Source organism: Ornithorhynchus anatinus, chromosome 4, assembly GCF_004115215.2.
Source record: "Ornithorhynchus anatinus isolate Pmale09 chromosome 4, mOrnAna1.pri.v4, whole genome shotgun sequence".
Lineage (NCBI taxonomy): Eukaryota > Metazoa > Chordata > Mammalia > Monotremata > Ornithorhynchidae > Ornithorhynchus > Ornithorhynchus anatinus.
In genome coordinates, this window is record NC_041731.1 from 57293210 (window position 1) to 57437388 (window position 144179).

The window sequence follows — 144179 nt, forward strand, 5'->3', positions numbered from 1 at the left end:
GAGGGGAAGAGCATCTCCTTGAAACAATAGCAAATAAACAGAATCAGGGTGATGTACAGCTCCTTAACAAAATAAATAGGGTAATGAAGATATAAACAGCTGAGCGGACGAGTACAGTGTTGAGGGGATGGGACGGGAGAGGGGGAGGAGAAGAGGGAAATGGGGGAGAAGAGGGTTCAGCCGCGGAGAGGTGAAGGCGGGGGTAGAGGGAAAGCTAGTGCTGTACTAAGCACTAGGGTGGATACAGGCAAATTGAGTTGGATGCAGTCACCTGACCCATGTGGGGCTCACAGTCTCAATCCCCATTGTACAGGCAAGGTAACTGAGGCACAGAGAATAATAATAATAATGTTGGTATTTGTTGAGTGCTTACTATGTGCATGGCACTGTTCTAAGCGCCGGGGTAGACACAGGGGAATCAGGTTGTCCCACGTGGGGCTCACAGTCTTCATCCCCATTTGACAGATGAGGTCGCTGAGGCCCAGAGAAGTGAAGTGACTTGCCCACAGTCACACAGCTGACAAGTGGCAGCGAAGCCCGTGCTCTTTCCCCTGAGCCACGCTGCTTCTCCCAAGTAAAGTGACTTGCCCAAGGTCACACTTCATCTGAGTAAGAGGGAATTTGGAGGAGCAGCTGTGATGAGGGGCGTGGACAAAGCCACAAATGCAGGGATTACTAGAAGAGTTCCCTCTCAGGGTTGCACCTGGAGGGTTTCTAGTACTCTACCAGTCTTGACTATGGGAGGGAGAGTCAAACAGAGGGCTACCCATTCCTAGCTTGGGCAATGGCTAGCGAATGCAAACTGCTACAAGTCAAAACTCCCCCGTGCTGGGCAGCAGCGGCACGGGAGAGAGTTGAGGGCGGAGACTCAAGTTTACTGCGCGGAAGGAGGCGGTGGTAAACCACTTCCGTAGAGAGGCAGCGTGGCTCAGCAGAAAGAGCCCGGGCTTGGGAGTCAGAGGTCATGGGTTCGAATGCCGGCTCTGCCACTTGTCAGCTGTGTGACCGTGGGCAAGTCACTTCACTTCTCTGGGCCTCAGTTACCTCATCAGTAAAATGGGGATGAAGACTGTGAGCCTCACGTGGGACAACCTGATTACCCTGTATCTACCCCAGCGCTTAGAACAGTGCTCTGCACATAGTAAGCTCTTAACAAATACCAACGTCATTATTATTATCATTATTATTACCAAGAAAACTCTATGGATCCACTACCAGAACGATGCCAGATGAGGTGGGGCGTTCTGGGAGAGATGTGTCCATGGCGGTGCTACGGGTCAGACACGACAGCATAAGACAAGACTAGAGGAGTGGTATTGTGAGGCAGCATCACATCCTGGGCCTAATATCCAGCGCTTAGTACAGTGTCTGGCACATAGTAAGCACTTAACAAATGCCATCATTATTATCTAGTACTGCTTTATAGTGTCTAAGAGAGTGATGGACACCCAGTAATTTCATTGTTGTTAACCAATCGATCATATCGTTGGCATCCGTTGAGCGCTATGTGTCTATTGTACTCTTGTCTCGGGACAGTACAATTCAGCACAGTTGGCAGACACGTTCCCTGTCCACAACGACTATAACACTGACTCCATGTCCTTTCAGTTGTTAATGACCTCAAATTTGATAAGTCCTTGTATTTGGAAGGATTGACAAAGGGCTCATCTTCCCGTCTGCTGCCCACTTGTTCTATCCTTCCACCTACGGGGGAAGCAGTATGGCCTAGTGGATAGAGTGTGGACCCGGGAGTCAGAAGGACCTCGGTTCTAATCCCAGCTCTGCCGCTTGTCGGGTGGGTGACCTTGGGCAAGTCGCTTCTCTGCACCTCAGTTACCTCCTCCATAAAATGGAGATAAATGCTGTGAGCCCCACGGGGAACATGGACGGTGTCCAACCTGATTAGCCTGTTTCTATCCCAGCGCTTGATTCGGTGCCTGGTACGTAGTAAGCTCTGAACAAATACCGTACATCAAGGAGTTAGGACCCCACGTTCTGTGAGATCAGGTGCCAAACACCTACATCTTTGGAAAGAATCCAGGTCTGAGGAAAACAGCAGAGCCCCAGCTACTGCGGCTGCAGTTAGAAACTTGGGAACGCTCCCAGGGTCATAAACTGTCCGACTAATACTAATGAGCCATCTTGTAGCATCCCACGTCCTCCCGGCATCGCTGATTAATAACTCGGGGCGAACAGACTCTCCCTGCCAAGGTGAACTACAAATAAAGTGTCTCATCCATTTCAGCGGCGACTAGGGGACACTCAGCCGATTCTGTTGAAACTGATGCATTTTGGGGAATCGATTCTCAGTCGCTTTGGTTAAAGGCAGGGCTCCTGGGTGGCACAGTTTCCTGTAATACTGGATTTCAGTCTGCACACGGTCAAGGAGCTTAGTGCTCCCTGAATTTTCATGTGAGGGGAAACAGTGGGATGGGATTGTGAGGCAGCATTGCATCCCCGGTACGATGTCTTACCACAGCTTATTGTGTCTCAGATTGTGACAGAGCAGGGGCCTGGGAATCAGAGGACCTGGGTTCCATTTCTGACTCCACCACTTGTCAGCTGCGTGACCTTGGGGAAGTCACCTAACTTCTCTGTGCATCTGTTGGCTCATATGCAAAATGTGGATTAAGACTGTGAGCGCCATGTGGAACTTGGACTGTCTTCAACCTGATTCTCTTGAATCTGCCCCAGCATTTATTTTGTTGCCTGACATATAAAAATACCATAACAATTTTTAAAGCCTCCTAGAGTAAATTGTCTATTCCTGCTACCTCCACTTCCACTCCTCCAAATCTCTCCTTGACCCTGTCCAACCTGGTCTTCCACCTCCTTCTCACTACAGAAACTGCCCTCTCTAAGGCCACCAGTGACCTTCTTTTCACCAAATCCTAAGGCCTCTACTCCATCCTACTCCTCCTTGACTTCTCTGCTGCCTGTGACACTGGTGACCACCCCCTTCTCCTTGAAACCTTATCCAATCTTGACTTCATTATTATTGTTATTATGGTATTTATTACGTACTTACTATGTACCAAGCACTGCTCTAAGCGCTGGGATATATACAAGGTAATCAGGTTGTCCCATGTGGGGCTCACAGTCTTAATCCCCATTTTCCTGATGAGGTAACTGAGGCACAGAGAAGTTAAGTGATGTGCCCAAGGTCACACAGCAGACAAGTGGTAGATCTGGGACTAGAACTCATGACCTCTGACTCCCAAGCCTGGGCTCTTGCCACTAAGCCATGCTGCTTTTTCACTGACTTAATACTAATAATGATATTGTTGGTATTTGTTAAGTGCTTACTATATGCAGAGCACTGTTCTGAGCGCTGGGGTAGATACAGAGTAATCAGGTTGTCCCACATGAGGCTCACAGTTAATCCCCATTTTACAGATGAGGTAACTGAGGCACAGAGAAGTGAAGTGACTTGCGCACAGCTGACAGTGTCCTCTCCTGGTTCTCCTTCTATCTCTCTGACCACTCCTCTCGGTCTCTATCACGGGCTCCTCCTCGGCTTTCCAACCTCTCACAGTGGGAGTCCTTCAAGGCTCTGGTCTGGGTCCCCTGCTATTCTCCATCTCCACCCACTCCCTTAGAGAACTCATTCACTTCCGTGACTTCAACTATTATCCCTTCGCGGATGATTCCCAATTGTACATCTCCAGCCCTGATCACTCTCCTCGTCTGCGGTCTTAAATTTCCTCCTGACTTCGAGACATCGCTACCTGTATGTCCCACCTATATCTCAAACTGAACATGCCCAGAACAGAACTCCTCATCTTCAATTGATCAGTTAATCAATCAATCATATTTACTGAGCACCTAATGTGTGCAGAGCACTGTACTAAGTGGTCGGGAGTGTATAATATAACAATATAATGGACGTATTCTCTGCCCACAACGAGCTTACAGTCTAGAGAGAACATATAGGCAATCCCATCGCTGTACAAAGCATCTCTATCCCCCCACCTCATGAGCCGGTGACCTTGGCATTACACTCGATTCACTGCTCTCTTTCAACTCCCGTATTCGATCTGCTACCAAATCCTGTCGGTTCCACCTTCCCAGCGTTGCTGAAATCTGCCCATTCCTCTCCATTCAAACCGCTCCTATGGTGATCCAAGCATTTATCAGATCCCGTCTTGACAAGTGCATCAGCCTGCTCACTGACCTCCCTGCCTCCTATCTCCTCCAACTCCAGTCCATACTTCACTTTGCTGCCCAGATCACCTATTTAAAACACGCTCAGTCCAAAACTCCGTGGCTCAGTGGAAAGAGCCCGGGCTTGGGAGTCAGAGTTCATGGGTTTGAATCCCGGCTCTGCCACTTGTCAGCTGTGTGACTGTGGGCAAGTGACTTTGCTTCTCTGTGCCTCAGTTACCTCATCTGTAAAATGGGGATTAAGACTGTGAGCCTCATGTGGGACAACCTGATTACCCTGTATCTACCCCAGCTCTTAGAACAGTGCTCTGCACATAGTAAGCGCTTAACAATACCAACATTATTATTATCTCCCGACTCTTCAAGAACCTCCAGTGGTTGGTCACTCACCTCTGCTTCAAACGGAAACTCATTACCACTGGATTTAAGGTACTCAATCTGTTCTAGCCCTCTTATTTTATCTCACTGATCTTCTACTACAACCCAACCCTCACATGCTCCTTTAATGCAAACCTACTCCCTGTACCTCAATCTTGTCTATCTTGATACCAACCCCTTGTCCATATTCTCCTCCTGTCTTGAAACACTCTTCCCCTTCAAATCCATCGACCAACTCTCTCCTCTCCTTCAAAGCCCTATTTAAATCACACCTCTTCCAGGAGGCCTTTCCCAATTAAGCCCTCTTTTTCCCTTATTCCCTTTCCTCTCCGTGTCATCTATGCACTTTTATCTGTATTCATTCATTCAATCGTATTTATTGAGTGCTTACTGTGTGCAGAGCACTGTACTCTTTAAGCCCCAGCACTTATATACATATCTGCAATTTATTTTAATGTCTGTCTTCCCCTTTAGACTCCAAACTTCTGGTGGGCAGGGAACATGTCTACTAAATCTGCTGTATTGTTTTCTCCCAAATGCTTAATACAGTGCTCTGCACACAGTAAATGCTCAACAAGTACCACTGATTGATTAATTATTGATGACAATATCGACTCCAGGTACTTTCAGACGTTAATGACCTTACTTTTCAAAGTTTCTCAAATTTGGAAGGATTTACAAAGTGTTGAGGTTTCAATAAACATCCAAAGAACATCCAGTACTGAGATCATTATTTCATCAATCAGGAAGGTGCTGGAGACTCTGTGAATCAAGTAGAATACCAATTTGGGAAACAAGTAGGGAAAATGTAGGCTAATAAGGGGAACTGTCCTCACCTTATCTATCTGCTCTCTTGTCCTCTTCCCCATCTCACTATCTTTATTCCGACCAAGCTAACATTCTAGTCGTTCCTCAGTCACCACTCTCCCACCTCGGTCCCCTCACTCTTACTATTCTTCCATCTTGGGACTACTTCCCTCCCCATATCAGACAGACCACAGCTCTGCCCATATTCAAGCCCTCCTAAAATCTCTCCTTCTCTCAGTCAGTCAGTGAGTCAGTAAATCATATTTATTGAGTGCTTACTATATGCAAAACACTGTACTAAACACTTGGGAGAGTACAATACGAAAATATACTGACAGGTCCCCTGCCCACAGTGAGCTTATCGTTTTGAGGGGGAGGTAGACATTAATATAAATAAATAAATTACAGATATGCCTTGGGACTAGGAGTTTGGATTAATAAAGGGAGCGAGTCAGGGCGACGCAGAAGGGAGTTGAAAAAAAGGAAAAGAGGACTTCATCGGGGAAGACCGATGGTGGAGATGTGCCTTCAATAAGGCTTGAAGGCGGGAAGAGGAATTGTCGGCTATGAAGAGGGAAGGCAGTCGAGGACAGAGGCAGGATGTGGGCGAGAGGTCGGTGGCAAGATAGGCAAGATGGTGGTAGAGAGAGTAGGTTAGCACTAGAGGAGCAGAGTATGTGGTCTGGAGCTGGGTTGTAATAGGAGCGTAGTAAGGCGAGGTAGGAGGTAGGTACCAAAGTGATTGGGTGTTTTAAAGCCAATGGTGAGGAGTTTCTGTTTGGTGCAGAGGTGGATGGGCAACCACTGGAGGTTCTTAAAGAGTGGGGAAACATGGCCTGTATGTTTATGTGGAAAAATGATCCAGGTGGTAGAATGAAGTATGGTCTGGAATGGGGAGAGACAGGAAGTAGCGAGGTCAGCAAGGAGTCTGATAAAGTAAACAAGGCAGGATAGGATACGAGCTTGGATTAATGTGGAAGCACTTTGGAGGAGAGGAAAGAGCAGAATTTAGGGATGTTGTGAAGGTCAGACTGATAGGATTTTGATTATGGATTGAGTATGTGAGTTGAATGAGAGAGAGGAGTCAAGGATGATGCCAAGGTTACAGAGTTGTGAGGCGAGAAAGATGGTGGTCTCGTCTACAGTGATGGGAAAATCAGGCAGAGGATAGGGTTTGGGTGGGAAGATGAGAAGTTCTGCTTTAGACTTAAGTCTCACCTCCTCGATTAAGCTTTCAATCAATCAATCAATCAATGGTATTTATTAAGCCCTTACTGTGTGCAGAGCACTGTACTAAGTGCTTGGGAGACTACAATATAACAGTGTAACAGAGTTGGTAGACACATCTTTCCTCAATTAATTTCCCAGTACCCTGAGCTACATCATCAATTCAGCAAACTTTAGCACTTATTCACTTATTTATACCTCCTTTGCACCAATGTATAATGCCAGCCTCATTTTTGGACATAAAATATTCATTTTGAAGTAAATACTTTTGTTTGTCTCCCCTACCCGAGTAGAACCTTGTCCCTTTGTCATTTTGTTCTACAAGGGCTCAGTATAGTTTACGGCAATAGATGTATGCTCACTTACTTCTCTTCTACTACTAGATGGAATTAAGTGATCTGTATCAGAATTTGATGGAAATTTAGGGATTAGCAATTCCCTCCTCTATTCTCTTCCACCTAAATTTCCAGGATGGAATTCTATACCTAGAGTCAAGGTTCTGGCTCACTGGCCTACTCTTTGCCCCACCCCATGCCTCACCTTGTTCTGGGGGAATTTGCACTTCCCAGAGGCAGTTGAGGTCAGCAGCGTGGCCTCATGGATAGAGCCCGGGCCTGGGAGTCAGAAGGCCTGGGTTCTAATCCCACCTATGCCCCATGTCTGCTGGATGATCTTGGACAAATCACTTCACTTTTCTATACCTCAATTTTCTCATCTGTAAAATGGGGATTGAGACTGTGAGCCCCATTTGGGACATGGATTTTGTCCAACCTTATTATCTTGTATCTAAACTCAGTGCTCAGAACAGTAGCTGGCATATAGTAAGCACTTAAAAAATACCATTAAAAAAAAGTGTGACTCCTCACAACCATCATATGGCAGAGCCCCCCAACCTGCCCATCATTCATTCCACTCTCCCTCCCCTTCTGGCATCCCCACTGAGGATGAGGATAAGGGAAAAGGTGTATTACACGGTGCCCCAAGAGTCTAGTAGCTCTCCTAGAGCACGTAAAAAAATGAATAAAAAATTCACGGTACCTGTAACTGTCAGACCGATGATTGAATTCCACCTCACCCTCTGCCGTGCCAGACCTACTCACAAAATTGATCAGGAACCTATCTTGCGTATCAATCAATCAATGGTATTTACTGAGCGTTTATTCCGTGCATGTGATTCTGCTAGGTTGTGTAGTTGGCGGTGAGGGTGGGAGGGCACTGCCTTTAATCGATACAGTAGATCCCGAATAACTTGAGAATTAAACTTTTCCCTCTAAATGGTTCTCCATCCTAGCTCTGACTCTCCTGAGACCTTCTGGTTTTAAATCTGGAAATAGGTAATTGATGTTCAACTAAGAGAGGAGCAGCTTAGCCTAGGGGAAACAGCACAGGCCTGGAGTCAGGAGGACCTGAGTTCTAATCCCTGCTCTGCCCTATGTCTGTTGTGTGACCTTGGGCAAGTCATTTCACCTCTCTGGGCCTCAGTTCCCTCATCTGTAAAATGGTAATTGAGACTGTGAGCCCTATGTAGGACAGGGACTATGTCCAACTCACTTATCTTGTATCTACCCTAGAGCTTAGACTAGTGCCTGGCACGTAGTGAACGCACAACACATATCACAATTATTATTATTATTACTATTAACTAGTTTCCATTTGGCCCTCCACTGACTGAATGATTGATTTTTCTGTTTCGTTGTTTTAAAACTGCATCTGAAGACCCTTTAAAAGGCACTGATAATGACTTTACAACCTTCCATCCAGAGTAGATTTTTATAAGCTGCTATAAAACAATAAGCCAAAGGGAAAAAAAAAACTTCCCTGAATTATTTGGTGTGCAAATATTGTTGAGTCACCATAGATGAATCACACTGCGTCAGAAAAGTTGGAAGAAAAAAATCAAGCCTCACTTGAGACTTTCCCAGTTTTGCCAACCATCTTCCGGATGATTAACAAAGTCCAATGTCAGCCACCCAAAGAGGAAGTAATAATAATAATAATGGTATTGAGTGTTTATTATGTGCCCTGCACTGTATTAAGCGCTGGGGTGGATACGAGCAAATCGGGCTGGACACAGTCCCTGTCCCACATGGGGCTCAGGCTCAATCGCCATTTTACAGATGAGGTCACTGAGGCACAGAGTAGTGAAAAGACTTGCCCAAGGTCACATAGCAGACATCTGTTGCTTAACCGTATTTTCCAAGCGCTTAGTACAATGGTCTGCACACACTAAGCGCTCAATAAATATGACGAATGAATGAACGTGGCGAAGTCAGGATTAGAACTCATGACCTTCTGACTCCCGGGCCCGTGCTCTATCCACTACGTCATGAAAGTTTCTGAATATGGAAAGGTAGTCTGAATCTGTGCAGTTTTTACCCCATCCAATGGGCAATCACATCCCTGCTTTGAACAGTAAATAAACCCAGGGTATTCCAGACTGCTCCTCTGGACTTTAAGTTCGTTGAGGACAGAGATCACGTCAACCAGCTCTGTCGCACTGTATTCTCCCAAGCATTTAGTACAGTGCTCTGCACACGGTAAGCACTCAATAAATACCACTGATTGATTGATTGCTCTTCTCTGCTGGGCCACCAGACTCCGGCAAGAAGCATTTACCTGGCCCAGGTCTGAAATTCAGTTTTTCCCTTCATTTCAAAGGCATCAGTTTTAATGGGGCTTCTGGCTTCACACGAGTGTAGAAGCTGCAATAGGAACCCTAGTCTGCTCATGTCAAAAGAGCTTTGTTTATAACATGAAACGGGTAACATTCACACCTCTACTTTTGCTCTGAATAAGGGGACACAAAGCCTACAAGGGTGATCTGCCCCAGAAACATCCTGCTGGGAAAAGCCTTGACAAAAAGATCCATTCTTCACCATACCTATAACAAAAATCCACTCCTCACCATACCTATAACAGGCCAGAGATGCAGTGGGGCCTAGTGCATTGTGGCTCAGTGGAAAGAGCTGGGGCTTGGGAGTCAGAGGTCATGGGTTCGAATCCCACCTCTGCCACTTGTCAGCTGTGTGACTGGGGGCGAGTCACTTCACTTCTCTGTGCCTCAGTTACCTCATCTGGAAAATGGAGATGAAGACTGTGAGCCTCACGTGGGACAACCTGATTATCCTGTATCGACCCAGTGCTTAGAACAGTGCTCGGCACATAGTAAGTGCTTAACAAATACCAACATTTATTTTTTATGTATTTTAGTGGAAAGAACACAGGCCTGGAAGTCAGGGGACCTTCCACTTGTCTACTGTGTGACCTTCAACAAGTCACTGAACCTCTGTGTTCCTCAGTTACCTCATCTGTAAAATGTTTTTTTTTAAAAAAATGGTATTCAAGTCCTTACTATGTGCAAGACACTGGACTAAGAGCTGGGTAGATGCAAGGTGATTGGGCTGGTCACCATCTGAGTCTCACATGAGGCTCAGCCATAATCATTAATTTACAGCTTCTCTGAGGCCCAGAGGAGTGAAGTGACTTGCCCAAGGCGGTTCCTTCACCTGGAAAATGGGGATTAAGACTGTGAGCCCCATTTGGGACAGGGACTGTGTCCAATCCAATTACCTCCTACCTAGCCAGAGCTTAGAGAAGCAACGTGGCTCAGGGGAAAGAGCCCGGGCTTGGGAGTCAGAGGTCATGGGTTTGAATCCCAGCTCTGCCACTTGTCAGCTGTGTGACTGTGGGCAAGTCACTTTACTTCTCTGGGCCTCAGTTCCCTCATCTATAAAATGGGGATTAACTGTGAGCCTCACGTGGGACAACTTGATTACCCTGTATGTCCCCCAGCACTTAGAACAGTGCTCTGCACATAGTAAGCGCTTAACAAATACCAACATTATTAATATTATTATTAGTACAGTGCCTGGCACATAGTAAGTGTTTAAATACCACCATTATTGTTATCATCATTATTATTACTGATTTTACATGCACTGATAGATAATTTTCCTAAGATCAATTAATCAAGGGTATTCATCATCATCAGTGGTATTTATTGAATCCTTACTGTGTGCAGAGCACTCTACTAAGCACTTGGGAGAGTACAACAGAGTTGGTAGACATGTTCCCTACCTACAATGAGCTTCAAGTCTAAAGGGATTGTGGCATGATTCCCAGCACGGTCTGCAGACAGTTCATGAACACGGGAGTCAGAAGATACGAGTTCTAATCTCGGCTCCACTGCTTGCCTATTGTGTGACCGTGGGCAAGAAAGTCACTTAGCTTCTCTGTGCCTCAGTTTCCTCATCTGACAAGTGGGCATTCAAAACCTGTTCCTCCTCCTAATTAGACTGTGAGCCCCACGTGGGAAAGGAACTATGCTCAACCTAATTATCTTGTAACTATCCCAGCAGTTAGTACGGTGCCCCGCAAGTAGTAAGCGCTTAACAAATGCCACTGTTAGGACTTTTTAGTGGTGCAAGCGTTTGATTTGCTGGCTGGAGTCCCAGTCTTGACTTCGAAGGACTTGTTTCCCAGATGGAAGCTCTGTGGGCTTTAATTGAAGCCAAAATGAACATTGATCCTACATTACCCTCTTCTCCATAATGTGGAGAGGGACTTGGAAGGCTTCCAGAGCCTCTAAGCGGAGAGCAAAGGGCGTTCCTTCAGGTTTCCTCCCTTCCTTTGCTGGGTTATTTACTGGCTGTGCTGATAGAAAAAAAATTGTATACCTGTAATACCATCCCCGCAACTCCACCCCTGGAGGTGAACGGGTTTCAGGTGTGGGTGTGGGGTTGTAAGGGGGCACAGTGGAGTGTCGGTGAAGGGGCAGTAATAATAATAAAAATGATGGTATTTGCTAAGCGCTTACTATGTGCAAAGCACTGTTTAAGCTCTGGGTAGTTACAGGGTAATCAGGTTGTCCCACATGGGGCTCACAGTCTTAATCTCCATTTTACAGATGAGGGAACTGAGAGGCACAGAGCAGTTCAGTGACTTGCCTAAAGTCACACAGCTGACAAGTGGCAGAGCTGGGATTAGAACCCACAACCTCTGGCCTCCAAGCCCGGGCTCTTTCCACTAAGCCACACTGCTTCTCTTTCAGAGGCTCAGAAGGAAACCAGTCAGGCAGCAGCATGGCCTAGGGGATAGAGCACGGACCCGGGACTCAGAAGAACGTGGCTTCTAATCCTGACTCCACTTGTCTGCTGTATGACCTTGGACAAATCGCTTCACTTCTCTGTTCCTCAGTTATCTCATCTGTCAAATGGGACAGGGATTAAAACTGTGAGCGTCAAGTTGGACAGGGACCGTATCCAACCCGATTTGCTTCTTTCGATCCCGGTACTTAGAACAGTGCCGGGCACGTAGTAAGCACTTAACAAACACCACCATTGTTCCTCTAGAGTGTAAGCTTGTTGTGGGCAGGGAATGTGTCTGCTATATTGTTATATTGTGCTCTCTTGAGCGCTTAGTATAGTGCTCTGCACACAGTAGGTGCTCAATAAATACAATTGACTGACTGAAGAAGATGCTGGACACATAGCACACGGCCTCTGGATGGAGTTAAATGGGAGAGGGACCAGTGAGATTATTATTATGGTATTTGTTAAGCGCTTACTATGTGCCGGGCACTGTATTAAGCTCTGGTGGTAGACAGCAGGGGATGGGAGTGGGGCTGAGTGATACATCCCCTCCTTACCCCCTCCCAACCTCCTCCCCCAAACCCACCACATATTGCTCATCCCATTTGTTTCCAGAATATCTCATTCACTAAAACTGAATTCAGTCTAATTCCTGCTACCACTGGTTACTGTCTCCCTTTCCTCTTCTCCCTACCTTCTCATTCCTTTTGCTGCCTTTTAGAAAATTGCTGTTTTGCTGTCATAAACTGAATTTCACCCCTGGGGCTGTAGGTGCCAGCTTTTCATTTTCTGAATGGGGGAAAATGGGGTGCGTGGGAGGGGGGAAGGGGGAATTTCCAGCAGGTGGGCAGGAAATAGGAAAGAGACGTACTATTAGAGGTGCAGAACCAGAGACCACAGCAGGCTCACATAGATCACAGCCAGAGACAAACTCGGAGAGAATAGAGGAAGAGAGAAATGGAGGGAGGGAGGGAGAGGAATGGAGAGATGAAGAGTGAGAGAGAGAGAGAGAGGTGGGGGGTGGGAAATGCTGGTGTGAGAAAGGGGCACAAAAGACAGAGTGGCCTCTGAGGGCCAGGTTGGCTTGTTCCAGTGGCCAGGGCATGGTGGGCTAGCTATAGCCACCTGCCCTTGCTCAAAAGCTGCCCCCACATCGCATCTTGGAATTGTGGTTGTTCCCATCACCTTCCCACCATCCGAAGTAGGACCCTGTGATTGGAATCAGTTTGCCTCCTATTTCACGCAACCCTGACCCTTGAAGCCTTAGCTTCAGGCTCATAACATATAAGAGAAGCAACGTGGCTCAGTGGAAAGAGCCCGGGCTTGGGAGTCAGAGGTCATGGATTCTCATCCCGGCTCCTCCTCTTGTCAGCTGTGTGACTTTGGGCAAGTCACTTCACTTCTCTGGGCCTCAGTTCCCTCATCAAGAAAATGGGGATTAAGACTGTGAGCTTCATGCGGGACAACCTGATCACCTTGTATCACGTGCTTTGCACATAGTAAGTGCTTAACAAATACCATTATTATTATTATAAGGATCAGAACTTTACCCAACAGAAATCCTAGGACGTAACCAAGGAAGAATAGTGATTTGGCTCTGATTCAGAACCATTTTCATTCTCTGTCAAGTAGCACAGTAAGCAAAATATTTGAAGCCATCGTTGTCGGTATTGCTTTTAAGAATTGGTCAGTGGTACTTAAAGAGAATTAAGACATGGCTTCTTTAGCAGATTAACTGTATCCTAAACTTTAACCTCAGGAGGATTTTTTCAGCATTTAAGCAATGAAACACTCAAAATTTTATGTGGAAAAATGGCACAATAAATCCCCACAGTGGCATTTTTCAGTTGGATCCCAGAAAGGAAAACTGAAACAGCCCAAATCCAGACCAAATAAATTCCACCTTTGGCCCAATCCCCAAACCCAAAGTCTTTATCACTTAAATGAAAATAGTGTTTGAATTATCAATCATCATCTTGGCCCCTGCTCATGGAAGGGAATGAATAAGGTCCAGATAGTATACGAGATGGAAGCAGGAGAGCACAGTTCAAATCTCCTGTCTTTGCAAAAGTACATGATCTTGTGCTAATCAAATCAGAACACTGCGGGTTGGGGAAAAGGGTGGGAAAAGCTCAAATAACTTCATCTTGCATAACTGCAACACCATGAATAGTCTAGCACCCTTATCTTTCCCAAGCGTCTTCACATCAAGTAGCTCATTTTGTCCTCTCATTATTCTTATGAAGGAGAAGTCAGTATCGCTATCCCTCATCTTAAAGATGAGGCCCATTGAGCTTATGTGATGTGCCCAAGCTCACACAGCAGGCCAGAAGCAGAACTGGGACTAGAACTCGGGTCTTCTGACTCCCAGGCCTGTGCTCTATCTACTAGATACCACCCTCTTCCCTTAAAGCAAGGAAACTCTTGGAGAGACAGCATTAAAATATTATAATATAATAATAATGGTATTTGTTAAGTACTTACTAGGTGTCAGGCACTATACTAAGTACTGGGGTAGATACAAGCAAATTGGGTTGGACACAGTCCACGGTCCACAGGGGGATCCCAGTCTTAATCTCCATTTTACAACTTTGGTAACTGAGGCACAGAGAAGTGAAGCGCCTTGCCCAAAGACACACAGCAGACAAGTGGCAGAAGCTGAGATTAGAACCCAGATCCCTATGACTTCCGGGCCCAGGCCCTAACCACTAGGCTACGCTGCTTCTCTCTGGTCTCGTATATAGGCCTATGTCATGTTGACTTGGGCTGTTAATTGATTGCCAGAGGTACCTCCAGTCAAAAATCTACCTCCCTCTGCCCCATCCCTCATCTAGAGTTACAGCACATTTCATGTTTCAATTATGGAACAGGTATGATTATATAAAGGACCTACACAGCTCTGATGATCACTTCACATATTTTGTGAGAACATTAACTTTACCTTGACTGGACCCCTCTAAGACTATAGCTCCTTGTGGACAGAGAACCTGTTTACCCAACTGTTATGTTGCCCTCTCCCAAGTGCTTAGTACAGTGCTCTGCACACAGTAAGTGCTCAATAAATACCATTGATCGATTGGGTCAGTGATGTTCCCCTTCACTTCAAAGGGTACTTTGGCCTAGCTCTGACCCAGAGCCTTGGGCAAGTGGTGTCATGCAGCCTCTGTAAAAGAGGTTCATTCATTTATTCAATTGTATTCAATTGTATACAATTGTATTCAATTGTATACAATTATTCAATTGTATTTATTGAGTGCTTACTTTGTGCAGAGCACTGTATTAAGTGCTTGGGAGAGTAAAATGCAACCCAAACCACTCTTGAGTAGCGGGGCAGGGTTAACCTCCAAACTGGCAATAATTCACTTCTTTCTCCTTCTGGGGAAAGATCCCTCTAGACTGTAAGCTCATTGTGGACAGGGAACGTGTCTACCCACTCTGCTAAATAGTAGAGAAGCAGCATGGCTCAGTGGAAAGAGCACGGGCTTTCGAGTCAGAGGTGATGGGTTCGAATCCCTGCTCCGCCACTTGACAGCTGTGTGACTGTGGGCAAGTCACTTCACTTCTCTGTGCCTCAGTTACCTCATCTGTAAAATGGGGATTAAGACTGTGAGCCCCACGGGGGACAAACTGATTCCCTTGTGTCTACCCCAGTGCTTAGAACAGTGCTCTGCACATAGTAAGCGCTTAACAAATACCAACATTATCATTATTATTACTCTCCCAGGTGCTCTGCACACAGTAAGCACCGGATAAATATGATTGATCGAAGACCCTGCAGCTTGGTGTCTTCGGCTGGATTTCCCCACCAAGGAAAATGTTTTCACTTTGGGGCAGAGAGTCCAAGAGAAAAAAAAATGCGTGCTCAGAGTACCCCTTTAACCCCTTCTTCTTTCTTTCCCGGAGTTGGCTGAGCCCAAACTGATGTCACCAGGTGAGCCAGCCGAGCCAGGAGTGACTTAACAAGACATGCAAAGGGATGTCCCTTGAGGTCAGGGGTGCTGCTTCGTGGACTGCCCTTCATAGCCACCAGCTGTAATTTCTCCTCTTCTGCTTTCCAGTGAGAGTTGGGCAACCGGCCCAAGGCTCACCCTCATTAAGGGCAGCCCCTCTCGGTCACGTTCATCACCTTTTCCTAGCAGCTACCCAGGACAAGAGAACAGAAACTTGTTTCTGCCAAAATTCCCAAATGTCCACCCAGATACTGTGGAAGTATAAAGGCCAGGGCCTTGTATTTGCCCTCTTCTCTCTCCGACCTTCCCCTCTGAGCTGTTTCAGCTGTAGAGCTGCTTGATTGCCTCTGGTTGTGCATACCTGATTAATTGCCTTATAACGAGGACCCCAAGTACTGCTGAGCTACACAAGGTAAGCACGTCACAACTTATCTTCTTCCCTTTTTTCCTCTTTCCAGTCTTTGGAAAAGATTAGCTTATCACCTGAAGACAAGATGAAGCTATTCCCTTGATTTAATCAGGACCCCTGGCCTTGCTTATAAGTGGTATTTGATCACCTAGAGATCAAAGCAGATCCTGGACTGGTAGGAAAAACAGCCATAGGGATTATTTCTATCTTAGACTATGTATCCTGCTCTTCTGAGCATGTGTGGATGTTGTAACAGGTGCCTATAAAGAAACTCCATTTTGCTTAAAGTTGAGCCAGCTTTTACTAGGAGAGGAAGCTCTGCCTGTCAACTACCACTCCCTACTGGTGCTAGAAGAGGTTCTAGCAATAGTAAACTTGTCTCTGATATAGACACTCACACTCAGGTAAGTGCTCGTGCCTGCCGGAGGGCGGAAGGCATGGTCAGGGGGGTCTTGGAGGCTCAGGAGAGGCAGGTGCCCAGTGAGATGGTTGGGGTGGGCCACGGAGCAAAGCAATATGACATAGTGGATAGAGCCTGGGCCTGGGAGTTGAAAAGTTATGAGTTCTAATTTCAGCTCTGCCATTTGTCTGCTGTGTGACCTCAGGTGAGTCACTTTGCTACTCTGTGCCTCAGTTACCTCATCTGTAAAATGGGGATTGAGACTGTGAGCCCCACACGGAACAAGGACTGTGTCCATCCCAATTTGTTTGTATCTGCCCCCAGTGCTTAGTACACTGCCAGCATGTAGTAAGTGCATACCATAATTATTATTATAAAACTGATACATTCCCTGCCCACAATATGCTCACAGTCTAGATGGGGAGACTGACATTAATATAAAGAAATTACAGGTATGTACAGAAGTGCTGCGAAGCTGGGAGGGGTGATGAATAAAGGAAGCAAGTCAGGGTGATGCAGAAGGGAGTGGGAGAAGTGGAAAAGAGGACTTAGAGAAGGCCTCTGGGAGGAGATGTGCTTTCCAGTGCTTAGAACAGTGCTTTGTACATAGTGAGCATTTAACAGATGCCATTATTTATTATTCAATGAGGCTTTGACAGTGGGGAGAGTAATTATCTGTCAGATTTGAGGAGGGAGGGTATTTCAGACCGGAGGCAGGACATGGGCGAGGGGTCAGCAGTGAAATGGATGAGATTGAGATATAGTGAGAAGGGTGGCATTAGAGGAGTGAAGTGTGTGGGCTGGGTTGTAGTAGGAGAGTAGCTAGGTGAGGTAGGAAGGGGCAGGGTGACTAAGTGCTTTGAAGCCAGGGGTGAGGAGCTTTTAGTTTGAGGTGGAGGTGGATGGGCAACTATTGGAGTTTCTTGAGGAAACATATCCTGGATGGTTTTTTTTAGAGTAGGGGTTCATACAGACCCCCTCTCAGGGTTACACCTGAGAGTTTCCTGTACTCTACCACTCCTGTCTACAGGAGGGAGAGTCAAGCAGAGGCCTATCCATTCCATTCCCAGCTTGGGCCATGGCTAGCGAGTGGCAGGCAATCTGCTACAAGTCAAAACTCACCCGTGCTAGGCAGCAGCAGCATGGGAGAGAGTTGAGCAAGGAGACTCGAGATTCCTGGATGGATGGAGGCAATGGTAAACCATTTCCATGGTTTTACCAAGAAAACTCTATGGATCCACTACCAGAATGATTGCAGATGGAGATGGGTCCATGACGTTGCGCCAGGTCGGAGACGACTCGGCAGCAAAAGACAAGGCATATGGATGTGTCTGAAAGCAGTGGGGAAGAAGCCACTGGAGAGCAAACAGTTAATGATGGATGCTAGGGAAGGAAGAAGGAAAGGGGCTAGTGTTTAGATAAGATGTGAAGGAATGGGGTCTGATCCGCAGGGGGAGGGGTTAGATTTTGATAGAAGGCAGGAGATCTCCTCTAGAGATATTGCTGGGAAAGAGGGGAGAGTTGAAGAAGGGGCAGGAGCTGGGAGGGAGTGGGAATTTCTAGGAGATCATGCCTGATAGTGTCACTTTTCTTAAAGTAGGGGGCCAGGTCACTGGAGGCAAAGGATGAGGGAGACGGGGCCAGGGGGCCTGAGGAGGAAGTTAAATGTCTGGAACAACTGGCAAGGGTGATGGGTATGGATGCCAATAAGTGTGACAAGTAATCTTGCTGGGCAGAGATAAAGTATGCAAGGATTAATTTTAAGTGGACAACGCAGAGCCCTTCGAGTTTTTCTTCCGCAATACCAGTTTCTATACAAACCTACAGGAAAAAAAATAGGAAGGAGTAGTAGGTTTTATCATATCGTTTAATGGCACTGCCTGACTTTCTCCAGCTTGCCACTTGGTTTGTTTAGGTCTGGTTGGATTGGTTTCTGACTCTGGGAGAAGCTGGGCCAAAGTTTCATTTCTCTGGCTATGAAGAGGCTGGAGAAAACCAATTTGGCTGCATCAGTTAAACTCTGAGAGTTAGAAGAGCCTGTATCTTGTTGAAAATGGGCTCCGGGGAGCTGGTTTTGAGACGATGAACATGAGGCTTGGAATATTAGACCAACAGAATACAGAAGCGAGAATGGGATTTGCACTAAATATTTCTTTGGAAATAGGAGGCCATTTGGGCCCCACCAGGTTGTCCTTCAGGCATATAAATATCAGATGTAGGGAAGCAGCATGGCCTAGTGGATAGAGCCACTTGTCAGCTGAGTGGTTTTGGGCAAGTCACTTCATTTCTCTGTGCCTCAGTTACCTCATCTGTAAAATGGGGACTATGGCTGTGAGCCCCATGTGGGACAAGGAAGGCATCCAATCTGATTAGCTTGCGTCTACCCCGGTGCTTAGAACAGTATTCGACACATAGCAAATACCATCATTATTACCAGAACTTAATACAGAGCTTAGAACATAGCACTTAAATACCACAATTATTATTATCAAAGATTCTTGGGTTTTTTGAACCCAAATGAAACTACAACAAAATGTTTGAAAATATCAAGAATGAGTGGCTTTTATGATGTCACTGAATATGCTTTCCCTGCCTAAATCTTCTTGAATAAGACCAGCTGCTTTTGCCTGCTATGTAGACCCTTTTTTAGCATTCCACATACAGCATCAATCTCCAGCCTCAAAGTAAAATGCCTTCTGCTTGTTCTTTTCACTTCCTCTGCGGCCTTCATTTTCTTACGGTTCATGCAGAATGTCCTAGTGAGAAGCAGCATGGCTCAATGGACAGAGTTCTAATTCCAGCTCCGCCACCTGTATCCTGTGTGGCGTTGGGCAAGTCACTTCTTTGTGCTGCAGTTCCCTCATCTGTAAAATGGGAATTAAGACTGGGCCCTGAGTAGGATGGAGACTTTGTCCAATCATGTAACTACCCCAGCATTTAGAACAGTGCCTGGCACATAGTAAGCGCTTAACAAATACCAAAATTATTATGAAGAACTCAATCCTTCAACTGTGCAAGCTATAGTCAAGCTGGCCATATGATCTCCCTCAAGGGATTTCTATTGTTCAGTTGCCAAGGAAACGGTCTTGGCCAGGGAGAGAGGTTAATTGGTGCCACTCTCACAGAGTTACTCATTACCCAGCTTGGTGGTAATGCCAGTGGCCAATGGAGCAACTTGGCAGATTAAATTGTCAGGACACCCGATACCCCTCGGATGGGTGTTGTGACACGAGGGCCTTGCCAGTTGGCAAAAGGGCTGTACAAGTTTACATTCTCAGTATTTGATAATTACGACATTAAACACTTACTAGAGGCCAAGGACTTTGCTAACTGCTAGGGCAGACCCAAGATAATCATTCGGGGACAGTCCCTGTCCCATGTGGGGTTCCAGTGTAAGTTTTGACTTCAGGTCAGGTACACACGGCTTCCGCAAGGCAAGGCAGTGGCAATGGCTATGAGGCACCGGCCGTGTATTAGTTGTTCAGCGCTTACTATGCATCAAGCACTGTTCTAAGCTCTGGGGAAGATACAAGTTCATCACATTGGGCACAGTCCCTGACCCACATGAGGCTCACAGTCTAAGTAGGAGGGAGAACAGGAGAACTGAGGCACAGAGAAGTTAAGGGCCTTGCTCGAGGTCACAGGGCAGACACATAGCAGAGCTGGGATAAGAGACCAGGTTCTTCTGACTCCCAGACCCACGCTGTAGCCACTAAACCATGCTGCTTCTCAGGTACGGGCAAAACTGTACTCTGCTCCACACCACAGACTTTGCCAGTGCATGGGGCTGACCTTGTGTGGAAAGCTGTGCATCAGAGACAGAAAGACAGAAAGGATTTGAAGCTGAGATCCCAGAAAGTGAAGTGTCCATCAAATGGAGGACATGGCTTCCCATCTCATCAGCCTCCCTGAACTCCTGCTGATGGGTTCTGGCTGGAAGAGGAAATTGGTTTGTGGCTTTTCTCTGTTTTTCTCACAGGTCGGCTAGGATTCAGCTTTGTCCGTGTCCCTGAAAGATAGTGACACTGCTCTTTATCCAGAGGGCAAAAATGCCGGAATGTTGGGAGGCATCACACTGGGGCACTGTCATCACCTTCCTACCCCCATCATCCTTTGCAAGTTCCTCCCATCCCAAACGATCTTTTTTCCTTTCTGGCCCATCCCACCTTTCACAGAACCTCTGATGCCCAGTGATACAATTGCTCTTGTCTTTTAAGGAGGAAAAAATGGCTCTGCAGATATTATCTAATCCATCCTCACCAATAGCCCCAGGAGGTGGAGGTTTCACCCTCCAGTTTATAGATGGAAGAAACTGAGCCTTGGTGAGGTTGAGATTTTCCCAAGTCTATATGGCAAGTCATGGGAAAGCCTTAGGGATATCCTAAGCTTCCTGACTGACTGGTAGAGTCCTAACCACCTTCTAAAATGTCCCAGTTATTTGGGGAGCAACTAGGGCGTTCTGCTACATCACTTGTTTTGTCAGTCAATCACCAGCAGTATTCATTGAGCACCTACTCTGGACAGAGCACTGGGGGAATATGACCTTGGGAATATGCAATCTCCTCTCAGGATTGCAACTGGAGAGTTTCCAGTATTCCGCCAGTCTCGGCTAAAGGAGGGAGAGTAGAGCAGAGGCCTGTCCATTCCATTCCTAGCTTGGGCAGTGGTTAGCAAGTGGAAGGCAATCTACTACAAGTCAAAACTCACCCATGCTGGGCAGCAGCGGCACGGGAGAGAGTCGAAGGCGGAGACTCGAGTTTACTGCGTGGAAGGAGGCGATGGTAAACCACTTCTGTATTTTTCCCAAGAAAACTCTGTGGGTACACTACAAGAATGATAGTAAGATGAATGAAAGATGGAGGTGGGTGTTCTGGAAGAGATGGGTCCATGGAGTTGCTATGGATCAGAGATGATTTGGCAGCATAAGACAAGACAATAATGCAATATAATAAATTGCCATGAACCCTGTCTTCAAGAAGTTTATAATCTAGGGAGGGGGGCCAGAAACTAAGATAAAATGTAGGTAAGGGGAAGAAGGAAAAGGTGGAGGTGTTTGTGTTTAAGTGTAGGGGTGTATATGGTATGTGCAGAAGTGCTACGGGAGGCAGGGAAGTGATGGACTGGCTACTGGGGAGAAATTTAAGAAGCCGCATGGCCTAGTGGATAGAGAGTGGACCTGGGAGTCAGAAGGACCTGGGTTCTAATCTCAGCTCCACCACTTGTCAGCTGTGTGACCTTGGGCAAATCACTTCACTCCTCTGGGCCTTAGGAACCTCAACTGTAAAATGGGGATTAAGATGGTGAGCCCCATGTGGGAATGGACTCTGTCCAATCCTATTAGCTTGATTCTACCCCGATGCTTAGTATGGTGCCTGGCATATAGTAAGCACTTATAAAATTAAAAATAAAATGAGATTGAATGAAGGAAGGTGTCCTGGAGGATATTTGACTTGAAAGTGAGTAGGTTACCATGAAGGGAATGAAGAGGGTGAGACAGGGGAAGCGAGTGGATAGGTAGAAGAGAGAGATCGTTGATCGAATGCCTTTAAGCCAACCAGCAGGAATTTCTGCTTGATGTGGAGAGGAATGGGAAACAGTTGGAGGTTTTTAAGGAATGAGAAGATGTGTACAGAACAGTGCTTTAGAAAAAGGATCCAGGGGAGCTATCAATAATAATTGTGTTTGCTAAATACTAATAAGAGTGGTATTGTTAAATGCTTACTATGTGCCAAGCACTACACTAAGCACTGGGGTAGATACAAGACAGAGAGCTTGCAGTCTAAGTAGGAGGGGAGAAAAGGTATTGAATCTCCATCCGCTAGATGACTTAAGTGACTTATCCAAGGACAAACAGTAGATAAGTGGCAGAGTCAGGATTAGAACCCACGTCCTATGACTCCGAGGCTCGGCCCTGTCACTGTGTCATGCTGCTTCTCCAGGTGATGAGATGTCTGTTATAGTGTCTTTTGTATGGTATAGTGGATAGAACACTGGCATGGGAGTCAGAAGGTCATGGGTTCTAATCCCAGCTCAGCTACTTGTCTGCTGTGTGACTTTGGGCAAGTCACTTCCCTTCTCTGGGCCTCAGTTATCTCATTTTTAAAATGGGGATTGAAACTGTGAGCCCCATGTGGTACAGGAACTGTGTCCAACCTGCATAACTTGTATATACCCACTGTTTAGAACAATGTTTGGTACATAGTAAGCGGATAACAAGCACCATAATTATTAATTATTATTAATAGAGACACCTTCATTGACTGAGCTACTCTACAGCCTGGAGTCCTCGGAAGCTGATCTCGCTTCTGTTCCTCATTCCCACTTCACAAAGTTCAGGCTGTCAACAGATAATATTGGTATTTGTTAAGCGCTTACTATGTGCAGAACACTGTTCTAAGCGCTGGAGTAGATACAGGGTAATCAGGTTGTCCCTCGTGAGGCTCACAGTCAATCCTCATTTTACAGATGAGATAACTGAGGCACAGAGAAGTTAAGTGACTTGCCTTGCAGAGCCGGGATTTGAACCCATGACCTCTGACTCCCAAGCCCGTGCTCTTTCCACTGAGCCACGCTGCTTCTCTATCTTTTCTGCTCAAAGAACTTGGGAAACTCCCACAAAGCTGCGGATGAAGACCAGACCATTTGGGCACAAGTTCAAAGGTCATCCCTGTGGCGCTTCATTAGATATCATTTGCCGCTAGAACACAAGGTACACCTAATGTAATGTACTGGAATTAAAGTCGATGACAAAGTTTGGATAATAAATTGGGGGACGTTTTCCGGCCTTAAGCGCCCTGACAAGGTGAAAGTTGCTTGGGAATTGAGCAGCGTGCTCTGAATGGATGTTCTCCGGTAGCACTGATGATGTTTGAATGGCCCTGAAGGGGGATTTTCGATGCTAATCAGATTTCTGTCCTCAACTAATGGGCCAAGACCAGGCTGAGCTCCAGAGGGGAGTTGGAGCCAGGAGATACTACCTGCTCTGAATTTCCATCCATTGCTGTCGTTATGGTGTCTGTTCTGTGATTATATTGTACTCCCCCAAGCGCTTAGTACAGGGCTCTGCCTACAGTAAACGCCCAATAAGTATGATTGATTCAGTATTGGGAAAGCTGAGGCTGTAGCCAAACCTGAGTTTCATCCCGAAGAAATTCTGGCCTCCTTCATCTCTCCTCACTCTGAGCACCGTTTCACACGCACATTGGAGAAGCAGCATGGCCTAATGAAAAGCGGAGTGGCCTACTGGAAAGAGCATGGACCTGGGTGGGTGAGGACCTGAGTTCTAATCCCACCCCGCCACCTTCCAGCTATGTGACCCTGGGTAAGTCACTTAATTTCTATGTGCCCCAGTTTCCTCGTCTGTAAAATGGGGATTCAATATCTGTTTTCCCTCATACTTACAATGTGAGACCTGGTTGGGACAGGGACTGTATCTGACCTGAATATCTCGCATCTACCCCAGAGATTAGTACAGTCCTTGGCACGTAGTAGGTACTTAGAAACAGCACCTACTCTTATTCAGAGCCTGTGAGGTTTGCTAATTAGGGTTGCACTGACCAGTGGTAGTCCTGCATCTGAGAAAACCATGAAGGAGGTGTGATCCAGTATACTCAAACCCCAGTGACTTCTTTCCCGATCCAGCCAGTTAGCATTGTCCTTGTCAGGCGTGGGGATTAATATGGCCAGAAACAGCTTAAAGATTTTCTTTTTCTTTTTCCACTGTGGCAGAAAGTTATTTTTAATCCTCCTTCTCGCCTTTGAAAACATCAAGAATACCCAATACCTGCCCAAGGCGATGTTCCCTCTTTGATCAGACTCAGGATGAAGGATGGAGGGTGATCTACACACTCAGCAAAACTCTGGGACCCCAGCCAAGGAAATAATAATAATTACTATAATAATGGAATCTAGTAAGCATTTACTGCATGGCTCGAAGCACTGGGGTAGATAGATGTCAGTCAGGTTGGAAACAGTCCCCACCCCGAGCTCACTGTCTTAATAGGACGGAATAGGATTTAATCCTCATTTTACAGATGAGGTAACTGAGGCACAGAGCAGCTAAGTCACTTACCCCAGGCCACATAGGAGACAAGTGCTAGAGGTGGCATTAGAATCCATGTCCTTTGACTCCCAGACCCACGCTTTCTCCACAAGGAAGGGTTTCCTCTGGAAACTTACAACAGCCCTGAGACCTGGGGGAAAAGGCAAGTGGCTTGGAGAGAAGCACACCAAGATGGATGTTGTGGGGGCCTGGATTCTCCTTCTCTTAGCATTATTGCTGAGGACAAATCACTTAATTCCATCCATCAGGCAAGAGAATTTACTGAGTGCCTACCATAAGCAGGGAACTGAACTAAGCACTTGGGAGAGTACAATGGAGTTTGAAGACACAATCCCTGTCTTCAACTATCTTAAGACCTAGCAGTGTAGACCGCACAATCGAGTACAGACAGCACAGGCCCGGGAGGCAAAGGATCTGGGTCCTAAACCTGGTTCCACCGTGTATCTGTTGTGTGACCTTAGGCTAGATGCTTAACTTCTCTTTGCATGGTCAAATGGTTATTCAGTGCATGTTCAGTCAGATAAGGACAACCTAAGCAATGCTTAAGTTAAGTGCTTAGAACAATGCTCAACACGTAGTAAGCACTTAATACCAAAATAACATAATAGCACTAAAGTAAATTACAGATAAGAGGAAGCAATAGAGGATGAAGATGAACTGTTGTTCTGAATACTGAAGTGCTGCCGTGGTAAGTGGAAGATTGAAAGTGGGAAGATGAAAGTCCTCCCGGAGATGTGATTTCAGAAGGGCTTTGGAGATGGGGAGAGGTGTGCCTGTCAGAACTCAAAAATTTCCCCCATCTTCTCCATTGAAATTGCTACTAGGCGGGTTCAAGCACTTGACATATCTGCCTCCCTACTGCATCAGCCTCCTTGCTGACCTCCCTGCCTCCTGTCTCTCCCCACTCCAATCCCTGCTTCATTCTGCTGCTCAGATCATTTTTCTACAAAAAGTTGTTCTGTGTGTATCTTTCTACCCTTCCAAAACCTCCAGTGGTTGTCCATCCGTCTCTTTTCAAGATGAAACTGCTTACCATCCATTTTAAAGCACTTAATAAGCTTTCCTCCTCCCTAACCTCCCTCATCTCTCAATGTAACCCAACCTGAGCACTTGTCTCCTCTAATATCACACTACTTACTATTCTTCGTTCTCATCCCTCTCTGTCTCTCTCTCTGACTCCTCGTTCCTATCGTCCCACTGTCGAACTTCAACAGACCACCACTCTCCCTATTTTTAATCATATGGAAGCCTTCCCTGACTATTCACGGTCCCTCATGTGTCACCGACACATTTGTGTCTGTATCTCTTGAGTACTTTGAGACTCATCCCAGTCCCACAGCACTTATGTACAAAGCCTTATACTGTAAATAATAATGATAATGATGGTATTTGTTAAGCACTTACTATGTGCCGATCACTGTTCTAAGCACTGGGGTAGATACAAGGTAATCAGGTTGTCCCATGTGGGACTCACAGTCTTACTCCCCCTTTTACAGATGAGGTAACTGAGGCACAGAGAAGTCAAGTGACTTGCCCAAAGTCACACAGCTGGTCAGTGACGGAGCTGGGATTGGAAGCCACCACCTCTGACTCCCAAGCCCGTGCTCTTTCCACTAAGCCAAGCTGCTAAGGCGGAAAAAGCCTGCCTCTAGACTGTAAGCTCTTTGTGAGCAGGGAATGTGTCTGTTTACTGTTGTATTGTACTCTCCCAAGCACTTAATAGAGTGCTCTGCACACAGTAAGCACTCAGTATGATTGATTATACTCCACTCCTTCCCCTCTCTGTAATGTATTTTAATGTAATAATAATGGCACTTGTTAAACACTATGTGCCAAGCACTGTTCTAAGCACTGGAGTAGATACAAGTTAATATCGGTCTAATATCTTTAAGTTTCTCGACAGCTGTGATCATGTCTACTAACTCTATTATCTTATACTCTCCCAAATGCTCAGTATAGTGCTCTGAACATACTAAGGGCTCAATAAATACTTTGGATTGATGAAGGGATTTTATAAAAGGTGGCGATGGATGGCATAACAAGAACCCAGCCCCCACTTTCACCTAAGCAAGGACACAGAACCAACAAGCTCAAGCCGGCCTGTGGATTCTTCCATGCCCTAAATTAGCCAGCCCATGCCCAGAAGTGAGGGAGCAGTCCGATCAGGCCAAGCCACCCTTGGGAAACCCACAAAAACACAGTTAACTGGTTCTTTCCTGTTCAAGGACTGCATCTCAGCCTTTACTAGACGAGGATGGGCCTAAACTACAGTGTTTTATGAGGGACAGAGGGAAAAAATAGCCATCTGGGGAAAAAAGGGCATTTTCTGCTTTCTGTTAACCATCCTTATCACCCTTTGGCAATCAATCAGCAGCAAGGAAATATGCAAAGACCAAGAAAATCTATGATAATGACCCTCCCTCCCCCCCCAAACCTCTGCTAATAAGTCAATCCGTCTCCAAGCCAATAGTCCAGCAATAACAAACCATCAAGCAAACGGGCCGAGTCACGGCTCCACAGTGAACAGCTTGTAATAGAAAGCATTTGGGGTCGGGGCACTTAATGGCTCTCCTGACTGGGATTCAGCTGGGGAACGCCAAGAAGGAGACTTTCTTCCTGAATTCTCTGACCCATCTGCTCTCACAGGAATCTTGGGATTGAGGTGAGGTGGGAAGAGGGGCCACTGCCCCTCACAGAACAAAAAGTCAGTCAATCGTATTTACTGAGTGCTTACTGTTTGCAGAGAACTGTACTAAGTGCTTGGGAGAATACAATATAACATGCATTTCCTGCCTACAACAAGCTTACAGTTTGGTAGGGGAGACAGACATTAATATAAATAAAATTACAGAGATGGACATAAGTGTTATGGGGCCGGGAGGGGGGATTAATAAAGGGAGCAAGGCAGGCTGATGCGGAAGGGAGTTGAAGAAAAGGGAAAGAGTTTAGTCAGTAAAGGCCTCTTGGAGGAGAAGTAAATGCCTCCGGTAAGGCTTTGAAAGGTAGGAGAGTCGCTGTCTAGCAGATTTGAGGAGGAAGGGCATTCCAGGCAAGAAGGAGGATGTAGGTGAGAGGTTGGCAGCAAGGGAGACGTGATCGAGGGACAGTGAGAAGGCTAGCAGTAGAGGAGGAAAGTGTACAGGCTGGGTTGTAGTAGGAGAGTAGCAAGGTGAGGTAGAGGCAACATGATTGAGTGCTTTAAAACCAATATGAGGAGTTTCTGTTGGATGCAGAGGTGGCTGGGCAAACCCCTGGAGGTTCTTGAGGAGTGGGGAAGCACGACCTGTACGTTTTTATAGAAAAAGCTTCTCCTCCTCCTCCTTCCAGCTGCCCGCTATTTTGAGGAAGCGAGAGCAGTGCTGCTCTGAGTTTCTTGCCTCTGCTGCTCGTGGGAGCTGAATTAGTGACCCATTCAATCAACACCAGCCAGGAAGCTGCCCCACTACTGCTGGGGTGCTCGGAAGGAAATGAAGCTCAGGCCTCACACCTACGTGCCTACCTTAAGCTAAAGTATGTGTCTTTTGTTTGGGTTTTTTAACGGTATTTGCTGTGCACTTACTGTGTGTCAGGCACTGTTCTAAGCAGTGGGGTAGATACAAGCTAATCAGGTTAGACACAGTCCCTGTCCCACATGGGGCTCACAGCCTTAATCCTTATTTTACAGATGAGGTTACTGAGATACGGAAAAGTGAAATAACTCACCCGGGGTCTTAGACAAGTGGCAGAGCCGGAATTAGAACCAGGTCCTTCTGAGTCCCAGGCCCCGACTTTATCCACTAGGCCACACTGCTTCTCTGGTTGGTTGTGGCTGTGAAGTCTGCACGTGGATGTTCTTTCGTTACCTCTAGATTAACATGTCTAAAACTGAACTCCTCATCTTCCCCCCCTAAGCCCTCTCCTCCACCCTGACTATCCCATCGCTGTAGATAACCCCACCATCCTCCCTGTCTCTCCACTTAGGCATTATCCTTGAACTCCTCTCTCCCTTTCCACCCCTACATTCAGTCCGTCTCAAATCTGCCACATGTTCCTTCACAGTATCTCCAGAGTCCACCCCTTCCATTTTCATCCAAATTGTACTTATGCTGGTCCAAGCACTTGTCATAACCTGACTCAACTACAGCAGCAGGATCCTCACTGCTCTCCCTGCCTCCGATCTCTCCTCTTCTGGTCCATACTAAACTCTGCCACCCAGATCATTTTTTTGCAAGCATCATTCTTCATGCTTCTCCCCTCTCCTCAAAACCTCCACTGGTTGACCATTCTTTTCTTTGATTAAGCAGAAACTACTGACCTCTGGCTTTAAAGCACTCAATCAGATCTCTTCCTCCTACTTTTCCACTCTGCTTTCCCACTGTACCCCAGCTCACTCTCTTAATTCCCCTTGAGTTAACCTACTCACTGTTTCCAGTTTGTTTCTCCTGCAGCTGACCTCTTGCTCACATCTTGACTGGAGCTGTTTGCCCCTTCACATCTGACAGACTATTGCTCTCCCCAGCTTCAAAGTCCTTCTGAAATCACACCTCCTCCAGAAGGCCTTCCCTGATTAAAAAAAATCTGCATTTTATATCTCCTCAACTGCCTCTTCACCACTTCCATGCCATCTAAACACTTGGATACTTCACAAATACACAATGAATTTCTGAAAATTATCTTTACCCTCTATTACTTTTTCCTACTTGTAATTTTTTAATTATTATTTACAGTAGTAATAATTGTGGTATTTAAGTGCTTACTATGTGCCACGCACTGGTCTAAGCTCTGGGCTAGATATAAGCTAATCATGTTTGACAAAGTCCTTGTACCTCAAAGAACTCACCGTCTTTCCTATTTTACTACTGAGGGAACTGAGGGCCAGAGAAGGGAAGTGACTTACCCAAGGTCTCACAGCAGACAAGTGGCAGAGACAGGATTAGAGCCAATGACCTTCTCACTTAACTATCCACTATACCACGCTGTTTCTAATAGTGTATGTGTTCCAATAATAAGATTTTAAGCTCTTCAAGGTCAGTGATCATGTCTCTTAACTGTATTGTATGCTCTTCACAGAATAAGCATTCAAAATATACGATTGGCTGAAAGAGAATGGGGAAGCTCAGAAATTGAATTCAAAAATGCCACTCTGAACCCCTCTCATACTCAAACCGCTAAAGTCTGCACTGTGCCTCATGATTTTACAAAGCGGTATATTAATCTCAAAAGTTTCCCAGCTATCAGTGAAGCAATAGAGCCAAATCTGAGTGGTGCATATTATAAAACCAGTTGGAAATACGGAAACATGGCTTTGTATCAGTCTTGAAGCAGCGTGACTCAGTGGAAAGAGCCCGGGCTTGGGAGTCAGAGGTCATGGGTTCGAATCCCAGCTCTGCCACTTGTCAGCTGTGTGACTGTGGGCAAGTCACAACTTTTCTGTGCCTCAGTTCTGTAAAATGGGGATTAACGGTGAGCCTCACGTGGGACAACCTGATTACCTTGTATTTACCCCAGCACTTAGAACAGTGCTCTGCACGTGCTTAACAAATACCAACATTATTATTATTATTTATTATTATTAATCTATTTTTACTCTCCAGCATGCAGGACTCAAACTCCCCTCTCTGGATCCCTTCTTCCTCCTCCTCCTTCTCTCCCACCCAACCCTTCTGTGTACCTGGTTTGAGATCTCTAGCTCCCTGACTCCCAGGTGCCTGAGGAGGTGGCCAGTGCCCATTTCCCCACTCCGACAGATGCATCTAGGAATGTGAACATTTGGCCCTGGAGAAACTCGACTAACCATGTAATAATAATGTTGGCATTTGTTAAGCGCTTACTATGTGCCGAGCACTGTTCTAACCACTGGGGTAGATACAGGATCATCAGGTTGTCCCACGTGGGGCTCACACTTTTAATCCCCATTTTACAGATGAGGGAACTGAGGCTCAGAGAAGTGAAGTGACTTGCCCACAGTCACACAGCTGACAAGTGGTGGAGCCGGGCTTCGAACCCCTGACCTCTGACTTCCAAGCCCGGGCTCTTTCCACTGAGCCACGCTGCTTAGCAGTCCTGTCCACATTTATTGAGAACCCACTGGGTGCAAGACATATTTTCGGGATGCCCTAAACAAAGAAGGAGCTTAGACTGCAAACTTGTTGCAGGCAGGGAATGCTTCGATCAACTCTGTTGTATTATACTCTGTCAAGCACTTAGTAGAGTGCTCTGCACACGGTAAGTGCTCAATGAATACCACTGATTGAAAAAGAGCACAATCTTTGCCCACCTGGAGCATTCACTCTAATGACTGTAAGCTCCTTGTGGGCAGGGATGGTTTCTACTGACTCTCTTATCAACTATTCATTCATTCAATTGTGTTTATTGAACACTTACTGTGTGCAAAGCATTCGGGCTCTTGTAATATCCTGGCTAGATTTCTGTGTCGGCCTTCTCTCCGATCTCCCTTCCTCCTCGCTCGCCCCGCTCCAGTCTATTCTTCACTCCGCTGCCCGGCTCATCTTCCTGCAGAAACGCTCTGGGCGTGTCACTCCCCTTCTTAGGCAACCACTGGAGGTTTTTATCAACCTCCGTGCAAAACAAAATCTTCTCACTCTAGGCTTCAAGGCTGTCCATCCCCTTGCCCCTTCCTACCTCTCCTCCCTTCTCTTTTTCCACTGCCCACCCCGCACGCTCCGCTCCTCCGCCGCCCACCCCCTCACCGTCCCCCGTTCTCTCCTATCCGGCCGTCGACCCCTGGGCCACGTCCTCCCGCGGTCCTGGAACGCCCTCCCTCCTCACCTCTGCCAAATTAATTCTCTTCCCCTCTTCAAAATCCTACTTAGAGCTCACCTCCTCCAAGAGACCTTCCCCAAGAGGCCTTCCCAGAGTGAGCTCCCCTTCTCCCTCTACCTCCCCCTTCACCTCTCCGCAGCTAAACCCTCTTTTCCCCCCATTTCCCTCCGCTCCTCCCCCTCTCCCTTCCCATCCCCTCAGCACTGTACTCGTCTGCTCAACCGTATATATTTTCATTACCCTATTTATTTTGTTAATGAGATGTACATCGCCTTAATTCCATTTATTTGCTATTGTTTTAATGAGATGTTCATCCCCTAGATTCTATTTACTGCTATTGTTCTCGTCTGTCCGTCTCCCCCGATTAGACCGTGCGCCCGTCAAAGGGCAGGGACCGCCTCTATCTGTTACCGATTTGTACATTCCAAGCGCTTAGTACAGTGCTCTGCACATAGTAAGCGCTCAATAAATACTATTGAATGAATGAATGAATACTAAGGGCGTGGGAGAGTACAATATAGGAACAAACAGACCCATTCCCTGCCCACAAAGAGTTCACAGTCTAGAGGGGGAGACAGACATTAATATAAATAGATAAACTCCAGATCTATACATGTGTGCTGTGAGGATGGGATGGAGGCTGAATGAAGGAGCAAGTAAGAGTGGTGCAGAAGGGAGTGGGAGAACAGAGGAGGGCTTTATTCAGGGAAGGCTTCTTGGAGGAGATGGAGTTTCAATAAGGTTTAAGTGAGGGAGAGAAATTTTCTGGCTGATGAGAGGAGGGAGGGGGCTCCGGGGCAGAGGTAGGATGTGGACGAGACGGCGGCGGCGGCGAGATAGACGAGATGGAGGGACAGTGAGGAGGTTGGCAATTGTATTTACTGAGCACCTCTATACTGTATTGTACTTCCCCAAGCAGTTACTACAGTTCTTTGTTCATAGAAGCATTCAGTAAATACCACTGACTGGTCTATTGTACACTACACACTTACACTATAGGATTTCTTGTGCTTCTACATGTCAGGTACTTTTAGACCCGAGGTGTTTTTTCCCATCATTTTGTCCACCTCAAAGTCCTGGCACAGGACTGGGCTAAGAGTCCTGGGTCACTGAGCCGGCTCCGTTATCAGGGTAAGGAGCAATTGCTAGAATCTCTCGTCAATCCAGCAGTCAGTTGTATTTATTGAGCACCTATTAGATTGAGAGCACTGTACTGAGCACTAGGGAGAGTACAATATGACAGAATTGCTAGACGTGTTCCCTCTCCACAAGGATCTCGCGGTCTAGAGGGGGAGACGCACATTAAAATAAGTTATAGATTTATCGGCAAGTAACTTTGAGTCTCAGGATGAGATGAAGAGGGGTAAAAAACCCAAGTGCAAGGTGACACAGAAGGGAGAGGGAGTCGGGGAAATAAGGGTTTAGTCTGGGAAGGCCTCTTGAAGGAGATGTGATTTTAATACATCTTTGAAGGTGGGGAGAGTGACGGTCTGTCGGATATGAAGGGGGAGAGGGTTCGCAGGCCCCCGGGCTGAGCCTGGGTCCAAGTGTCTGTGGGACAGTTTAACCCTTGAGGGAGCTGTGGCGATCGCTCTCTGCCCTTCCCAGGGCAGATCTTGGGGCAGTTTAGCTCTTGAGGGAGATGTGGAGATCTCTCTCTGCCTTTCCCAGGGCGATTGCTATCTGGCCCTTCCCAGGGCAAATCTTGGGACAGTTTAGCCCTTGAGGGAGGAGCTGTGGCGCTCTCTCTCTGTCCTTGCTTGGGACGATTTAGTCCTTGAGGGAGCTGTGGCCATTGGTCTCTGTCCTTCCCAGGGCAGATCTTGGGACAGTTTAGCCCTTGAGGGAGCTGTGGCGATCTCTCTCCGCCCTCCCCGGGGCAGGGCTCGGGGTCACCGCCTGTTTCTGCTTCATCTGGCTGGGATCCAGGCAGTCACATTTTCCTTTCAGGCCGGTTGAGACAGTAAACACCATGATATTTTTATTTCCTCTCCTACGTGCACATCTGCCTCTCCCCGTCTCCAAGCAAAGTTATTTCCCTAACAGTGGAAAAAGGGAAAAAATAATCCCTCTCCCCATCTGCCGCAGCTGTGATGGGAGGTGAGAGGAGTGGAGAGATTCATCTCTAGCTGGGATCCTTTAGAGGTTAGGCTCATAGTTTTAAATATCGGCGTCTTTTTCAACGCTTGTCTTTTTCAGTGACATTTAGTTGCAGGCAGGGGAATGCCCAGAAACTGGATAGAAGCAGCACGGTCTAGTGATTAAAGCATGGGCCTAAGAGTCAGGAGGACCTGGGTTCTAATACCTGTTCTGCCGCTTGTCTGCTTTGTGACTTTGTGCAAGTCACTTAACTTCTCTGTTCCTCAGTTATCCGTAAAATGAATATTAAGACCCAGAATCCCATATGGTCCCATCGGTGTCCGACCACATTACTCTTTAGCTACCCCAGTGCTTAGATCAGTGAGTATCTGGCACATAGTAAGTGCTTAACAAGTACCACTAAAAAAAAAAAATTGGGTGGGGAGGTGTGTATGGAGCATGGGGGACGGATCCCGGGGGGAGGGGGCAAAACGGAGTCATGGACCATTTGTTCTTGGTAATTCCTCGTCTTAGTAAAGGTCACTAACCTTATTCACTTTTTTGATATGGTTCAGTGGTGTCAACTTCTCATTTTGAGTGGTAGAATGAGTTTGAAGACAGAATGGTGAGAGTGGGCAAGGCATTAGAGGAGCTTCAAAGGAGATAGAGGAGGAAAATAGAGGCCATTAGACTCTAAGCTCCTTGAGGATGGGCATTGTGTTGACCGACTGGTATTGTGCTCTCTCACACGCTTAGTCCAGTGATCTGCACACTGTAAGTCCTCAGTAAATACTGCTGATTGATTGGGGAACCGGGAGAAAGAAGTGGGGAACAGAAAGGGGGGAAAAAAATGGAGGGGTAGGAAGGAAGAGGGGAAAGTGGCATTTGTTCCCATAAAGAAGCTTGTACTTTTACAAGCACATGATACATAAATGTGTTTTAAATATTTATTTTTAAACCAGCAAACGACTGCATAATGATTCAAAAATTAAGTAACAAAGGAGTGGAGCCTCTGGACAGCAAAATGATAAATCTGACCCTGAGAGGAAAAAAATGTTATTTTTAAAGCTTATTTAATGAAATATATAATCAAACTCTAAGACTGTCTCGGTCTTTCAGTAAACACACTTTTACTTTTCTAAAACAGTGGAGAGAAATGATGCCATCTCAAACTTTCCATGACAATAAAACTGTCTTCCATTATTGCGCCAACTCCTCTCTGTTGTGAATATTCAAGTCAAAGGCCAAACTCTGATAGGGGTGGAGATTTTGGTGCAGGGGATTATCTGTAGATTTAGAATGTTAACAGAGGAAGGGGGAAGAGGATGAGAGCATCATGTCATTTTGAGGTTAAAAAGGAAGTTTTCAAGTGAGATTTTACAGGTGTGGCTGTGAGGGCTGTCAAAAAATACTGAGAGAGAAGAAATCCTCTCTTATCATGTGCCCATTGCTCAGATATTGCATTAGCTTTCCAGAGGGTGAGTGCCATTTTCCATCCTCCCTTTTCAGCAGGATTGTCTTGAAATTCTCCTCTAGGACTGATGCCCTATTTGAAATTGCTGTTATTTTTCTTTCAATGGTGTTAAGTACTTACTATGTGCCTGGCACTGTTCTAAGTGCTGGGGTAGAGACAAGGTAATCAGGCTGGACACCTGTCCCTCAAGAGGCTCACAGTGTTAATCCCCATTTTTACAGATGAGGTAATTGAGGCCAAGAGAAGTTAAGTGACTTGTCCAAGGTCACACCTCAGACAAGTGGTGGATCTGGGATTAGAACCCAAGTCTTTTGCTATGTCTAATAGGCTACACTGCTTGATTTAGGCTGGTCTGTTCTTGTCTTTTGCTCTTATCTCCCAAATGCCCAGGGCTCTGAGGTTTTGCTTCACTGTGTCTTTTAAAAGGGTTCTTCCATCTTCCTTGTTTACTTAGCTTTTAACAACTTTACCATTATTAATAGTATTGTTACTAATATTAATACTATGAACTTAGTAATAGCAAATCTAGTGGTACTATTTAATACTAATATTATTACCACTATTATGGGTTTTAATAGCTTTACTATTTCAGTTCATCATACAAGAACCACTCAGTTGCCATTCATTTTCCTCCCACGTCTGTCTGTATAGGTGTGATGAGAAGAGCGTGGCTCAGTGGAAAGAGCCTGGGCTTGGGAGTCATAGGTCATGGGTTCGAATTCCGACTTTGCCACTTAATAATAATAATAATAATGTTGGTATTTGTTAAGCGCTTACTATGTGCCGAGCACTGTTCTAAGCGCTGGGGTAGACATAGGGGAATCAGGTTGTCCCACGTGGGGCTCACAGTCTTAATCCCCATTTTACAGATGAGGGAACTGAGGCACGGAGAAGTTAAGTGACTTGCCCACAGTCACACAGCCGACAAGTGGCAGAGCTGGGATTCGAACTCATGAGCCCTGACTCCAAAGCCCGTGCTCTTTCCACTGAGCCACGCTGCACTTAGCTGTGTGACCGTGGGCAAGTCATTTAACTTCTCTGGGCCTCAGTTACCTCATCTGTAAAATGGAGATTAAGGCTGTGAGCCTCATGTGGGACAATCTGATTACCCTGTATCTAGCCCAGCGCTTAGAACGGTGCTCTGTACCTAGTAAGCGCTTAACAAATACCAACATTAAAGAGCCCATTGTTGGGTAGGGATAGTCTCTATCTGTTGTGGAATCGTACTCTCCAAGTGCTTAGTACAGTGCTCTGCACATAGTAAGTGCTCAAAGTCGTTTGAATGAAGGAGACAGAAGAACTTTTGTTTCAGTTCTGCTGGACAGATTGTATCCCAGGACCTCTTTGTTTGGGTTCTTGCTCACTATTTGATGTGGATGTGGTTAAGAGGAGGTATTGTTGGAATTTCCCTAGAGGAGCAGTGCAGTCTAGTGGCAAGAGCACGGGCTCGGCAGTCAGAGGATGTGGATTCTAATCCCGCCTCCACCATTTGTCTGCTGTGTGACCCTGGGTAAGTCACTTCACTTCTCTGTGCCTCAGTTCCCTCACCTGTAAAATGGGGATTCAGATTGTGAGCCCCACGTGGGACAGGGACTGTGTCCTACCTGATTAACTTGGATCTACCCCAATGCTTAGAACAATGCTTGGCACACAGTGCTTAACAAGTATCGTAATTATTATTATTAGTGTCAGGTGTGGCATCTGTGGGAAGTGATATTTGAAAGCACTCCTGACTGAACAGCAGGAGGGAACATTGCTGCTCCTACCCATTTACAAACTGAAAAGAAGAAAAAGTAAAGGCAGTGAGTTGGGCAAATTGCCAACGTGAGGCTTTAGTGGTTTTCTCTGTGACTAGATATTGCTTTCTAGGAACGTTTCCTCTCACCCTTTCTAGAATAAGAAACAAGACGTTCCCCTTCTCAATAGCTCTCTCCCACACCCTCTTTCCCCCATCAGTGCAAAGAACTGAGAAGCAATAGGGTTTGGGACAACTAAATCAAATTTTATTTGGGTTTCACATTCACAATTTCCTTACAGTTTGGGTGATTTTTCTCCTCATATTAAAAATGCATGAGGAAATAACCAATTTTCACTAATAAGGCAAAGGAAACAACAATATTTAAGCTAGGAAATAGGTTTTTTACTCGTTTGGGTGATGGTATAAAAAAGCAAGGCTAAAACATAGCAGAAACACAATCCAACATCAGAGACGATGCCATTTTAACTCATTGAGCACAGATAAGTGAAGAATATTACAAACAGCATTAATGTCTAAAAACATACAATGTTAAACCTTTCCCCACTTCCCTCCTCCAAACTCACAAAGTTATTGTAAATTTTTCCCTTTATCCTCTGCCTAAGATTTGCCATATCCAGGAACCATGGAAATGTGTGGAAAAGCAAGATAAACAGCAGTGAGATTTTAGAGGAGCAAGGTACAAGAGTGGATCGGGAAGTCAGGATGATTGAGTTGGTTACAAAGGAAACTTCAAATATATTTCAGAGATGAAAAAGGGCATTACTTGTAGCTCTATATTCAAATCCAAGAAAAATCTTCTCCCCCTTCCCTCCCTCCCTCCCACTAGTGGTACAAGAGAATTTGCTGTCTTTAGGTCCCCAGTCTCAGAAGTTTAGCTACTCCAAAAAAAAATGCAAAAATAAGTCAAGAAGGATCACATGGACAGGGAAAGGTGTAAATACTTTTTGAAAACCTGTCCAATGACTTGAAAGTGGTTGAAAAGCAAAACGTTGGCTAGAATATCTGCACTGAGTAATTTTAAAAACTGTTTTTCAAATGTATTTATTTCAGAGGGCTAACTTCCGATCCCGTGGCATTTTCCGCATTGGCGTTTCTTCTCTGCTTTTTTTTCAGACGAATAAATACAACAGTTAAAATAATACCTGAAAGAGGGGGAAAAAAAAACCCTTGATCAGTGATAGTGAATTTAAAACAATCAATCAGTGGTGTTTATTGAGCACTTAGTGTGCAAAGCACTGAACTAATCCCTTGGGAAAGTACAACAGAATCGGTAGACATGATCACTTGCCACACAGAGCTTACAGTTTCCATCATCGTCGTCATCATCATAACAATTAAGGAACTTAAGTGCTTACTATGTGCCAAGCACTGGAGTAGATACAAGTTAATCAGGTTTGACACAATCCTGATCTGACGTGAGGCTCACAGTCTTAGTAGGCGAAAGTAGGATTGAATCCCCATTTTACAGATGAGGCAACTGAGGCACAGAGACGTCAAGTGACTTGCCCAAGGTAACACACTAGATCTGTGGCAGATCCAGGATTAGAACCTAGGGAAGCAGCGTGGCTCAGTGGAAAGAGCCTGGGCTTCGGAGTCAGAGGTCATGAGTTCGACTCCCGGCTCTGCCGCTTGTCAGCTGTGTGACTGTAGGCAAGTCACTTCACTTCTCTGTGCCTCAGTGACCTCATCTGTAAAATGGGGATGAAGACTGTGAGCCTCACGTGGGACAACCTGATGACCCTGTATCTACCCCAGCGCTTAGAACAGTGCTCTGCACATAGTAAGCGCTTAACAAATACCAACATTATTATTCTGCCATCCAGGTCCATGCTCTATCATTCATTAATTCAATTGTATTTATTAAGGTGCTTACTGTGTGCTGAGCAATGTGTTAAGACCTTGGGGAAGAACAATACAATGACAATCCCCACCCCATTGGGCAATACTGCTTCTCTTTCTAATATATAAATATATTAATATATTAGAAAGAGATTCATCATTATTCAGCACATAACTAGTGCCACCTATTCTGCGAACCATATCTGGTGAGAAAAGGCTTCTACCTCAAACAGCAAAGAAAAAATGATTTGACAGTGTCCTATTGGAACGGTCTTCCCCTTTTGAAAAGTTTCCCTGTGGTTTGGGAATCTCATTTTACTTAGACCACAGCATCAGTGTTCCCTTTCTTGTTCCTTTGAAGCAGTGCGGCCTAGTGGATAGAGCCTGGGCGTCAGAGGACCTAGGTTCTAATTTTGACTCCACCACTTGCCTGCTGTGTGACTTTGAGCAAGTCGCTTGAAGTTCTCTGTGCCTCGGTCACCTCATCTGTCAAAGGGGGATTAAGACTGTGAGCCCTATGACTCACAGGGGCTGGGTCCAACCTATATTATCTATCTTAGCAGTTTGTACAGTACCTGGTACGTAGTAAGTGTTTAACAAATACCAGGAAAAAAACAAAGGCAGGGTAAGGGGATTATTGTCCAAGAAGGACGACTAGGATCTTGAAATTCAGGGAGAGCAATAAAAAAAAAAAATCCCACAAAGCTTGCTGAATGCTTTAGCTCTAGTGTTTCCATTTGACTTAACTTGTTGGTAGATTTTCAATTTAATGTGCTGTGTCTGCCCAACTCCTGACTTCAGCTTTGTTGGCCTAATACTTTCTAAAAATGAATTTTTCTTTAAGCTCTTACTATGTTTCAATCTCTGTGCTAAGCACTGGGGAAATTACAATCAGATCAAATCCAGTTCTTATCCCACATGGGGACTCATAGCTCAAGTGGGAGAGAGAACAGATATTGAATCTCTATCTTACAGATGAGGGAAGTGAGGCATAGAAGTTAAATGACTTGCCCAAAGACACACAGCAGGCAAGTGGTGGAGCCAGGATTAGAACCCAGGTCTTCTGACTCCCAGGCCTATGCTCTTTTCTGTAGACCATGCGGCTTAACTGCCTTCCCTCCTTGGGGACTAAATCTCAACTTCAGTTATGTTGCCAAAGGCACTTAATTTAATTGGGGAAAAAAAAGCAATGTTCCTCTGGGGAAAAATATTGAAGAGCTGTGTGGATTTCGGTCCTATTAATTCATGTTTACAGGCAGCATTGATCCTCATAAAATACAGCTGGGTTTTGTTTGATCAATTAAAACCATGTCATATGGAGTTTAAGGAGTCATCACAACAGAGCAGGCTGGGCAGAAGAAGAGTGCAGAAGGCATACGGATTTGTCAGGAGTGGGTGATTACCCATGGGCATGGAATGATTTGGCATCGTAGATTTGGCAACCACATGAGAAATATAGAAATTCATGGCCCAGCTGTGGCTTGCTGGGCATGCTAAGGAAATCTACCAGCTTCCTTCGCTCTCAATGTCTCTGTGCCTCTATTACCTCATCTGTAAAATGGGGATGAACACTGTGAGCTTCAGGTGGGACATGGACTGTGTCCAAGTTGATTGGCTTGCATAATAGTAACAATTAGGGTATCTGTTAAGTGCTTACTGTGTGCCAAGCACTGTTCTGAGCGCTGGGGTAGATACAAGGTAACCAGGTTGTCCCATGTGGGGCTCACATTCTTAATCCCCATTTTCCAGGTGAGGTAACTGAGACTCAGAGAAGTGAAGTGACTTGCCCAAAGTCAGACAGCTGACAAGTGGCAGAGCAGGGTTGTAGAACCTACAACCTCTGACTCCCAAACCCGGGCTTTTTCCAGTAAGCCACACTAGTGGCTTAGATTAGACTGTAAACCCAGTAAGACTGTGCGCCCGTCAAAGGGCAGACACTGTCTCTGTCTGTTACCGATTTGTACATTCCAAGCGCTTAGTACAGTGCTCTTGCACATAGTAAGTGCTCAATAAATACTATTGAATGAATAGTGTGTCCAACCTGATTTGCTTGTATCTTCCCCAGCGCTTGTTCGGTGCCTGGCACAGAGTAAGCGCTTAACAAAGACCATTAAAAAAATACTATCTTCCTTTTTCAGGGAGCGGAGACTATTTTTCACTTAACAGAGAAGTTAAGTGACTTACCCAAGGTCACTCAGCAGACAAGTGGTGGAGCTAGAATTAAAAGCCAGGGCCTCCTGACTCTCAGGCCCATGCTCTTTCCACGGGGATATGATGCCTATCTCACAAGGCACATATATGTGTATATACTCCGTACAAATTTATAGATGTCTAAACAGGGGAAAAAGAGGGGAATGCAGTGTGGCCTAGGGGATAGAGTACAGGCCTGGGAGTCAGAAGGACCTGGGTTCTAATCCCAGCTCTGCCACTTGTCTGCTGTGTGACTTTGGGCAAATCACTTCACTTCTCTGTGCCTCAGTTTCCTCATCTGTAAAACAGGGATTAAAACCGTAAGTCCCATGTAGGACAGGGACTGCGTCCAACCTGTTTAGCTTGTATCAACATCAGTGCTTAGTACAGTGCCTGAAAAATAGTAAGCACTTAAACAAATACTATAAAAGAAATACAGAGGCCCATTTTTCAAAGATCGCTTTTACAAAGATTTGGAAGCAAGGCAAGTCTGATAAGGCAGTAAGCAAGCTCCAGAGAAAAGACAGGAAAGATCTGGAACCCTGCCCAGTCCAGTGTTGACATTCATTAACCTTTTGCCTCTTGGATCCTTTGAGAAACACAGTCCAGGTGGTCCGTCAAAGTGTTTCACAAGAACACTGTGGCCATGCTCTCGGGGGAGTTCTCGGTGTGGGAATACTTTCCTCACAAACAGAATTCCTATCTCAGGAGCGTTTTCCTCTTTGTCAAAAATGAACCCTGGGACTAAGGAGGGGTCTAGGGGCTGGAGAAGAAGGATTGGGGAGGGGAGATAGGACGCTATCTTATACTTGGTTTCTTTGTATTTTCAAGGGCTTGATATTATTTTGGGTAAAGAAGGTCAACCATCAAAATAAACATCACTGACAAGTGGACTGTATCTATAGGACTGAGGTCAGAAGACCCCGGTTTTAAGCCCAACTCTGCCACTAGCCTGGTGTGTTTATTACTACTACTAATAATAATGTTGGTATTTGTGAGCGCTTACTATGTGCAGAGCACTGTTCTAAGCGCTGGGGTATACAGGGTAATCAGGTTGTCCCACGTGAGGCTCACAGTCTTAATCCCCACTTTACAGATGAGGTAACTGAGGCACAGAGAAGTTAAGTGACTTGACCACAGTCACACAGCTGACAAGTGGGAGATCTGGGATTCGAACCCATGACCTCTAACTCCCAAGCCCGGGCTCTTGCCACTGAGCCACGCTGCTTCTGTTTATCAATCAAGCAGTAGATGGTATTTGAGCGCTTACTACGTGCAGAGCACTGTACTAAGCCCCGGGAGAGTACAGCACAAGAGAATTAACAGGCAGGTTCCCTGCCCATAACGAGTTTGCAGTCTAGAGGGGGAGACAGGCATTAATATGAGTAAATAACTAAATTATAATATACAGTTTGAAGAAACGCAAGTAAGTGCTCTGAGGTTTGGGGTGGACTGAATATCTAATGTCCAAAGTTCACAAACCCAGGTGCATAGATGACAGGATAAAGAGAAGGTTTAAGCGGGGAAGGCCTCTTGGAGAAGATATGACCTTAACAATCCTTTGAAGGTGGAGACAGTGGTGGTGTGGCGTATATGGAAGGGAAGGGAGTTCCAGGCGAAGGGGAGGACGTAAGAATAATAATAATAATAATGTTGGTATTTGTTCAGTGCTTAGTATGTACAAAAAATAATAATGTTGGTATTTAAGCGCTTACTACATACAGAGCACTGTTCTAAGCGCTGGGGGAGATACAGGGTAATCAGGTTGTCCCATATGAGGCTCACAGTTAATCCCCATTCCTCACAGATGAGGGAACTGAGGCAACCGAGAAGTGAAGTGACTTGCCCAGAGTCACACAGCTGACAAGTGGCAGAGTTGGGATTCGAACCCATGACCTCTGACTCCCAAGCCCGGGCTCTTTCCACTGAGCCACGCTGCTTCTCTCAGAGGTTGGCTGCGAAATAGAGGATATCGGGGCTGGTGCTAGAGGAGCCGAGTGTGCAGGCTGGGCTACAGGAGGAGATTAGGGATGTGAGGTAGGATGGGGAGAACTCAGTGAATGTTTTAAAGCTAAGGGTAAGGAATTTCTGTTTGAAACTGCCTATGATCCTGGAAGAATTGCTTAACTCTTCTGTTAATTCAGTTTCCTGATCTTGTAAAATAGGGATAAGATATCTACTCCTCTAGGCCTGAGCTTATCATGGTGTGTCGACCCCAGCTTTTAATAGAGGAGCCGTGCCGCCCAGTGGGAAGGGCACAGGCCTGTAACCTGCGTTCTAATTTTGGCTCTGCCACTTGTCTGCTGTGTGACCTTGGGCAAGTCACTTAACTTCTCTGTGCCTCAATTACCTCATCTGTAAAATGGGGATTTAATACGGGGTCTCCCTCCTACTTAGAATCAGCGTGGCTCAGTGGAAAGAGCCCGGGCTTGGGAGTCAGAGGCCATGGGTTTGAATCCCGGCTCTGCCACTTGTCTGCTGTGTGACTATGGGCAAGTCACTGCACTTCTCTGTGCCTCAGTTACCTCATCTGTAAAATGGGGATTAACTGTGAGCCTCACATGGGACAACCTGGCTACCCTGTATCTACCCCAGTGCTTAGAACAGTGCTCTGCACATAGTAAGCGCTTACCAAATACCACGATTACTTAGATTGTGAGCCCTCTGTGATACAGGGACTGATGACTGACCTGATGATCTTGCATATTCCCCAGTGGTTAGAATGGTGTTTACAACACATTACGTGCTTAAATACCACAATTTTTACTAGTAAAGAAAAACCTTAATATTATTATTATCTCTTCCTCCTAAAGTCTTTAGGGGGCTCAATAAATATGACTGATTTAGGAACTAATTAGGTGTAACGATAATTCCATTTACCCTTTCAAGTGTTCTCTATTGTAGCAGTAGCATGGCCTAGTAGAAAGAACACAGTCCTGAGAGTCAGGGAACCCGCGTTCTAATCCTGGCTCTGCCAAATGCTTTCTGTGTGACCTTGGGCAAGTAATTAACTTCTCTGTGCCTGTTTCCTCACCTGTAAAATGGGATTCCATGCTTGTTCCCCCTACTACTTAGACTGTGAGCCCTGTGAGGGACGGTAGCTGTGTCTAACCTGATTAACTTGTATCTATCTCAATTCTTCGAACAATGCTTGACCCACAGTAAGTGCTTAGTAAACGTAACAAAATTAATAATAATAACCATTCAACCAGTTGCAACAAACCCAGAACAGGCTATTGGAATCCATGCCCTAAAATGACACTCCCCATCTAGGAGAAATGTATGGGAGTCACTCATGAACCTGGCACTTTCCCTTAATAATAATAAAGCACTTATGTGCCAAGCACTCTAGGCCCCGTCTAGGTACAAAATAATCAGGTTGGACATATGCTCTGTCCCACAGGAGGCTCACGACCCAAAGGATTATCCTACTGGGAGATTATCCTATTATCCTAATCATTCTACTCTTTACCCTTCCCACTGCAATCCTTTCTTGTACATACCACTTTGGACAGGGGAAGGTGAGCCCAGAGTTGAGCACAGTTTAATATTATTTCTTAAACTCAAGACAGTCTTTCCAGATTGTAAGAAATCTCACTCACCGATCACCAGGAAGGTTCCAAGGAGGATGCCAACTGCCATGCCTACAGTGGGCCTCCCAGGTTGTCTTTCAACTGGCTTGTAGCACCTTCCATCCGCACAGGTGCACACAGTGACTGAAAAGCAAGAAAAATACCCAAAAGATCATTTTAAATAGCTCTAAGATACGGTATTTTAGGCGTGAGGATTGAAGCTTCAGGTGAACGACACACATCTGCACACACATGGACACACATGACTAATACAGGGTCCGGGATTCCACCTGGAGGTTTCTGGTGCAACAGGAAATATGTCAGAGAGGTCAGGCTGAAATCTCCAGGAAATGGCCCAGGAAGTTATTCAGTTGGGTGGTGCAATGGAAGTGGGGAAGGAGGAGGAGGAGGAGAGGGAGAAGGATGAGAGGAAGAAGAGGAGAAAGAGGAGAAGGAGAAGAAACAAGGAGGAGGAGAAGAAAAGGGGAGGAGAGATTGCCTTTCTCCACTCTTTTAAATACTGCAGTTGTAGAATTATCTTCCCTCCTTGTACCACTGCCCCCACTCCAGCAGAGAGTGTCATCCTAATGAGTCCTTTTGGAGGGTTTTAGGTTGGCAGGAGGAAACCCTAAAAATGTTGTAATCATCTTGCATTAATAGGGTGGTCATCCCATTAAGTCATCATCTAGAATGAACATTTACAGACACAGCAGTGAACAGGATCAGCCCAAGAAACAGTTTTCCACGATGGGAAGCTCCCCGAGAAGGACGGCATGGAGATCTACTGCACCTGGGAATGAGGAAGTTCCTTCCAGAGGCGGTTTTCCACCATCGTTGATTTTTACTGAAACCGTATAAACTTTCTCTTCAAAGTTGGTGTGTTTCGTGGAGAGTTTTGCGTGGGTGCCTGTTGAAACATACAGGTTGGATGGTAGATGAAAACGAAGACAAAAGCAAAATCTACAGATCTTGGAGGGTGACTGGAGTTCACTGGAACCACCAATCCAGCTGCCTCAGGTCCACTGCCCTCTGGACCCTAAAATGTCAATTCACCAATCAATCCACTAATCATACTTATTGAGCACTGGGTAAAGAGCAAGGTACTAAGCACTTGGGAGAGTACAGAATCACAGAGCTAGTAGACACATTCCCTGCCCACAGTAAGCTTACCGTCTAGGGGAGCTTAATATCTAGAAGACCTGCTCCAGACTGTCAGCTCGTCAGCGGGTCTTGTAGATATTAAGTTCCCCTAGACCGTAAGCCTACTGTGGGCAGGGAACGTGTCTGCCAACTCTATCGCATTGTTCTCTCCCAAGAGCTTAGTACAGTGCTCTGCACAGAGTAAGTGCTCAATAAATATGTTGATTGATCCTCAAGCCCTCAAAGAAGCCTCTCTCAGCTGCAAGGCTCCCATTGCAGCCAAGCCAAGAACATCATGTTCCACCAATCCCACTCTTGTCTCAGCTCTAAACAGGGCTGACCCTGCCTCGGGTGGAGGGGTGAGCCTAGAGGCGAGGCTACGCAGGTATCCTCAGAAGCAGGGTAAACTATAACCCAAACGGATCCTATGGGTTTTGATTAAGATAATAATTACGACTTAATGACTTTTGTTAAGCACTTACTATGTGCCAGATACTGTACTAAGCACTGGGGTGGATACAAGCAAATTGGGTTGGACGTAGTCCTTGTCCCACATGGGGCTCACAGTCTCAATTCCCATTTATAAAGGAGGTAACAGGGGCACAAAGAAGTGAAGTGACTTGCTCTAGGTCGCACAGCAGATAAGTGGTAGAGCCGGGATTAGCGGCAGATCCCAAAGGGATCTGCGTAGGTCAGAGATCCCAGGATTAAAATCTCCCTCTCTCGACTGTACATCAATCACTCTCCCCTCACTTCAAAGCCTTATTGCAGGCACATCTCCTTCAGGAGGCCTTCCCTGAATAAGCCCTCCTCTCCTCTTCTCCCACTCCCTTTTGCATCACCCTGACTTGCGCCCTTTATTCATTCCCCCTCCCAGCTCCACAGAACTTATGTATATATCTGTAATTTATTTATTTATTTAAATGTCTGGCTCCCCCTCTACACTGTAAACTTATTGTTGGCAAGGAATGTGTAATGTGTCTTTTTACTGTTACATTGTATTCTCACAAGTGCGCAATAAATATGACAATGAATAAGCTCCTTGTGAGCAGGAAATGTATCTGTTATTTTATGCTGCGCTCTCCCAAGCACTTAATTCAGTGTTCCGCACACAGTAAGTGCTCAATAAATGTGATTAAGATGGATTTGATTAAAGTTGTGGACAATTAGCAATACAGAGGGAAAAGGAAGGCATGTGAAATGCTCCATCCCTAACTGTGAGGAGGGGTGTGTGGAAGGCAATTGCTGTGTTCTAGCACCGTGGCCTAGTAGGTAGAGTACGGCCCTGGGAGTCAGAAGGACCTGGGTTCTAATCCTGACTCCATCGCTTGCCTGCCGTGTGACCTTGGTCAAGTCACTTAACTTCTCTGGGCCTCAGTTCCCTCAGCTGTAAAATGGGAATTAAGACCATGAGCCCTACGTGGGACAGGGACTGTGTCCAACCCGATTAGCTTGTATCTACTCCAGAATTTATAACAGTGCAGGCAAACAGTAAGCACTTATATATCACAATTATTGTCATTAATGTTATTATTCTTTTAAGCTTCGGGTTTCCACTATCGGAGGCCTTCTTGTTCTCTAGCCCCTGGCTCCAGAAACCAACTCTGTTACCTACTGAACCTTTAGCTTTCAACTCCTGTTTTGCTAGTGTTTACCTTAGTGAAGACTTCTGTTTCGTACACTAATCAACATATCAAATCCCACACAAATCATGGTATTTACTGAGCTCTTACTCTGTGCAGAGCATTCTGACAGAGTTGGTAGACCCATTTCCTACCCAAAACGAGCTTACAGCGGACCCAACTTCTCTATCCGGACCCCTCATCAGGGGAGGGATTGGCCTTGTGAGTCAGAAATAGTCTCAAATTGAAGGAAAGAATTGATAGGGAGGCAGAAATGAAGGGCAGAATTGAGCTCACCCCCATCTTCTTTTGGATGTAAATGTATCTACACCCTTAAATGATCTGGCAATTAAAACAAATACATTTTTCTTGGAATTGCCTAGACATATTAGACTGAAAAACTTGCTCTTTTTTTTTCTTTGTAGGCTATTTGTTAGGAGTTTATGGCCTAGTGGATAGAGCTTGATCTTGGGAGTCAGAAGGACCTGGGTTCTGATCCCAACTCCGGCCCTTGCCTGCTCTGTGGCCTTGGGCAAGTCACTCAACTTCTCTGGGCCTCGGTTACCTCATCTGTAAAAAAGGGATTAAGACTGTGAGCCCTATATGGGACATGGACCGTCTCCAACCTGATGAGTTCGTATCTACCCCAGTGCTTAGAACAGTGTTTGACCCACACCATCAGATACCATCATTACTATGTGCCAGAGGCTATACCAAGCACTGGGATAGATACAAGATAATCAGGCTGGACACAGTCCATATCCCACATGGGGCTCACAGTCTTAATCCTCATCTAACAGGTGAGGGAACTGAAGAACAGAGAAGTTAAGTGACTTGCCCAAGATCACACAGCAGGCAAGAAGCAGCCTCGGGATTAGGACCCAGATCCTTTTGACTCCTAAGCCCATGCTGTATCCAATAGGTCATGCTGCTTCTCTGCTTGAAGTATCCGGATAACTGAGGGGATGAGAATTTCCAGGATAACGTGCCTGAGCAGAATCAGCCCTCCCCATTTTCCGGATCCGATTCCAGCAGGGCCCTTCCAACGCAAACGTGTTTTGACAACTCACCATTGATTTTTGTAACTTCCCAGTCTTTATCCGATGTGTCATCACCCAAGGAGAAAGTGAACTGCGGCCCAAGATACCACTGCCTGTCATCATCGGTGGCTTCGAAAATGAGGCTCCCCCGAGCTTGGAGGGGATAGCAGAAGAAAAAGCCCGTATACTGTTTTATTAGTCGTGGAGGATTATCGTTGATATCGTTGAGGGACAGGCTCAGTAACACAGAGGAGCTCAACCGCGATCCACCTACAGAATTGAACGGCAACCAGAGTCAGAGCGAAATCACTTGTGTGCCTTCATGCTTAAAAAGTGACACTTTCCCCTCATTCGGTCAGTCTAGGAAAGCATTTCTTTCCCTGCTCCTTATACTGGTATTTACATCTAATCATCCAAACGCCTGAGAACTGATGTCTGAAATGCTCCAGTGAGTTAAACCCAATTTTCTTTGGGTACCTTAATTTCATTCATTCATTCAATCATATTTATTCATGATAAATACTCTGAGCGCTTAAAGCAGGCAGAGTAGCGTTCTAAGTCCTTGGAATAGACTTATTCCAGCTGCCTGCTTTAAGCGCTTAGTAAGTGCTCCCTAAATACCATCGATTGACTATACTAGGTGTTTGACATGCCCCATATTGTTCCACCCCTCTACACGGTAAGCTCGTTATATTGCGCTCTCCCAAGCATTCAGTACAGTGCTCTGCACGCACTAAGTGCTGCATAAATATGATTGAATGAATTGGAGTCACTATAGGAATGTTCTACATTCCCAACATATTCCTTGTCTGGTCCAGAGCAGCCTTGGCCCACTGAGGGATAGGGTTAGCATGAGAGGCAGTGTGTTCTAGTGGATAGAGCACTGGGAGTCAGAAGGACCTGGGTTCTAATCCCAGGTCTGTCACTTGTCTGCTGCATGTCCTTGGGCAAGTCACTTCACTTCTCCGGGCCTCAGTTATCTATTACCTATAAAATAAAAATATCCCTTGTCTATAAAATTATGACCGTGAGTCCTACGTGGGACAGGGACTGTGTCCGACCTGATTAATTTGTATCTACCCCGGTACAGAGCCTTGGCACATAGTAAGTGCTTCACAAACACGATAGGAAAAAAAGGGTCAACCCTCAGGGTTCTGAGTTGGGGTCTGGAGGGCTTTAGTTTCTGGTTGTGTCACCCACCCCCTTAGCCGTGTATTCCAGCAGCATGCAGGCAGGGGATGACCCACAGCCTGTGGCTGGAGCCCCACTCCTTGCTTTTTCACGCTGCAGAAGAAACAAGAGCTGGTCTACCCACCAAACTGTCATATCTGGGGGCTTCAACAGTTCACACACAGATCAGCACTTGCTTCCTGCTGGCAGCAGCCTGAGCAAGAAGCAAGACTACAACTCATGACCTGGAGGAGAGGGGGTGTCACGGGTCAGGGTTCTCCTTGTCACCCAACCAGCTGCAGATTGGATGCTCCAGCCCCAACCATCACATGACTTAACCAGAAATTGACCACCCGACTCCAAGTGTCCCATCAAAATACTGGGTTAAGTTCCTGTTTTGTGCCTTGAGACAGACCCGTTTTATCTCACCATTCCGATTTAAGGTGTGAGCCTGGATGACTCTATCGACCTATCTGTAGACTTAAGAAGGTCTAGCAATTTTAGCAGGAATATTCAGTGCCAGGGCTCCTGGATCCTCCCCCACCCCAATTAACAACATTTCAAGTAATTCTGATTTTCCGTTCATCTGTCTCAATAAAATTAACCTGGGGAACGACACTGTGTCAGCAAACCGCATTATGGTCTTGGATAAAAGATAGTCTGAAAGTGCAATACACTTCTTATACCAGTTTGGTTCCTCTGGGTGAAGACCAGCATTTCCAGAACCCTCCAAATTTATACTCCCCAGTCAGTTTGTTTCTGTGTAATTTTCTTAACCCGAGATCTTTTCCGTTCAAACGAAACTAAGGTTACATTACAGACACATAAGATAGCCAAGAAGCCTGTTTGGAAATTCAAATGTTGTTGCCTAATCAACTGTTCCCAACAATTCATTCCAAGCTAATTTCGGACTTGAACTTAATGCATTTTTTTGGCTAGAATTTCAGGAATCTGCATCCGCTGAATATTTTTTTCCACTGTGTACAGTAACAAGGCTTCACAGTGTGGATTGCCCTCCTTCTCTGGGATGGGATTAGAGGTTGGGGCCCGGGGATTATGAAACCTCAGTGTATAGACTATCGTGGAAACTGATATCCAGGAGAAGATTAAGGTGCTGGTGGGCCTTTCCTGTGTGACTGTGGGCAAGTCGCTTCACTTCTCTGTGCCTCGGTTCCCTCATCTGTAAAATGGGGATTAAGATTGTGAGCCTCACGTGGGACAACCTGATTACCCTGACCTTTGGTTGGTATTTGTATTTGCTAAGCGCTTACTATGTGCAGAGCACTGTTCTAAGCACTGGGGTAGATACAGGGTCATCAGGTTGTCCCACGTGAGACTCACAGTTGATTCCCATTTTACACATGAGGGAACTGAGGCACAGAGAAGTGAAGTGACTTGCCCACAGTCACACAGCTGACAAGGGGCAGAGCCTGGATTCGAACTTATGACCTCTGACTCCTAAGCCCGGGCTCTTTCCACTGAGCCACGCTACCCCGGTGCTTAGAACGGTGCCTGGCATAGAGTAAGCACTTAATAAATACAATAAAAAAAGACTTTCATTGTCCTAGGGTGAAAGGGAACTGTTCTGTATATTTTGTGGGGGGACATATTTGGTAAGCGCTTACTATGTGCCAGACACTATACTAAGCACTGGGGTAGATACAAGTTAATCAAGTTGGACACAGTCCGTGTCCCACGTGGGTCTCACGGTATTAATCCCCATTTTACAGATGTGGTAACTGAGGCAAGAGAAGTTAAGTGACGTGTCCAAAATCAAGAAGCAGACAAGTGGCGGAGGCAGGATTAGAACTCAGGTCTTTCTGACTCCCAGGTCCGTGCTCCTTCCACTTGCTATTGTTTTAATGAGCTGTTCATCCCCTCGATTCTATTTATCGCCATCGTTCTCGTCCGTCCGTCTCCCCCGATTAGACCGTAAGCCCATCAAACGGCAGGGACCGTCTCTATCTGTTGCCGACTTGTTCATTCCAAGCGCTTAGTACGGTGCTCTGCACATAGTAAGCGCTCAATAAATACTATTGAATGAATGAATGAATGACCATGTTGGCTCTGCTCAGGCAGTGTCTACTCTTCGTGAAGGTGGCTCATATTGGAGAAAAGTCTTCTATCCAAAACAGTGCAGATCAAGTAAGAATCCCTGAGAACAAGGCTTAGCCCAATGATAACACTCTTGAGCCTTCTAATTTCACACCCAAGCATCATCCCTTGGTATCTGTTAAGCTGTTTCTATGAATCAAGGACTGTTCTAAGCGTTGGGGTAAGTACGGCTTAACCACTGAAGCTCAGACTCCATTGACATTACATGTGAACAGTAGAATGATTCATATAGTAATAATAATAGTATTTGTTAAATAGTAAGTACTTAAGTACCGTACTAAGCGCTGGGATGGATACAAGTAAATCGGGTTGGACTCAGTGCCTGCCCTGTGTGGGGCTCATAGTTTCAATCCCCATTTTACAGATGAAGTAACTGAGGCATAGAGAAGCAAAGTGACTTGCCCAAGGTCATACAGCAGACAAGTGGAGGGGCTAGGATTAGAACCTAGGTCCTTCTGACTCCCAGGCTTCCCATCTTCTCAACAGATGTATCGGCATTTTCATATGCCCAATCAGTGTTTCCATCACTCTAAGAACATATTCCAAGAACAAGAACAGAGAAGCAGCATGGCTTAGTGGAAAGAGCCCGGGCTTGGGAGGCAGAGGTCATGGGTTCTAATCCCGGGCTCTGCCACTTATCAGCTGTGTGACTTTGGGCAAGTCACTTAACTTCTCTGTGCCTCAGTTACCTCATCTGTAAAATGGGGATTAACTGTGAACCTCACGTGGGACAACCTGATTACCCTGTATCTACCCCGGCGCTTAGAACGGTGCTCGGCACATAGTAAGCGCTTAACAAATACCAACATTATTATTAACATCATTAAAAAGGGGATGAAGACTGAGAGCCCCATGCGGGACAACCTGATTACCTTGTATCTACCCCAGCGTTTAGAACGGTGCTTGGCACATAGTAAGTGCTCAACAGATACAAATACCATCATTATTATATTCCTTCAGGTGAAAGAGTATACTGCCTCAGAAATTCCCTCACTCCCCCCACTTCATTCTGGTAACGAGGCTTAAGGTGCTCAGATTCCCACTTTCCTTTCAAGTATTTGCAATTCTAGAAAAAATGTGAATATAAAAGGACTGAGTTGCTGAGTTGCAAGCTGAGAACTGAATAGAGGGGACCAGATCTTATTTTTTTAATCTCAATTCACACTAAGATAAAGGATTTTTGACAAATCACATCAACTTGTCTTCACCCTTAGATCGTAGTCCGCTTGAGGGTAGGGATTGCATTTTAAAAATTTCTGCGTCCTCCCCAGACGCTGTGTCCATTCAGTGTTCACGACAAGCACACACACACACACACCGTCAGTACTGCATTTAGTGCAGATTTACAGTAGCTTTGCCCAAAGGGGTGTCTCAGACACCACACGGAGGGGAGATGGGAGCAGATTCGTTACAGTCAGGGCCGTAACCGGCCACCCTTCCGTCGGGAGTCGTGGGCCTGTGAGAAACGGTGAGAGAAAAGGAAACAGGGCAGAGAGAGATAGTACTTCAGGAGCCTAATCGGGCTCTGACTGAGACAACTATGGGGGTCAGGAGGTGGGGAGAATCTTCCCTCCGACACGCCTGTCTCTCAAATGGTTCGGATCCCAGCTCTGCCACTTGTCAGCTGTGTGACTGTGGGCAAGTCACTTAACTTCTCTGTGCCTCAGTTACCTCATCTGTAAAATGGGGATTAAGACTGTGAGCCCCACGTGGGACATCCTGATTCCCCTGTCTACCCCGGCGCTTAGAACAGTGCTCGGCACAGAGTAAGCGCTTCACAAATACCAACGTTATTATTATTATTACCTCAGCAAGAGGAAGAACTGAGCCCCGGTGTCGTCCCCCTCAAACTGGCACGAGCCCTAACATCGCCGTATTTATTCTGGCCCGTCAATGCTGCCTATCTATACGAACTCCGCCCCGGCTGCTGTTGCCTCTGTGCTTACCTTGTTCGGTGGCTACCACATATGGTTTATAAAATTGCTCTGCTTCTCTGTCCAGCTGGGCGGCAGTGAAGACCTCACCGGTGTGTGGGTCAATTTTCAGCCAGTTCCTCACGTCCCTTGCCAGGGAGTAACTTCCCGGGGCAGATGAAAGGAAAGAAGGTTTGTGTTACACAAATACATAAACCTATGTAAGAAATCAGCTTTCTTACCTGCATCACAGTCTCGTTAGCCATTAATCAGTTCATTGAGCGCTCACTGGGTGCAGCGAGCTGTATTAAGCGCTTGGGAGAGTAGAAAATAATAATGTCGGTATTTAAGCGCTTACTATGTGCAGAGCACTTTTCTAAGCGCTGGGGTAGACACAGGGGAATCAGGTTGTCCCACGTGGGGCTCACAGTCTTAATCCCCATTTTACAGATGAGGTAACTGAGGCCCAGAGAAGTGAAGTGACCTGCCCACGGTCACACAGCTGACAAGTGGCAGAGCTGGGATTCAAACCCATGACCTCTGATTCCAAAGCCCATGCTCTTTCCACAGAGCCACGATGCTTCTCTATAAATAAAAGAAAATAAAGAGTTGGTAGAGACATTCCCTGACTAAAACGGGCTTACAGTCTGCATGGATGGAGAGAGAAAGAGAGAGTACATGTGCTGGGCTCGGGGAAATGTCATCTCCCTGGGTCCTCTTCCTTGGATTATAAGCCCCTTTCAGGGTCAGGGAGCTGACCAAATATAATTCCCACCTGTGCAATCTTTCCCAGTGCTTAACCCAGAGCTCTGCACATAGTTTAGCACTTAATCAATACTCTTATTATTCAATAAGAATAACAATTATGATATTTGTTAAGCACTTACTACGTGCCAGGCACTGTACTAAGGGCTGGGGTAGATACGAGATCATCGTGTTAAACCCAGTCCCTCTCCCACACAGGGCTCCCAGTTTCAATCCCATTTTACAGATGGTAACTGAGGCACAGAGAAGTTAAGGGACTTGTCCAAGGTCCTACAGCAGGCATACGGCGGAGCTGGAATTAGAACCCAGGTGCGACTCAGGCGGGTACTCAGTCCACTAGGCCAGGCTTGGCACACGCAACCAGAGAATAGTGCATGGAATCAATCAGTCAATTGTATTTATAAGTGCTTATTGGGTGAGCTGCTTTTAGCTATGTTCTTTTCCCCCTTAGTTTATATATGACGATTTGGGCCTGCTTGCCTTCCTCCCAGATTATAAAATTCTCAGGTTTTGACATCATATATTTCACTCCTGTTGTTTGTTCTCAAGTGCTTAATCCTGGGCTCTGCAGCGTGGCTCAGTGGAAAGAGCACGGGCTTTGGAGTCAGGGCTCATGAGTTCGAATCCCAGCTCTGCCACTTGTCGGCTGTGTGACTGTGGGCAAGTCACTTAACTTCTCTGTGCCTCAGTTCCCTCATCTGTAAAATGGGAATTAAGACTGTGAGCCCCACGTGGGACAACCTGATTCCCCTATGTCTACCCCAGCGCTTAGAACAGTGCTCGGCACATAGTAAGCGCTTAACAAATACCACGCTGGTGCTCTATAAATGCTGTTGATCAAAGTAACGATAGTGGCACCAGAAGAAATTTTCTATCGGTGATTCAATCACTTCTCCTTTAACGTGGGGACTCTATTCTTGATGAACCTCACAATAAGGAGGTTCATCGGATAATAACAATAATAATGATGGCATCTGTTAAGTGCTTACTATGTGCCAGGCACTGTTCTAAGCTCTGGGATAGATACAAGGTAATCAGGTTCATTCATTCATTCAATAGTATTTATTGAGCGCTTACTATGTGCAGAGCACCGTACTAGGCGCTTGGAATGTACAAATCGGCAACAGTTAGAGACAGTCCCTGCCCTTTGACGGGTTTACAGTCTAACTGGGGGAGACAGTCTTAATCATTTTACAGATGAGGTAACTGAGGCACAGAGAAGTCAAGTGGCTTGCCCAAAGTCATAGTCTGCTTCTATGAGAAACAGAGTGGCTTAACGGATAGACCACACGCTTAGCAGTCAGGAGGACCCGGCTTCTAATCCAGACTTGTGTGTTCTGTGACCTGGGGCAAGTCACTTCACTTCTCTGTGCCTCAGTTACCTCATCTGTAAAACAGGGATTAAGACTGGGAGCCCTGTCTGGGACAGGGACGGTGTTCAACAGATTATCTTGTACCCACCCCAGCGTTTAGTACAGTGTCAAGCATATAGTAAGCTTTTAAGAAATACCATCAAAAAGGGAACATTTGTGTGATACCAGGTACCTGAGCATAATGGCTTCCCCCAACATTGCAATTGCATTCTAACCCAGCAGATGTGTTTCATAGGAAAAAAATCCCCAAATTCCCTAACAGAGCTCTGGCCAAACACGTAGGGAAAACACGCATGATAGCAGAGCTGAGGGGAGCAAGATCTGTTTTTTCTCTCCGTGTCTCCCTTGATCCCCTCTTCTTAACCCCACCCGATTCCTTCCACTCATTCACCACAGTTCCATCGCTAATTGGCCAGCTATAAGTAATGGCCGGTATTTGCATAACAGATCTTTCCAGACTTTTCCTCTTGGACTCCCTCATCATTCCCAACACTCCAGCAGGCAGGCGGAGGCAGCAGAAATCCTCAGTGGAATTTTTGCAAGAGGAGAAACGGGTAGGAAACTTGCAATGAGTTGCTTCACGGTGATGGATGTGTGAAAGAAGCCCCTCTGAACCGTGAGCTCACCGTGGGCAGAGAATGGGTCTGCTTATTGTCGTACCGTACTCTCCAAAACACTTAGTGCAGTGCTGTGCGCACGGGAAGCGCTCAATAAATACGATTGACTGAAAGAAACTGTGGGCCTCACAGAAACTCCCCGACCTTCCCATGGAGCCCTGCAGTGACCAGACTCAGCTCCTGGACTCAGATCAAGTCCGGCCTGGCTAGTGAAGAGAAGCAACATGGTGTAGTGGATAGAGCCCGGGCCTGGGAGTCAGAAGGTCCTGAGTTCTAATCCCAGCTCTGCCACCTGTCTGCCGTGTAACCTTGGGTGAGTCACTTCACTGTGCCTCAGATCCCTCATCTGTAAAATGGGAGACCGTGAGCCCCATGTGGGACAGGGAGCGTGTCCGACCTGATTTTCTTCTATCCACCCCGGTGCTTAGTACAGTGCCTAGCACACAGTAAATGCTTAAATACAATTATTCTTAGCGGTGGTATTTAGTAGTTGCTCACAGTCTGCCAAACAATGCGCCAAACTCCAGCGTAGAGACGAGATAATCAGCCACATGGGGCTCACAGACCGAGAAGGAGAGACGAAAGGTATCGAATCCCCCATTTTACAGTTGCGGAAATGGTGACACAGAGAAGTTTAAGTAACTCGCCCTAGGTCACACAGCAGGCAGTTGGCTCGAGCTGAAATTCCAATCTCAGTCCTATAGGCCCTGGATCGCAGCAGCGTGGCCTAGCGGAAATAGCACGGGCCTGGTCGTGAGAGGTCGTGGGTTCTAATCCCGCCTCCGCCACCTGTCAGCCGTGTGACCGGACAAGTCACGTCACTTCTCTGTGCCTCAGTTGCCTTACCTGTAAAATGGGGATTAAGACCTTGAGCCCCATGTGGGACAACCTAATTGGCTTGTATCTACCCCAGCGTTTAGAACAGTGCTTGGCACATAGGAAGTGCTTAACTAATTCCAGCATTACTATTATCATTATTATTAGTCCCGCTAGGCCCAGGCATCCAGCCTGTGTCGGAGACAAGATCTAAAAATCCAGTAAATGTTTTTTGTTACTTTTAGGTGGATTTGGTTTAGCTCCTTGTACGCATGTCTCTTTAAACCCTATTAATATTGGGGGATGTTAAATCCATGAAAGAGCCCAGGGTAGGACAAATACCAATCAATCAGTGGAATTCATTGAGCGCTTACTATGTGCGGAGCACTGTACTAAGCAGTTGGTAGACACAGTCCTTGCCCACACGAACCGTATGCTCGTCTCTAGACTGTCAGCCCATTTTGGGCTGGAAATGTGTCCGTTCAATGTCATTTTGAACTCTCCTAAGTGTTTAGCACAGTGCTTTGCACACAGAAAGTGCTCACTAAATATCTTTGAATGACTAAACGAAGGAATGAAAGGAGATTCCTCTCAAAGCTCCACCCGCTACCAGACTGGAGTATGTCAACCAGTCGGTCAGTCGTATTTATTGAGCGCTCACCGTGTGCAGAGCACTGTACTAAGTGCTTGGGAGAGTAAACTGCAACAATAAGCAGATTCCCTGCCCACAACAAGCTTACAGTTCAACACTCTCATAGCTTTCCAGTGGTCAAAGCCAACGCTACCGACTGAAGAGGTTTGAAGTCCTTTCGATTTCTTTTACCGTATCTCTTGGCCTTCGGGATCCTTCGCGGTCACCTTCGTCAGGTTGGTCCCCAGAGGAGCCCCCTCTGATATTTGTACTTGGTAGATGGATTGGAAGAACACCGGCGCCTCATTCACATCATCCACAAAGAGCTTAAAAGTGGCAAAGGAGCTTGAGTTGTAATCTACTCCAAACACCAGAGGCTCCGGGTTCTCGGCCTTGAACACCAGGTCGTACGTTGGCAGCGTTTCAAAATCAAGTGGCTGTGAAAATGGAGAGAGGAAAAAATGAATTTGCTGGCGCCCCTCAAAGAGTTGGTACCTGGCACTCGATGCCCCTTCTAGTGTGGCCTAGTGGAGAGAGCATGGGCCTGGGAGACAGAAGGACCTGGGTTCTAATCCTGCCTCCGCCACTTGTCTGCTCTATGTGACTTTGCCACTTCACTTCTCTGGGACTCTGTTACCTCATCTGTAAAATGGGATTAAGATTGTGAGCCCCGCATGGGACAGGGACTCTGTCCAACTTGATTACTCGTATCTACCCCAGTGCTTAGAACATTCATTCATTCAATAGTATTTATTGAGCGCTTGCTATGTGCAGAGCGCTGTACTAAGCGCTTGGAATGTACAATTCGGCAACAGATAGAGACGATCCCCGCCCAGTGACGGGCTCACAGTCCTGGCACCTAATGAGCACTTGACAGATATCGCAATTATTACTATTACTGTCAGTAAGGGTCTTTATTGAGTGTCCAGTAAGGGGCCCTGTTTTATATGCTAAGCACTTGGGAGAGTCCAACAGAAGGAAGAGATGCGGTCCCTCCCCACGAGAAGCTTACACTCTAAAATGTGCTCACTCTACGTAGATCTATAAAGACTTTCAACTGCTAGGAAGGGGTGTGGGTGGAGTGACAGATTTCCTTAGGGCCTGAAACAAACCAAAGTGCAGAACACGGAATGCCTTATCATTTGTAAGTCACCGAACTCTTCTCTGCCTCAATTTCCTCCCCTGTAAAATGGGGGTTAAATATCTGTTCTCTCTCCCCCATAGACTGTGAGTTCCATGTGAAGCAGCATGGTGCAGTGGATAGAGCACGGGCCCAGGAGTCAGAAGGTCAGGGGTTCTAATCCCGGCTCTGCCACTTGGCTGCTATGTGACCTTGGACAAGTCACATTGTTTCTCTGTGCCTCAGTTCCCTCATCTGTAAAATGGGGACTGAGACCGTGAGCCCCGTGTGGGAAAGGGACTGTGTCCAACCCGATTTACTCGTAACCACTCCAGATACAGTGCCTGGAACATAGTAAGCGCTTAACAGATACCATAACTATTATTATTATTATTTTTATTAGTGAATGACTGTGGCCCACTTGAACAACTATTATTGTTACTATTATGTAGACTGAAAGCTCTTTGTGGGCAGGGATCGTGTCTACCAACTCGGTTGTGTTGTACTCTCCCAAGTGCTTGGGCTCCGCACACAGTAAGTTCTCAATAAATACGATCAATTGATTGATGGTATTTGTTTAATGGGCCTTTTAAGCAATTACTTTATGTCAAGCATTGTTCTAAGCACTGGGGGAAAATTCAAGTTAATCAGTCCCAATACAGACCCTGTCCCACATGGGGATGACAGTCTAAGTAGGAGGAAGAACAAGTACTGAAGCCCCACTTTCGCATTCGAGGAAACTGAGACACGGAGAAGTGAAGTGACTTGCCCAAAGTCACACAGCAGGCAAGTGGTAGAGCTTGGATTAGAACCCCGGTCCTCTGACTCCCGGCCTCATGCACTGGTGAACTTTCTAACATCCCTACTTTTTCCCTGTAATGCTCTATTCCCAAACTTTTATCCATGATTTTATCCAGTCCCTTCTTGAATTTAGAGATGTTGTCTCGCCTCACAACTTCCCGCGGTGAGAAATCCCATATGCTCATACCCCACCGTGTGAAAATAGAAATGGGGATAATAACCTGATGGAGGAAGGGATTGAAATTCTTCAGAAACACTCGGCTAGCACGGTGGGACAACAGCAGTGACTGATAATCTCTAGTACAGAGTCCATTTATTGTTTAATGGGCAGGGCCCTGGGGAGTCCTACCAACTTAGTCATCTGAAAAAGAGCCATATAGCTGTACACTTAAGGCATTTTTTATGACCTAAGGGCCAGTTCATTATTCTCAACCCAAATGGGCCCGGCTCTTTCTTCCAAATCCTTCAGGACACTCGCCGTTAATCCACCCAAGCCAAGTGAGAAAGCCAGCCTACCTGCTCACCCCACTCACGTTCCTTCCTTCCAAGGCGGGACTTGACTAGAGCAAAGGGAGAGAAGCCCAGCCGGCCGCTGGACCGGGGGGAAGGTCGAGGTCCCGGTAAGCAACGTGCTCATCCCCCTGCTGCGGAGGACAGTAGGAGAGTGAACGTGCTCTGCTGGAGCCAGCTCCTCCTCCTGCCCTGGACGATTATGGGAAATGGATTTGCTACCGTATAAAGACACTTCCCCCTTTAAATGTAGGGAATGGAAGAAGAGGGAAAATTCTCCTCGTTATCTCCCACATCGCAGAGACACCCACCCTACGCCGCTCGGCACCTTTCTTCTCAGGTGGCGAAAGAGTCGCGGAGGAAACTCATTTGAAAATACCGCTTATTATCGGGGAATAGCCATATGGCATTTGGGCAGTAAGGAACACTTCCCAGATAGAGAGCCACCTGGCCAACCCCGGCTCAGCTTTGGTCAACGTCTAGCTCAGATTGTCGCGGGCAGGGAATGTGTCTGTTCGTCGTTGCGCTGTAATAATAATGTTGGTGTTTGTTAAACGTTTACTATGTGCAGAGCACTGTTCTAAGCGCTGGGGGAGATACAGGGGAATCAGGTTGTCCCCCGTGAGGCTCACAGTCTTCATCCCCATTTTACAGATGAGGGAACTGAGGCCCAGAGAAGTGAAGTGACTCGCCCACAGTCACCCAGCTGACGAGTGGCAGAGCCGGGATTTGAACCCATGACCTCTGACTCCCAAGCCTGGCCTCTTTCCACTGAGCCACGCTCTCCCAAGCATTTAGGGCAGTCCTCTGCACGCAGTAAGCACTCAATAAATACCACTGAATGAATGAATGATTGCTTATAACTGGTGTCTGGGGAAGGAGTGGGCTCCCTCTTGTTGCTTCTCACACTACAGGCCTCTTCTGGCTTCCATACCCCCTCAAATTTGTTCTAAAAGGGAGAAGCAGGCAGCTGACCAAACAAGCAGACAGGGATTCATGGGTTCGAATCCCGGCTCTGCCACTTGTCAGCTGGGTGACTGTGGGCAAGTCACTTCACTGGGCCTTTCCATCCGTCTTTCCAATAGCATCTCGCCTCACCTTGCCGCCCTGTCCTCTCTTCCCACTCTCGACGATCAGGTCTCCGCTCTCAACTCCACCCTCTCTACTCATCTCGACTCTCTCGCCCCCCTTTCCCTCCGCCGCTCTCGCGCCACTAACCCACAGCCCTGGATCGCCTCCTCCGTCCGCCTCCTACGCTCCTATGCTCGAGCTGCTGAGCGCTGCTGGCGAACGTCCAAGCACCGAGCCGACCTCACACACTTCAAATTTATCCTTTCCTGCCTTAACTCTGCCCTCTCCTCCGCCAGGCAAAGCTTCTTCTCCTCCCTCATCGACACCCGTGCCCGTCACCCCCGCCGACTGTTCCGGACCTTTAACTCTCTCCTTAGGCCCCCTGTTCCTCCCCCTCCCCCATCTCTCACCCCTAATGATCTGGCCACCTATTTCCTCACGAAAATCAACACGATCAGGTCTGAGCTCCCCAAAGTCACCCCTCCGCCTCTCCCCTCCCCCCCAACGACCCCCTCCCCTACTTTCCCATCCTTCCCTGCAGTATCCTCAGAGGAGATCTCCTCCCTCCTCGCAAGTGCCACCCCCTCCACCTGCGCCTCGGACCCCATTCCCTCTCACCTTCTTAAAACCATCGCCCCTGCCCTCCTCCCTTCCTTAACTTCTATTTTTAACCACTCAATCTCCAAGGGCTCCTTCCCCTCTGCCTTCAAACACGCCCACGTCTCCCCCATCCTAAAAAAACCCGCTCTTGACCCCACTTCCCCCTCCAGTTATCGTCCTATCTCCCTACTACCCTTCCTTTCCAAAATCTTAGAACGAGTCGTCTACAATCGATGCCTAGAATTCCTTAACTCCCATTCTCTCCTAGACCCCCTCCGATCTGGCTTCCGTCCCCTCCACTCTACCGAGACTGCTCTCTCTAAGGTCACCCGTGACCTCCTTCTTGCCAAATCCAATGGCTCCTACTCCATTCTGATCCTCCTTGACCTCTCTGCTGCCTTTGACACTGTCGACCATCCCCTCCTCCTCCATACCTTATCTCACCTCGGCTTCACGGACTCTGTCCTCTCCCGGTTCTCCTCTTACCTCTCTGGCCGATCATTCTCGGTCTCCTACGCTGGAGCCTCCTCCCCCTCCCATCCTTTAACTGTTGGAGTTCCTCAAGGGTCAGTTCTTGGCCCTCTTCTGTTCTCCATTTACACTCACTCCCTCGGTGAACTCATCCGCTCTCACGGCTTTGACTACCATCTCTACGCAGATGACACGCAGATCTACATCTCCGCCCCTGTCCTCTCCCCCTCCCTTCGGGCTCGCATCTCCTCCTGCCTCCGGGAGGTCTCCACCTGGATGTCGGCCCGCCACCTAAAACTCAACATGAGCAAGATTGAGCTCCTCATCTTCCCTCCCAAGCCCGGTCCGCTCCCAGACTTCTCCATCACCGTGGATGGCACGACCATCCTTCCCGTCCCGCAGGCCCGCAATCTCGGTGTCATCCTTGACTCGTCCCTCTCGTTCACCCCACACATCCTATCCGTTACCAAGACCTGCCGGTTTCACCTCTACAATATCGCCAAGATCCGCCCTTTCCTCTCCACCCAAACGGCTACCTTACTATTACGGGCTCTCGTTATATCCCGGCTAGACTACTGTGTCGGCCTTCTCTCTGACCTCCCTTCCTCCTCTCTCGCCCCGCTCCGCTCCGCTGCCCGGCTCTTCTTCCTGCAGAAACGATCTGGGCATGTCGCTCCCCTTCTTAAACAACTCCAGTGGTTGCCTATCGACCTCCGCTCCAAACAAAAACTCCTCACTCTAGGCTTCAAGGCTCTCCATCACCTTGCCCCTTCCTACCTCTCCTCCCTTCTCTCTTTCTACCGCCCACCCCGCACGCTCCGCTCCTCTGCCGCCCACCTCCTCGCCGTCCCTCGGTCTCGCCTATCCCGCCGTCGACCCCCGGGTCACGTCCTCCCGCGGTCCTGGAACGCCCTCCCTCCTCACCTCCACCAAACTGATTCTCTTTCCCTCTTCAAAACCTTACTTAAAAATCACCTCCTCCAAGAGGCCTTCCCAGACTGAGCTCCTCTTCCCCCTCTACTCCCTCTGCCATCCCCCCTTTACCTCTCCGCAGCTAAAGCCTCATTTTCCCCTTTTCCCTCTGCTCCTCCACCTCTCCCTTCCCATCCCCACAGCACTGTACCCGTCCGCTCAACTGTATATATTTTCGTTACCCTATTTATTTTGTTAATGAATTGTACATCGCCTTGATTCTATTTAGTTGCCATTGTTTTTACGAGATGTTCTTCCCCTTGACGCTGTTTAGTGCCATCGTTCTCGTCTGTCCGTCTCCCCCGATTAGACTGTAAGCCCGTCAAACGGCAGGGACTGTCTCTATCTGTTGCCGACTTGTTCATCCCAAGCGCTTAGTACAGTGCTCTGCACATAGTAAGCGCTCAATAAATACTATTGAATGAATGAATGGGCCTCAGCTACCTCATCTATAAAATGGAGATAAAGACTGTGAGCCCCACGTGGGACAACCCGATTACCCTGTATCTCCCCCAGCGCTTAGAACAGTGCTCGGCACATAGTAAGCGCTTAACAAATGCCAACATTATTATTCATTTCGTTTTTGTTCTGGGATTTTGGCATCTCTCCCCGCTATGCCAAATGCAAGCTGAAGCTTAATACAAATGACTCCAGCTAATGTACACAGGCGCCCTGTAAGGTAAGTCCCTGCAACTCTTCCCCCCATTTTACAGATGGGAAAACTGAGAAGCAGCTTGGCTTAGTGGCTAGAGCACGGGCCTAAGAGTCAGAAGGATCTGGGTTCCAATCCCGGCTCCGCCACTTGCCTGCTGTGTGACCTTGGGCAAATCACTTCACTTCTCTGCGCCTCAGTTACCTCATCTGTAAAATGGGGGTTAAGACTGTGAGAGCCACGTATGACAGGGACTGTGTCCAACCTATCGACCTCGTATCTACTCCAGTGCTAAGTTCAGCGCTTGGCGTAGCGAGGGCTTAACAAATACTATTAAAAAAGGAAAAAAGAACCAGTAACTGTGTTTCTGAATTTGTGGAGCAGGGCTTCCTATGCTGCAGTCTGGAGCAGGTGAGGTGCAAACCACAGGCCCAGAGCTGGTCGTTGGCACAGTAACAGCTGCTGTGAGGTAAACAAAGTCTGAGCGTGTGGGGGAAGGGGGCTCGGGGACATCCGAAAGGAAGAGAAGGCAGTGAGCCGCAGTCTTTCTTCTGAGCTCTGTCCCTCAAACCTGGTTTGGCGCTCTGCACCCGGGCTGGGTTGTCAAATGCCTAACTGAAATGACAACTATTTGGGTGGAGAAGGGAGAAAGTGCAAGGATTAAAAGATGTGATGAAAGCAACCCCTACACCACATCAGTCGTGTCTTCTTCTCAGCCTTCTCTGGAATCTTATATGTTTAATGGCTTATTAGTTATTGATTTATTTATTCAAGTGGATACATAAATCTAGTACAATCTCTTAAGCAGAGTACCTGCTTCATCAAACCTATGGATGAAGACGACGATGATCAAGAAACATAAGCTCCGGGGAAGGGGAGGAAAGAATAGTTGGATATAAAAATGAAAGCCGGCGGAAATAAATATGGAGTGTGGGAAGAAAACGCTCGAGGGTCACCAAAATTAAAGGTTTTTTTAAAATTCTGTTAGCCATATAGAAATCCATACTTTGCTATTTTGCATTTGACCAACCTGCGAATATTAAAAACGCTGACTTGATCTCTGTCGATATTGACTCACTCCAAGGAAATGATTACAATGCAGTAATTTTACTCTGTCACGGTTCCTCTCTTTACCGATAGACCAAATAGACATCAGGCAGAAACATTACCGCATGTTCATGAGAACAAATCCCGCTAACCCAGGTTATTCACCTTCTTGATCTTGACATATCCTGTGTTGGTCTGGGGATCTGTTTCAACCTCCAGCGTATCGTGCGGGTCCCCCTGGATTATCTTGTATATGATTTTAGAGCTTCCGGTGAAAGGCTCATCCCCATCTCTGGCCTGGATGTTCAATATGGTGGTTCCGACTGGAGCATTTTCAGCAATTGTCTGGCTACCGTACTGAGGAGGCAAATAATGAAAAAAGCACATGAAAATGTTCAATGGGAAAAAACGCTGGATCCTAACAATTCTGCTCGCTCCAGAGGGCACAGACTTGGCAGACGGTCTTAGCTGTGGCTTAGCGATAGTGTTTAGTACAGTGCTCTGCACACAGTAAGCGCTCAATAAATACCATTAAATGAACGACAGAACACGGGCCTGGAAGTCAGAAGGACCCGGGCTCTAATCGCAGCTCCACCACGCATCAGCTATGTGACCTTGGACAAGTTACTTCACTTTGGGGCCTCAATTCCCTCATCTGGAAAATGGGCATTAAGACCGTTAGATCTATGTGGGACAGGGACGGTGTCCAACCTAATTATCTTGTGTCTACTCCAGGGCTTAGAACAGTGCCTGGCACATAGTAAGCACTAAGTAAATACCACAGTTATTATTATTATAATCCACCTCGGTTTGCATTTGCACTAGATGCCACTTTCTCTGTTAACGCACAGATCAGGGACAACCAAACCGTGTGAACTCGCTGTAAACTAAAACCGTGATATAGCTGGCGGCTAGGGATCCCACACCCCCAGAAAAATCCTTAAACCCGAACGGATGTTCCCGGGGTCAGTCCGGCGGAGAGCGACAGAAGTGAGAAGGGGCAACCAGGCAGGGGTTGGGGGTGGGCGTCAGACCTTCCCCACCTCAGGCCCGCCTGGGTAGGGGTGTCGTCACCCAAATAACTGGAACAGTGGTAGAATCATAAATAATAAAGCGGATGTTGTAACCCGTAAAGCAATTGAGGAAGAGCTGCAGATTGGCCACATATTAACATTCACCCACAGCCTGGAAATTGGGAACTGTCTTTGGCATGGAATGTTGGAAGGAGGAAAAGAAAAGAGGCCCAGCCGAAGATTTTCTTAACCAGGTGGATGAATTTTACACCGACTTACTCTCGGTGCTCATCGTGCAACTGCTTGGTGTTTACTACCGGGAAAATATCCTTGTAAATCCCAGGCCGTTTGTCATGTCCTAAATCTAACTAGAGTTATGGATTTGTAATCTCTATATTTAGGGGGATCCACTGAAGGATTAACTTCAAAGCCGACCCAGTGAATTTGTCAGCTAAAAGGGTTTAAGACTAGTGCGAAACAAAACAAAAAAGCCCCCAAACATTTTAATATTCCTTTTAAGGGAATTACTGAAAGAATAGCTGCATTCTCACAATAATAGGCAATTGTATTTTTCCTTGCAGTGTATTTAATTTTTCCTTATATAGTCACCCTACCAATTCAACTAATTTTTCAGCATATTTTAAGCCTATTTTATTTGTTTGTGTCTTAAAGGTGCAGAGTGAGAAGCAGCATGGCCTAGTGGACAGAGCCTGGGCCTGGGAATCAGGGACCTGCGTTCTAATCCCGGATCCACCATTTGTCTGCTGCGTGGCCTTAGGCAATTTACTTAATTTCTCTGTGACTCTGTGAGACATGGACTGTGTCCAACCTGATTACCTTCTATCTATCTCAGCACTCAGTGCTGAGTACAGTGCCTGGCACATAGTGAGTGCTTAACAAATACTACAAAATAGGTATATTTTTCTTTTCTCTGGCATATTCTTGTCAGATCAGCTTAAATTGTGGACTTTTTTTCTGGAAAAAATTATGTTACAATGAGTCACAGTCTTTTTGCAAAATTAAATGCATAAAATGAAGCACAAAGGAACAAAGCAATAAAAATTTTAATAAATCTATACCCATTTTCTACTTTTTTGAGTCAACTGCTTGTAGGAAACACATCTTGCCGTCTTAAGGTTAATATCACACGTATTCACATGTATTTCCTGACATCAAGAGGAATTTTTAAATGTTTCTACTAAATATCACTGAGATAATTGCAACCTCTTACAATTCATAAATTTACTCATCTGAGGCACCTGTTAAAATCTGTGGTTTGGAAACAGGTCACCGCTCTTCCCTTACTTTGTAATCATTCGCTGCATCAGGAAAAGTATCAGATAAAGGAATCTATAACGGGACAAACCAGATGATAAAATACTCACGTCAGACTGCTCAAAAATGGGAATCTGATCATTGATATCAATAATATTGATCTGCACGGCACATTTGGTCTTGAACACTAAAAACCAAACAAAGTCATGTCATCACTAAACTCCTTTACTGAAAATCCATATGTTGAAAACAAGCAGCAGTCAAGAAATGGCACAGGTGGGGAAGCTCAAACTGGGTTTACTCCTTGCAGGTAGAGCCAAACGGCAGGTTGAAAAAATATGCCAGCATCTTCTTCAAAGTCCTGATGATAATTTCGCACGTGAGCAAATCAACATCAGGATTGGGTCTTGGACCTTTCTGCCACAATACAACCTAGTAAGACTAAGAAGTTCTGGGCTGGACTGAGGCCGACAGGACATATAACGAAGGAGCATGGCCTAGCGGATAGAGCACAGGCCTGGTAGGCAGAGGATCTGGGTTCTAATCCCATCTCTAGAATCCATCTGCTCTGTGACCTTGGGCTAGTCATTTAACTTCTCTAGGCGTCAGTTCGCTCGTAAGCAAAATGGAGATTCACTAATTGTTCTCCCTCCTGCCTGAGACGGCGGCTTCCACGGGAGACTTGATTACCTCATATCTGTCCCAGAGTTTAGCATTGTGCTTGACACATAATAAGCGCTTAACCAATACTGTTGTTCTTGTTGTAATTATTATTCTTATTATTCTCTGTGCCTCAGTTCCCTCCTCTGCAAAATGAGGATTAAATATCTACTCTCTCTCCAGTGTAGACTGTGAACTCCATGTCGGTGGGACCTGATTATCTTTCATCTACTCCAGTACTTAGTAAAGTGTGGGTACATAGTAAGCACTTAAATACCACATTATTTTTATTTCTGTGATGGTGTAACTGATTGTCCCCTTCACCCCAACCCAGTCAACAGCTGCGGCCTGTGATTATCAGCAGCTCCAATGCCTTCTATCCTTCACCCCATCACCAGTTTGCCTGACCTCCTTCTGCCCTGTAGGGTTCCAACCTGGCAAAGGGGTCAGGGAAGCAGCATGGTCCAGTGAATAGTGCACAGGCTTGGGAGTTCAGTAGGACCTGGGTTCTAATCCTGGCTCTGCTGCTTGTCTTCTGTCTGACCTTGAGCACATCACTTCACTTCTCCCTGTCTCAGTTACCTCATCCGTAAAACGGGGATTAAGAGTGTGAGCCCCAGGTGGAACAGGGACTGTGTCCAACCAGATGAGCCTGTATCTACTCCAGTGCTTAGAAAAACGCTTGACACATAATAATAATAATTAGAGAAGCAGCGTGGCTCAGTGGAAAGAGCCCGGGCTTGGGAGTCAGAGATCATGGGTTCGAATCCCAGCTCTGCCACTTGTCAGCTGTGTGACTGTGGGCAAGTCACTTCACTTCTCTGGGCCTCAGTTACCTCATCTGTAAAATGGGGATTAACTGTGAGCCTCACGTGGGACAACCTGATTCCCCTGTATCTCCCCCAGCGCTTAGAACAGTGCTCTGCACATAGTAAGCGCTTAACAAATACCAACATTATTATTAAGTGCTTAATTCTATTATTATTATTATTATTAAGGGTCAAGGTCCAGGCTCTGGATTAGGAGAGCACAAAATGCTAACCACCAGAGCTAACAAGGCTCTCTCTAATTCTTTCACACACAGAGCTTTAGGGATGTTAAGAGTGTGGGCTTGGCTCAGATTTGGGGACTCTTGTGAAAGAAATTTCTAAATTTCTTCCTTTATGGGGTATCTGAGTACATTATTCATTCATTCATTCATTCAATGGTATTTATTGAGCACTCACTGTGTGCAGAGCACTGTATTAAGCACTTGGGAGAGTACAATATAACAACAAACGGACCCATTTCCCACCCACAACAAGCTTACAGTCTAGAGGGACGAGCTTACAGTCTAACTGGAGGTACTGTGTGAAAAATGCTGAGGTGACGCTACATCCACCAGCCTTAAAGGTGCCTGTAAGAACCGTTCTCCGGGTGTTTCCGGTGCAAGAAGCTGAGGGCACGCAGGTCACGGGCCCCCAGGAGTCTCTGGGGAACAGCCCCAGGGTACTTACGTACGTATCTATAATTTCTATTAACATCTGTCTCCCCCACCCCAGAATGGAAGCTAGATGTGGGCAGGGAATTGGCCTGTTTATTGTTGTATTATATTCATTCATTCAATAGTATTTACTGAGCACTTACTGTGTGCAGAGCACTGTACTAAGCGCTTGGAATGTACAAATCGGTAACAGAGACAGTCCCTGCCCTTTGACGGGCTTACGGTCTAACCGGGGGAGACAGACAAGAACAATGGCAATAAATAGAATCAAGGAGAAGAACATCTCATTAAAACAATAGCGAAGAAATAGAATATTATACATTCCCAAGGGCTTAGTCCAGTGCTCTGCGCACAGTAAGAGCTCAATAAATACGATCAAATGAATGAACTGAATGGTGCATCCTCAAGAGCAGTAACTGCAGCTGTCACTCCTCCAGTTGTTCGGGTCCCCGGGAGGGCTGCGGTGCGGAGATGGTAGGGTTGAGGTGCTTCTCTTTGTGCTCAGAAATCTCTGAGATAAGCCATTCATTCATTCATTCAACAGTATTTATTGAGCGCTTACTATGTGCAGAGCACTGGACTAAGCGCTTGGAATGGACAAATCGGTAACAGAGAGAGACAGTCCCTGCCCTTTGACGGGCTTACGGTCTAACGGGGGAGACGGACAGTCTTGTGATTATGTGTCGGTGGAGGAGGGAGAGCTCGCGGGTGGGAGAGTATCTGTGTGGGTATATTTTTTGGCACCGTCCCCCGATTTCTCTCTCCTTTTCTTCCTATCTCTGGATGTATGTGTGTGTGTATACAGACTGCCCAGACTGTAAGCTCCCCTCTAGACAGTAAGCTCAGTGTGGGCAGGGAATATGTCTATCAAATCTGTTATATTGTTATACTGTACTCTCCCAAGCGCTTAGTACAGTTTTCTACACACAATAAGAGCTCAATAAATACAAGTGATTGATTGACTGTGTGTGTGTGTGCTTGTGTGTCTTTCTGGGCCTCTGTGGATGCTTTAGCTAGCCAGGAAATATAGCAATATTTCCACTTGACGGTTCCCCTACTGCCTAGTCCCACAAAAATCAGCCTAGTTTAGCGGATAGAGCGCGGGCCTGGGGGGAGAGAAGGACCTGGGAAGCAGCATAGCTCTAGTGGAAAGAGCCCAGGCTTGGGAGTCAGGGGTTTTGGGTTCGAATCCCAGCTCTGCCACTTGTCAGCTGTGTGACTGTGGGCAAGTCACTTAGCTTCTCTGTGCCCCAGTTACCTCATCTGTAAAATGGGGATTAAGACTGTGAGCCTCACGTGGGACAAGCTGATGACCCTGTATCTACCCCAGCGCTTAGAACAGTGCTCTGCACATAGTAAGCGCTTAACAAATACCAACATTACTATTTCAGCGCTTAGAACAGTGCTCTGCACATAGTAAGCCCTTAACAAACACCAACATTATTTATCCCGGCTCTGCTACTTGTCGGCTGTGTGACCTTGAGCAAGTCACTTTACCTCTCTGTGCCTCTGGTAACTCATCTGTAAAAATGGGAATTAAGACTGTGAGCCCCAGGTGGGACAGGGGCTGCGTCCAACCTGATTAGCCCGTCTCCATCCAGCACTTGGGACGGTCCCTGGCACATAGTAAGCTCTTAACAAATACCACTGAAAAAATAAAAGAACAATAATAGGTTGAGTTCAGACCAGGAATTAGACCTCCTCCTGGGCAGCCCAGAAAACAAAGGGCAGCTGGGTGTGATTTTCCAACCCCATAAGGAAGCGTGATGGGAAAGGTGACTTGAGGAGGGGTCCTGAATTGAGGAGGGGTCCCCGCAGTGTGGGCTAATCTCCCGTTTCCAATCAGGAGACGAGGCAGAGAGGCCCTCACTTTCTTGCCTTGACCCGACCTCCGCTCACTCCACAAACAACTGTCCCCGCCGTCAAACAATAAAATCAGAAAGCAGAGATCTCTTAAAACCAGCACATCCCACAATTTACCAGAAAAACCAAGGCACACAAACGAATCGTACCGATCGGTCACCAATTGTTGATGATGGACTGGGCAATACTGACCATTATCGGACACTTCCACGGTCAGGTTGTATTGTGGGGCATCCTGCTTCTTCGGCGAACTCTGGGCCAGCTGGAAAACCCCCGTGTGCAACTGAAGGAGGAAGAGGTTTTTGCCGGAGGTCTCTGGGATCTGCTCCAAGATTCTGTAACTCAGAAAGGAATTGCCGCTACCTTCTTTATCTGCATCGGAAGCCTTCAGAACTCCAATGTTGCTGCCTTCGGGAAAAGGAAACATGGAAATCAGTTGGTCATTCCGGCCCTGGAGAAAGAGCTTATATCATTTAACCGGCCCAAATGACTAGAGCTGAGGGCCTGTAAAATACTGTCGGTACATCTGGTCGAGAGACAGTAGGCCTTAATGGATACCTCTATGGCAGAGAATTAATTTATTCTTTCACACCGGGCCCGTAGGGGCCATTTGTCACTTATCCTTGGCACGCTGCATCACTAAGCAAAGATGAACGGATCTAAAGTTGCCAGGGCAGCAAGTCCACGGAACTATTACAGGTATCAGCTCGTCCATCTAGAGAGCGCGACCCTGATCCTTCCGGGTCAAGATAGCGTTTTTACGGTCCCGAACAAGTTCGTCACCGGAAGGCGAAGGAAGATGGGTCCACCGGTCAAAGGTGGATGAGGCCAGGGTGGAGGCTTTCAGTCAGACCTCACCCAACTGGACTGACATCCCTCCTGCTGCTTCTAGAGCACTTCTGGGCCAAATAAGCACTGAAGTACTTACGACTTCCCTTAGAACTTCCCCTAGGTGCTTTATACAATCTGTTTCACAAGTACTACCTCACGCGCATATCACTTTCACTTCTTCCTACTTCTTGCTATATATATTTTTTTAATGTCTGCTCCCCTCACTAGATTCTAAGCTTATTGAGGACAGGGGATCACGTTTGCTCATTAGAGCACACAGCTCAGTGGAAAGAGCCTGGGCTTGGGAGTCAGAGGTCAGGAGTTCTAATCCCGGCTCTGCCACTTGTCTGCTGTGTGACCTTGGGCAAGTCACTTCACTTCTCTGGGCCTCAGTTACCTCATCTGTCAAATGGGGATGAAGACTGTGAGCCCCACATGGGACAATCTGATGATCCTGTATCTCCCCCAGCGCTTAGAACAGTGCTCGGCACATAGTAAGCGCTTAACAAATGCCAACATTATTATTATTATAATTATTCTAATTAGTACCATTATTAATAATAGTCATTAATTATTAATAAAGGTGAGGGTGATGATGACAGTGACAAGGAAGATGTTGCATAATTGACCTTATATAGAGGGTCATAAAGAAGTCATCTATCTAATACTAATTTATCGAGACAATGCCCAGCTTCTCATTTCAATGCCCAACAACTTTCCCTGTCAGGCAATTCTTCTTCTGGCCTAAACCCTCATCCTCCAGTGCCTCGCCACTTTACCAATCTGTTCTTCATTTAATCATATTTATTGAACACTTTCTGTGTGCAGAACACTGTACTAAACATTTCGGGAGGTAAACTATAACAATCAACAGACACATTCTCTGCCCACAATGAGCTTATAGTCTAGAGGGGAAGACAGACATTAATATAAATCAATAAATTACAGATATGTACATAAGTACTCTAGGCTGGGAGGGGGGATGAATTAAGGGAGCAAGTCCAGATGACACAGAAGGGCATGGGAGGAGAAGAAAAGAAGGCTTAGTCAGGGAAGGCCTCTTGAGAGAGATCTGCCTTCAATGAGGCTTTGAAGGGGGGAGGAGTAATTGTCTGTTGGACTTGAGGAGGGAGGGTGTCCCAGGCCATAGGCAGCTTATGGACAAGGGATCAGGAGAGAGAGAGGAGATTGCGGCACAGTGAGAAGATTGGCAATAGAGGAGCGAAGCGTGCGGCCTGAGTTAGCGTAACAAGATGAATTAGAAGGGGGCAAGGTGATTGAGTGCTTTAAAATCTATGGTAAGGAGTTTCTGCTTGATTCAGAGGTGGATGGACAACCACTGGAGGTCAGCGCTTAGAACAGTGCTTGACATGTAGTAAGTGCTTTAAATATACCATTCTTCTTCTTCTTATCATTATTATTGAGTGGAGAAACATGTTCTGAACATTTTTGTAGAAAACCAAATGGGCAGCAGAATGAAGTATGGACTGGAGTGGGAAGAGACAGAAGGGTGAGAGGTCAGCAAAGAGGCAGATACAGTAATCCAGGCGGGATAGGATAAATGACTCTATTAGCGTGGTAGTAGTTTGAATGGAGAGGAAAGGATGGATTTTAGTGATGTTGTGAAAGTGGAACCAACGGGATTTAGTGATGGATTGAATACATGGGTTGAACGAGGGAGAGGAGTCAAGGATAACGCCAAGATTATGGGTTTTTGAGACAGGAAGGATGGAGCTGCCGTCTACCGTGATGGGAATATCACGGGGAGGACAGGATTTGGGTGAGAAGATAAGGAGTTCAGTTTTGAACATGTTAAGTTTGAGGTGACGGGAGGACATCCAAGTAGAGATGTGTTGTGACTTCAGCATAGCTGAAAATCAGGTGGTCATTAGGTTCTCTACATTCAAAAACTTGAAGACTTTACCAGATCCCTCTGGGGAATTCTCGCCACTGAACATAACCTCGTGCATACGCGCTGACGGAAACTTTTCCTTTAGTTAGAGAGTCACCAGAACTCTTGGGAAAAGTGGGAAGATAGGAGGGTAGCGATAGCAGGGAAGGAAAAAAGTCTGTTGCAGAAAAGTAGGCAGAACTACAGACGGACTCGAACCTAGGATTACCCCTGGGGCTAAAGTCTGTCTGGGATTCGGCTCCTGCGGCTGAAACCGTCCTATCCTGCCAGGTGGATCCACACAGTGGGTGTTCATCAGACATGGCCTGGCATTGATTCTTACCCTCTGGGAGTAAGAGGGCAGCTTTAGAGACACCGAATGATTTATAGGGAATCAGTGTAGCCTAACGAAGGCTAATTCCTCTGCTCTTCCCCTCCTCCCAGCCCCAAAGCACTTATGTCTCCTCTTATGCTGTCGAGTCGCCCCTGACCCATAGCGACGCCACGGACGCATCTCTTCCAGAACGCCCCGCTCTCCATCAGCAATCGTTCTGGTAGTGGATCCGTAGAGCTCTCTTGGTACAAATCACAGAAATGGTTTCCCGTTGCCTCCTCCCGCACAGTAAACTTGAGTCTCTGCCCTCGACTCTCTCCCGTGCCACTGCCGCCCAGCACGGGTGAGTTTTGACTCGTAGCAGATTGCCTTCCACTGGCCAAGCAAGGAATGGAATAGACAGGCCTCTGCTTGACTCTCTCTCCCGTAGCCAAGATTGGTAGAGGACTGGAAACTCCCCAGGTGTGATCCTGAGAAGGGACTTTGCACATATCTGTAACTTTATTTGTTTCAAGGTCTGTCCCCCCTTCTGCCCCCCACCACCCACCTCTAGACTGTGAGTTTATTGTGGGCAGGGAATGTTACTGTTTATTGTTGTACTGTACTTTCCTAGCACTTAGTTCAGGCTCTGTCCACAGCAAGCGCTCAATAAATGCAATTGAATTCATAATGGAAAGAGCACAGGCCTGGGAGTCAGAGGACCTGGGTTCTAATCTCCACTCCCCCACTGGTCTGTTGTGTGACCTTGGGCAAGTCATTTCACTAAGGTCTCAGTTACCTCATCTACAAAATGGGGATTAAATCCTCCTGCCTCTAACTTAGACTGTGGGACAGGACTGCGTTCAGCCTATCTTATACCTACCTCAGAGCTTAGTACAGTGCTTAACACCCAAGAACCACTTAACAAGTACCATAAAAAAGCCATATTTAGGAAAGGTCAACATGCCTGGTCTGCTCTTCTAACTCACAGAACACATGCCGACAAAAGGGAGTTTGAGAGCACAGCAATCGCCTAGTGAAAGGGAAGAGTGTCTGCCCTAGGGAGGTGTCATTCAATAGTCTCATTTCTTACCTATTTTTTCATTCTCCTGAACTTCAAATATGGTCACAGGAGAGGGGCATACAGGTGGGTTATCATTGATGTCTATGACTTCGACTAAAATTTCCAAAGGTCTTGCCAGTGCCTTTTTCATCTCATCCAGGGCAGCTAGGTAGAATACATACTGCAACAGCAAGGTCAGAGTTATGCAAAAATCAATCGCTGCGTCTCTTCTGAAAGTCAAAGTAATGAAAATGGCTGCTTCATTCTCTTCTCATACTGTTTTTCTATTTCCTCAGTTCAGGGACTGGGTTCAGGACAGGAGCAGGGAGTGGTGGAGATGGGGTGAGGGACGGGATTCGGTCCCATAGAAACCCAGGACACAGACAGACGTGCCGACAGGCAGACAGGCAGACAGGTGTGCCGACATCCCGGTTTCTGGATAGTTAAGGGAAGGCAGAATTAGCGAGATAGGCAAATCCAGAGAAGTTATATCCAGATTGGCCCATTGTTATCCTCATGAATTCTGCTTTGGCACTACTTGCTATTCCTGGTCAGAAATGGATATTTCAGGAAGCAAAATCTTCTGAATAAACCCCTACTCTGTGGGTCCCTAGACATTGAACACATCTGACATTATGACTAATAATAATAGGCTAATAATATTCATTCATTCGTATTTATTGAGCACTTACAGTGTGCAGACCACTGTACTAAGTGCTCGGGAGAGTACAGTGCAATAATAAACAGACACATTCCCTGCCCACATTGAGCTCACAGCCTAATAAGTGCTTAGTACAATGGTTTGTACACAGTAAGCGCTCAATACATACGATTGAATGAATGCATAATAATAATAATAAGAAAAGGTTCAATTAAACAGCAATTAGGACATCTCTGCAAAGGCAGGAGCCATATCAAGTCAAATTTGCTTTCTTCTTTTAACCTTCCCTAGTTCTGTTGGAAAATTCAGCTCCCAACCTCACACATTGCTATTCAGTCTGGGACTCTGGCCCCCCACATTTGAGATTCATTAAAATGACTCACCGACTCCTTTTCTTCTCTATCCAAGGGTTGGGTGGCATAAATTGATCCATTTTGGTCAACTGAAAATGGGAATCGAGACTGCTTCTCCTTGTTCACTAACTCATAATGTGCACCCAGGTCATTCCACATCACCTGCAGTTTCACAAATGACCAGAGACATAAGCTTGAAAATGTTGGAAAGGTTTTAATGGCTGAGCCGAGATGGGTGAAAAGAAAATAAAGGATATAATTTTTATCTTACGATTCAATAGCTGGTTTTTATTGGAAAAAAACTGGGTATCTAGTTCATTCATTCAGTGGTATTTATTGAGCACTTTTTATGCCCAGAGCACTGTTTTAAGAACTTGGGAGAGTACAGTTCCACAGAGTTGGCAGACACGTGGATTTGCTTTGGACCATTTAACTGTATTTTTCAGAATGTTTCATGTTTGACTTAGTAAAGATTCTCCTTGCTCCAGGAGAAACCACTAACCCGTCTTCATAGATCTTACAAACCGATTCATCCGCGGACCGGAGTTACCTTCAACCTAGTTCGTGCTGCCATGCTCGAAGGATTTGAAGGGCTTAAAGGCTTGAGGCCTGGAGTTGGGCTCAGACCACACTTCTAATCTACCAGGAAACTCAAATCAACATGAGCAAAAATCTTTAAGAAGGTCATTCACCATCTGCTGCGTGCTGATGACTGTGCTTTGGAAACATTTAGAAGACATTTAGATAATGATGAGCGATGTCTGTATCAAGGAAGCACTGTGGACTAATATTAAGCTGGAGGACATTAGGGTTACGTGACAGGGAAACACAACCAAAAATGTTCACTGTAACCATAGAACTTGCCCCCATCAAACTCAGCTACCCAGGTGAGGCAGTACCCAATATTACAAGGACAAAGTAGAAAAATTAAATGTAAAAGACCAGCAGGTCCTTGGCAGGACGATTATCATCATCATTATTACTAATAATAAAAATATAATAATCGTGGCATGTGTTGATCGCTAACTGTGAGCCAGGCACTGTTCTAAGCACTGGGGTAGATACAAGCTAACTGGGTTGGATACAGTCTCTGTCTCACATGTGGCTCACGGTCTTTATCCCCGTTTTACAGATCGGTAACTGAGGCCGAGAGAAGTGAAGTGACTTATCCAAGTTCAACCAGCACTTGAACTTGGAGCCAGGATAAGAACCCACGTCCTTCTGGTTCCCTGGTCCCTGCTCTATCCACTAGGACACGCTGCGTCCCAAACAGAATTGACAAACGGAATTTGGTGACAGTGGGGTACCGAACGTCAAACCAAATTGAAATTCTATGAAGCTTTGATGGTGTTCTCCTTCTCTATGGCAAGGAACCCTGATGTTACCACAGAAGTCTCACTGGCTTCTCAAGCAATTTCATTAGCATCACCGGCAAGTCATACTCAACCTCGGATGGCAAGATAGCGTGGCCTCCTAAGGAGGCTCTGACATCGAGATGGCTTTACGAGGGCTGAAACGAGGCTTCAGCTTTCTGGGGGAGCACTGAGGACAATGAATAATGGTAAGATAAAGGTAAGCATCTGCTCTACAGTGAATTCAAATGGGGCACATCCGAGTTTGGGGAAAGAACATACATCTGAAAAACCGGTGCAGCACAGTCACAGGCAAAACGGAATAGGATCTCCACGAACACACAAGCACTCAATAAATACCACTTGATTAATGAAGTAGTGATATAAAGTTACACACAGTCCCCTGCAACCCATCAAATTTGAGATTTGGGCCATGACCTACCAAAAACTTTCAGTGTCCACCTCTGAAGAAAGGTTACTGCCAGAAACCCCCCACCAAAAAACCCTACTTTTTAAATGGCTCTCTTGAGGTTGTTTAGGCGAGTCAAGTGATCGGTAAATACTGCAAATTCTTCCTCTGATTGTTTAGTCTGGTGTCGGTATTGAGATCTCGGGGAGTAAGGTACATAGCTAGATGATGGAAGAGTTTTCTAAACAAAACTGCTAACAAATAAACTCGCCTGCAGGGTTGGCCTTTGTGGTCTGCCACAGACTCTGGCATGGTGGGAGTTAGAAATTTCCACCACGAGCACAATCATTATTTCACTTTTTCACACCTGTGTCAAAGCAGTCTGTTCTGGGCCTCAGCCCAGGTTCCTCGGTTTTCCGGAACACATAGGGAACACGTTAAATGTTGTCAGCGCAGTGATTTGGGACAAAAAGTCTCCAACTAGAACGAACAAATGGAAGTTCTGGGAAAGATCTTCAACTTTCTTTCCAAGATCTTCACTGGGCAAGTTCTAGCATTATGTTCTTTATATCTCTGTACTTTTAAAAATCATTATATCAATCACTATTATGCCCTGGGATAAACACAAGACAGTCCATGTCCCACCCAGGAGTCAGAGTCTAAGTTGAAGGGAGAACAGGCATTAACTCTCCATTTCATAGATGAGGAAACTGAGGCACGGAGAAGTTGTGAGAGGCACAGCAGGCGAGTAGCAGGGTCAGAATTAGAACCCAGGTCCTCTGACTCCCAGGCTCAAGCACTTTCCACCAGATTGTGCCGTTTGTCTGTCTTAGGTTGTAAACTCCTAGAAAGGTGGTGACTCAAGCTAGCTCCTTTAGCGTAGTGCTGTGGGAAAAGAAAAGCTTCACTCATGCTTTCAGATCATGAAGAGAGGAGAAAGAGGAAGAGGAAAGAGAGGAGGAGAAAGAGGTAAAGCAAGAAGAGGAGGAGAGAAGTTTCAAGACAAAGTCGATAGTTGGGCACTACCTGTGTGATTTTCAAAGGGTGAGGTTCGGTAGAGTTCTCTGCAATGTAAATGGGATCTGGGCTTTTCCAAATATTCTCCTCTATGGTGATAAACACATTTGTGCTGGTGCTGAAGGCATTGTCTCCTTGGCCTCCCATGTCTGTCACCATGACAAACAACTGGTAGTTGTTATTCTTCTTGACATCCAACTCCTTAGACCCTGAATGGATAAAAGCAAAGAAAAAAATAGAACTCCTCGTCTTCCCACCCCGACTCCGACTTCCCCCTTTTCCATCATTGTAGGTAACACCACTATCCTCCCTGTCTCATGAGCTCTTAACCTTGGAATTATCCTCAACGCATCCCTCTCATCCAACCCACGCATTTAATCCAAAAAAAAATCCTGTCAGTTCTACCTTCACGGCATCACTAATATCCTCTCTTTCCTGTCCCAAAATGCTACTATGCTGTTCCAAGCACCTGTCGTGCACTTATCCTATCCTGCCTTGACTACCGCATCAGCCTTTTTTGAATGGTATTTGTTAAGTGCTTACTGTGTGTTGAACACTGTTCTAAGCGCTGGGGTAGGAACACGTTAATCAGGTGGAACACAGTCTCAGTCCTGCAATGGGGCTCACAGACTATGTAGGAGGGAGAACAGGTATTTAATCCTCATTTTACAGTTGGGGGAACTGAGGCACAGAGAAGTTAGGTGATTTGCCCAAGGTCACCCAGCAAGCTGTGGCTGAGCTGTGATTAGAACCCAGGTCTTCTGACTCTCAGGCCTGTGCTCTTTCCACTACGCTATGCTGCTTCTCGCTGACCTCCTGCCTCTCCACACTCCAGTCCTTTCTTCACCCTGCTGCCTGGATCATTTTTCTGACAGATATTCAGTCCACATCTCCCCACTCCTCAAGAACCTCCAGTGGACATCTCTACTTGGATAACCCACGAACACCTCAAATTTAACAGGTCCAAAACAGGCATGTTAAAAAACTCCTTATCTTCCTACCCAAACCCTGTCCTTCTCCTGACTTTCCAATCACTGTAGACAGCCCCACCACCCTTCCTGCATCACAAGCCCATTAGCTTGGCAATATCTCTGACTCATCTTTCATTCACCCCACGTATTCAATCTGTCATCATATCCTGTCCATCCAACTTTCATAACATCACTAAAATCCCCCCTTTCCTCTCCATCCAAATGCTACCACATTCCTCCAAGCAATGATCCTATCTTGTCGTGATTACTACATCAGCCTCACTGCTGACCTCCCTGCCTCTTCCCATTCCAGTCCATACTTCACTCTGCTGCCCAGATCATTTTTCTACATAAACGTTCAGTCCACGTTTCTCCACTCCTCAAGAACCTCCACTGGTTGTCCATCCAGCTCCTCAAACAGAAACTCCCTACCGTAGGCTTTAAAGCACTCGATCATCTTGGCCCCTCCTACTTTACCTCACTGCTTTCCTACTACAACACAGCCCACGCACTTTGCGCCCCTAATTCTAACCTTCTCACTGTACCTTGCGCTGACCCCTCGCCCACATCCTGCCTCGGGCCTGGAATTCCCTCCCTCTTCATATGTGACAAACGATCACTCTCCCCACCTTCAAAGCCTTATTAAAAGCACATCTCCAAGAGGCTTTCCCTGACCAAACCCTCCTTTTCTCTTCTCTCACTCTCTTCTGTGTCACCCTTGCACTTGGGTTTGTACCCTTTATTCACTCCTCCTCCAGCCCCACAGGACTTCTGTACAAATCTATAATTCGTTTATTGGTTTATATTAATATCTGTCTCCCCTTCTAGACCGTAAGGTCACCGTGGGCAGGGAACATGTTCACCAAGTGCCTTATACTGTTCTCTCCCAAGCACTTAATACGGTGCTCCACGCATAGTAAGAGCTCAGTAAATAGGACCGATTGATCGATTGCCCGCCCGCTCCTTACGTTGGCTTTAAAGCACCCAGTCGGCTGTCCACCTCCTACTTTTTACCTTGCTGATTTCCTACTAAAACCCAACTCACAAACACACCTCTAATGCCAACCTACTCGTTGTACTTCAGTCTTGCCTGTCTCGCCATCAGCCCTTTGCCAACGTCCTTCCTCTGATCTAGAACTCCCTCCCCTTTCCCCCCACCTCTGAAGCCTTACTAAAATCCTATCTCCTCCAAAGAGCCTCCCCCTACTAAGCCCTCATTTGCCTTACTCACTTTCCCTTCCATGACACCTATGCGTTCGGATTTGTACCCTTTTAAGCTCTTAAAAATCCCCCCACCCTCAGCCCCACAGCACTTACATATAAATCTGTAATTTATTCTGATGTCTGTCTCCCCCTGCAGCCTGGAAGTTCCCTGTGGGCAGGAAATGTTCTGCCAACTCCAATGTATTGTGCTCTCTACAGCGCTCAGTACAGGGGTCTGCACACAGTAAACACTCATTAAGTACGATCGATCGATCGACTGAAAATGACTCTGAGAGGAACCTGTGTTCTGAAGTCCCTGCCCTAGGCCTAAAAGGCTACAATTTTCACCCATCAAGGAGAACGACCAGCTGTCTTCTTTATCGACTACGGTCCTTGTTAAGTGCTTACTATGTACCCAGCACTGTTCTAAACACTGGGGTAAATCCAAGTTAATCAGGTTGGACACAGTCCCTGTACCACATGGGGCTCGCCGTCTCAATCCCTACTTTACAGGTGATGTAACTGAGGCCCAGAGAAGTGAAGTGACTTGCCCAAGGTCACACAGGTGACACGTGGCATAGCCAGGACTAGTACCCAGGTCCTTCTGATTCCCAGAACTGTGCTCTACCCACTAAGCCGGGCTGTCGACGTACCTTCTCGGGTGATAGAGATGGCCCCCGTCTGGTTATCCACCTGGAAGTACATCTCCACCCCTGGGTTGGGGATCTGGGCGAGGATGCGGTAGAAGAGCTGGGCGTTGGGCGTGGAGGGGTCGTCCAGGTCAGTAGCACTGACGTGCATGAAGGGTCTTCCTGTTGGAGAAAACCGTCGAGAACATATAAAACCCAGGTAAGCCACAGTCAAGAGCGGACGGCTAGACTGACACTGGACGGGCAACTTGGCACTCTGCAGGACTGTAAAGCGCGGACCAAGGATTTGAAAACGGAAGGGAAAAACGAGTCCCCGGCGGTTGATGCGGTAGAGCAGAAGCAGCGTGGCTCAGTGGGAAGAGCACGGGTTTTGGAGTCAGAGGTTATGGGTTCGAGTCCCAGCTCTGCCACTTGTCAGCTGTGTGACTTTGGGCCAGTCACTTAACTTCTCGGTGCCTCAGTTACCTCATCTGTAAAATGGGGATTAAGACTGTGAGCCCCACGTGGGACAACCTGATTCCCGTGTGACTACTCCAGTGCTTAGAACAGTGCTCGGCACATAGTAAGCGCCTAACAAATACCAACATTATTATTATTATTATTAATAGAGAGTGGAGACCTCATCATATGAAGAATCCATGATGGATGAGGGAATCATGAAATCTAAATTACTCTGCAATACTCAGTACTTCCTCTGAAGTGAATTGCTATTATTATTATGATGATATTTATTAAGCACTTACTACAGGTTAAACATTATTCTAGGTGCTGGGGTAGATACAGGTTAATCAGATCGGACACAGTCCCTGTCCCACATGGGGCTCACAGTTTAAGTAGGAGGGACAGCAGGATAATTGAATCCCCATTCTACTGACGAGGAAACTGAAGCACAGAAAAGTTAAGTGACTTGCCCAAGGACGCCCAGCAGGCAACTGGCAGAACTGGGTATTATCCACCAGAATTCACTGAGTTTTAGCGTCTGCCTCCCTACCTTCTATTGTGAGCTCAGCTTCTCTGCCTTCATCAGTAAAATGAGGATAAAATACCTCTCCTCCCTCCTTCTTAGCCTGTGATCCTCAGGTGGGACGGGGACTGGGTCTGATCTGCTTCCATTATATCCACCCCAGTGTCTGGGGTAGAGTGTCTGGCACATAGCAAGTGCTTAACAAATACCGTAATTATTACTAAATTAATTGAGAACGGGAATCACATTAATTCTATTGTACTCTCCAAAGCCCTTAATACAGTTCTCTCCTTATAGTGCATCCACCCCAACACTTTTTACATTTTTTGGTACCTAGTAAGTGTTCAATAAATGCCACAATTATAATTCTAAATCATGAAGAGTAGACACTCAAAAAATACAACTATTTAGACTGAAAGTCCATTTTGGGCAGGGAGCATGTCTACCTGTTATATTTTACTCTCCCAAGTGCTTAGTGCTCTGAACCCAGTAAACAATAAATGCAATTAATTGATGGATTGGATTAAACTTTTTCCTCATCCCCTCTAGAGGAGTTTCCCAAACAATGCTTTCCCCGAATATGTATGTGATAGCACCTTCAACAACATCCTACCCTCCTGAAAGTCATTTCCCTGTCTTTATTCTCCTTCATGCCTTTGCGGTTTTGACGGAGTTGAATCACTTTGCAGAACCCACTGTGAACAACCCACATCTAATCCATTGCTAAAATAGTTGGCCTTTTCTTTTCTTCTCAACTCCCACATCTTCCTCTTTCTCCCCATTATCACAGCAAAATCCGTGGTCCTGGCCCAAGTTATTTCCTACTGGACTCTGGTGATTTTTTTTATTAATGTTATTTGTTACACGCTGACTGTGTGCCAGGCACTGTACTAGCCACTTAGATAGATACAAGCTAATCAGGTTGGTCACAGTCCATGTCCCACATGCGGCTCACAGTCTTAGCCTCCATTTTACAGATGAGGTAACTGAGGCACAGAGAAGTGAAGTGGCTTTCCCAAGATCACACAGAAGGAAAGCAGTGGAGCTGGAATGGGAAGCCAGTTCCTCTGTCTCCCAGGCCTGTACTCTTTCTACTGGCCCAAGATCTTCCCTCTTTCTTCAATTAGAAATCAGTTTTCTTTCTCATCATCACTTTAACCATGTCACAATCCTCTTCCGCAACAAAGCCAAACCCCTGGCGGACTGCCCATCCCCCTCCACTACAAAATCCTCAATAGTGGTTTCAAGTTCATTCATCCATTTCACCTAAGCCTCTTTAGCTTCTCTTCCCTCTGCTGCCCGGATCATTTTTTTTTTTTACAAAGCCATTCAGTCCACGTTTTCCCACTCCTCAATAATAATGATGATGATAATCATGGCATTTGTTAAGTGTTTACTATGTGCCAGACACTATACTAAGCTTTGGAGTGGATACAAGCAAATCAGGTTAGACCCACTCCATGTCCCACTCCATGTCCCACATGGGGCTCACAGTCTAATCCCCATTTTCCAGATGAGGTAACTGAGACATAGGGAAGTGAAGTGACTTGCCCAAGGCCACACAGCAGACTAGAAACCATGATCTTCTGATTGCCAGCCCATGCTCTATCCACTACGCCACGCTGGTTCTCAAGAACCTCTGCATCAAATGGAAACTCCTTACCATTGACTGGAAAACACTCAGTCACCTTGCCCTCCCCTACCTGACTTTACTGCTTTCCTACTGCAACCCAGTCCAAACAGTTTACTCCTCTAATGCCAACCTACTCACCATTCCTCCATCTTGTGTCTCTCGCCTCTGAACCCTCCCCCACGTCCTGCCTCTGACCTGGCACGCCCGGCCTCTTTATATCTGAGAGATGATCACTCTCCTGACCTTCAAACCCAGATTAAAAGCACATCTCTGCCAAGAGATCTTCCTTAAGCCCTCATTTCCTCTCCTCCCACTCCGTGCCACCCTTGCACTTGGATTGGCATCCTTTATTCACCCCTCCCTCAGCCCTGTGACACTTATGTACATTTCTGTAATTCGTTTACTTATATTAAAGTCTATATCCTCCTCTAGAATGTAAACTCACTGTGGGCAGGGAATATGTCTACCAACTGTCATATTCTACTCTCCCAAGCACTTAATAAGGTGCTTTGCACATAGTAAGCAATCGATAAATACAAGCGATTGATTGATTTTCTCACCTCACTCTAGTTCATGTCCCAAAATAAACTTCTCATAATTTGTTTTATGGTATTTAAGTGCTTACTATGTGCCAGAAACTGTACTAAGCGCTGGGGTAGATACAAGATAATAAGGTTAGAGACAGTCCATGTCCCACATGGGGATCACAGTCTTAATCCTTCTTTTACAGCTGAGGTAACTGGGACCCAGAGAAGTGAAGGGAAGTGATTTGCCCAAGGTCACAGCAGACATGTGGCAGAGGTGGGATTAGAATCCAGGTCCTTCGGACTCCCAGGCCTGTGCTCTATCCACTAGGCCACGCCGCTCCCGAAATTCTCCCCGCATGCTGTCTTAAACCCATCAAAGGGCAGGGACTGTATCTGTTACCGATTTGTCCATTCCAAGCGCTTAGTACAGTGCTCTGCATAATAAGTAATAAATAATATAAATATACACACGTGGTGTGGGGAGGGGAAAGGGGTAGAGCAGAGGGAGGGAGTGGGGGAAGTGGAGAGGGGAGGAGAGGCAGAGGGAAAGGGAGGGCTGAGTCTGCAAAGGCCTCCTGGAGGAGGTGAGCTCTCAGTAGGGCTTCAGGGTCTTAATCCCCATTTTTCAGATGAGGCACCTGAGGCCCAGAAGTGAAGTGACTTACCCAAGGTCACACAGAAGACAAGTGGCAAAACCAGGATTAGAACCCAGGTCCTTCTGACTCCCAGGGGCATCTACTAGGCCACGCTGCTTCCCGAATTCACAAAACCCTAGTCACACCCGCTCAACAGCCCCCCTTAGCACTTTTGTATTTTAGATCTTGACTGAGAAGGTCCTGAATTCCCAGCCAGAAAGAGGGTCAGAACACTCTGTGAACACTGAGTACCTAAGCCCCAAAGCAGGGTAGACTATTTTGGTACCTTGGGCCAGCATGACCCCCTAGACTGTGAGTTCATCGTGGGCAGGAACGTATCCGTTCCTTGTTATCCTCTCCCAAATTCTTAGGACAATGCTTTGCACAGAGTAAGCGTTCCATAAATACGACTGAATGAATGAATGATGCCTCCGGGGAATAATAATCTTGGTATTTGTTAAGCGCTTACTATGTGCAGAGCACTGTCCTAAGCGCTGGGGTAGATATAGGGTAATCAGGTTGTCCCACATGAGGCTCACAGTCTTCATCCCCATTTTACAGATGAGGTAACTGAGGCACAGAGAAGTGAAATGACTTGCCCACAGTCACACAGCTGACAAGTGACAGAGCAGGGATTCGAACCCATGACCTCTGACTCCCAAGCCCGTGCTCTTTTCCACTGAGCCACACTGCTTCTCTTCAGAAATTGAGAAGCAGCATGGCCTAGTGGATAGGCCCCAGGCCTGGGAGTCAGAAGGACCTGTGTTCTGATCCTATCTCTGCCACTTGTCTGCTATGGGACCTTGGGCAAGTCACTTCACTGCCCTGGGTAACCTCAGCTATAAAATAGGGATTAAAACTGTGAGCCCCAGGTGGGACATAGACTGTGTCCAACCTGATTAGATTGTATCGATCCCAGCGGTTAGTACAGTGCCTGGCACACAGTCAGCGCTTAACAGATACCGTTTAAAAAAAATTGTGGAGCTTCTGGAAGGATGAGAGGGAATCAACCTGACCTATGAATAGGCAACTCAGTGCGAGAAGATCCACTCTCTGCTTCCCTCCCTCCTCAATCCCCACTAGGTTCTCGGGATCCCGTTCCTTACCTGGTCGGGAATTCTCTCTCACGGAGCCCTTGAAATTTTCCTGGGTGAAAACCGGCTGGTTGTCATTGATGTCTGTCACGATGATAACGATCGGATAAGGGCCCTCGACTGTCGTCCCTCTGGCATCCAGACCTGCCACCTGAAACGGGGAGGAAATAGGGAGAGGCCCCAGAGAGAAGTTTTTATTCATTCAATCGTATTTGTTAAGCGCTTACTCTGTGCAGAGCACTCAGAAGCTGTCCCAAGTGAGTCCGGGTTCCTCTAGACCGTAAGCTCATTGTGGACAGGGAATGTGTCTGTTTTCTGTTCTATTGTACTCTCCCAAGTGCTTAGAACAATGCTGCCAGCTGGAAAGTGGGAGAGAGAACCTGCGAATGTTACCAGAGCAGCTGCTGAGTCAAGGGTTCATTCATTCGATCATATTTATTGAGTGCTTACTGTGTGCGGAGCACTGGACTTGGTGTTGGGGGAGTATAGTAGAACAGTACAACAATAAGAATAATTATGGTATTTGTTAGGCGCTTACTATGTGCCTGTCTACTTGTTTTTTGTTGTCTGTCTACCCCTGCTAGACTGTGAGCCCGTCGTTGGGTAGGAATCGTCTCTATCTGTTGCCGAATTGTACTTTCCAAGCGCTTAGTACAGTACTCTGCACGCGGTAAGTGCTCAATAAATACGATTGACTAAATGAATGAATGCCATTCACTGTTCTAAGCGCTGGGGGAGATGCGATGTTGTCCCACGTGGGGTTCGTAGTCTTAATCCCCACTGTATAGATGAGGTAACCGAGGCACAAGAAGTTAAATGACTTGCCCAAGGTCACACAGCAGACAAGTGGTGGAGTCGGGATGAGAACCCACGACCTCTGACTCCCAAGCCCGGGCTCTTTCCGCTAAACCGCGCTGCTTCTCTAAGGCATTCCCTGCCCACGATGAGCTCATAATCTAGAAAGGGGAGACGGACATTAATATAAATAAATAAATGACAGATATGGACACCAGTGCTGTGGGGCTGGGACGGGGAAAGAATAAAGGGAGCGAGTCAGAAGGGAGTGGAAGAGGAAAGGAGGGCTCAGTCAAGGAAGGCTTCTGGGAGGAGACGTGCCTTCAATAAGGCTTTGAAAGAGGGGAGGGTCATTGTTGGATTTGAGGAGGGAGGGCGTTCCAGGCCAGAGGCAGGAGGTGGATGAGCGTTTGGCGACGAGAGGGAGGCACAGTGAGAAGGTTGGCGTTAGGGGAGTGAAGTGTGCAGGCTGGGCTGTAGTAGGAGAGTAGTGTGGTGAGGTAGGAGGGGGCAAGGGGATTGAGGACTTTAAAGCCAATGGTGAGGAGTCCTAATCCCCGCTCTTCCACTTGGCTGCTATGTGACCTTGGGCAAATTACTGAGATTCTCTGTGCCTCGGTTCCCTCATCCGCAAAATGGGGATTCAATACCTATTCTACCTCCTACTTAGAAGACTGTGTACCCCCGTGGCTCTTGATGACACTGTGCCTACGCCAGCGCTTAGTACAGTACTTGACACGTAGTAAGAGCTTAACCGATACCACAATTATAATTATTATTATTACACTAGGCTGATATGGCTGCTCTCGATTGCAGAGGGTCTTCCCCAGCGTGGTTTCTAGGCCCGAAAGCACTTAGTCCAGGGCACACACTTAGCGCTCAGAAAAGAAAAAAACCCACCAATGATGAAGACCTGAGTATCCCTTCAAAGTAGCGACAGCTTTCCCCGTGGCCAGATCGCAGGCCTGGGAGTCAGAAGGTTGTGTGTTTTAATCTCAGATCTGCCACTTGTCTGCTGTGTGACCTTGGGCAAGTCACTTCTAATCTCTGCTTAGAACCCGCATCCTCTGACTCTCAAGCCCATGCTCTTGCCACTAGATCACGCTGCTTCTGCATGCATATTCCCAAGCATTTAGTGCAGTGCTTTGCACACGAGTGCTCAAAATATGTGTGTGTGTATATATATATATGTATGATTGAAGAGCAAATGCTCCTGAGTAAAATCAGGAAAATGTGAGTTCAATTCTTTTGGTCAGAAAGTTGAAAGAAATATGTCTCCTGAGCTGACTGCAGGGGAGACTGGAAAAAAAAGGTGATGCTCAAAATGAAATGGAGGCTGGCAAGTGATTTCAGAAGCAACAGAAGAGTTTCCTGGATTAGATTATGCGTTGGGATGGGGATGAGGGCTACAGAACGTGTTTCTGTTCACCTGGAGCCTGTGGGCAGATCTTTTCTCCCAATCAAGAGTTCCATTGAGATACAGCCACCCGGTTTCTGGTTTGATGCAAATGATGTCATCAGTTTCACCAGTCAGCTTAACTGTCTGGGCAGGAGGACTGACCTTAAACTGCAAGGAGGAAGAAGAATAGGGCATTGTGACGAAAGATCCAGAGAACGTCAGAAATTGGTTTGATTTCCTCACAGATTCGTTCACAATTTGCTCTTTCTAGATGTGTGGGAAGTCAAAAAACCCAAAACAATCTAACTCACTAAAGAAATCCCATTGTCTTATGTTGTCGAGTCGTTCCCGAACCACAGTGACTCCATGGACATATCTCTCCCGGAACACCCCACCTCCGTCTGCCATCGTTCCAGTAGTGTATCCGTAGACTTTTCTCGGTCAAAATACGGAAGGGGTTTACCATTGCCTTCCACTCGCTAGTCACTGGCCAAGCTAGGCATGGAATGAGTATGCCTCCTTGACTCTCCCTCCCATAGCCGAGACTGGTAGAGTGCTGGAAACTCTGCAAGTCCGATCCTGAGAGGGAAATCCTATTGTACCAAACACCTAAAAATGAAAGTCATTTCTCTTTTCCCATCAGATTGTACCCAAGGAAGAAATAAGTCATATATCACGATAACTTTGGTAAGACGATGCCCAGAGAACATTGTTGAGGCCAAACAATGATGGGGGGAGCATATGTTTCTTAAATGACCCAATTCCTCCTACTCTACATAATGAATAGCTCCGCTATTATGGGGATATCCAACCCTGGGGAATTAGCTTGCTCTCTATCAAAGACAGGTGACATTCTGTATTGGAGTTTAATATTTTTAATACGCAGAAGAACGTCTCAATCTCTACTCGGAATCGTGGTGGGTGAACCCTGGAGCCCCGAGAGGCGGGAAGTGGTCTCATCGGGCTTCACGTTCAGAATGCATCGATGTCCATCGATATCCACTCTAGATCAGTGTATAAATATAAACCTCTCACATTGCCGGTTACCCCTTTCCCTCCATGCAATTTAGCCCGGGAGAGTTCATTTGATAAAGAGATTTGTCCTTCCTCTATTAAAAAGGGCTCATCGCCTCACTGTGGTATAATAGGAGTCAAAGTTCATCAAACAGTACCTGCTGCATCAAGACAGCTACGACCCAGGGGTAATCATTACCTGGAATATGACTCCTACTAAGGAAGCTTCCTGAACTGTGAAATTCATGGGTTTCAGGGGACCGCTAAAGTTACCAACATCACTGTATCCAACCGTCTGGTACAGAAAAGAAAAAAAGAGAAAATAAAATTTAGATTTAGGCTGAGTCTTCAAGGGCCAAAATTAGGGTGGAAAAACATGCAAAATTCCCATCTCTTAATAGAAATCTACGTTGTTAGCCGAGTCATGTGTGCCCGTGTTAGTACCTTTTTACCAAAATTCAGCGTGAAAGAACTGAAAAACATTAGGGTGATGTCATGTCAGAAGGGTTTGTCTGTGCTTATCCTGTGGGATTAGAAAACCAAAAACAGTGCCATTATTGAGTTAGACCAACATTCTATTCAGCCCAAGATTCTGTCCCCCAGAAGTCTGAAAAAAATCAAGTATCTGCACCTCCACCATCTGTTTCCAAGGACATAATCGTAATAGTATTTGTTATGCACTTCCTATGTGCCAACCACTGTACCGAACACTACGGTAGATACAAGACTATCAAGTCAGACACGATCCCTGTCCCACATGGGGCTAACAGTCCAAGTAGGAGGTAGAACGGATATAATAATGTTGGTATTTGTTAAGCGCTTACTATGTGCAGAGCACTGTTCTAAGCGCTGGGGTAGATACAGGGTAATCAGGTTGTCCCACGTGAGGCTCACAGTCTTCCTCCCTATTTTCCAGATGAGGGAACTGAGGCACAGAGAAGTTAACTGACTTGCCCACAGTCACACAGCTGACAAGTGGCAGAGCCGGGATTAGAACCCATGACTTCTGACTCCCAAGCCCAGGCTCTTTCCACTGAGCCACGCTGGATATTTAATCACCATTTTACAGATGGGGATCCTGAGGCATAGGGAAGTTAAGTGACTTGTTCACTCACATAGCAGGCAAGTGGTGGAGCGGAATAGGTCCAGTACAATAATAATAACAATGATGGTATTTGTTAAGCGCTTACTATGTGCCGAGCACTGTTCTAAGCACTGGGGGAGACACAGGGGAATCAGGTTGTCCCACGTGGGGCTCACAGCCTTAATCCCCATTTTACAGATGAGGGAACTGAGGCACAGAGAAGTTAAGTGATTTGCCCACAGTCACACAGCTGACAAGTGGCAGAGCTGGGATTCGAACTCATGAGCCCTGACTCCAAAGCCCGTGCTCTTTCCACTGCGCCACGCTGCTTCTCAAATAATAATAATGTTGGTATTTAAGCGCTCACTACATACAGAGCACTGTTCTAAGTGCTGGGGGAGATACAGGGTAATTAGGTTGTCCCATATGAGGCTCACAGTTAATCCCCATTTTACAGATGAGGTAACTGAGGCAACCGAGAAGTGAAGTGACTTGCCCACAGTCACACAGCTGACAAGTGGCGGAGCTGGGATTCGTACCCATGACCTCTGACTCCCAAGCCCGGGCTCTTTCCACTGAGCCACGCTGCTTCTACCCTAGTATTTAGCACAGTGCTTGGCACGTAGTAAGCGCTCAGTGCATACCCACAGTTGTTGTTATTATTCAGGGAGATTTCAGACTGTTCCCACGTCTGAGAAGCAGTGTGGTTTAGTGGCTTAGTGGAAGGAGCGTGGGCTTGGGAGTCAGAGGATGTGGGTTCTAACCCCGGCTCCGCCTCTTGTCTGCAGTGGGACCTGGGCAAACCACTTCACTCCTCTGTATCTCAATTGCCTCATCTGTAAAATGGGGATTAAGACTGTAAACCCCAAGTGGGACAACCTGATCACCTTGTATCTACCCCAGAACTAGGGATTGTCTCTCTTTATGGCTGTATTGCACTTTCCAAGCGCTTAGTACAGTGCTCTGCACACGGTAAGTGCTCAATAAATATGGTTGAATGAACTCAGGTCCCTTGACTCTGGGCCCTGTGCTCTTTCAACTGGGCCACGCTGTTTCTTCTCTAACGGAACGATGACCCTGTGGGGGACTCTCACGTGGGACTCGTGTCAGATGGCTTCAGAATCATTAGTCCGGCTTCCAGAGTCACCCTTTCTAAGATCCGAATGAGGTAAATCTCAAAAGGAACAAGAGATCTATAAAAATCGACTTCCCCAACTTTATAAAAATAATAATGGTGGTATTTGTTAAGCACTTACTCTGTGCCAGGCACTGTCCTAAGCGCTGGAGTTAAAAACAAGGTAATCGGGTTGGACTACAGCTAGTTGGACAAGCTAGGGCTCACAGTCTTAATCCCCATTTTACAGATGGGGCAACAGAGGCACAGAGAGTGAAGTGACTTGCCCAAGGTCACACAGCAGACAAGTGGCGGAGCTGGGATTAGAACCCAGGTCCTTCTGACTCCCAGGCCCGTGCTCTCTCCATCGAGCCATGCCGCTTCAAAGCCGATAACTAAAACAAAAATTACCATCATAATAACAACAGTATGATGTTTCTTGTGGCAAATCAGAAGACAGGGTGGTGGTACACCTAGCAGAGCAGCAAATCTATTGTTAAACCATCACGATCGATGGAATTTATTGAGCGCTTACTATGTGCAGAGCACTGTATTAAGCACATGGGAGAGAACAATACCACAGAATTGGCAGTCACATTCCCCTGCCCACCACAAATTTACAGCCTAGAGGGAGAGACAGACATTAATATGAATAATTTATAATATATAATTCAAAGTTATGTTTCCACGTGCTGTGGGGTTGAGGGTGGAGAGAATTGAGGGTGGAGAGAATATCAAATGCCCAAAAGTCACAGCTCCAAGTGCATAGACAATGCAGAAGAGAGGGGAAGCCAGGGAAAAGAGAGCTTAATCAAAACAGTAATAATGTTCAGGTGTTTAAAAGAATTCATCGGTGAGTTTGGACGTAAGATTAAGGTTAGTTTTGGGTTAAGAGTGGGATGGGGAAAGGGTGAGGGTAGGGACTGGCTCTAGGGTGAGGATTGTGTTAAAGTTAGGATTTGAGAGAGGTTAAAAATTGGGGTAAAGCTTTTTGTCACTGGCTGGTATTTTATACAGTCTTACGCGATTGTACAAATATTTGATAAATGACTGATCATTGATTGACTTTCAAGTCATTTCATTTACAATGGAATTTACAATATCATAAAATTGATCTATTGAACTGACACGGGGGAAGCAGCACGGCCTAGTGGATAGAACACAGGCCTGGGAGTCAGAAGGACCTGGGTTCTAATCTGATTTTTCCACTTGTCTGCTCTGTGAACTTGGGCAAGTCACTTCACATTCCCGTGCCTCAGTTATCTCATCTGTAAAATGGCGATTAAGACTGGGAGCCCAAAGTAGGACAGGGACTGTGTCCAACCTCTTACCCCAACTCACTACTCTCCTACTATGACCCAGTCCATACATTTGCTCTTCTAATGCTATCCTTCTCACTGTGGCTCCATCTTGCCTACCTCGCCGCCAACCCCTCACCTCTTGCCTCTGGCCTGGAATGCCCTCCCTCCTCAAATCCAACCGACAGTCACTCTTCCCCGTTTCGAAGCCTTATTGAAGGCACATCTCCAAGAGGCCTTCCCTGATTAAGTCTCTCCTTTCCTCTTCTCCCATTCCTTCTGCATCACCCTGACTTTCCACTTTTTCCCTTTATTCTTCCCCCTTCCCAGCCCCATAGCACTTATGTACATATCTGTAGTTGATTTATTCATATCAATATCTGCCTCCCCCTCTCCAGACTGTGAGCTCATTCTGGGCAGGGAATGTGTCTGTTTAACATTATATTGTACTCTCCCAAGCACTGAGCTCCATGCATAGTGGGTGCTCAATAAATACTACTAACTGAATGAATGTATCAATTAATTAGCTTATATCTACCCCAGCACTTAGAACAGTGCCTGGCACATAGTGCTTAATAAATATAAAAACAAAATAACAGCACAGCACTGATGTTGATTGCTTATTAGAAACTCTGCCTCTTGTATCAGGTGTTTTTCATCATCCAAAATCCATTTTATCTACAAATTGGAGGGAGGGGCAGAGAGAGAAAGGGAAGGAGAGAGAGAGAGAGAGGAACTTGTGAGAGGAGCTTCACGGAACCACCAGAAGACCAGGCTGAATGGATCCAGAGAGAGACTAGACGTAAGCTCATTGTGGGCAGAGAATATGTCTACCAACTCTGTTATATTGTTATACTGTAGTCGCACAAGGGCTTAGTACAGTGCTCTTCACACAGTAAACACTCAATAAATATGATTGATTGATTCAAGTACAAGGCTCCCCCAAACCTTGAGTTCTCAAGGGTCTTCCTGCCTCTTCGCCCTCAGGCTCCCCTCAACTGGTTCCCGCCAGTACTTACCCATATTGTGATGATACTGACCACTGCCACTGTTCTCAATCAATCAGTGGTTATAATTAGTAGTAGTAATCAATCAATTGTATTTATTGAGCGCTTACTGTGCGCAGAGCATTGTACTGAGCACTTGGGAGAGTACAACAGAACAAAGTAAAAACATTCCCTGCTCACAGTCTAAGTAAGAGGGGAGCAAGCATAAATCCCCATTTCGCAGTTGAGGAAACTGAAGCACAGAGAAATTAGGCGCTTGCCCGAGGTCTCACAGCAAACACTTGGCGGAATCAGGATTAGAATCCAGGTCCTCTGACTCCCGGGACCGTGCTCTTTTCACTAAGCCATGCTGTTTCTCTATTTACTAAGAATCTACTTGTTGAGCACCTGCTGAATGTCAGGCAATAACCTAAGCACTTGGGAGACACAGTTTGCCTGCCCCTGAAGGAACGTGAAATTTAACAATACCAATGGACAAAATAATTGATAAATCAATCAATTGTATTTATCGAGTGCTTACTAGGAGCAGACCTCTGTACTAAGTAGTGAATGTAGGAGAAAGAATTAGAATATAGCAGTAACTAGTACAAATATTTGATGATGAAATAGTGGAATTGAAAATACACAGATTGAATTTAAAATGCACATTTTTAAGTATAATGATGGTATTTATTAAATATTTATTATTTGCTAAGCATGATGCTAAGGTCAGGGAAAGCACTAGACAATCAGATCAGACACTGTCCCTGTCACAGTTGGGGTTCACAGTCTAAGAAAGACAGAGAATAAGTATTTTATCCCCATTTTACTGAAAAGAAGGTTGAGGCACAGGGGAATTAAGCGACTTGCTCCAGATCACCTAGAAGTTAAGTGGCAAAGATGGGACTAGAACCCAGGTGTTCTGAATCTCAGTCCCATGCGGAGACTTAGAGAAGCAGCACTGGTCAGTGGAAAGAGCCCGGGCTTAGGAGTCAGAGGAGGTGGGTTCTAATCCCTGCTCTGCCACTTGACTGCTGTGTGATCTTGGGCAAGCCACTAAACCTCTCTGTGCCTCAGTTCCCTCATCTGTAAAATGGGGATTAAGACTGTGAGCCCCATGTGGGACAAGCTGATTACCTTGTATCTACCCCAGTGATGAGAACAGTGCTTGGCACATAGTAAGTGCTTGAATGCCCTTATTATTATTATTAATATGCTCTTTCTCCATCAAACCATTCTGGCTCCCAACGCAACTCAAGCAGCAGCTTTTGGAGCGTGACCCAGGGGAAGGGTCTTTTCTCCTCCAGTTTCCAAAGATCAATCAATGGTATTTATTGAGCACTTACTATGTGCAGAGCACTGTACTAAGGATTTGGGAGACTACAACAGAATTAGCAGACATGTTCCCTTACCCATACATAACAAGATTACAGTCTGGAGGGGGAGACAGACATTGGTATGAAGAAATAAGTAATTGTAATGTACAATTTAAAGATATGTATATAAGTGAGTCCACTGTAGTCTACAGTCACATCATAAAAATGTGATGATGTGTCTCTCGGGCCTGGTCAGAAGCTATAGCAGGAGAATCAGCTTCTCGGAAAAGGAAGTGCATCAAAGTACAGAATTTATCATCTTGGCAAATGGGGTCTCCAGATACTGTAGTTAAATATCTCAGAACTGGGATTTCATCAAAGACTGACTTCAGTTTGGAAGGCAATGCTGCTGAGACCTGCCACATAACTAAGACAGGCTTTTTTTTTTTTTTTTTTACCTTCAACGACAGAGGACTATACTGTATCACGAAGTCATACGGTGCAAGGACCAGATTAAGTGGAGGAAAAAAGGTACAAAGAGAATAGTATACACATATACAGAATAAACAAAGATTAATAAAAAGCAAATTCTTTAGACCAAACCTTCAAAAATCACACAAAGAAGAGGGGCCTACAAAGTACCACTTGACTTGCTGTTTCAAAGGAGACGACAGAAAGCGAAAGAGTAAATTTTAGTGGCGGAGAGAAGTTAGGAAGAAAGAAGGGGAATTCAATTTGTGTGTGACATGTAGAGTTTGTGGTGCCAGAGGGACACCCATGTAGAGATGTCCTGGAGGCCAGAGTAAATGCAAGATTGCAGAGGACATTAGGTCAGGGCTAGCAAGGTCGACTTGGCCTTTATTTGCATAAGGATCATAGTTGAAGCCATGGACAAGATGAGACTTGGCTCCCCTACTTGCCTTATGCGTTACCTTGGGCAAGCCACTTAACTTCTCTGGGTCTCAGTTACCTCATCTGTAAAATGGAGATTAAGACTGTGAGCCCCACGAGGGACAACCTGATCACCCTGTATCTACCCCAGAGCTTAGAACAGTGCTCGGCCCATAGTAAGCGCTTAACAAATACCGACATTATCATTATTATTATTATTTTATGACTATCATTAATACATTCGGGATTGCAGACAAGGTGAGAGGTCACGTCTCCCTATCATCAGCATAGAGATGGTAATTGAAGCTGTGAGAGTGGTTGAGTTGAATAAATAGCATCAGTTGATTGATTAATGAGCTCCCCAAGAGAGTGACTGTAAACTGAGAAGAGAAAGGAATACAAAAGGGGGTCTTGAGGTATTCCCACCGTTAGGGAGTGAGAGGCAGCGAAAGAGCTGGTGAAAGTTGGACAAGTATTGGCCAGAAAAGTAAGAGGAGATCAACAGATGATTGACCAGAAAAAAACAAACATCCTGGATGATGTTTCCAGGAGAAAGAAGCCACCTGCAATGTATAGCCAGCCAAGAGATCAAGGAAAATTAGCAAAGAGTAGGAATCTGAGGATGGAGAAGGATTGATAGCTAGCTAGCAGTGCGATTCAGAGGTTTTTTTTTTTAGGGTGGGGAAAAAAAGTGTTTGAAGGAAGAGAAATTAAAAATGAATCAGGAAAGACCTCCTACAGGTAATATGAAGGTGGGGAGATTAATGATAATAATGTGGGCATTTGTTAAGCGCTTACTATGTGCCGAGCACTGTTCTAAGCGCTGAGGTAGACACAGGGGAATCAGGTTGTCCCACGTGGGGCTCACAGTCTTAATCCCCATTTTACAGATGAGGTAACTGAGGCACAGAGAAGTGAAGTGACTTGCCCAAAGTCACACAGCTGACAAGTGGCCGGGCTGGGATTCGAACCCATGACCTCTGACTCCAAAGCCCGTGCTCTTTCCACTGAGCCACGCTGGTCTGGCAGATAAGGAGAGCACGGTCTAGGAGATAGAGCTCGGGCCTGGGAGTCGCAAGGTCATAGGTTCTAATCCTTATTCCTCCACTTGTCTGCTGTGTGACTTTGGGCAAGTCACCTCACTTCCCTGTGCCTCTGTTAGCTCATCTGATTGAGACTGTGAGCCCCATATGGGACAGGGACTGTGTCCAACCCAATTTGCTTGTACCCACCCCAGCATTTAGAATAGCACTTAACCAATACCATAACTATTATGGGAGCAGAAACATGACCTAGTGGAAGGAGCACGGGCCTGGGAGTCAGAAGGTCATGGGTTCTAATTCTGCCTTGTCAACTTGTCTGCTATGTTACCTCAGGCAAGTCACTTCACTTCTCTGGGCCTTAATGACCCCATCCATAAAATGAGGATCAAGACTGTGAGCCCCATGTGGGACAGCGACTGTGTACAATCTGATTGGTTTGTATCTATCTCATGCTTAGAACAGTGCTTGGCACGTAAGTGCTTAAAAAGTACCATAATATTTAAGCAGTTAGTACAGTGCTCTGCACACAGTAAGTGCTTAATAAATGAGATTGAATCCAAGGAGGGGAGACTTCAGGCAGGAACAACTTTACCTTATTGTGGGCAGGGAATGTGCCTCTTAATTGTTACACTGTACTCTCCCAAGTGTTTAGTACAGTGCCCTGCACATAGTAAGTTCTCAATAAATATGACTGATTGATTGAAGGGTGCGAGCAAGAGGATGGTGATGGGGAGATGAGAACAAAGAAACAACGAGTAGGTTAGCTGGAGAAGAAGAATACGAAGTTTGGTTGCAGTGGGAAAAGAGAATAGATTAACAGGAAAGAGAAAGCTGACAAAGCCTTCAAGCCAACTGTTAGAAATTTCTGCTTGGTATGGCATCTCAGGATCGAGGATCTACTGCCATTTCCAAGCTAAATTTATATAACTTTTCTTGGAGAACCTAGCTACCTGACTCTTGAACACTGACTAGAAGAAAAGACCACAAATCAGTCAATCAATGGTATTTATTTTGTGCTTACTATATGCAAAATACTGTACTAAGTGCTCAGGAGAGTACAACAGAATTAGCGGACACAAGAACTTACAGTCTAGAGGACTGTAAATGAGGGGTAAGAAGTTGGGGCAAATTCTTCTCAAACCCAAATCTGTTCCTGGAAACAATTTAGTCACTTAAAGAGACACAGTCAGTCTTTGAGATCACAAAAGGGCCGAGAAATTTAGGAACGAATTTGTCCCACTTTTTTGGCCTGATTTTTGAAACTCAAAAACTGGAAAAGGGCTATTTAAAGGGGGAATAAAGTATAGAGACAAGGGGAACTGGAGGACAAAAAAAAGGAGGGCAGAAGGGAAAGGTAGAGGACACTGAGATGGCTTCGTTTAAGTCTATTGCATTCTCCCCAGTGCTGCATACAATAGGCAATCAATTGAGAAGAAAGATAAGGAGAAAAAAGAAGAGAAAGGTAAAAGGCATTGAGGTGGCTTCTCTTCTATTTCATTCTCCCCAGTGCTACATACAATAGGCAATCAATTAAACCCTCCTCCCTTCTCCACTTCCTCCTCTGAAGCTTTTTCCAGTGTGAACCAGTTCCTGTTAAGTGTTCTGACCCTTCCCCTCTTCCTACCCCAGCATACTGATATCTCTGTTGACAATTCAGTGTGCAGTCAAAAAAGAAGTTTTTATTTCATCCTCCAAAATCAGAGGGTGTGCGTTAAGGGATAGGGGCAACATTATGCGGTGGAGTCAATTAGGCAACTAAATAGGTATTTTGGTCCTGGGAAGAAGAGCCAAAATGGCACCACTCAACTGGTAAGCATGAGATAGAACAACTACCATTCTCTCCCAAGTGCTAGGTCAGTGCTCTGCATAGAGAAGGTGGTCAGTAAATGTGGTTGATGACTTTTAAATAATCTAAACATGCAGATCTAGTGGTTCTGCCATCCTGACCCCCTGAAGTCTACCGTCATTAAAGTCCTAGAGGACATCTGCTTAGACAAAAGTCTTTTTTTCCCTCTCCCTACCTCCTTCACTGCCATTCCCAGAGTACACAGCAGTGACCATGGACCTAGACCACGGACAGAATTTCCAAAGGTGTAGAGCCTAATCTGGTTTCACTTTCTTATCCAGAGGGCAAACCCCTTGAACTCCATCCAAGGACAGAAGAGAAGTGGGTTCAATGTGCCACAGCGTCCCGAGGCTACATAATTCCCCAAGAGGGCTTTACTTCGTAGTACACTGCTCTGCACACAGTAAGTGTTCAATAAATGCCTTTTTTATGATTTTTTTAAGCATTTACTATGTGCCAGGCCCTCTACTAAGTGCTGGCGTAGATAGAAGCTAATCAGTTTGGACAGTCCAATCCCACAGGGAGTTCAAGGTCTTAATCCCCATTTTACAGATGAGGTAACTGAGACACAGAGAAGTTAGGAGACTTGCCCAAGGTCACACAGCAGAGAGGTGTCAGAGACAAAATTATAAACCAGGTCAGTCAGTCAATCATATTTATTGAGCGCTTACTGTGTGCAGAGCACTATACTAAGTGCTTGGGAGAGTACAATATAAAAAAAGGCCCATTCCCTGCCCATGAGCTGACACCCAGGCCCATGCTCTTTCCACTAGGCTACTCTGCCTCCCATTGATTGGTAGACAAGGAAAAAGAAAGTTTAAAAAGTTGCACCCAGGAAGAGAAGGAACTAAGGAAGGGAATCTGAAGGACTGTATCACAAGAAGTGTTGTTTCTGCACAGGGCAATCTATGCAGTGGTGGAATCGTATCTCAACTAAGTTCCAGAACCCAGTGGAATTGGACTCCATAACCAGTTGGCACTTCCCATCACTATCACTGGACAAATGGGTGGACGATAGATCCATAATGGGACACCGGAATGAAAATGAGGGATATAAAAGGGCAAATTAGGATTATTTGGGATTCACTCATCAGTATCCCACTATACCTCCAAGCATACTGGATGGACCAGGGCTCTGACCCAGTAATAGACGTGCTTATGCTCTTATATTTTCCCCATGATTTGCCCCAGTAATGGCTATCTATGGAAGTAGGAAGCCTAAGGAAGAAAGAGAATGGACAGTTTGGGATTCGACTGGATCCCCGCAAGGTGGGTAGCTTCCACTAGGAGCTGGGATACTGACGGTATTTGTTAAGCGCTTACTATGTGCCAAGCACTATTCTAAGCACTGGGATTAGATATAAGGTTATCAGATTGTCCCACATGGGGCTCACAGTCTTAATCCTCATTTTACAGATGAGGTAACTGAGGCATGGAGAAGTCAAGTGACTTCCCCAAAGTCACACAGCTAACAAGTGGCAGAGCGGGGATTAGAATTCACAACCTCTGACTCCCAAGCCCGGGCTCTTTTCACTGAGCCACACTGCTTCTCTGAGATAAAGGAAGGGTGCTGCTTCTACCTTGGGGCCCTTCGGTCCAAAGTGAGATCAAAGCTGATAGACAAGCTTTACCACCTAAATTTTTGAAATCTGGTATGACAAGCCCAATAAAAATCATTAAACCTCAAGGGAAGAAATCCCTACTGCCCCCACACCCCCCAGTCCTGGAATGTGAAGCTCCCAAATCCCTTCTCTGGATCTAAGGATAACTTTTTCCAGCTACCCAAATTAAGGTTCTCCATCCTTATCCTCTCCCAGGCCTGACACCAACAGTGATCCCTGGTCTCCAGGAAAAGATGGGATGCAGAGGAAGATATATGCACTGAAGTGCAAGGAACTGTGATGGGATTAATGGGACTGATGGGGCGAGGATTTAGTTTGTCATCCTTACACTTGTATGCTTTATTCACCCCACCCTCAGCCCCAGAAAACTTCTGTATAAATTGGTAATCCATTTAATTTTTTATTAATGTTTGTCTCTAGACTATAAGCTCCTGGTGGGCAGGGAACGTGTCTGCCAACTCTATTGTACTGTACTACCCTAAGAACTTAGTATAGCGCTCTGCATACAGTAAGTGCTCAATAAATTTATCGTGATTAAGTTGTCTTGTTTTTGTCCGTCTCCCCCGATTAGACTGTAAGCCCTTCAATGGGCAGGGATTGTCTCTATCTGTTGCCGAATTGTCCATTCCAAGCGCTTAGTACCGTGGTCTGCACATAGTAAGCGCTCAATAAATACTATCGCATGAATGCATGAGAGTAGTAGCATTTACTACTGCGTTCAGGACATCTCTTCATCAATGTCCCACCAAAACCTCAGACTTAACACACCCAAACCAGGACTCCTCATCTTCCCACCCAAACCATGTCTTCCCCGAGTCTTTCCAGTAACTGTAGCCAACACAACATGTCCATCCTATCCCGCTTTGACTATTGCATCTGCCTCCTCACTGACCTCCCAGCCTTCTGTCTCTCCCCACTCCAATCCATACTTCGCTTGGCTGCACGGATCATTTTTCAGCAAAAAATGTTCAGTTCATGTCTCCCCACTCCTCAGGGACCTCCAAAGGCTGCCCATCTACCTCTGCATCAAACAAAAACTCCTTACCATTGGTTTTAAAGCATTCAATCGGCTTGCCCCACCCTACTTCACCTCATTAATCTCCTACCTCAGCCCAGCCCACGCACTCTGCTCCTCTAGGGCCAGTTTACTCCTTCTGACCTCTGCTCATCTGCTGACCTCTTTCCCTTCCCCTCCTTTTAGCCTGGAACTCCCTCGCCCTGCATGTATGGTAGACCACCACTCTTTCCACCTCCAAAACTTTACTAAGGTCACATCTCCAAGAGGCCTTCCCCATTTAATCCCTCTTTTCTCTGGCTCTCCCTTCTGCGCTGTCTACGCTCCTCAGTCTGTGACCTTTGGACATTGGTTATTCTCTTCACCCCCAACCCCACAGCACTTATGTACATATCTGTAAATTACACATTATAAATTACTTATTTACTCGTATTAATTTCTGTCTCTACCCCTCTAGACTGTAAGCTCATTGTAGATAGGAAATGTGCCTGTCTATTGCTATATTGGATTCTCCCAAGTGCTTACTGCAGTTCTCTGCACACAGTAAGCGCTCAATATATATGATTGACTGATGACTCCCCCACTAGTCTGTAAACTCGTTATGGACAGGGAACATGTCTGCTAATTCTTTTGTATTGTACTCTCCCCAGCCTTTAGTACATTGCTCTGCACATAGTAAGTTTTCAGTAAATATTGACTGATTGGTAACCTTGGCATTGTCTACAACTCATCACTCATTCAGCCCACAAGGATGGCGTAGCGGATAGAGCACAGACTCGGGAGTCAGAAGGTCAGGGGTTTTAATCTCTGCCCCGCCACTTGTCTGCTGTGTGACCTTGGGCAGGTAACTTCACTTCTCTGCGTCTCAGTTACCTCATCTGTAAAATGGGCACTGAAACTGTGAGCCCCACATCGTAATAATAATAATGTTGGTATTCGTAAGCGTTTACTTGTGCAAAGCACTGTTTTAAGCGCTGGGGTAGATGCAGGGTCATCAGGTTGTCCCACATGAGACTCACAGTCTTAATCCCCACTTTACAGATGAGGGAACTGAGGCCCAGAGAAGTGAAGTGACTAGCCCACACTCACATAGCTGACAAGCGGCAGAGCCGGGATTCAAACCCATGACCTCTGACTCCCAAGCCCGGGCTGTTTCCATATGGGACAGGGACTGTGTCCAACTCGATTTGCTTGTATCCACTCCGGCGCTGAGTACAGTATCTGGCACAAAGTAAGTGCTTAACAAATACCATCACTCTAGTCTGTCACCAAATCTTGTCAGTTCTACCTTCACAACACCTCTAGAATCTGTCCTCTCACCTAAAAACTGCTACCATGCTGATCCAAGCACTTATTCCTATCCCTCCTTCATTACCTTACCTGCCTCCTCACTGTCCTCTGTACCATCTGCCTCTCCCCTCTCCAGTCCATCTGCTGCCCTGATCATTTTTCTAAAAATCTGTTCAGTCCACATCTTCCTTCTCCTCAAAAAAAACCTCCAGTGGCCGCCCAGTCAGCTCTACAATAAACAGAAATCCTGACCAGTGGCTTTAAGGCAATTAATCAGCTCTTCCATCCCTTTCAGTTAATCAAGCAACAGTATTTACTGAGCGCGTGAGCCGTTGGGGGGTAGGGATTGTCTCTATGTGTTGCCGAACTGTACTTTCCAAGCGCTCAGTACAGTGATCTGCACACAGTAAGCTCTCAATAAATACGATTGAATGAATGAATGAATGTGAGCGGAACACTGTACTAAATCTTGGGAGAATTGTCTCATGCTGTCGAGTCGTCTCCGACCCAGAGCGACTCCATGGATACATCTCTCCCAGAAAGCCCCACTCTCGATCTGTGATCATTATGGTAGCGTATCCATAGAGTTTTCTGGGTGAAAACACGGAAGCGGTTTACCATTGCTCTTTCCAAGCAGTAAATGAGTCTCCGCTCTCGACTCTCCCCCGTGCCGCTGCTGCCCAGCCCAGGGGAGTTTTGACTTGCTGCAGATTGTCTTCCACTCGCTAGCCACTGGCCAAGTTAGGAATCGAATGGGTAGGCCTCCACTCAACTCTTTCCTCCCATAGCCGAGATTGGTAGGGTACTGGATACTCTCCAGGTGCCATCATTCATTCAGTAGTATTTATTGAGCGCTTACTATGTGCAGAGCACTGTACTAAGTGCTTGGAATGTACAATTCGGCAAAAGAGAGAGACAATCCCTGCCCAATGACGGGCTCACAGTCTAAACGGGGACGACAGAGAGTAAAGCAAAACAGAACAAAACGAAACATCATCGAGTTAAATAGAATCAAGGAGATACACACCTCATTAATAAAATAATAGGGTAATAAATAACTTATACAAAGGAGCACAGTGCTGAGGGGAGGGGAAGGGGGAAGAGCGGTGGCGGGAAGGGAGGGAGGAGGAGCAGAGGGAAAGGGGGGCTCAGTCTGGGAAGGCCTCCTGGAGGAGGTGAGCTCTCAGTAGGGCTTTGAAGAGGACTGGGGCTTTGAAGAGTGCAATCGTGACAGGGGCAGTGGGAGGTTACAGTAAAGTCGGTAAACACCATCCCTGCCCACACAGACCTTGGGTCTGCCTCAGGGCTTAGAACAGTGCCTAGCACATAGTAAATTCTTGGCAGATAGCAGAAAATAAAAACGGAGAGAGAGCTGTGAGGTTCTCTGCTGGCTGACTTGGCTTCAGAATCTCCCATAACCACCTGGGGGATTTGGATGAAGTATAAAACTAAGCGAGTTATGACTCTTATATTGTTATACTGCTATATAGTTATATTGTTATATTGTACTCTTCCCAAGTGCTAGGGGGAGTTGCACGGCATAGTGGATAGGCCCCTCGCCTGGGAGTCAGAAGATCATGGGATCTAATTCCGGCTCCACTCATCTGCTGTGTGGCCTCGGACTAGTCACTTCACTTCTCTGTGCCTCAATTACCTCATCTGTGAAATGGGGATTCAGACCATGAGCCCCTCACGGGCCAGGGACTGTGTCCAACTCAATTTGCTTGTATCCACCTCGGCGCTTAGCACAGTGTCTGATGTATAGTAAGTGCTTAATACCACAATTGCTAGTAGTTCAGTGCTCTGCACATATTAAGCTATCAATAAATGCGATCGCCGGATTAAATCTGACTAAACTGACTAAACCATCCCCTGAGGGTTCACACTCACTTGGAAGGGGGAGTGTGGACCCTCTGTGGATATTTCAGACCTAGTTTAGACTCACTTGGAAGGGGGAGAATCCAGGCCACCTACGAGTCCAGGTCTGGGGCGGGACAGAACCGAGCTCCACAGCAGAGATCACTCTGGCTCTGAGACTAAGTCTGGACCCAAACTTATCCAGACCCTTTCCCCCACCTCCCCCAGAGATCAGAGCCAGAGTTCTGGATGCTGAAACTGCCAAAGAGCTCCCTAGACATGGAGGTAGGAGCTCCCCGAAAAAGTATTCTCTTTTTCTCCCCATTGTCCTCCCCCTGGGGAATCTGTGATCAGAGGAGATCCCCAGGCTCCATACTGACCCTGATTCTACATCTTCCATTTGCTGCTCCATTACCCCTGGGATTTTGGAGGGCAGGAAAGTAGCACCTGGAGCATCCTGCCTAGGGCAGCGGTAATAAATAACAATGATGGCATTTATCAAGTTCTCACTAGGTGCCAAGCACTGTGCTAAGCAGTATAGCGTAATGGATAGGGCACAGGCCTGGGAGTCACAACGTCATGGGTTCCAATCTCAGCTCTGCCACTTTTCTGTGTGACCTTGGGCAAGTCACTTTACTTCCCTGTGCCTCAGTTACTGTAAAATGGGGAATTGAGACTGTGAGCCCCACTTGGGACAGGGACTGTATCCAATCCAATTTGCCAGTAGCTACCCCAGCACTTAGTACTGTGCCTGGCACATAGCACTTAACAATTGTCATAATTATTAGTAGTAGTAGTAGCAGAGGTAGGGTAATGGCCTCGGTATGAGATAATCAGATCAGACTCAGTCCCTGACCCGAACAGAGTCTTAGAGGAAGAGCCTGTATTTTATCCCCATTTTATAATTGAAGCAACTGAGGATCTGATAGATTAGGGGACTTGCCCAGTGGCAGAGCTCCAAATTCCATATTTGTCCCACTAGGCCATACTATCTCCCTAGCTGGCTCGGGTGCCAAGCCCTGAAATAGATCTTCAGGCCACAGGTAAAGTCCTGGCTAATGGAACAGAGAAATTGGCCGCGCTGTCTGAAGAGACCCTCCCCCAGTCCCAGAGCTGCAATCTTTCCGACTCCCAGATAATGCCATTCCAGGTTCGGGGGAGGATCTCTCCTTAGTTTCCTGCTCGAGCAGTGCCACTTTCAAGTATCAGCCTGAGACCTGCACTGAAGCTGGATCCAGAGGTAGGGGTAGAGACAAGGGCAGAAGCAGAGATGGAGCAGAGGCAAAGAAAGAGAGACAAGCAAAGGCAGGGACAGAGAGAGAGGCAGAGACAGAAGCCTGGGCAGAAGAGACAGAGGAAAGGATAGAGACAAGGGTGGAGACAGGGGCGGAGACAGGGACAAGAGCAGAGACACAGAGCTGGCGACCAGCCTCATCCAGCGTGGCTCAGTGGAAAGAGCCCGGGCTTGGGAGTTAGAGGTCATGGGTTCGAATCCCGGCTCTGCCACTTGTCAGCTGCCTGACTGTGGGCAAGTCATTTCACTTCTCTGGGCCTCAGTTCCCTCATCTGTAAAATGGGGATCAACTGTGAGCCTCATATGGGACAACCTCATGACCCTGTATTTCCCCCAGCACTTAGAACAGTGCTCTGCACATAGTAAGCGCTTAACAAATACCAACATTATTATTATTATCCCACTCTGAGGTACCAAATGACACAGTGTCACCACATCACCCAAGGCTCCACACCCCGGTCCAGTTAGCCCTGCCTGGACGACTCGTTTCGGGCGTTCTATGCGCTGATTAATCCCGTCACCTCAGTTGACGATCCTGAAGGTTAAAAGAAGCACTCTGACCTTCCTTGAACTCTAAAATATTCTGATATGAAAAATGTTCATGTCATCCTCTGTTTATGGGGACTCACGACTCTGGCGAAGGAAACATTTCTGGTTCCTGAGGGATCATCCCTTTGGAATCTGAGAAAGACTACCCAGAAACAAGCTGTCCAGAGGAATCCTCTCTCATCCCCCGCCTATTTCCCAAGGCTGTTTTAAAATCGCCAAACAAATCCAGCTTTGCAAAGCAGATTTTAACATATCCATTTGACATTTCATCCACTCAGAAATCTTATGGGAGATTTAAAATTTACACTTTCGGTAGATTCACGCTCGGTAAACATGAAACGTTCTTGCCATTGAATTAACATCCAAAGCTCTTCTGGCTGATTCTGATTAAAGTAAATGAATATGAGTTTGTGCTGCCTACCAGGTTTTCATTAAGGAAACAGTAACAGGACTAGCCCAGGAATCTCAAAAATCCAATATTTCTTGCTCATAGTAATGAGCCATGTCTTACAAGGCAGGACAGCAACCAACCAATGCACCAGAGAGGAACTGAGATACGTTTTCAGTAGCATGCAAGAAAATTTATTTTGTTTCCCAGTTCCCTCTCTCCTTAAAACAAGGAAACGCTTCCAGTGAAACCAAAGGCTGATCGTTTTTCACAAGGCCAGTTGCAAATGCGCAGTAGTGAAAACCTAGGTGCACGTAAGTTGCTATCAGCATCTGTGTCAAACTTGAAAAAACAAGTAGGTGCAGAACATTCTCCTAGACCCATAGTGGACAAATGAAGTCTTTGAAGAATTTACATTTTAATGGAGGAAATAGGAGGTATAAAGAGGTGAATTATGCCATACTTGAAGATGGGTAAAAACATTAATGGTAAAAATAAGTGAGTAAATAAATACAAGTATAACTCTGTGAGTGCTGAGTTGATTGAAGGGAGGACAGGAAGGTGTGGGTGTTGATTAATCAAGGAATGCCTTCTGGACCAGACGTCTTTTTAGGAGGCCTCTGACGAAAATGAGGGAGGGGCACAGTTTGACAAGATTGAGGGGGAAAGCATTCTACGTCCTAGGATTAGAGATTTCGTGGTACCCTTCTTCTTGTGTAAATTTCGAAAATGAGGAAAGTATAACTGATAATAAGGTCTTTGGTATAGTCAGCCCTCAGATGGAAAGAATGCAGACCTAGGCAGATCTTCCCAACTAAGAACACTGATTTTTAGCCCTTTGGCATCCATAAGCATTTTTCAGTTTGCTAACCAATAAAGGCACCCATAATAATCTTGGTATTTATTAAGCAATTATTATGTGTCAAATGCTGTACTAAATACTGGGAAAGATACAAGGTAATTATGTCAGACACAATCCCTGCCCGACCTGGGGCTCGCTATAAGTAGGGGGGATATTCAGTCCTTGAATCCCCATTTTACATGTGAGGATACTGAGAAGTTAAGCACTTGCCCAAGTTTCCATAGCAGATAAGTGGCCAAGTTGGGATTAGACTGTAAGCCCGTCAAAGGGCAGGGACTGTCTCTATCTGTTGCCGACTTGTTCATTCCAAGCGCTTAGTACAGTGCTCTGCACATAGTAAGCGCTCAATAAATATTATTGAATGAATTAGAGCCCATGTCCTCTGACTCCCAAGCCCGCGCTCTTTACACTAAGCTTCATTGCTTCTCTAGATAATAATAATAATAATAATAAACCACTTCACTCAGAGGGACTTCAAAAAAGGATCAGTCCAGAGAGTAAAGGCGATTTTGCAGCTACTTTTCCCACAATCCTAAGAAAGTGTCTATGCTATTGGAAGAAATGTTTTATTTGTGGAGACTGCCTCTGCAGGGTTCAGAGTTTAGTTCGCATCAGGGCAACCTATCTCTTTTCTGGTTCATTAAAACTGCTCCATGCCCTATAAAATTTTCAAAACGTGTGGGTACACACTGAGTGATTATTGTCTCTAGTTTGTTCTAATTTCTTATTCCCCAGCTATCAAAATCCTGAGTGAGACACAAAATTTTAAGGACATCTGTTGCTAAGCATGATTAAATTTCAACCCTCCTTCACCAAGGAAAGTTAGAGTAACTTTGTGAAATGCTACTGTTTCATTTTATAAACCCACCTCCTCCAGGAAGCCCTCCCAAACTAAGCCTCCCTTTTCCTCAGCTCCCCCTCCCCTCCCCATCGCCCCAATTCACTCCCTTTGCTCTACCTCCCCCCCGCCCCTGCTCTACAGATATGTACATATCTATAATTCTATTTGTTTATATTAATCCCTGTTTATCTGTTTTGATGCTTATATAAATCTATAATTCTATTTACTTATATTGATATTATTGATGCCTGCTTACTTGTTTTGATGTCGTTTCCCCCGTTCTAGACTGTGAGCTCGCTGTGGGCAGGGACTGTCTCTCTCTGTTGCTGAATTGTACTTTCCAAGCACTTAGTTCAATGCTCTGCACACAGTAAGCTCTCAAATACAGTTGAATGAATGAATGACACTCAAAGGATTTTACATTTTGGTGGGTGGCTGGGAAATATTCTTAAAAAAAAACCCTGAAAAACTTTGTTTCATGCCCCTCCAAAATCAAATCCGATGACCTGAAAATATATTCTATTACACAAATAGAACTAAGGATAAATAAAAGTTAATCAAATAGAAAAGTGCTGGAAGTAACTGAAAGGACTTTTTTTATGGTTCAGAGGAACATTCCTTGTCAAAATAAGAAACTATTTGACTTGAGGGGAAAAGGTACTATCATTTATTATTATTGTTGTTGTTAAATTATTGGTTCTTAGGTCCACTGAGCCTGACCATGAGTATGAGAAACAGAATTCCTATATTTTTCATTTTTAAATGCACCAAATACGAAAAGCAGCATGGTCTAGTGAAAAGACTTTGAGCCTGGGAGTTAAAGGACCTGGGTTCTGATCCTGGCTCTGTCACTTGTCTGATGCACTTAACTTCTTTCTGCCTCAGTTACCTCACCTGTAAAATGGGGACCATGACTGTGAGCCCTATGTGGAGCGGGGACTGTGTCCAACCCAGTTATCTTGTGTCTACCCCACCGCTTAGTACAGTGCCTGGCACATAAGTGCTTAATACCATTTTTTTAAAAAGTGTTTTAACAATAATCATATTTGTTAAGCACTTACTACGTGCCAGGCACTGTACTACATGCTTGGGATGAACAAAAAAATTAATCAGGTTGGACAAACTCTGTCCCACATGGGGAATCGTATTCCATGTAGGACAGAGAACAGTTGTTGAATCCCAATCTCACAGATGAGGAAACTGAGGTAGAGAAAAGTTAAGTGGGTTGCCCAAGGTCAGAGAGTCGGGATTAGAACCCAGGTCCTCTTTCTCTCAGCACATGCCCTTTCCACTAGGTCATGCTGCTTCTTTTTTTACTCCTCAGGCAGGGCAAGCTGAAAGGCAAATGTTAAGTCTGAATATTTGAATCTGAAGAGAATGGGGTGTGATTAAGTTTTGGACACCCATGCAGTTTTGGACACCCACGCAATGCAAATTGTGTGATCTCTCTTTACAGAGCTATTTCATAAAGAAGTGGATGCCATAAGCAGGTTTCTTCACTGTTGCTGTTGTTTTGTTTGTTTGCAGAGAGCAGAGGGGCACAAAGTATCCAAGAAAATAGGCATTTTTAAAGTCTCATCTTACCACGAGGAGTAACAGAGGAAACAGTAACTGAAGACCACAGAGCGTAGAGGTCATTGTTTCTTTTATTCAAACTCCTGTGGAAAAAAAAAGAGAGAGAGAGACAGTGAGTTACTGGGGCCACTGCATGTTAAATTAATCAGCTTTTCCATTTATAAAGGATCAATACATTATTCACCCTGTAAACCTAATAGAACATGATGACTGAAGGGCAGATTTTTCTGCTGTCTTTATGACCCCGTTCGGCTCTGGTCTTCTCAGAGACAGTCATATTCACCATAGCAGTCTAGCAGCTGCAATTTTCAATTCTGCTTCTCCAAACTCAATAAAATCTTTTATCTGAAAAAGACTCCAGGCTAGAATACACTTTTTCATTCAAGGACCTTCTCTTTGCCGAAACACATCCTTATGAGGCCCTCGATAATGCCAGCTACTGATCTCATTTTATTGGTGGAGGACAGAGAGCCAGAGAAGCAAGGTGATCGGTTCCAGTTCAGAAAGGTGATTAAACTAGTCCTTGGATATGGGCTGTCAAACCTCTGCCCAATCCCTCTCCTCCCTTCTCTTCTCTGTATCCGTCATCAAAGTCAACAGCAGTAATCTTAACCTCAACTATAACTTCAGGTATTTAGCTTCAGGGTCTAAGGTTACTTCTCGCTAACTGAGGAGGGAGGTCATAGTTTCTTTTGCCATCGGGTGAAAATATCAAGAAAAGGGGAAAATAGTATTTGTTTCACTACTGTCCTTTTAAAATCCAAATAGGAATCTTAAAATGTATAACAGAATATTTGCTGAATCCAGTCCCTGGTAGACATTTCACCATTCAAACAATTCCTTTTTCAGTGGGACTATTTCGTTTAGTAGGTTAACCAAATGGAAAATGTCTTCCCTGAAAAGTCAGTACATACAGTAAAAAAGCAGCAGAAGCAGCATGGTGTAAAAGATAGAGCATGAGACCGGGAGTCAGAAGGTCATGACTTCAAAATCCAGCCCCACCACTTGTCTGCTGTGTAACCTTGGGTAAGTCACTTCTCTGTGCCTCAGATACCTCAATTTTAAAATGGGCACTGAGACTGTGAGCCCCACATGGGACAGGCACTGTGTTCAACTCGGTTCGCTTGTATCCACCCCAGCACTTAGTACAGTGCCTGGCACACAGTAAGCACTTAATGAATACCACAATTATTATTATTATTATTAAAAGCTAAATGTACTAAAAGTGCCATGTACATTAAAAAATGTAGGCTTCAATCTATATAGGATTCTGAAAAAAATCCTTCAGGATCAAGTTACCAAGTAAGCTTTATTTTAAATATTTTCCAAAATATTAGTATTTGCACATAAGGTAAATGAGTTTAATATTAGAGCACAGAGATGATCTAATAACTATTTGCTTGAAATTTATTATAATTCTGTTAATATTTGAAGTATTAATTTCTTACTGTTGGCATTGACGTTTATTTTTATTGTAAACAGACTAATGACTTTCCCTGCTCAGCAAACAGCCAGAAAGCAGCAGAATGGCGCCAGTTCGCCTCCAGCTGCTCTCTATTTGTGGCATTTCTGATCTTGAATGGAAATGGAATTTGAATGGAGCAAAAAGTACAGACAATATTTGGTCAAATGCCTGGGGAAGCAGAAGGGAAGGGGAGTGTTCCTGTCAGAACTCTTGAATGTACATCTCCAGTGGCAAAGACAAGAGGGAGCAAGCTCCTTGTTGATTGAGAGTGGTCACATTAGAGCTTTCTTGTTTATGGAAGAGTTCTCGCTAACTCCGCCAGAAAGAGGCCGATTAAGTACTTTTGTCTTCAGGCCTAGAATTGAGATTTACTATGGGAGAAATTTCATTCCCAGTATGCTCTCTTCTAGGATCTGATTATATCCAGACTGACAGAAATTTTCAAAGTTGGACAACATAATTTCTCCTTCAACATTTCCAGTAGCAAATGAGCCTGCTAAATTAAAATACAAGGCCTTCATCTAGCCAATCTAATGGTATCTGAGCATTTACTGTGTGCAGAGCAATGTAGTAAGCACTTGGGAGAGAACAGGCAACAGAGTCGGTAGACACATTCTCTAACCACAAGGAGAGGGTTGAGCGAATCATTTGGGTAGTTTGTGGAGAAGGGAAAATGACTCACTCTTGCAGAAGGAAATGACCTTCGGCCTAGCCAAAAGGACCCTGTGATATTTTCTAAATGCAGGACCATTTCCAGAGGTAACGAGATTACCAGGTATCTATATCTAGATTGATCAGTGGAGCAAACTGTATTTAATCAATTACATTGCTGGAAATAAGACCAGAGTACGGCCAGGCCTCGATTATCAGTGGGGGAATTATTCAGGTAATTCACGTGACTGCTTCTGCCCAGATAATAATAATAATAATAGTAATTATGATCCCTATTAAGCACTTATTTTGTGCCAAGCCTTGTTCTAAGCACTGGAGTAGATACAAGTTAGATTGGACACAATACCTGTCCCACATAGGGCTCACACTCTTGATCTTCATTTTAAAGATGAGGTAACTGAGGCCCAGAGAAGTGAAGTGAAGTGACTTGCCCAAGGTTACACAGCACACATGTGGTGGAACCGTCATTAGATCCCATGACCTTCTGACTCCAAGACCCAGGCATTATCCACTAAGCCATGTTGCTAGTAATTGTGGTATTAGAGAAGTGCTTACTATGTGCCAGACACTGTACTAAGCACTGGGACAGTTACAAGGTAATTGGGTCAGACACAATCCCTGTCCCTCATAGGGCTCCCAGTCTTAATCGCCATTTTACAGATGAGGTCACTGAGGCACAGGGAAGAGAAGTGACTGGTCCAAGTTAACATAGCAGACAAGTGGCGGGTCTGGGATTAAAACCCAAGTCCTCTGACTCCTAAACCCAGGCTCATTCCACTGGGCCAAGCGGATGGTCTCAACTCCCAGCTGAGGGGTCCAGGTGACTAGAGTTGGTAGAAGGGACCCACCCCAGACCATCTCCCTCACCACAACGACTGACTGAAGATTCAAGGGTTTCCCTGAGGCCCGAGGAAGTCAGTACAGGGTACCAATTGTTCTGGAATCCAGTTGCCCTACCAGTTAAGAGAATGGGGATTAAAATCCTATCTCATATCTGCTCTGGCCTGTGAAGATCAGTCCTGTATGTCATCTTGAATCCAATCTTATGATTTACTGATATGATGATGATGGTATTTGTTAAGCGCTTACTATGTGCCAGGCACTGTTCTAAGCGCTGGGGTAGATACAGGATAATCAGGTTGCCCCACATGGGGCTCACAGTTTTAATCCCCATTTTACAGATGAGGGAACTGAGGCACAGAGAAGTTAAGTGACCTGCCCAAAATCACACAGCTGACAAGTGGCGGAGTTGAGATTGGAACCCACGACTTCTGATGGTTCTCTCTGAGGACCCCCAAATGCTCTTCAACCTAGATGTAGTCCCATCCATTTAGGACCACCCAAGGTATTAATGGAATTATAATAATAATAATTGTGGTATTTGTAAAGCGCTTACTATGTGCCAGGCATTGAACTAAGCGCTGGGATGGACACAAACAAATCGGGTTGGACACAGTCTCTGTCCCATTTGGTCCTCACATTCTCAATCCCCATTTTACAGTTGAGGTAACTGAGGCACAGAGAAGTGAAGTGACTTGCTCAAGACCACATAGCATGCGGTTAGAACCCATGACCTTTTTACTCTCAGGTCCGTGTTTTGCAAAGGAGCTTAAGTCTTCATGGTCAGGGCAGGGAAGATGAGATTAAAGATCCCTCATTAGAATACAAACTCTTGGTGGGCAAGGTAACCTGTCTTGTTTCTATTGTATTTTCCCAAAATCTTAGTGTAGCTTATGATAATCAATTTTTATTATGGACAAAACACTGTACTTAGTGCCGAATTTAGTACCATACAATCCTATCAGACACGGTCCCTGACCCACATGGAGGTCCTAAAATCTAAGTAAGAGGGAGTACAGGTAATGAACCTCATTGTACAGATGAGGAAGCTGAGGCAAAGAGAAGTTAAGTGACTTGTCCAAGGTCACTCAGCATGCAAGAACCCAGGCCTCTGACTCCCAGGCCCGAGCTTAATCCCTTAGGCCGTGCTGCTTCCCTAAGCTTCTCCTCAATTAATGCCATTACTAAATACCCCTATTGTTCTAACTAATAACAATAATACTAATCAAACATCATGTTTCTAGACATTGATTTGATTCATTCTTACAATATTTTCCTGCCTACCCGTGGTCACAGAATTCTAAGTCTGTTGAATTTATGACATGACATCCCCTTCTAGACTGTGAGATCCCTGTGGGCAGGGACTGTGTGTGTTATATCGTTACAGTGTACTCTCCCGAGTGCTTAGTACAGTGCTTTGCACACAGTAAGCGCTCAATAAATACGACTGAATGAACACGCCAGCTTTACAAAATTAGATCCCAGAGGAGAAATGTCTTCCTCTAGCAGCTTTAATTTCCAGGGAAAATTTGGGTCCCTATAACTCAGCATTCTCCTCACTCATGCCCACACCACACAGATTCTCTAAAACTTCACTCCCATCATTCAGTCTTATTTATTGAGCGCTTACTGTGGGCAGGACACTGGACTACGCGCTTGGGAGAGGACAATATAACAGAGTCGTTAGACACGTCCCTTGCCCGGAACTGGCTTACAGGCTAGAGGGAGGACAGACAGGAAAATAAGTTTGTGAGCCCATCATTGGGCAGGGATTCTCTCTCTGTTGCCGAATTGTACATTCCAAGCACTTAGAACAGTGCTCTGCACATAGTAAGCACTCAAAAAATGCTATTGAATGAATGAGTGAATAAATTACGGGTGTGTACGTAAGTACTGTGAGGGTGGGGTGAAGAAAGGAAACGATTCATTCATTAAAGCGATTCATAAATTAAAGCATGGACTGGGTGCTGGAAGTAGCTTAGGAACTGGGAGATGAGTCAGAAGGCATTAATGAGAATGAGTCAGAAGTCATTTCGAGGACTTGAGAAGGAGGAGCTCGTGATGACTCCAAGGGTCAGAGCCCTTCAAATCAGAAAGGATTTGAGGTCCTGTCAAAGAACGACAGAGAAAAGAAGCTGTTTGAAGTCTGAAGCCAAGCCCTTTCATTGATTTCCCTTTGAATCTCTTGAAATCTCCAAGTAGTAATAGCATTTATTCATTCATTCAATCGCATTTATTGAGCGCTTACTGTGTGCAGAGCACTGCTCTAAGCCCTTGGGAGAGTACACTCTAACAGAGCTGGTAAACATGTTCCCTGCCCACAACAATTGATTAACCGGCTGGCATGCCTTAAATCTCTGCTTATTTGGCATGGCCGGCCAAAAATTAGACAAAATGATTATATATGATAGTCTTCTCCGGATGATTTTCAGATTAACGGCATTTTTGGGGTGATTACCGTGTGCAGAACACTGCACTAAACCACTGAGAAAGTGCAATTCGATAGAATTAGTAGACGTAATCCCTACCCACAATGAACATAGAGTCTATAGGGGAATCAGACATGAAAAGAAATTACAGGTAAGGGAAGTAGCAGCATATGGGGATATGTAGATAAGTGCTACGGACATCCATTTGATCGGGCTGCAAATTATTTGGAATCAATAACAGTGTTTGGTAAACATGGCAACAGAGAACTCTATTTGCACTCCTGCTTCATAAGCCCATGGAAAATGCCCAAAAAGTTTGTAGTTAACAAGAAACAGTGAGCTCCATGTGGGATATGGACTGTATTCATTCAATCGTACTTACTGAGTGCTTACTGTGTGCAGAGCACTCTACTAAGTATCCAAACTGATGATATTCTATCTACCCCAGCACTTAGTAGAGTGCCTGGCACATAGCAAGGGCTTAACAATTACCATTAATGAAAGGTCTGCTGAATACCGCTCTTTTTCCCCCAAACCCTGAACTTAAAATATTGTGCAGATATCCCTTCCCATCCTAGAAAATATTCCAAAGTGTAGTTTTCCTAGACTTCTTAATAGCAGTCCTCGCTGTGTCTTCTGACTAGCGGGACTGAGATGCCAGGTGACTTTGTGGAAAGAGCACAGGCTTGGGAGTCAGAGGTCGTGGGTTTGAATCCTAACTCTGCCACTAAGCTGTGTGACTTTGGGCAAGTCACTTAACTTCTCTGTGCTTCATCTGTAAAATGGGGATTAAGATTGTGAGCCCCTCCAAGGAACTACCTAATTACCTTGTACCTATTCCAGTGCTTAGAACAGTGCTTGGCACATAGTAAGTTCTTAATAAATACCATTATTATTATATTATTCTGAAGAAAAACTTTTAGGCTAGCAGGTGAATGGGATGGGGATGAATAAGACTAATGCCATTTCCACCTTGAGATGGGGAAACCCTGAAGAGCCTGCCAAAGTTTGCCAAATGAGGGTTTATTTTACTCCCTCAATTACTTGTACAGTGCTCTGCATGCAGTAAGCACTCAATAAATACCTAAATACCACTTATTCATTGAGCGTGGAACTACTTCTAGACCATACTTTGGAAACTCTAAATCCTTCGATCTTTTCTCAAAATTCCTTACACTCAGAGAAAAACAGCTGATACAAAAGAGAAAATAAAAATGAGAAACCTTCAATAATAGCTCATAGTTTACTACTAAAACTCTGGAAAGAAACACTTAACCTTAAAAGAAGTAAATAGAATGGAGATGGATTTGCCTATTCAGAGATTTCTTCAACAAGAAGGCAATCAGGCTGCTATTCTTATCTTTCTTTGAATCTGGAAAAAGAAAATCTGACACCCAACCCAAACGTTAATTTAATTCTCTTCAGAAAGGAAAACTAATGAAAAAGGAAGTACAGGCAGGACATTACACTTGAAACACCCTCAAAAAATGCCCCACAAGCAATGTTGTGGGTTGTGAATATGCCTGTGAACTTCTAGTTACACTTTGAGAAAAGTCAAAAAGAAAAAAATAGGTAAAATACTCTTCCTTACCTCACCAAACCACAAGCTTAATCATTTCTGTATTTTTGAGACTTTAATTCCACCTCGTTAAAGTAAAATAGATCGCATTCGCTGGCAAAGGCAGGTGAATATAACGAGACATGAATGATCTGCTCAAGTCCAAAACCTTCTCCGGAATCCCCGAAACACATTTCCACATACCCACCTTCCTGGGGTGAGAATTGAGTTGGAGCCTATGTTCCACTTAGTCTAAACAGGAACTTCATCTCCCAAGGTGCTAGGTAAACTTTTTGGGAAAGCCAGGACTTACAAAGCCAAAAAATATGTACAGATTCTCCTTTTCCTCTCCTACTTTCCTACCCACTGAAGGGTATAATGCACCAGAGAGTGCCGATAGTGAGCAAGAACCATTCAACTTTGGCCAACTCTGGCTCCTATTCCCAATTCCCAGATAAAAGAGCTTTAAGGACTGTGACCCTATAACATGCCACTTGACACCTCTAAGATTAACCACAGAACCTCTAAAGGCAAGTTAAAAACTATCAGTTCTGAATCTCAGATATACCCAAATGTACCCTTCCCCTTAGGGAAACAAGAAAACTCACAATATACGATGGTCTGCCGACAGTGAAAATAATAAGCAAACACGAGAGCACTCGGGAATAGCGGAACCCCATAGGGTTTTCCGACAAAGTTTCGTCCGCTTGGTCTCAGTAAAAAAATGATCGCACCCTGGGCCTATCCTTCCTGGGTTAGGATGCTTCACCTTAATTTAGCCCAATAATCGGCCATTTGCAAGTATAACCATGGGAAAACAAGCACCATGTACTCTGGTGGATAAAATTCAGCCCTCCTCAGTAGGACAGCAGAAAACAGAACTGACAGTGACAGGTAATTCTTAACGACCTGTCATTCATTTGCCAGTGTGTTTCCCAAATCAGCTTCACGCTGCAACTTTCCCCCACTCACCAGCCCCATTTTTCAATCTGAAAATAAAATCTCGTAAACCCCATATGAAGAAGTCAAACCGTACCTTTTCCGAGAGAAGAGACCATAAGCTCCCTTAAAATGCGAGCGCTTCCTCTCAGGCAGTTGTTGAGATAGTTTTCTGAGACTCGCAGAATCTGGGCTGGTCCACACCCTTTGCTCTGCTCTTCTCTGCACTTCAGGTCCGGTTAAACGTTAACCACATTTATTTTTTTATTGATCTCCGGAGACCATTAGAAAATTATAGATTGTTATAAATGATACTGTAGCATTCGCTTTTGGTGGGGGCGGATTATTTTGTTTTGAGAGTATTTACCTTATATTCATTATGACTTGCCTTCTGGATTTTATTACCATATTTTATCGAGTAATTTCAATTTTTAACTGAAGGGCAAGGAAATCCAAAGGCAAGAAATGGTCAACCTGGAAAGGGATCTGGCCTGTATACGTATTAGGGAGGAGAGTACACAGGATGTGGTTTTCCTCTGGATATGGAATCTGTAGGCTTCTATGGTATTTGCTAAGCACACACTATGTGCCAGGCACTGTACTGAGCAATGGGGTAGATTCCAGCTAATCAGGTTGGACACTATCCATGTCTCACATGGGACCAACAGTCTTAATCCCCATCTTTGACAGATGAGGCAACCGAGGCACAGAGAAGTTAAGTGACTGGCCCAAGGTCACACAGCAGACAAGTGGCAGCGCTGGAATTAGAACCCGGGTCCTCCCGACTCCCAGGCCTGTGCTCTATCCGCAAGACCGTGTTGCTTCTCAAACCAGACCGTGAGCCCATTGTTGAGTAGGGATTGTCTCTATTTGTTGCCGAATTGTACTTTCCAAGTGCTTAGTACAGTGCTCTGCACCCAGTACGCGCTCAAAAAATATGGTTGAATGAATGAATGAATTGATTCAACCTCAGGACCCTCTAAACAGCAATCCTGAAGTAATTAAATTGAAAAACAAGCACTGAAAAAGTTGCTAGTGACTCAGAAGGCCCAAAGGGGAGGGTAAACTACCTACGTGTACCTCAGAAATAAAGATGATTAAAACCCATCTTAACTGAAAAGACCAGTTTAAACCTTTTCCCAGACGTCAAACCAAACTGGAATTTTTCTAGGCTAAAAAAAATGGTGGGAAGAGGCACTTTGTGGTAAAGCAAGCTACTTTGTGTTAGAAGATGAGCAGGTGGCAGAAAATTTCCACCCCCTCAGATCACCGTCTTTTTTGGATTACACTCATTCATTTGTTCGCTGACCCGGTAGTTGTCTTCTTAAAGAAACTTGGGTTATGAGAAACTCATATAATAGTAGCTATTGATTCAGTGAGAATTAATGGGTGGGGCTGTGGGTAGACGGTTTGAAAACAGTACCATAGCTACACTTTTGATGCAAATAATGTCGGCCAATTAATCAACTGTATCGAGCACCTATTGAGGGTGAAGCACTAAACTAAGCACTTGGGAGAGTGCAAAGGAAAAAAAGTCCAATGTTCCCTGCCCTTAAGAAGTTGGCAAGCTAATGGGGGAGACCAACAATATGCGCTTACATATAATGGAAGCAGTAGGGAGAACAGAGATAAAAGACATTCTATTGTACTCTCCCAGATGCTTAGTACAGTGCTCTGAGCAGGGTAAGCACTCAGTAAAATACCACTGATGGATTGATCTAAGTAGTATAAATATTAAAGGATGTAATAGTTGAATTAATGATTGATATATAAGTAATTGAATAAAAATATAGATAAGTGCTATGGATAGGAATGAAAAGCGTAAATCCTAAAGGTGGATATGGTTCGATGTGACTGGGATGCCAGAAATTAATCAGGGAAGACTTTCTGGAGGAGCCAGGTATATAGGAGACCACTTTCCATATTTGCCTTCCTGGTTATTTGGCTGAATCAAATACTGTGAAGTTGTAAGAACACAAAGAAATGCAGATTATTGCATGGCCCAGTACAGTAAGGCAGAGGTTAGCAAGAATAGCAGCATCACCCCTTAACCAAAGCCAAACACCCAACCATTGCTTCTTATTCTGAATTTACTTGAGCCATTAATGGATCATGTCATAACATAATAGACTTTTGGGGAAAACATCCCCTAATACTTCCACTGTGTCATTTCCAAATGACGTAATGAAAACCTGTTCGTCTGTAACTGGCTGTATCTGATCAGATCATCATAAACAGCTGAGAATTCCCACTGTCAATGAAAATGTGTGTCATTTCTTTTATGGTTTCGGTTGCATCGACATAATGGATTTCTCTGCCATTGTCTACCTTTTCTTTTTAGCTGGTAAATTTCTTCAAAGTTGGAATTGCCTCTTTCGAATCTGTGTTTCTTTCAGTGTCTAACAAACTTTTCAGCCTTTTCCAGTAGGAGCAGTGAGGCCTAGCGAATAGAGCATGGACCTGGGAGGCAGGAGACCTGGGTTCTCTGCCACTTACCTGCTATACGATCTCGGTCAAGTCACTTGACTTCTCAGTGCCTCAGTTTCCTTAGCTGTAAAATGGAGATTCAGTAGCTGATCTCCATCCTTCTTAGACTGTGAGCTCCATGTGGGGCAGAGACTGCGTCTAACCTGTTTATTTTGAATCTATCCCAGTGTTAGTAAGCACTCAACAAATACCATTATCATTCTTTTATCAAAATGTATACCACTATGGGTTTAAGACTTCAGCTGAAGTAAGACTCCTCATGTAGCCTCCCACACATTCTCACACTCAAAATCAATCAGTGGTATTTACTGAGCGCTTACTATGTGTCAATCACTCTTTAAATACTTGAAATCTGCTGTGTCTCTCTAGCCCCTCCAACATCACAGCTGAGCAAAATGCCCTCTCTAAATGTCTTTGGCTTAGATGGCCCAGAATCATTTAAGTACAAGTTAGAGAGTGGGGTAGAAGAAATAGGGTTAGAATTGAGAAATTTATCAAGAAAGGCCTCCTGAAGGAAGTGTGATTTTAGTGTTTTATTGTCTCATCACTCCTTATGTGTCTGTCATGAACCTTCTCTAATAATAATAATAATGGTATTTATTAAGCACTTACTAGGTGCCAGAAACTGTACTGAGAGCTGGGGTGGATACAAGCAAATCGGGTTGGACACAGTCCCTGGCTCAACTGGGGTTCAGCCTCAATCCCCATTTTACAGATGAGGTAACTGAGACCCAGAGAAGTGAAGGGACTTGCCCATGGTTGCACAGCAGACAAGTGGCGGAGAGGGCATTAGAACCCATGACCTTCTCACTCCCAGGCCCTTGTGCCATCCACTACGCCATGCTGTTTCTCTACCTCTTTACATTCTTAGACTATAAACCCCTCAGAGGCCAGGTTCTCCTGTACACTTTCCTAGCACACAGTACAGCGCTCTGCACACGGTAGATGTTTAATACGTATTCTTACTAATACTACAGGACAATAGAGTGGGTAGACAGGATGTTGCCCCCAAGGAGTTTACAATCTATCTGGGCAAGTGGCCCAATTTACCTCGTTTGATTTCCCCAGTTGAGTTTCTTGACCCAGATACCGATCCACAGTGGCCTTAGCAAGATGCTAATCAGTGGGTGGGTATGAAATTCAGAAAATAATATTTAAGCACTTACTATGTGCTAAGCGCTGGGGTGGATACAAACAAATCAGAGATCAAATCAAATCAGCCACATGGGGCTCAAAGTCTCAATCCTCATTTTACAGATGACAGAACTGAGGCACAGAGAAGTGGAGTGACTTGCCCATGGTCAGCAGACAAGTGGCAGAGCTGGGATTAGAACCGTGACTTTCTTACTCCCAGGCCTGTGCTCTATCCACTACACCAGGTTGATCGAACTGACAGCCAGGATGACATAGTTCAGTCCTTAGCTAACAGTCAAAAAAAACCCTTCTGAATCCCCCTATCACAGCCATAGTTTTTCTCTCTCTCTTTTAACACACTGCTCATGCTCCTTTAGAGGTCAGAGGTCTTCAGTGGGGTAATGAGCACATCTGAGAATACCTCAAAGCAGGAATCATTCAATAATAATAATCATGATGGTATTTGTTAAGTGCTTACAATGCACCAAGCACTCTTCTAAGCACTAGGGTAGATACAAGGAAATCAGGTTGTCCCATGGGTGGGGGCTCACAGCCTTAATCTCCATTTTACAGATGAGGTAACTGAGGCACAGATAAGTCAAGTGACTTGCCCAAAGTCACACAGCTGACAAGTGGCAGAGTTGGGATCAGAACTCACAACCTCCCAAGCCCGTTCTTTTTCCACTAAGCCACACCGCTTCTCTGTCAATCAATGGTATTTATTGAGCGCTTACTATGTGCAGAGCACTATACTATGTGCTTGGGAGTGTACAACCCAATATAACAGATACATTCCCTGCCCACAGCGAGCTTACAGTCTAGAGGTGGAGACAGATGTTAATAGAAATAAATTCCGGATACGCACTTAAGTGCTGTGATGGTGAATAAAGGGAACAAGTTAGGGTGATGCAGAAGGAAGTGCCAGAAGGAGAAATCGTATTTATAGATGGTATTTATTGAGCACATAGAAAAGTGCATAATGGGCATAATGGAGGGTGGGTAAGATAGAGTGAGGGTTTAGTCAATCAATCAATGGTATTTATTGAGTGCTTACTGTGTGCTGAGTACTGTATTAAGAGCTTGGAAAAGTATAAAGCACAAAGTTGGCCGACACATGCCCTGCCCCCAAGGCGCTTACAATCTAGAGGGGGAGACAGACATTAATATAAATAAATTACAGATTAAATAATCATAACTGTGGTATTTGTTAAGCACTTACTATGTGTCAAGCACTGTCCTAAGTGCTAGGGTACATAAAAGGTAATCAGGTCCCTCATGAGGTTCACCGTCTAAGTAGGAGGGAAAACAGTATTTTGACACATAGTAAATGGTTAACAAAAACCATTTTTTTAAAAAATCCTCATTTCGCAGATGAGGGAACTGAGGCACCGAAAAATTAAATGACTTGTCCAAGGTCATTCATTCATTCAATAGTATTTATTGAGCACTTACTATGTGCACAGCACTGTACTAAGCACTTGGAATGTACAATTTGGCAACAGATAGAGACAATCCCTGCCCAATGATGGGCTCACAGTCTAAACGAGACACAGCAGGTACATGGCAGAGCTGGGATGAAAACCCAGATCCTCTGACTCCCAGGCCTGTGCTCTTTCCACCAGGCCATGCTGCTTCTCTGATATGTACAGGAGACGTGACTTTAGGAGTATTTTGAAGGTGGGAAGAGCATTTAGTACAGTGCCCTGAACACAGTAAGAGCTCAATAAATAAGATTGATTGTCAGATATGAAGGGGGAGGGAGTTACACGCAGGAGGGAAAATGTGGGAAACGGGTCGACAGTGAGATGGATGAGCTCAAGGACCAGTGAGTAGGTTAGAGGAGTGGAGTGTGCGGACTGGGTTGTAGTAAGAGATCAGCTAGGTAAGGGAGGAGGAGGGCAAGCTGATTGAGTCCTTTAAAGCTGATGGTAAAGAGTTTCTCTTTGATGCCGAGGTGGATGGGCAATCACTGGGAGTTCTGAGGAATGGACAGATCAGAGCTGAAAGAATTTTCAGAAGAATTATCCAGGCAAGCAGCATGAAGTATGGACTGGAGAGGAAGCACGCCTCTTTGTTGTGAGGTAGTTTCCAGAGCATTTAGTAAGTATTCAGGGACTACTACTATTGTTCTGGCCTTGTCATCACGGTAGACAACGGGGCTAAATAAAGAGAATAATAATAATGTTGGCATTTGTTAAGCGCTTACTATGCGCCGAGCACTGTTCTAAGCGCTGGGGTAGACACAGGGGAATCAGGTTGTCCCACGTGGGGCTCACAGTCTTAATCCCCATTTTACAGATGAGGTAACTGAGGCACAGAGAAGTTAAGTGCCCAAAGTCACACAGCTGACAAGTGGCCGGGTCGGGATTCGAACCCATGACCTCTGACTCCAAAGCCCAGACTCTTTCCACTGAGCCACGCTCAGTGCTTAGAACAGTGTTGACACATAGTAAGCGCTTAACAAAATACCATGAAAAATAAAAAGAGTCTGGGAGCATATTAAGAAGCAGCAGCAATTTCGGGAGGAAGCGATAAGAAAGCGTTTCATTCAGTGTCCTGGGGATTGGAGGCACAGAGGCCCCATTTTCTCTTCTCTCACCTGTTTCTGCTTTTCTCTGCTCTACCTCAAAGCTTTATGAAAATTCCGTCTTCTCCAAGAGACCTTCCCTGACCAAGCCCTCATTTCCTCTTCTCCCACTTCCTCCTGCGTCACCCTTTATTCACCCCACCCTCAGTCCACAGCACTTAGGTTCAAATCCACAGTTTATATTAATGTCTCTCTCCCCCTCTAGACTGTAAGCACATTATAGGAAGGGAATACATCTACCAACTATGTATATTGTTCTCTTCCAAGCACTTACTACAGTGCTCTTCACATGGTAAGAGTTCAGTAAATACCACTGACTGATTGATTGAACTCTATCAAGTATCTTTGTGGAAGAGTGAAGTATTTGTGGGGCGAGGTGGTAACCCCAGGAAAATGGGAATTAAGACACCTCTAGGAAGGGGAGGAAATCACCCCAAAGGAACTGAGACTCATTGGAGGCAAGATAATAATCACAATAATAATAGCATAATGATATTTAAGTGTTTTGTGCCTTGAACTATTCTAAGCACTGGCATAGATACAAAGTTATCAGGTTGGACACAGTTCCTGTCCCACACAGGGTTCACAGGATAGGTAGGAGGGAGTACAATTTAATCCCCAATTTACAGTTGGGAAAACTGAGGCACGGAGAAGTTAAGTGATTTGCTCAAGCTCACCCGGCAGCCAAGTGGCAGAATGGGGATTAGAACCCAGGTCTGACTCCCAGACCTCTTTCCGCTCGGCCATGCCGCTTCCCGGGAAAGAATCCAGGAGAGCATCTAAAAGTTATAAGACGGCTCCTGTACGTGATCTTTATGAGAAAGAAAACCCCTCGGTGCAGTTAGAGAGGAACTACTTGCCTTTTTCGCCTGAGGAACCCGAGAGTGCACAAGGGCTGGCTTGGGGGAGTTGTACCTTTACCGCAGTGAGGTCCTGCCTCTACCTGCAGCACTGGAACGATACCAGCCTGAGCAGAACGTCTGCCTCTCTGATTGGGAATTACCACCACCTGGTCAAGGACAACCGTGCCTCCAGATCTCGAGCCACAGCCAGGTGTGAAGGATCCCTGCCTGTGTGATTATGGGCTTTAAGGCTCATGTGGGACAGGGACTGTGTCCAACCAACCTTGTATCTACCCCAGTGCTTGGCACATATTCATTCTTTCACTCAATCATATTTATTGAGGGCTTATTGGGTACTGAGCGCTTGGGAGAGTATGATACAACAATCAACAGACACGTTCCATGCCCACCACGAGCTTACAGTCTAGAGGGGAGGAGGCAGACATTAATACAGATAACAAAATCACAGATATGTACGTTCATTTATTCATTCGTTCGATCGTATTTATTAAGTGCTTACTGTGCGCAGAGCACTGTACTAAGTGCTTGGGAAAGCACAGTACAACAATAAAAAATGACATTCCCTGCCCACAGTGAACTCACAGTCTAGAGGTGAGGGAGACAGACAACAGTACAAATAAAGAAAATGACAGATAGGTACATAAGAGCTGTGGGGCTGGGACGTGGGGGAAGAACAAAGAGAGCAAGTCAGGGTGACGCAGAAGGGAGTGGGAGAAGTCCTTAGTTCAATGCCTGGCACGTAGTAATAAAAATAAGCAATTCTTCTTATTATTATTATTATCACAGATCAATGTTCATGGATGGAGACCGGCTGCCAAGGCAGAATCTGAAACAGGACAAGAACCTCTTTCAGCAGCACGAAGGTTACAGCTGCTGGGGGGTCAGTGACTGCTCTAGTACAGTGGATCTCCAGCAGGCCAACATCTCTGGGTCTTGGACAGGGACTTGCAGGGTTACTGGCTTTGTGTTATCTATTCAGGGTGTGGTTTGAGGCACTGGAGTAGATGCCTTAGGTATATGATGACATTTGTTAAGCACTTACTAGGTGCCAGGCATTGTACTAAAGCACTGGGGTAGATACAAGCTAATCAGGTCAGAAACAGTCCCTGTCCCCCATCGGGATCACAGTCTTCAACCCCAATTTACAGATGAGGTAACTGAGGTACAGAGAAGTCAAGTCACTTACTCAAGGCCACACAGCAGACAAGACGAAGAGCTGGGATGAGAACCCAGGTCCTTCTGACTCCCAGGCCCGTGCTGTAGCCACTGGGCCAAGCTGCTTCTCCTGTGATCCTACTTCGGCCTCACAAGCCATCCTCATTTTCTGTTAGCATTTCCCCTTCTCCCACTCCCTCTGTGTGGCCCTTGCGCTTGGATCTTGTTCCCTTTATTCACCTCTCTCCTCAGCCCCTCAGCTCTGTAATTTATTTATTTAAATTAATGTCTGTCACCCCCTCTAGACTGTCAATTCATTGTGAGCAGGGAACGTATCTACCGACTCTATGTTGTACTCTCCCAAGTGCTTAGAACAGTGCTCTGTACACAGTAAGTACTCAATATGATAATAATAATAATCACAGTATTTGTTAAGCACTTACTATGTGCCAGGCACTGTTCTAAGCCCCAGGATGGACACAAGCTAATAAGGCTGGACACAGCCCTTGAACCGCATGGGGCTCAGAGTCCCAATCCCACTTTACGGATGAGGTAACTGAGGCCCAGAGAAGTGACGTGAATTGCCCAAGGCCACACAGCAGACAGTGGCAGAGCTGAGATTAGAATCCATGACCTAACTCCCAGCCCTGTGCTCTATCCACTGTGCCTGCTGCTTCTCATGATTGATTGATTTGAACCCCCAGAGGGTAGCCCTTGTTTTTGTCTTGCATCTCAGGCCAGGTGTCAGTGGTATTTACTGAACATTTCCTCTGTGCAGAGCACTGGAAGAGTACAATATATGATCCCTCCTCCCTAAGAGATTACCATCTAATGGAGAATCAGACATTAAAATAAATGACCGATAAGAGGAAGCAACTAAGTATGGGTATACGTACGTAAGTGTTGTGGGGGTGGGCTGAAAAGTGCTTGGGCGAGGCAGTAAGGGAGGAAAATAGGATGCGGGGTTGGAGTTCAAGGTTTGGCCAGCTAATAGTAATGTGTGATATTTGTTAAGCGATTATTATAAGCCAAGGACTATCCTAAGTGCAGAGGTAGATACAAGATAATCAGGTGAGGTACAGTCCTACGCAGGGCTCATACAATAAGGAGAGGGAGAACAGGCATAGACCCCTTTCATAGCCAAAGAGACCGAGGCCCAGAGAAATTAAGTGACTTGCCCAAAGTCGCATAGCTGGCAAGCGGAGCAGCGTGGGCCAATTGGAAGAGCACATGTAAGGGGTTCAAAGGAACTGGGTTCTAATCTTGGTGCCACCCCTTACCTGCCGTGTGACCTTGGGCAAGCCACTTAGCTTCTCTGGGCCTCAGTTACCTCATCTGTAAAATGAGGATTCAGTGCTTGTTCTCCCTCCTACTGAGAAGCTTAGACCCTGAATCCTAGATGGGACAGGGACCGTGTCTGACCCGATTACTTGTATCTACAATGCTTGGCAGATAAAAGTTTAATAAGCACACTGATCGTAATAAAAGTGGCAGAGCTAGGATGAGAACCTTTATCTCCCGACTCTTAGATCTGTACACTTTTCATTGGGCCTCACTGCTTCTCAGCTAATTATTTTGATATTTCCTCTCTTCCCTGAAGCTCAGTAAAATTATTTCCCATAAGGAAGGAAGCCTAGAGTACTACTAACTACTTCCCACTACTTTCCCACTGACTGGTGGGAAATTAAACCATTAATTTTGGCAGTCCATTCATCTGTCAAATGGCAGTTAGTTCATCTGTCCGTCTGTTGGGTGCTGTTAACACACCCAACAAGAACAAGTCCAATAAGGCATCCTTCTCTGTGTCGACCTACACAACACTGCTAAAATTCACCTTTTCCTCTCCATCTGAACTCCTATCACACTCATCCCAGCCCTTTATCCTCTCCCTCCTTGACTACCGCATCTGCCTCCTTGCTGACCGCCCAGCCTCCTGTCTCTCCCCACTTCAGTCTGCTGCACGGATCGTTTTTCTACAAAAACATTCGTGTCTCCCTATGCCTCAAGAACCTCCGATGGCTGCCCCTCCACCTCCGCATCAAACAGAAACTCCTCACCATCGGCTTTAAAGCACTCAATCGGTTTACCTCACCTCATTGATCTCACATTACAGCCCAGTCCTCAAACTCTGCTCCTCTAGCAGCTGCTTACTTACTGAGCCCCCATCTCATCTATCTCACCCGCGACCCCTTTTCCACATCCTCCCCCTAGCCTGGAACTCCCTCTCTCCATATATGCCCGCCCACTGCTCTCTGCACTTTCAAAGCATTATTTAAGGTCACATTTCCTCCAAGAGGCCTTCCCCGAGTAAGCCCTATTTTCCCCGGCTCGCTCTCCCTTCTACCTTGTTTATGCACTTGGATCGTGACCTTTGGACATTTGATATTTGCCCCACTCCCAACCCTACAGCACTTAAGTGCATAGCTTCAAATTATATATTATAAATTACTCATTTATATTAGACTGTGTGGTCCCTGTGGGCAGGAATGTATCTGTTATATTGTACTCTCCTAAGTGCTTAGTACAGTGTTTTCCTCACAATAAGCACTCAACAAATACAAATGAATGAATGAATGAATATTAATACCTGTCTCTCCCTCTAGACTATAAATTCATTATGGCCAGGGAATGTGTCTGCTAATTCTGTTAATAATAATAATAACAATCGTGGTATTTGTTAAGCACCTACTATGTGCCAGGCACTGTACTAGGTGCTGGGGTGGATACAAGCAAATCAGATTGTCCCACATGGGGCTCACAGTCTCACTCCCCAATTTACAGATGAGGGAACTGAGGCACAGAGAAGTGAAGTGACTTGCCCAAGGTCACACAGCAGACAAGTGATAGTCACAGCAGCCGACTGTGAGCTTGTTCTGGGCAGGGAATGTTACTGTTTATTGTTGTATTGTACTTTCCCAAGCTCTTAAGTAGAGTGCTCTGCACACGGAAAGCACTTAATAAATATGTCTGAATGAAAAAAAGCTGAATGAAAGTGATGGAGTCAGGATTAGAATCCACGACCTTCTGAGTCCCAGGGTCGTGCTCTCTCCACTGTGTCATGCCGCTCTATTATAGTGTACCCTTTCAAGAGCTTAGTGCGGTGCTCTGTACACGGTAAGTGCTCAATAAATATGGTCCACTGATTGATTGTGACTACCTCAGTCTACACCTCCACACGGTCAGGCGGTGCCGCAGAACCCCCCAGCCAAAAGAGTCCTAAAGGACCGTAAAAGGGGCAGGTTCTCCAGAAAACATCCCCTTTCTTCTCCGCACTGATGAGTAGGGTGGTTTGGGTCAAGCTTCGGGTCTGCTGGTCCCGTCCTAGGGTGGGCTCTTCACACGGTAAGGCTCAATAAGTACGATTGAATGAATGGGATGTCTGGAGCCTGGAAAATGCCTGGGATGCAGGCACAGACCCAGAATCCACAGAGATTTGCCGGTGCTCCAAGGCAGGCCCCCTTCTGAGTTCTCCCCCTCTGGACTGTAGGCCCGTTGTGGGCGGGGAACGTGTCTAGCTGGGGACTCCACGTTCCAGACCCACAATCCTAGCATTGGGTCAGGAACGGTTCAGCCTCCTGGAGTGGGATGAGTTGTTCTGCCACATTGCCCCTTGCTGGATGGCATACTACCCAGATGGGTTGTCCCGGGGCATTCAGAGCATAATGAAACGAACGGAGATGCCAGATGGAGGGGAGGGTCCTGCGGACTCATGGGCTACTTAAAAACTTCCCTAGGAAGTCCAGCAGCCCCTTGAGGATGCTGACAGAGTTCATCGCTTTACTTCTACTACCCAACCCACGCACTTTGCTCCTCTAATGCCAGTCTACTCCTTCTCGTCCATCTCGACACTGACCTCTGACCCTCGTCCTGCCTCCATTCTGAAACGCGCTCCCTCTTCATATCCGACAGACAACGACTCTCCCCACCTTCAAAGCCTCACTGAATGCCCATCTCCTCCAAGAGGCCTTTCCGGACTGAGCCCTCATTTCCTCTTCTCCCCCTCCCTTCCGCGTCACCTTGATCTGCTCCCTTTATCTCTTCCTCTTCAGCCCCACAGCCCTTATTTACATATCCAGAATTTATTTTTATATTAATGTCCCTCTCCCCCTCTAGACTAAGCTCATTGTGGGTAGAGAACATGTCAGTTTCTTGTTGTACTGTACTCTCCCAAGCCCTGAATACAGTGGTCTGCACCAGCGTGGCTCAGTTGAAAGAGCATGGGCTTTGGAGTTAGAGGTCATGGGTTTGAAACCCGCCTCCCCAGCTTGTCAGCCGTGTGACTGTGGACAAGTCACCTAACTTCTCCGTGCCTCAGTTCCCTCATCTGTAAAATGGGGATTAAGACTGTGAGCCTCACGTGGGACAACCTGTTTACTCTGTATCTACCCAGCGCTTAGAACAGTGCCCTGCACATAGTAAGCGCTTAACAAATACCAACATTATTATTAAAAGCTCAATAAATTCCTTTGATTGAATGAATGACTCTGTTATAGCTTTATAGTGAACTCTCTCAAGGGCTTAGTACAGTGTTCTGCACAAGGTAAGCGCTCAATAAATACGATTGAGAACGGTTGATTAAATGGCTATAAGACCTGGATTTACCACCTGACACACACACCCTGCTTCTTGGGGAGTTTCATCAGATATATGTACTCCATGGCATAGTGGATAGAGCAAGAGAGTCTGAAGGTCATGGGTTCTAGCCCCGACTCCTCCGCTTGTCTGCTGTTTGGCCTTGAGCAAGTCAATTCATTTCTCTGTGACTCAGTTCCCTCATCTGTAAAATGGGGATGAAGACTGTAAGCCCTATGTGGGCCAGGGACTGCGTCCAACCCGATTTGATCGTATCTACCCCAGCACTTAGTAAAGTGCCTGGAAAGCTTAACAAATACCATAATTATTATCATTAAAGTGCAGGACAAGATGGCCAACCACGGATCCCTGGGATAGTCAATTACCCACCACTGAGGCACGGTGCTCTCCCTCCCAGTTTCACCGAGTAAGACACATGCCGAGAAGCAGGACACTTAATAATAATAATAATAATAATAATGATGTTGGTAATTGTTAAGCGCTTACTATGTGCCGAGCACTGTTCTAAGCGCTGGGGAAGACACAGGGGAATCAGGATGTCCCACATGGGGCTCACAGTCTTAATTCCCATTTTACAGATGAGGCAACTGAGGCCCAGAGAAGTTAAGTGACTTGCCCACAGTCACACAGCTGGCAAGTGGCAGAGCTGGGATTCGAACTCATGACCTCTGACTCCAAAGCCCGTGCTCTTTCCACTGAGCCACGCTGCTTGGGCATCGGCAGAGTGATGAGGTGAAGCAGATTGACCTAATTTCTTTGAAGCGGCTACACCTGATTTCTCCCACAGCCTGGGAGTCAGCGGGCCTGGGTTCTAATCCCGCCACTTGTTTGCTGGGTGGTACTAGGCAAGTCACTCAGCTTCTCTGTGCCTCTGATTCTTCCTCAGTGAAATAGGGATTCAGTGCCTGTTCTGCTTCCTACCTAGACTCAGAATTCTATATGGTAATCAGCATGAAGCCTGATTATCTTGTTGCTACTCTGGCAATTAGTACATTGCTTGGCACTTAGTAGGCACGTAACAGATATCACAGAGTGAAATTTTAAATTCATTCATTCAATTGAATCTATGGAGTACTTACTGTGCGCAAAGCACTGTACTAAGCACTTGGGAGAGTACAATATATCAATAAACAGACCCATTCCCTGCCCACAATGAGCTCACAGTCTAGAAGGGGAGACGGACCTTACGATTAGACTGTAAGCCCGTCAGAGGGCAGGGACTGTCTCTATCTGTTACTGATCTGTACATTCCAAGCGCTTAGTACAGGGCTCTGCACATAGTAAGCGCTCAGTAATAATGTTGGTATTTGTTAAGCGCTTACTATGTGCAGAGCACTGTTCTAAGCGCTGGAGGAGATACAGGGTCATCAGGTTGTCCCACGTGAGGCTCACGGTTAATCCCCATTTTACAGATGAGGGAACTGAGGCCCAGAGAAGTGAAGTGACTTGCCCACAGTCACACAGCTGACAAGGGGCAGAGCTGGGACTCGAACTCATGACCTCTGACTCCCAAGCCCAGGCTCTTTCCACTAAGCCACGCTGCTTCTCTATACTATTGAGTGAATGAATGAATAAATAAGTAAATAAATTGAAGATATACAAATAAGTGCCGTGGGGCTGGGAGGGGGAATGAACGAAGGGAGCAAGTCAGGGTGAGACCCGGTCTCAAGCTCTGTGTCTTCTCTTTTTCCCCCCCAGGGGATTTTTAGGAAAGCACTGCAGCGGACAAAAATCGCCCAGTGACCAGCGATCAGAAACCGGATTGCCCTCCTTGAGCAAAGGCTTCAGGGAGATCAAAGTACCAACTGCCAGATCAGGAAGTGGAAATTGGCTCTGCAAATGGACAACTCATTAGTATGCCAAGATAATCTTTATAGGCTTGGAGAACCCATAGACCTTATCACCTATACTCCAACCAGCTGATAGAATCTCTCTGCAAGAATCTTTCAACTCTGGGTACAAAGATCGGTTTCCTCCCCTCCGAACCTTCCCTAAGGAGAAGGGTTTCATTCATTCAATTGGATTTCTTGAGCGCTCACCGCGTGTAGACCACTGTACTGAGCATTTGGGAGAGTACGATATAACAATAAACGGACATATCCCCTGCCCACTATGAGCTGACAGTCTAGAGACCGGTTCAGGGCAGCATGCCTGGGAGTCACAAGGTCATGGGCTCTAATCCCAGCTCCGCCACTTGTCTGCTGTGTGACCTTGGGCAAGTCACTTAACTTCTCTGTACCTCACTTACCTTATCCGTAAAATGGGAGTCTCACGTGGGACAGGCCTGTGTCCAACCCGATTTGTTTGTATCCATCTCAGTGCTTAGTACAGTGCCTGGCACATAGGAAGTGCTTAACAAATATCATAATTATTATTACCACAAACCCGGGATGCGTACAGAGCCTGAGAAGGGGGGTGACCCAGGACCATGCAGCCCACTGCCTACCTATCACTCGCCTTTCACTTGGTCTACTTATCTCACCGGCTCCTAAACCGGTGAAGCAGCATGGCTCAGTGGAAAGAGCATGGGCTTGGGAGTCAGAGGTCATGAGTTCGAATCCCAGCTCTGCCACTTGTCAGCTGTGTGACAAGTCATTTAACTTCTCTGTGCCTCAGTTCCCTCATCTGTAAAATGGGGATTAACTGGGAGCCTCACGTGGGACAACCTGATGACCCTGTATCTCCCCCAGCGCTTAGAACAGTGCTCTGCACATAGTAAGCGCTTAACAAATACCAACATTATTATCCTGAGCAGAGGGGAAAATGGTAAGGGGAAGGAGACGGAAGAATGGCAACATAGGGAAAGTGTAGGCGCTTAACAAATACCAACATTATTAAACCCTCAGCTGCCTGAAAAGCCTCCTGGATATAGCCTCACTCCAACTCATTACTGAATAAGTCAATATGCTCCGGCTAAAAGCTCTCTACAGGCGGCAGAGTGTGGTGGGGAGCCGCTGTTTTGCTAATTACAAATGTTTTGTTAATCAATAACATTTCCTGAGTGCTTACTATGTGCAGAGCACCTTACTAAGCACTTGAAAGAGTTCATTACAACAGAATTAGCTGACATTCTGAAAGCGTGTCGCAGTGACAAGCTCCCACGCCTATCTCAGGCAGCACAGTGTAAGTACGAGGGAGTAGCGCCTTGCAGATGCCCATATTTGCCCCTTTTTAGACACAAAGCATGTCACGCTCATTAATGATAATAATGGTATTTGTTAAGCACTTCCTATGTGTCAAACACTGTTCTAAGCGCTGGAGTAGATAATAGCTAATCAGGTTGGACACAGTCCCTGTCCCACATGGGGCTCACAGCCTTAATGCCCATTTTACAGATCAAGTAACTGAAGCGCAGAGAAGTCAAGTGAATTGCCCAACGTCACGCAGCAGACCAGTGGCAGAGCCGGGATTAGAACCAGGTCCCTCTGACTCCCAGGCCCGGCCTTTATCCCCCCAGGCCAGGCCGCACTGCTTAGGTATTTGAGTTCCTCGGGCCAAGGACCATAGTTCAAAAAAAATTGTCATTGCCCTTCCCGGAAAGGCCGCAGAGAGGTGAATGGCTCTGGCTAGGAAATGTGGGCTTCCTCCTCTCCCTCCCGCCCAGTTGTTTGTCCAAGGAGTGAATCAGAGAGAGAAAGAAAACGAGAGCAAGGGAGAGAGAAAATTTACCGGGAGATTGTGGGGATGGAAGTCCTGCCTAGGTAGGGGTGTGAAAGGAGTTCTTTCAGAAAAACCCTGTTTCCCTATTTCAAAGGATGAATTTCATTGTGCTCTGTATATCACTCTGAAATAGTCACTAATGTTAGTAGTTTTTCTAAAAAATCTGTTTTTTTAGGACATAATAATCAGCTACACAACTTGTTCAGAGTAAATGTTACTCTGTCTCTTGAGAAGCAGCATGGCCTAATGGAAAGAACATGGACCTGGGTTCTGCCAATTGCTTGCTGCATGATCTTGAGCAACTCACAACTTCTCTGTGCCAATATTCTCCTGTTCTCCCTCCTACTTAGTCGTGAACCCCTTGTGGGAAAGGGAATGTGTCCAACCTAATTAACTTCTCTCTACCCCAGTGCTTAGAACAGTATTTGACACATAGTAAGTGCTTAACAAATAAATGTTTTTAGCGGCTGGTCTCTCATTCATTCATTCATTCATTCACACAAGGCACTACTAAATTACCAAATTAAATCAAATACTTGTCACATCAAGTAGTAAATGATATCCTGCTCACTATGTAAGCAGAATTCACTAACTCTCCATATATGCCAGAACACCATTCTTTCCACCTTCAGAGAATTATTAAGGTCACATCTTCTCCAGGAGGCCTTCCCTGATTAAACCCTCTTTTCCCTGGCTCCCTCTCCCTCCTGCGTCATCTATGCACTTCGATCTGTGACCTTTAGACATTTGATATTCGCCCCACCCCCAACCCTGCAGCACTTATGTACGTATCTTTAAATTACGTATTACAAATTATTTATTCATACTAATGCCCATCTACCCCTCTACACCGTAAGCTCGTCATTGGCAGGGAATTTGTCAGCTAATTCTGTTGTATTGAACTCTTCTAAGTGCTTAGTACGGTGCTCTGCACGTAGTAAGCACTCAAGAAATATTATCGATTAACAAATACCACAATTAAGTGAAATTCTAAAGCCACATTCTTTTAAAAGCCTTGTGACTTTTTCCAAGAGTGATTGGGAAATCACTGCTGTAGACAGAATAGCATTAGTACTCCTTGGCTGCCTGACGAGAAGCGGCATGGCCCAGTGGAAACAACAAGGACCTGGGAGTCAGACGGTCATGGGTTCTAATCCCAGTTATGCCACGTATCTGCTGAGTGACGTTGTTGTGCCTCGGTTACTTCAGGTGTAAAATGGGGATTGAGACTGTGAGCCCCACATGGGACGGGAACTGTGTCCAACCCAATTTGCTTGTATCCATCCCAGCACTTTGGACAGTGCTTGGCTTCACACGTAAGTGCTTAACAAATACCACAATTATTATCATTATTATCATTATTATGTGTAAAGGAATGTGTCTGTGGATTTGCATGGGATGGAGCAGATCAAGCCACCAAGAGGCGGGGTCAATCAGTTACTCAGTGGTATTAATGGAGCACTTACAGTGTGCAGACCACTGTACTGAGCATTGTACTAAGACATGACCCCTGCTCTCGAGGACTTTATCAACTGGTAGGAAAGGTAGATGTTAAAAGGAAATTACAGACAAGGGAAAGAACAAAATAGAAGGTTATGTACATAAGTTCCGTGGGACTGGACGTGGGGCGAGTATCAAAATGCAGACTCAAGTGCCTAGGCGATGCGGAGAGGAAGGCAAATAGGGTGGTGAAATGAGGTCAGTCAGGGAAGACTTCCTGAAGGAGAAATGATTTTAATAGAGTTTTGAAGTTGGGGAGATTGGTGGCCTGTTGAATATGAGGGAATTCCACACGTGGGTGAGCCTGTGGTCGACCGTGAGAATGTTGAGTAAGAGAGCAAAGTGAGTGTGGACTGGATTGTAATTAATTAATGTTGGTATTTGTTAAGCGCTTACTACGCGCAGAGCACTGTTCTGAGCGCTGGGGGAGATACAGGGTAATCAGGTCGTCCCGCGTGAGGCTCACAGTTAATCCCCATTTTACAGATGAGGGAACTGAGGCCCAGAGAAGTGAAGTGACTTGCCCACAGTCACACAGCTGACAAGTGGCAGAGCTGGGATTGTAGTGAGGAGCAAGCTGATTGAGTGCTTCAAAGCTAATGGTGAGGAGTGTTTTTTTGTGGAGCTGGATAGACAACCATTGGAAGGTTTTGAGGAGTGGGGAGATGCGGCCAGAACTCTTCTTTTTCTTCAGAGAAAATTGATATGGACAACTGAGTGAACTGTGGGCTGGAGAGCTTGGAGGCAGGGAGGTCACTGGGGAGGCCAATTCCTTAGTCAAGACTGGATACGAAAAGGGCTTGGTTCAACGTCCTAATAATAATAGCAATAATAATGGTATTTGTTAATAATAATGTTGGTATTTGTTAAGCGCTTACTATGTGCAGAGCACTGTTCTAAGCGCTGGGGCCGATACAGGGTAATCAGCTTGTCCCACGTGAGGCTCACAGTCTTCATCCCCATTTTACAGATGAGGGAACTGAGGCCCAGAGAAGTGAAGTGACTTGCCCACAGTCACACAGCCGACAAGAGGCAAATCCGGGATTCGAACCCATGACCTCTGACTCCCAAGCCCGGGCTCGTTCCACTGAGCCACGCACTTACTATGTGCCAACACTGTTCTAAGCACTGGGGTAGATACAAGGTAATCAGGTTGTGCCACGTGGGGCTCACAGTCTTCATCCCCATTTCCCTGAGGCACAGAGGAGTGAAGTGACTTGCCCAAAGCCACCCAGCAGGGGAGCCGGAATTGGAACCCACGACCTCTGACTCCCAAGCCCGGGCTCTTTCCACTGAGCCACGCTGGTCCTCGTAGTAACTGTGATGGATTGTACATATGTCACAAAGGTAGAACCAACAGAATTTGGTGAGTGAATAAACTGAAGATGAGGATTGGGGTGGATTGAAGGAGAGAGGTGAAGCAAGGGGCATGTCAAGATTCATTAACAGTGGCAGGCTAAGCAACTGGCAAACACATCTGTTTAGAGAAGCAGCGTGGTCAAGTGGAAAGCGCATGGACCTGGGAGTCCGCAGTCATGAGTTCGAATCCCGGCTCCGCCACTTGTCAGCTGTGTGACTGTGGGCAAGTCACTTCACTTCTCTGGGACTCAGTTACCTCGTCTGTAAAATGGGGATGAAGACTGTGAGCCTCACGTGGGACAAACTGATTCCCCTGTATCTACCCCAGTGCTTAGAACAGTGCTCTGCACATAGTAAGCGCTTAACAAATACCAACATTATTATTATCTGTACAATAAGAGCTTGCAATACACTGTGGGCTGCCCACCGATCTCTTCAGCCACCCCCAGAGGTATGGATAAGATCTCACCAACTCCGGGCGTCTTTGAAAGGCAAGACTAGCTGAGCGACTTGGAGAGTCTTATAGGTGTAAATATATCGTTTCCTTCTGGAAAATTGTCTCCTCCCTGGCTTTGGGCTCTGGGGCTGCGGACTGCAATTTTGTTGGCAGGGAATGTGTCTGTTTACTGTTATACTATATTCTCCCATGTGCTTAGTACAGTCACTGCACACAGTCAGCACTCAATAAATAGGATCGAGCAAATCCACACACCACGAGGCTGTGGTTAACAAATTAGGTCAGTTAGAGCCTCGGCAGAGCATTATTAAGGTCACATCTCCTCCAAGAGGCCTTCCCCGATTAAATCCTCTTTTCCTTGGCTCGCTCTCCCTTCCACGACGCCTATGCACTTGGATCTGTGATCTTTGGACGTTTGATATTCGCCCCGCTCCCAACCCCAGTGTACTTAACGTAGATACCTTTAAATTACATATCATAAATTACTTATTTATTCATCTTAATGTCTGTTTCCTCCTCTAGACTCTAAGCTCATTATGGGCAGGGACCGTGTCTGCTCATTCTGTTATACTGTACTCTCCTAAGTGCTTAGTACAGTGCTCTGAACATAGTAAGCATTCAATGAATACTATTGATTGATAAGGTCGCGTTGTTGAAATGAGTCCCTTTGAAGAGGTTTTTGACCAGAACGTGGCAGAGAAATGTTTTGGGATTGCAGGACTAGAAGCAGCTTGGCCTAGTGGACAAAGCACGGGCCTGGGAGTCAAAAGGTCAGGGGTTCTAGTCCTGGCTCCGCCGCTTGTCTGCTGTGTGACCTTGGGCAAGTCACTTCACTTCTCTGTGCCTCTGTTCCCTCATCTGTAAAATGGTAATTAAGACTGTGAATCCTATATGGGACAGGGACTTTGTCCAACCCAATTATCTTGTATCTACCGCAGCACTTAGAACAATGCCTGGCACAGAGTAAGCTCTTAACAAATACCATTAATAATTACTATTATTTTATGGTCCCAGCCAATCCAGGCAACCTCATTGGCCAAAGGCAGGATTAGGTCAAGGAAAGTTTCATCAGGCCAGCCCCACTCCTTTTATCCCATAAATGCCGAAGCCAACCAAGACAGATGCTTTACTGATTTCTAAGCCATCCAAGGCGGATGCTTTATTTTTCTTTCTAAATAGTCACCAGGTAGAGATTCCTCAGTAGTCAAGTCTACGATTTAGGGTTTACTTGCCCTTCCTTTTTTATGGTATCTGATACGCATTTACTATGTGCCAGGCACTATAGTAAGCTTTAGGATGGATACAAGCTGATCAGAATGAACACAATTCATGTCCCATGTGAGGCTCAGCCTTAATCCCCATTTCACAGATGAGGGAAGCGAGGCACAGAAAAGTTAAATGCCTTGCCCAAGGTCACACAACAGACATGTGGCAGAACCAGAATTAGAAACATCAGCCATATGATCACAGTCAATCCAAGTTAGGTTTAAATCAAAGAAATTTCCATCTGGTCCAGCACCCCTCCTCTCAACCCAAACATGCCTAAGCCTTCCCAAGACACGCTTTATTCCTTTTTTTCCTTAAATATTCCCAGGATGAGATTCTTAGTAGTAAAATCCATTATTTGGGGTTGATCTGCTCCTATTATTATGTGTGCCATCGAGTCATTTCCGATTCTTAGCGATTCCATGGATGTACTTTCTCCAGAACATCCTGTCCTCTCAACCCTTCTAACGGTTCTTCCATTATCGTTGTCTTGATCCACCTAGCCATCATCAAATCCCAACTGGATGACTGCATCACCCTCCTTTCTCTTCTCCCAACCTCCTGCCTCTCTCCACTTCAGTCTATACTTCACTCTGCTGCCCTGATTATCTTTCTGCCTCTGGGCATGTCACGCCCCCTCAGAAATTTCCAGTGGTTGTCTATCAACCTCCGCATGAAGCAAAAACTCCTCACTATTGCTTCAAAGCTGTCCATCCCTTTGCCCCTTCCTACCTCACCTCCCTTCTCTCTTTCTTCAGCCCACCCCGCACACTCTGCTCCTCAGCCACTAACCTCCCCACGGTGTCTCATTCTCACCTGTCCTCCCATCGACCCCTGGCCCACGTCCAACCTCTGGCCTGGAATGCCCTCCCGCCTCACATCTGCCAAACTAGCACACTCCCTCCCTTCAAAGCCCTACTGAAAGTTCACCTCCTCCAGAAGGCCTTCCCAGACTGAGCCTCCCTTTTCTTCTCCTCCTCCTCCCCATCGACCCCATCTCCCTCCCTCTGCTCTACCCCACTCCCCGCCCCACAGCACTTGTGTGTATATGTACATATTTATTATTCTCTTTATTTCGTTAGTGATGTATATATATATATCTATAATTCTATGTATTTATATTGATGCTACTGATGCATGTCTACTTGTTTTGTTTTGTTCTCTGTCTTCCCACCCCCAGACTGCGAACCCATTGTTGGGTAAGGATTGTCTCTATTTGTTGCTGGATTGTACTTTCCAAGCTCTTAGTACAGTGCTCTGTACACATTAAGCACTCAATAAATATGATTGAATGAATCTAGCTGCTGGTCTGCCTCTTCCACATTTACCCTGGACTTTTCCTATCATCAGTGTCTCCTGCATAGAGTTAGTCCTCCGGATTATGTGTCCAAAATACGCTTGTTTGGCCTTCCAAAGACCACTTTGGTTTAATTTGCTCTAAAATCCATTTGTTTTGATTTGATTCTCCCTGACTTAACTTCAAAAGCTGTGTGGCCCAGTGAGAAAAGCACAGGATTGGAAGTAGGGAGACCTGGGCTCAAATCCCGGCTCCACTTGCTGCTCCACAGGTCACTCAGCTATGTGCCAAGTGCCGTTCTAAGCGTTAAGGTAGATACAAGTCAGAATGGACACAGTCCTTGTCCCACATGGGACACACAGTCTTAATCCCCATTTTAGAGATGAAGTAACTGAGGCACAGAGAAGCGAAGTGATTTGCCTCCATTTCCACATCTGAAAAATGGGAGTTAATTACCCATTCTTCATCTCCTTTAGAATGAGCCTCAAACGAGACAGATACTGTAACCAAATCAGACTGTATCTGCCCAACCTACCGCACAACAGTGTTTAGCACAGTGCTTGGTAAATAAAAGTGTTTAACAAATATCATCATTCGTATTGAAAGAAGCTCCTTCTGAATTTCTCACCTCTTCTCTAATCCATCAAAAATAAGGTGTCAGGCCTGTGATCCTGTGTCACCCTGCCTGATTTCAGCCCTACTGCTGCTCAAGGTGATCTGGCTCTTGCCTTACCTTTTTAATAATAATAATAATAATAATAATGCTGGTATTTAAGTGCTTACTGTTAAAAACAGCATTCTGAGCATAGCAGCTTTTGATCTAAATGACTGTTTTTGTCTCAGGAAGTCCCCCATTTCAGGTGGGATGTATAGCACATCTGCAAATTCCAAATTCCGGGGGACAGGAGATTGCTTCTTTCCCAAAACAGATAAGGCCTGCTTGGACAGGAGATTGCTTCTTACCCAAAACAGATAAGGCCTGCTTGAAGAGTCTCTTTGGTCATTGAAGAAAACACATTGTCCGAGTTCTTTTGTGATTGGCTACTTCTCCTATATGTTGCAAATAAAGGCACAGCCAAACAGGAGAGGGGTGCCGTTGTGTCACTCGTACCTCTCCGGAGGTGAACGGGCACTCGGTCACCTTCCTCCCTTTTCTGATCTATCCAACACTGTCTCTGAGTGTTACTTTCCTTACTTGCGTCACCACCTTGGGTTCGAATCCTCACTGCCTTTTAGTTCCATTCTCTTTTCGAGTACAGTTACTATGTGCAAAGCACTGTTCTAAGCACTGGGGGTATACAAGGTGATCAGGTTGTCCCACGTGGGGCTCACAGTCTTAATCCCCATTTTACAGATGAGGTAACTGAGGCCCAGAGAAGTTAAGTGATTTGCCCAAAGTCACACAGCTGACAAGTGGCAGAGCTGGAATTAGAACCCACAACCTCTGACTCCCAAGCCCAGGCTCTTTCCACTGAGCCACACTGCTTCCCAGACTTGTTTTTTGTAGCAAGTCTGAGGCTAACCATTACCATTACTTTAGGGCAGAAATGTTTCAAAGGCACTCAACTGCCCATGGAGCTAATTAGCAGAGAACCCTCTGGACTCCCAATTCCATTTTATCCCAATACCTGTGGCCCTGCATAGACTTTTTTTTCTGAGAGAAACAGGGTGGCCTGATGGAAAGAACAGGGGGCTGGGAAACAGAGGATTTCAAGTGCAATCCTAACCCCACTACTTGTCTGCTGTGTGACCTTGGGCAAATCGCTTAACTTTTCTGGGACTCAGTTACCTCATCTGTAAAATGGAGATTAAGACCGTGAGGCCCGGGGGGGACAGGGATTGTATCCAACCTAATTAACATGTGTCTATTTTAGCTTAGAACAGAGTAGTAAGCACTTAGCAAGTACCTGAGAATCCTACTTCTTTGGTCCTCTGTTTGGAACCAAGCTAGTCTCTGGTCTGTGATTGGGAATGAATGAGGATGGGGTTTTTTTGTTTGTTTGGTTGGTTTTTTTATGGTATTTGTTAAGCACTTACTGGGCATTCTAATAAGCAATTGGGGTAGATACAATTCTTTACAGTTGAAGGAACTGAGGCACAGCCCCTGTCCTACGTAGGGCTCACGGCCTTATTCCCCATTTTACAGATGAGGTAACTGAGTCACAGAGAAGTGAAATGATCAGCAGACGAGGGGCAGAGCCAGGATCAGAACCCAGGACCGTCTGACTCAAGGCCCCGTGTTCTATCCATTAGGCCACATTTAGTTGTGTGGTCAAGACATTACTGATAACGAACCCTAACCGTGACGATCAGTAAGTAAGGGTAATACGTCTAAGAGGATTCACTCATTCATCCTCCTGTAAGGAAGAAATAAATAAGAAGGTGACTCAAACTGACTTGAGCTCTGAACACCACTGGGTTATAACATTCTCAGGACTGTTTGTTGTCGAGTTACGGTAATTTCAGCCTTTGTCTGGATCAACTTCTCCAAGCATTCTGGTTCTTGGGTGGTAACTGACTGGGAGAGAGGAGAGCCAGTGCAAGAGAGGGGCATGGTGGAGGAGGAGGGAGATGGAAGGGCAGGAGGGTTGAGCCGGAGAGCCTGGAAGCATCCGCTGAGAGGACTGGGCAGGCGGCATGGCCTAGTACCTAGAACAAGGGCCTGGGAGTCAGAAGGCCCTGGGTTCTAATCCCGGCTCTGCCACTTGTTGGCTGTGTGACCTTGGGGCAAATCGTTTCACTTCTCTGTGACTCAGTTACCTCATCTGTAAAATGGGGATTAAGGCTGCGAGCCCTACGTAGGACAGATACCGTGTACGACCTGATTTTCTTGCATCAGCCCCCGTGCTTAGATCAGTGCCCTGCACATCGTAAGTACTTATGAAGTAGGCAGGGAATGTGTCTGTTGTTGAATTGTACTCTCCCAAACGCTTAGTACAGGGCTTTGCACACAGTAAGCACTCCATAAATATGACTGAATGAATGAATATGAAACACTGTAATTTTTGTTTAAAGCATGAATCAAGTTCTCTGCCCCACTGAGGCTTGGCACCTTTTTGGCTATGGATTTTTATCCATTCATTCAATCGTATTTATTGAACGCTTATTGTGTGCAGAGCACTGTACTAAGCGCTTGGGAAAGTACAATACAGCTATAAAGAGGAGACAATCCCTGCTCACCGAGCTCATAGTCTTGGGTAGGGGGAAGGAGGCAGACATCAATACAACTGTGAGCCCGTCATTGGGCAGGGATTGTCTCTGTTGCCGAATTGTACATTCCAAGCGCTTAGTACAGTGCTCTGCACATAGTAAGCGCTCAATAAATACTATTGGATGAATGAATACGACAGACATCAATATAAATAAATAA

The 144179-nt window shown here is 45.8% G+C and overlaps 1 protein-coding gene, 1 long non-coding RNA gene and 1 other non-coding gene across 3 annotated transcripts; 2 read left to right on the forward strand and 1 right to left on the reverse strand.

The window, feature by feature from the left end:
- The first annotated feature begins 16209 nt into the window (after positions 1 to 16209).
- Positions 16210 to 45269, forward strand: LOC120638337. The gene is made up of 2 exons (XR_005659947.1): positions 16210 to 16429; positions 44823 to 45269. It is a non-coding gene; the product is annotated as an uncharacterized LOC120638337 (long non-coding RNA).
- Positions 20985 to 21122, forward strand: LOC114811868. The gene has a single exon (XR_003759564.1). It is a non-coding gene; the product is annotated as a small nucleolar RNA SNORA7 (small nucleolar RNA).
- CDH17 (cadherin 17) lies at positions 36784 to 110622 on the reverse strand. The gene is made up of 17 exons (XM_029062162.2): positions 110558 to 110622; positions 89877 to 89972; positions 88694 to 88831; positions 86482 to 86620; positions 81620 to 81778; positions 78802 to 79001; positions 76045 to 76176; positions 75031 to 75181; positions 71095 to 71310; positions 67007 to 67083; positions 64774 to 64965; positions 57557 to 57801; positions 53196 to 53326; positions 47995 to 48234; positions 44953 to 45069; positions 44193 to 44306; positions 36784 to 37703 (listed from the first exon to the last, which is right to left on the reverse strand). The coding sequence occupies exons 1-17, from the start codon at positions 110609 to 110611 to the stop codon at positions 37603 to 37605; spliced, it is 2502 nt and encodes an 833-aa protein (XP_028917995.1). The 5' UTR covers positions 110612 to 110622; the 3' UTR covers positions 36784 to 37602.
- Positions 110623 to 144179: the final 33557 nt, after the last annotated feature.

Excerpts from the sequence above, each read along its gene's own strand:
- CDH17 (XM_029062162.2), bottom strand. The coding sequence starts at position 110,611 with ATGACCTCTACGCTCTGTGGTCTTCAGTTACTGTTTCCTCTGTTACTC. Across the intron at positions 81,779-86,481 it reads GAGAGAGAATTCCCGACCAG|GAAGACCCTTCATGCACGTC; the intron begins GTAAGGAACGGG and ends TTTCTCCAACAG. Across the intron at positions 76,177-78,801 it reads ACCCTTTGAAAATCACACAG|GTGATGTGGAATGACCTGGG; the intron begins GTAGTGCCCAAC and ends GTGAAACTGCAG.